Source organism: Zea mays, chromosome 9 (assembly GCF_902167145.1).
Source record: "Zea mays cultivar B73 chromosome 9, Zm-B73-REFERENCE-NAM-5.0, whole genome shotgun sequence".
In the NCBI taxonomy this organism is placed as follows: Eukaryota; Viridiplantae; Streptophyta; class Magnoliopsida; order Poales; family Poaceae; genus Zea; species Zea mays.
Window position 1 is genome coordinate 147802032 of NC_050104.1, and position 144179 is coordinate 147946210.

Below are 144179 nucleotides of genomic sequence, written 5' to 3' on the forward strand. Positions count from 1 at the left end.
CGCCTTAAGTCGTTGCCGACTTAAGCCGATTGCTCCGTTAGCAGGGCATAGTGGTCACCCCGAGTTAAGTAAGCGCGAGCATGTCGCACCGCCTTAAGTCGTTGCCGACTTAAGCCGATTGCTCCGTTAGCAGGGCATAGTGGTCACCCCGAGTTAAGTAAGCGCGAGCATGTTGCACCGTCTTAAGTCGTTGCCAACTTAAGCCGATTGCTCCGTTAGCAGGGCATAGTGGTCACCCCGAGTTAAGTAAGCGCGAGCATGTCGCACCGCCTTAAGTCGTTGCCGACTTAAGCCGATTGCTCCGTTAGCAGGGCATAGTGGTCACCCCGAGTTAAGTAAGCGTGAGCATGTTGCACCGTCTTAAGTCGTTGCCGACTTAAGCCGATTGCTCCGTTAGCAGGGCATAGTGGTCACCCCGAGTTAAGTAAGTGTGAGCATGTCGCACCGCCTTAAGTCGTTGCCGACTTAAGCCGATTGCTCCGTTAGCAGGGCATAGTGGTCACCCCGAGTTAAGTAAGCGCGAGCATGTCGCACCGCCTTAAGTCGTTGCCGACTTAAGCCGATTGCTCTGTTAGCAGGGCATAGTGGTCACCCCGAGTTAAGTAAGCGCGAGCATGTCGCACCGCCTTAAGTCGTTGCCGACTTAAGCCGATTGCTCTGTTAGCAGGGCATAGTGGTCACCCCGAGTTAAGTAAGCGCGAGCATGTCGCACCGCCTTAAGTCGTTGCCGACTTAAGTCGATTGCTCTGTTAACAGGGCATAGTGGTCACCCCGAGTTAAGTAAGAATGCAAGTCAATCATGAACAAACTGAGTATCTTCGAAGCCCTTTTTTATTGATGACATATTTCCATTTTACAGAGTACATCGTCGTCCCGATAGCTTTTGAAATACAGCTAGGGATAAAACTTCCTGAGGTGTTCTATGTTCCAGGAGTTCCCGACTTCTGTGCCGTCCATCTGAGTGAGACGATATGATCCTGGCCGAGTGACTTCTGCTACTATGAAGGGTCCTTCCCATAAGGGCGATAACTTGTGTCGTCCCTCCCCCGCTAGAATTCGGCGGAGGACGAGATCTCCTACTGAGAAGGATCACTGTCGCACGGCCTTGTCGTGATAGCGCCTTAGAGTCTGCTGGTATCGTGCTGATTGGATTACTGTGTTCAACCGTTCTTCCTCGAGTACATCAATGTCCTCCAGCCTGGTGGCTTCGACTTCTGCTATGCTTTCGAAGATCAACCTTGGCGCTCCGAACTTGAGGTCGGCTGGTAATACTGCCTCTAACCCATAGACCATGAAGAAAGGAGTGTTTCCATGCAGAGCTCGGCTAGGCTGGGTTCTTAGGCTCCAGACGACATAGGGCAATTCTCTTATCCATTTTCCTGCGAACTTTTCATTCTTATCGAAGACCTTTTTCCTGAGTGCTTCCAGTATCATCCCGTTGGCTCACTCAACCTGCCCGTTGGCTCTTGGATGTGCTATAGAAGCATACTTGATCTGAATGCTTTTTTGCTCGCAAAAGTCGAAGAACTCTGAACTTGTGAAGTTGGATCCTAGGTCAGTTATGATGCTGTTTGGTATCCCGAATCTGAATATTATGTCTTGTATGAATTCCACAGCCTTAACTGGGGTTAAAGAAGCAATGGGCTTGAACTCTATCCATTTAGTGAATTTGTCGATTGCTACCAACACATGAGTGTATCCTCCTTGAGCTTTCTTGAAAGGTCCAATCATATCCAGTCCCCAGCATGCGAAGGGCCAAGTTACTGGTATGGTCTGCAATTGCTGTGCTGGTAGATGTTGTTGTTTTGACAAATACTGGCAAGCTTCGCACCTCTGAACTAACTCGGCTGCATCACTCTTCGCTGTTGGCCAATATAATCCTGACCTGAAAACCTTCCCGACTAGTGTCTTGGACGCCGCATGTATTCCACATTGCCCGGTATGGACCTCCTCCAGAAGTCGCTTCCCAGTAGATGAGAGAATGCACTTCATGAGAACGCCTGATGCACCCCTTCTGTATAATGTCTCTCCAATGAGTGTGTAGTGAGCTGACTGTCTGGCAATGCGCTCAGCTGCATTTTTATCATCTGGTTCCTCTTCATTCTTTATATACCTGATGATTGGCCTTCTCCAGTCATCAGAGTCTGACTCGGGTTGATTTATAATATTACACTCTTCTGCTTGATCCGTTGAGATGCTCGGCTGTAGTATTTCTTGTACAAAGACTCCATGTGGGACCTGAGTTCGACCGGATCCTAGCTTGGACAACACATCGGCTGCCGTGTTCTGATCTCTTTCTACATGATGAAATTCCAGACCCTCAAATTTATCTTCTAGCTTTCGGACGACAGTGCAGTACTTTCCCATTGAATCGCTTGAACAATCCCACTCTTTATTTATCTGGCTAATGACTACCAGAGAGTCCTCGTACACCATCAGTCTCTTGATGCCCAATGATATGGCGATGTTCAATCCATGGATCAGAGCTTCATACTCGGCTGCATTGTTGGAAGCCGGAAACAACAACTGGAGGGCATATTTGAGGTGCTCGCCTCCAGGTGCGATGAAGAGAATTCCCGCTCCTGCTCCCTGCAGCTTCAGCGAGCCATCAAAATACATTCGCCATACTTCTGCAGTCTCTGGGTTATCTGGTACTTGCTGTTCAGTCCACTCTGATACGAAATCAACCAATGCTTGAGTCTTGATGGCAGTGCGAGGTCGAAATTCGATATCGTGAGATCCCAGCTCGCAAGCCCACTTGGCTATTCGGCCAATGGCTTCCTTGTTGTGAAGAATATCCCCTATTGGAAAACCAGTAACCACTATGACTTTGTGGTCATCGAAGTAGTGACGTAGCTTGCGGGCAGTTAGAAGTACTGCATACAATAGCTTCTGAACCTGAGGATACTTTTTCTTCGAGGGGCCCAGAACTTCACTGATGAAGTAAACAGGATGCTGCACTGGGTAGGCATGTCCTTCTTCTGCTCGCTCGACTACCAACGCGGTGCTTACCACGTGAGTCGTGCAAGAGATATATAGTAGCAGATCTTCAGCTGGTTGAGTTGATATGGCTCGCCGTGGCGGCTTTAGTACTGGCGGTGTTGTCAAGAATCTTTTCAGTGCATCTAGAGCTTCCTGTGCCTCTGAAGTCCACTGAAACTTATCCACCTTCTTGAGTAGCTTGTAAAATGGTAAACCTTTTTCCCCCAGCCTGGATATAAATCTGCTCAGAGCTGCCATACATCCAGTAAGTCGCTGAACCTTCTTTTGTGACCGAGGTGCTTCCATCTTCATGATAGCCTCAATTTTATCCGGATTAGCCTCAATTCCCCGGTGGCTGACAATAAACCCGAGCAACTTTCCTGCTGGTACCCCAAAAACACATTTCTCGGGGTTAAGCTTCCATCGATACCGCCTCAGACTGTTGAAAACCAGCTGTAAGTCTTCGATGAAGTTTTCCGAGTTCTCCGTTTTGATTACCACATCATCTACGTAGGCCTCCACACGCTTGCCCCAGTGATCGGCTAAGCATGTTTGAATGGCTCTCTGATAAGTCGCTCCAGCGTTTTTGAGGCCGAATGGCATGGAGGTATAACAGAAAGCACCAAACAGAGTAATGAACACTGTTTTTTCTTCGTCTTCCTTTGCCAAACTAATCTGGTGGTATCCGGAATAGCAATCCAGGAAAGACAGCACAGAACATCCAGCGGTGGAGTCCACCACCTGATCTATCCTCGGGAGCCCGAAGGGATCCTTCGGATAGTGTTTGTTGAGATCAGTATAGTCGACGCACATGCGCCAATCCACTTTATTCTTTTTGAGTACAAGAACAGGGTTGGCTAACCACTCGGGGTGTAATACTTCTCTAATAAATCCAGCCGCGACCAAGCGAGCTAACTCGACCCGAATGACCTCTCTCTTGTCGGGCGTGAAACATCGTAGTTTTTGTCGGATCGGCCTCGCCTGGGGATAGACTTTCAGTTTGTGCTCGGCCAGTTCTCTTGGGACTCCCGGCATATCCGCAGGTTGCCATGCGAATACGTCTTGGTTATCTTGCAGAAACTGGACGAGCGCGCTTTCCTATTTGTCGTCCAGGCTGGAGATGATGATGGCAGTCTTGCGTTCATCAGCGAACCTGAAAGGGAATTAGACTTACACCTAGTTCCTAAAATAATTTTGGTGGTTGAATTGCCCAACACAAATAATTGGACTAACTAGTTTGCTCTAGTGTATAAGTTATACAGGTGTAAAAGGTTCACACTTAGCCAATAAAAAGATCAAATATTGGATTCAACAAAGGAGCAAAGGGACAACCGAAGGCACCTCTAGTCTGGGGCACCGGACTGTCCGGTGTACACCGGACAGTGTCCAGTGCACCACCGGACAGTGTCCGGTGCACTAGAGGACTCCAACTCGAACTCGCCACCTTCGGGAATTTCCAGAGGCACTCTGCTATAATTCACCGGACTGTCTGGTGTACACCGGACAGTGTCCGGTGCTCCAAGGAAGAGCGGCCTCAAGAACTCGCCAGCCTCGGGAAAACGCAGCGGCTGCTCCGCTATAATTCACCGGACATGTCCGGTGTACACCGGACTGTCCGGTGCAACTCCGGAGCAACGGCTACTTCGCGCCAACGGCTACCTGCAGAGCATTTAATGCGCGCCAGAAGCGCGCAGATGGCAGGCACGCCCATACTGGCGCACCGGACACTCAACAGTACATGTCCGGTGCGCCACCGGACATCCAGGCGGGCCCAGAAGTCAGAGCTCCAACGGTCGAATCCCAACGGTATTGGTGACGTGGCTGGCGCACCGGACATGTCCGGTGTGCACCGGACTGTCCGGTGCACCATACGACAGACAGCCTCCACCAACGGTCATGTTTGGTGGTTGGGGCTATAAATACCCCAACCACCCCACCATTCATTGCATCCAAGTTTTCCAGCTTCCAACCACTATACAAGAGCGATCATTCATTGCAAAGCACACCAAAAGAGATCAAATCCTCTCCCAACTCCATACAAAGCCTTAGTGACTAGAGAGAGTGATTTGTAGTGTTCATTTGAGCTCTTGCGCTTGGATCGCTTCTTTTCTTTCGCATTCTTTCTTGTGATCAAACACTCACTTGTAATTGAGGCAAGAGACACCAATTGTGTGGTGGTCCTTGCGGGAAGTTTGATTCCCAAGTGATTTGAGAAGAGAAGCTCACTCGGTCCGAGGGACCGTTTGAGAGAGGGAAGGGTTGAAAGAGACCCGGCCTTTGTGGCCTCCTCAACGGGGAGTAGGTTTGCGAGAACCGAACCTCGGTAAAACAAATCCGTGTGTCTCACTTCTTATTTGCTTGAGATTTGTTTTCCACCCTCTCTCGCGGACTTGTTTTTTTATTTCTAACGATAACCAGGCTTGTAGTTGTGTTTATATTTGTAAATTTCAGTTTCGCCCTATTCACCCCCCCTCTAGGCGACTATCAATTGGTATCAAAGCCCGGTGCTTCATTATAGCCTAACCGCTCGAAGTGATGTCGGGAGATCACACCAAGAAGGAGATGGAGACCGGCGAAAAGCCCACTACAAGCCACAGGAGCACTTCATCGGAAGAGTCCCGCACCAAGAGGAAGGAGAAGAAAGACTCCTCCAAAGGAAAGGAGAAGAAGAAGGACTCCTCCAAAGGGAAGGAGAAGAAATCTTCTTCACACAAAGAGAAGAAGGAGAAGTCTTCCTCCCACAAGCCGCAACGGAGTGGGGACAAGAAAAAGAGGATGAGGAAAGTGGTCTACTATGAGACCGATTCTTCATCAACCTCCACCTCCGGCTCCGACGCGGCATCCGTCACTTCTAAGCGCCAAGAGCGCAAGAAGTATAGTAAGATCCCCCTACGCTACCCTCGCATTTCTAAACATACACCTTTACTTTCCGTCCCATTAGGCAAACCACCAACTTTTGATGGTGAAGATTATGCTAGGTGGAGTGATTTAATGCGATTTCATCTAACCTCACTCCACAAAAGTATATGGGATGTTGTTGAGTTTGGTGCACAGGTACCATCTGTAGGGGATGAAGACTATGATGAGGATGAGGTGGCCCAAATCGAGCACTTCAACTCTCAAGCAACAACAATACTCCTCGCCTCTCTAAGTAGAGAAGAGTATAACAAAGTGCAAGGGTTGAAGAGCGCCAAGGAGGTTTGGGATGTGCTCAAAACCGCACACAAAGGAGATGAGCTCACAAAGATCACCAAGCGAGAGACGATCGAGGGGGAGCTCGGTCGGTTCCGGCTTCGCAAAGGGGAGGAGCCACAAAACATGTACAACCGGCTCAAGACCTTGGTAAATCAAGTGCGCAACCTCGGGAGCAAAAAGTGGGATGACCACGAGGTGGTTAAGGTTATTCTAAGATCTCTTATTTTCCTTAACCCTACTCAAGTTCAATTAATCTGTGGCAACCCAAGATATACACTAATGACCCCCGAGGAAGTAATCGGGAATTTTGTAAGTTTTGAGTGCATGATCGAAGGCTCGAGGAAGATCAACGAGCTTGATGATCCCTCCACATCCGAAGCTCAACCCGTCGCATTCAAGGCGACGGAGGAAAAGAAGGAGGAGTCTACACCAAGTAGACAACCAATCGACGCCTCCAAGCTCGACAATGAGGAAATGGCGCTCGTCATCAAGAGCTTCCGCCAAATCCTCAAACAAAGGAGAGGGAAAGACTACAAGTCCAGCTCCAAGAAGGTTTGCTACAAGTGTGGTAAGCCCGGTCACTTTATTGCCAAATGTCCACTATCAAGTGACAATGACAGGGATAATGACAAGAAGGGCAAGAGGAGAGAAAAGAAGAGGTACCACAAGAAGAGGGGCGGCGATGCCCACGTGTGCCGCGAATGGGACTCCGACGAGAGCTCCACCGAGTCCTCTGACGACGAGGACGCCGCCAACATCGCCGTCACCAAGGGACTCCTCTTCCCCAACGTCGGCCACAAGTGCCTCATGGCAAAGGACGGCAAAAAGAAGAAGGTTAAATCTAAATCCTCCACTAGATATGAGTCCTCTAGTGATGATAATGCTAGTGATGAGGAAGATAATCTGCGTACCCTTTTTGCCAACCTTAACATGGAACAAAAGGAAAAATTAAATGAATTAATTAGTGCTATTCATGAAAAGGATGACCTTTTGGATTCTCAATAGGACTTCCTAATTAAGGAAAATAAGAAACATGTTAAGGTTAAAAATGCTTATGCTCTAGAAATTGAGAAATGTGAAAAACTATCTAGTGAGCTAAGCACTTGCCATGAGACAATAGACAACCTTAGAAATGAAAATGCTAATTTGTTAGCTAAGGTTGATTCTCATGTTTGTAATGTTTCAATTGCCAATTCTAGAAATAATGATGATGATTTGCTTGCTAGGATTGAAGAATTGAACATTTCTCTTGCTAGCCTTAGGATTGAAAATGAAAAATTGGTTGCTAAGGATAAAGATTTTGATGTTTGCAATGCTACTATTTCCGACCTTAGAACTAAGAATGACATGTTACATGCTAAGGTTGTAGAATTAAAATCTTGCAAACCCGCTACATCTATCGTAGAGCATGTATCTATTTGTACTAGATGTAGAGATATTGATATTAATGCTATTCATGATCACATGTCTTTAATTAAACAACAAAATGATCATATAGCAAAATTAGATGCTAAAATTGTCGAGCATAACTTAGAAAATGAAAATTTTAAATTTGTTAGAAGTATGCTCTATAATGGGAGACGCCCTGGCATCAAGGATGGCATTGGCTTCCAAAGGGGAGACAATGTCAAACTTAATGCCCCTCCTAAAAGATTGTCTAATTTTGTAAAGGGCAAGGCTCTCATGCCTCAGGATAACGAGGGTTACATTTTATACCCTGTCGGTTATCCCGAGAGCAAGATTAGGAGAATTCACTCTAGGAAGTCTCACTCTGGCCCTAATCATGCTTTTATGTATAAGGGTGAGACATCTAGTTCTAGGCAACCAACCCGTGCTAAGTTGCCTAAGAAAACTCCTATTGCATCAAATGAACATAGCTTTTCATTTAAAACCTTTGATGCATCATATGTTTTGACTAACAAATCCGGCAAGATCGTTGCCAAGTATGTTGGGGGCAAACACAACAGCTCCAAAACTTGTGTTTGGGTTCCCAAAGTTCTTGTTTCTAATGCCAAAGGACCCAAAACCGTTTGGGTACCTAAAGTCAAGAACTAAAATTATTTTGTAGGTTTATGCATCCGGGGGCTCAAGTTGGATCATCGACAGCGGGTGCACAAACCATATGACAGGGGAGAAGAAGATGTTCTCCTCCTACGAGAAAAACAAGGATCCCCAACGAGCTATCACATTCGGGGATGGAAATCAAGGTTTGGTCAAAGGTTTGGGTAAAATAGCTATATCCCCTGACCATTCCATTTCCAATGTTTTTCTTGTTGATTCATTAGATTACAATTTGCTTTCCGTATCTCAATTATGCAAAATGGGCTACAACTGTCTCTTTACTGATGTAGGTGTCACTGTCTTTAGAAGAAGTGATGATTCAATAGCATTTAAGGGTGTGTTAGAGGGTCAGCTATACTTAGTAGATTTTGATAGAGCTGAACTCGACACATGTTTAATTGCTAAGACTAACATGGGTTGGCTCTGGCACCGCCGACTAGCCCATGTTGGGATGAAGAATCTTCATAAGCTTCTAAAGGGAGAGCACATTTTAGGACTAACAAATGTTCATTTTGAGAAAGACAGGATTTGTAGCGCATGCCAAGCAGGAAAGCAAGTTGGTGCTCATCATCCACACAAGAACATCATGACGACCGACAGGCCGCTTGAGCTACTCCACATGGATCTATTCGGCCCGATTGCTTACATAAGCATCGGCGGGAGTAAGTATTGTCTTGTAATAGTGGATTATTATTCTCGCTTCACTTGGGTATTCTTTTTGCAGGAAAAATCTCAAACCCAAGAGACCTTAAAGGGATTCTTGAGACGGGCTCAAAATGAGTTCGGCTTAAGGATCAAGAAAATTAGAAGCGACAACGGGACGGAGTTCAAGAACTCTCAAATCGAAGGCTTCCTTGAGGAGGAGGGCATCAAACATGAGTTCTCATCTCCCTACACGCCACAACAAAATGGTGTAGTAGAGAGGAAGAATCGAACTCTATTGGACATGGCAAGGACCATGCTTGATGAGTACAAGACTTCGGATCGGTTTTGGGCCGAGGCGGTCAACACCGCCTGCTACGCCATCAACCGGTTATATCTACACCGAATCCTCAAGAAGACATCATACGAACTCCTAACCGGTAAAAAGCCCAACATTTCTTATTTTAGAGTCTTTGGTAGCAAATGCTTCATTCTTATTAAAAGAGGTAGAAAATCTAAATTTGCTCCTAAAACTGTAGAAGGCTTTTTACTAGGATATGATTCAAACACAAGGGCATATAGAGTCTTTAACAAGTCCACTGGACAAGTTGAAGTTTCTTGTGACGTTGTGTTTGATGAGACTAATGGCTCTCAAGTAGAGCAAGTTGATCTTGATGAGATAGGTGATGAAGAGGCTCCATGCGTTGCGCTAAGGAACATGTCCATTGGGGATGTGTGTCCTAAGGAATCCGAAGAGCCTCCAAATACACAAGATCAACCATCCTCCTCCACGCAAGCATCTCCATCGACTCAAAATGAGGATGAAGCTCAAGTAGAAGATCAAGCAAATGAGCCACCTCAAGATGACGGCAATGATCAAGGGGGAGATGCAAATGATCAAGACAAGGAGGATGAAGAGCAAATGCCGCCACACCCAAGAGTCCACCAAGCAATTCAACGAGATCACCCCGTCGACACCATCCTCGGCGACATTCATAAGGGGGTAACTACTAGATCTCGTGTTGCACATTTTTGTGAGCATTACTCTTTTGTTTCCTCTATTGAGCCACACAGGATAGAGGAAGCACTCCAAGATTCGGATTGGGTGGTGGCGATGCAAGAGGAGCTCAACAATTTCACTAGGAATGAGGTATGGCATTTAGTTCCACGTCCTAATCAAAATGTTGTAGGAACCAAATGGGTCTTCCGCAACAAGCAAGATGAGCATGGTGTGGTGACAAGGAACAAAGCTTGACTTGTGGCCAAGGGATACTCCCAAGTCGAAGGTTTGGATTTTGGTGAAACCTATGCACCCGTAGCTAGGCTTGAGTCAATTCGTATATTATTAGCCTATGCTACTTACCATGGCTTTAAGCTTTATCAAATGGACGTGAAAAGTGCCTTCCTCAATGGACCAATCAAGGAAGAGGTCTATGTTGAGCAACCTCCCGGCTTTGAAGACAGTGAGTACCCTAACCATGTTTATAAGCTCTCTAAGGCGCTTTATGGGCTCAAGCAAGCCCCAAGAGCATGGTATGAATGCCTTAGAGATTTCCTTATCGCTAATGGCTTCAAAGTCGGAAAGGCCGATCCTACTTTATTTACTAAAACTCTTGAAAATGACTTGTTCGTATGCCAAATTTATGTTGATGATATTATATTTGGGTCTACTAATGAGTCTACATGTGAAGAATTTAGTAGGATCATGACACAAAAGTTCGAGATGTCTATGATGGGGGAGTTGAAGTACTTCTTGGGATTTCAAGTGGAGCAACTCCAAGAGGGCACCTTCATTAGCCAAACGAAGTATACTCAAGACATTCTAAACAAGTTTGGGATGAAGGATGCCAAGCCCATCAAGACACCCATGGGAACTAATGGGCATCTCGACCTCGACACGGGAGGTAAGTCCGTGGATCAAAAGGTATATCGGTCGATGATAGGTTCTTTACTCTATTTATGTGCATCTCGACCGGATATTATGCTTTCCGTATGCATGTGTGCAAGATTCCAAGTCGACCCTAAGGAAGCTCACCTTACGGCTGTAAAACGAATCTTGAGATATTTGGCTTATACACCTAAGTTTGGGCTTTGGTATCCTAGGGGATCCACTTTTGATTTAATTGGTTATTCGGATGCCGATTGGGCGGGGTGCAAAATCAATAGGAAGAGCACATCGGGGACTTGCCAGTTCTTGGGAAGATCCTTGGTGTCTTGGGCTTCAAAGAAGCAAATTTCGGTCGCTCTTTCCACCGCCGAAGCCGAGTACATTGCCGCAGGCCATTGTTGAGCGCAATTGCTTTGTATGAGGCAAACCCTGCGGGACTACGGTTTCAAATTGACCAAAGTCCCTTTGCTATGTGATAATGAGAGTGCAATCAAAATGGCGGATAATCCCGTCGAGCATAGCCGCACTAAACACATAGTCATTCGGTATCACTTTTTAAGGGATCACCAACAAAAGGGAGATATCGAGATTTCATATATTAACACTAAAGATCAATTAGCCGATATCTTTACCAAGCCTCTTGATGAACAAACCTTTAACAAACTTAGGCATGAGCTAAATATTCTTGATTCTAGGAACTTCTTTTGATGACTTGCACATATAGCTCTTTTATATACCTTTGATCATGTCTCTTTCATATGCTATGACTAATGTGCGTTCAAGTCCATTTCAAACCTAGTCATAGGTGTATTGAAAGGGAATTGGAGTCTTCGGCGAAGACAAAGGCTTCCACTCCATAACTCATCCTTCGCCGTCGCTTCACGCCACTCTCCATCTTTGGGGGAGAGAGCAAAAGGACTTCGTCTTTGGTACAATCTTAACTCATTTATTTATGACCAAAGGGGAAGAAAGTACTTCGAGGGCTCTAATGGTTCCGTTTTTGGCGATTCCTGCCAAAGGGGGAGAAAGTATGAGCCCAAAGCAAAAGACCGCACCACCACAAATTTCAATTTCAAAAACTTAGTTTTTTTAAGAGTATTTTCAATTGATATTCTATTGTGTTCAAAAGGGGGAGAAAGCAGTTTTTTAAATGGTATATCAAAACCCTCTTGAACACTAAGGGGTGGATCTCATTTAGGGGGAGTTTTGTTTAGTCAAAGGAAAAGCATTTGAAACAAGGGGAGAAAATTTCAAAATCTTGAAAATGCTTTGCAAAATCTTATTCATTTACCTTTGACTACTTGCAAAAGAACTTTGAAAAGGATTTACAAAAGAATTTGCAAAAACAAAACATGTGGTGCAAGCGTGGTCCAAAATATTAAGAATGAAAGAAACGATCCATGCATATCTTGTAAGTATTAATATTGGCTCAATTCCAAGCAACCTTTGCACTTACATTATGCAAACTAGTTCAATTATGCACTTCTATATTTGCTTTGGTTTGTGTTGGCATCAATCACCAAAAAGGGGGAGATTGAAAGGGAATTAGACTTACGCCTAGTTCCTAAAATAATTTTGGTGGTTGAATTGTCCAACACAAATAATTGGACTAACTAGTTTGCTCTAGTGTATAAGTTATACAGGTGTAAAAGGTTCACACTTAGCCAATAAAAAGATCAAATATTGGATTCAACAAAGGAGCAAAGGGACAACCGAAGGCACCTCTGGTCTGGGGCACCGGACTGTCCGGTGCACCACCGGACAGTGTCCGGTGCACCAGAGGACTCCAACTCGAACTCGCCACCTTCGGGAATTTCCAGAGGCACTCCGCTATAATTCACCGGACTGTCCGGTGTACACCGGACAGTGTCCGGTGCTCCAAGGAAGAGCGGCCTCAAGAACTCGCCAGCCTCGGGAAAACGCAGCGGCTGCTCCGCTATAATTCACCGGACATGTCCGGTGTACACCGGACTGTCCGGTGCAACTCCGGAGCAACGACTACTTCGCGCCAACGGCTACCTGCAGAGCATTTAATGCGCGCCAGAAGCGCGCAGACGGCAGGCACGCCCATACTGGCGCACCGGACACTCAACAGTACATGTCCGGTGCGCCACCGGACATCCAGGCGGGCCCAGAAGTCAGAGCTCCAACGGTCGAATCCCAACGGTATTGGTGACGTGCCTGGCGCACCGGACATGTCCGGTGTGCACCGGACTGTCCGGTGCACCATACGACAGACAACCTCCACCAACGGTCATGTTTGGTGGTTGGGGCTATAAATACCCCAACCACCCCACCATTCATTGCATCCAAGTTTTCCAGCTTCCAACCACTATACAAGAGCGATCATTCATTGCAAAGCACACCAAAAGAGATCAAATCCTCTCCCAACTCCATACAAAGCCTTAGTGACTAGAGAGAGTGATTTGTAGTGTTCATTTGAGCTCTTGTGCTTGGATCGCTTCTTTTCTTTCGCATTCTTTCTTGTGATCAAACACTCACTTGTAATTTAGGCAATAGACACCAATTGTGTGGTGGTCCTTGCGGGAAGTTTGATTCCCAAGTGATTTGAGAAGAGAAGCTCACTCGGTCTGAGGGACCGTTTGAGAGAGGGAAGGGTTGAAAGAGACCCGGCCTTTGTGGCCTCCTCAACGGGGAGTAGGTTTGCGAGAACCGAACCTCGGTAAAACAAATCCGTGTGTCTCACTTCTTATTTGCTTGAGATTTGTTTTCCACCCTCTCTCGCGGACTTGTTTTTTTATTTCTAACGATAACCAGGCTTGTAGTTGTGTTTATATTTGTAAATTTCAGTTTCGCCCTATTCACCCCCCTCTAGGCGACTATCAGAACCCCAGGTTGATCCTTTTAGTTTCTTCAGTCGGCCGCATAGAGGTCGCGACCTGAGCTTCGTTTGCCGGTACTGCAAGGTCCTCCTCAGGCTTAGAGTTCGCCTGTGTTGAAGAAATCGTCGACGGCTTGGTGGTGAGGGCCGCTTGGATGGCCACTCGAAAACACTCTGCGGCGCCTTGGAAGTCGGCGCGCACAGTTATGATTCCTTGTGGTCCTGGCATCTTCAGTATCATGTACGTGTAATGAGGAATGGCCATGAATTTGGCCAGTCCCGGCCTCCCGATGATGGCGTTGTACCCGCAGTCGAAGTTCGCCACTTCGAACCTCAGGAACTCGGTTCTGTAGTTCCCCGGAGTTCCGAAGGTGATGGGCATGTAGATGTGGCCTAGCGGGTATTCCCCTTCAGTCGGCACGATGCCAAAGAAGGGAGTGTCCGACTCGTGGAGCTCTTTGAGGTGAACTCCCAAGCCTTGGAGTGTCCGGGGGAAGGTGACGTTGATGCTGCTCCCCCCGTCCACTAGCACCTTCTTCACCCGGCTCTCTCGGATCACTGGGTCGACGAGGAGCGGGTATTTTCCTGGGTGGTCGAAGTTGAGCCATTGATCCGCCCGAGTGAAAGTGATCGGTTGCTCCAACCACTGGTATGGGGCGGGAGGACCGGTGGTCGCCACCAGTATCTGGCGATCGTTGAGCTTCTGTTGTCTTTTGTTCTCCTGCGACCCGTGTCCGCCGAAGATGACGTTGACCTCCCTGTCAACGCGCGGGAAAGCTCCTCCTCCTCCCTCCTCCTGCTGATGGGGTTGTCGTGGTTCATCTGGTCCTCCCCTCGGCGGAGGAGGAGGTAGAGGTTGGAAGGGTCGGTCGTGCCCGACGGAGTGCTTGAAGTCCCGGCAGTTCCGAAGAGTGTGGCGCATGTCCTTGTGGTACGGGCACTGGGCGTCGAGGATGTCGTCCAGCGTGCGCTCGCCTCCGCGAGGTCCTCCTCGGGCGCGAGAGGCAGGTGGTCCGGCGGCGTGCACTTCTTCGCGAGGCCTCTTATCCCAGCGTTTGTCGGGTTACTGGTTCGTGTCGCGTCGTGGTGCCGCCGGTGCGGGCTTTGCTACTCCGATGAGGTCCTGGGCCCACTCGTCGGCGGTGATGTAGAGGTCGGCTTCCCGGAACAGCTCCTCGGAAGTAGTCGATGCCTTCTGTAATATGGCTCGGACGAAGGCTGAGTCATTGGATCCTCTGTAGAAGTCCTCGATCACGGCCGCCTCCGTGACCTCGGGGATACGATTTCTCATGGTCTGGAACCTTTTAAGGTACGACCGGAGAGTTTCGTCCCCCCGGCACTTGATGGATTTGAGGTCCCATGGTTGTGCCGGTTTGTCGGAGAGGGACTGGAAATTGGCGGTGAAGCGTCGACTGAAGTCACCCCAGTCGTCGATGCAGTGTCGGGGTAGATGTCGCAGCCATTGCAGCGCGTCTTGCCCGAGGACAATGGGTAAGTACGCGGTCATCACGTCTTCGGACGCCCCGGTAGTTCGAGCAGCGGTGGTGTAGATGGCTAGCCAGCCCCCTGGATCCTGCTTAGGTTCATATTTGTCGACATTGGATACCTTGAAGTTAGGAGGCCATTGGATGGCCCTAAGGCGTGGAGTAAGAGCAGACACTCCACACGTGTCCTCGTGGATGATGTCTGTCCCGGGGAGGGGAGTAGTGGTTGTGGTTTCTCGACCGTCCCCGGGTGGTACCGCCAGTCGAGGCCGTTGCCGACTCAGTTCTGGTGGCCTGGCTCCGAGCTGGGATGCCATGATCCCTGTCGTACTCCTCCCGGCGGCGGATTTCGTTCTCGTGTCGTCGTTCACGCGAAGCATTGCTGGAGCTTCGCGCGTCTCGGCGACTGTTGATGGCGTGTCGTAGATCGTTCGGCGGGTGAGCAAGCGGTAGAAGATGGTTGGCTGTCTGGGTGAACAGTCGTCGGTAGCCCTCGGCGTCGGGAGTCCGAGGGAGTCCATCAGCTATCCGAGCTAGTACTCCTCCAACTTCGCTCGGCGTGTTCATGGCTCGGGCGAAGTCGGGATTCAGGTTGCGCCCGAAGAATGGATTCTCCCGGCGTTGCCTTGCATCTTGCTCAGCTTGTTCCTGAGCCCGGTGGCGATCACGTCGTCGGGAGTTCCTTTGTTCTCTGAAGACGCGTTCCTCCGGAGTTTCTCCTATCTCTGAGACCTCGTCCCGCGAGACAGGTTGCTCCGGATCCCGTTCTCCGGCCGCGTGATGTCGTCGAACGTTCCTGCGCCAGTTTCTCCGTCGGCGGGATTCTCGTTGAGGTGGTTCTTCTCCGGGTGCGGTCGACTCGTCGTCGGAGACGGTAGGCGACTCCACTCTCCCGATGAAGAGGACGTCGGGATAGAATGGTGCTGCTGTCGTGGCAACCTTCTTTCCGTTCTCCTTTGAGGGCGGAGGAACGGAAAGAACAACTTGCTTCCCCTTGGTCTCCTTCTTCCTCGCGATCTGTGTCCATTCTTTTGTCGGGGAAGTAGACAGTGGAGTTCTCCGGGTCAGTGGGCTCTTGGCCCCTGATTTTCCGGAGACGATCTTTTTCCGAAGAGCTGGAGGTTGCGCTTCTCCGACATTTTCAGATTTTGTTGGAGGAGACTTCTTTTCCGGTGGATCCGCAATGCGATGTAGAGTTCCCTCTTCGTCTGCTACGGATGAGATTGTTCCGAAGCAGAATATGGATCTGGGACGGAGGGTGATCTTGCTGTGGAAGGTGACGGCCATTGAGCTAGCTTGGATCGTCGACACACCCCCTACCTGGCGTGCCAGCTGTCGGTGTTTTGGGTCCGACCGCACACCCGGGGTTGCCCCTTGAGGTGTTTTTAGGAGTAGGACGGTGTCGACGACTGTAGCAAAATGGTTCGTGCCAGATGCACGAGGGACAGTGGACAATGTTTACAGGTTCGGGCCGCTTAGAGATGCGTAACACCCTACGTCCTGGTGAGTATGCTTGGTGAATGAGGTTACAAGGGAGCTCTCCGAATTGAGAATGCAGAGAGTTGAGGTAGGTGGCTGAGTAATAGGGTCGATCGTTCTGAAGGGGTGCCCCTAGGCCTTATATACTCGACCGTGGGGCAATACACGTGGATATGATAACAATGTGTAACTAAAAGATAGTGAACTGTTTGAGTTTATCTCTCTATAGTTCTGCCGACCTATCCTCGCATGGCTCCGTTGCATGGGGGCTCCAGCGCGGGAAAGTCGGATCTCTGTTGTGGTCGCTCACTCGACGTTGTGGGTCGTCCGGGCTGGCATCAATCTGGCCTCATGTCGATCTGCTTTGCTGATTGTCCCTCCCCAGGCCCACGAAAGAATGACCTTACGATTTATTGGACCCTTGGGCCTTTCGTGAGGTCTTTTACTCTTTTAGTGGACCCGGGGGATATCTGTCCCCCACAACACCATTGCCGGAGCACACGGATCCCGCACACCGGGGCCCAATCCTCCAACCAGAATGATGCTACGCGTACCATACGAGAATGTGAATCTGTGGGAGAGAAGCAGACCGGCAATTACAGCACGGAAATCCTCGACCACGGCCCACGGCGGATTCATGGCGACGATAAATGCTCCGATGAGGAATTCTCCATCCACCATTGGTCGTTTCCCACACGGGCGCCATGAGAGTATTCCTAGGGGTCGAGCGAAGCTCTCGGGTCCGACAAGGAGTTCCCAGTGATGGCGTAGCATCGAGGTCGGCCATGGCGGCGATTCCTTCTCCCTCACCGTGATGCGATGATGAGCTGGGGCAAGCGCTGGGTTTATATAGTACGGGGCATGAGGGCAGGCAAAGTCCGATCCCGAGAATCCCGCCAGGTTCGTGGACGTCCCATCCGTCAGCTGGCCGAAGAAATCGCGGATTCATCGTGCAGTTCGTTGCAACGGTCGACCGATGTTGGGGGTAGAAGATGGACCTGTCAACCTGGGCCCACATGGCGGTGGAAGAGGAGCAGATGTGCGCGCCCGACAGGTCGGAATACCACTGACGAGAACGACCCACATGGCAGCGAGCATGAGAGAACAAAGGCGGGAGCTGGGAGATTGGCATTCGGTGATTGGGGCTGACCCGTGGGTCCCCCATGTCGGTCAGACACCACGCGACTGGGAAAGAAGAGGGCGGGAGTGGGTTGGCTAGTGTGGGCCGAGAAAGGGAATTCGGTAGTGGGCCGGTTCAGGTGAATTTGACCCAAGACACTGATTCCCCCATTTTTATTCCTTTTTCATTTTCCCATTTCAGCTTTAAATTCCAATCTTCAATTTTTTTGTTCTAGGTTTTACACTTTTGATAAAATTCACAACAAACAAACAAAATATCCAGCATGAGTTGTAAGTATTCATTTTATTTTATTTATTCATTTATTTATTATCCTACAAAAGCAAATGCTTTTGGATATGTAGCACACATATAATTATTTTAAGACAAATAGTTTCTATTGTATGATTACTTATTAGAAGATGTTCTTATACATTTCAAAAAAAATAATTTATAGAAGAATCTTTTATTGAATCTTTATTATAAAACTTTTATTTTATGAGATGTAACTTCAAAAGTTATGAAAAAACTAATTCAAGATCTTTGGAAAATTTGTACATAATTCTCAAAATGAGATTTTGAGGTGTTACACCTTCTTCCGGAGCTACAAATTCCGGAGGATCGGATCCCTCTTCCGCTAACAAGCACAGATAAGGAACAATACATCAATCATGGTGACTTAGTGGGGTGTGCCAATTATTATTCCTTATTATTTTTGTGCCCTATAATTTATTTAAACTATTTTTGGTGCATAAAATATCAGCATATAAATATATATGTGAAAATGGGAAAAAGAAAAGGGAAAAGGAAAAAGAAAAGGAATTCCAGGTTAACCGGGCCGGGGGGGTTTCGGCCTGGTCGGGCGCGCGGTGTCGTGGCCAAATGGGCCCAGTCGGCCCACGAGGAGTGAAGGACGGCGTGGCAGACACCGTGGGTGCGGGCCCACGCGCTAGAGAGGGAGGAGGGAGACGGCGTCAGGGAGGGGGGAGGAGGAGAGCGGTCCGCGGTGGGGTAGAACTGGTTGCCGGTTAACCTGGCGGCGGTTCCTCGCCGGTGGTCTGGTTATGGGTGGACGGGGTGGTGGCAAAGCACTAGCGGGGGTAGGCGGTTACAGAGGTGGGGTCAATTTGACCGGTGGAGGCCTGGGGTGGCCAGTCCACGGCGGGTGGCGGGCGCTCGCGGCGATGAAGTCGCCGGCGAGGCCACCGGGCGCAATAGGCGACGAGCAAGTGTGCGCTAGGCTTGTGACAGAGCGACGGACCTTAAGAGCTAGAGCAATTTGATCAAACGCCACTAAAGAGAGGAGGACGGAGCTCACCGGAGAGGGGAGGGACGGCGGCGGCGCTGGCTCAATCGAGCTTGGGGAAGGGGAGGGGGAGGTAGCCGAGGCTGGTGTGGGGGAGGCAGAGCTCGGGCAGTCCTTTTTATAGGCGCTCGGGGAGGGGGAAGGGAGGAGGGGTGGCGAGCGTCGACGAGCTCGCCATGACGGTGATGATGGCGCAAACTGGCGACAGGACGGCTCGACAGGCGGGGGGTGAAGGGACGGCTCGGTCATAGTGAGCGGGGGCGCATGGTGCCAACCGAGCTGGTGAGCGCTTTAATGGCGAGGAGACGGGGTGGGCGGTGGTCGGCGGCGAACGCGCTGGTGAAGTCATGGGCGGGACGAGGGGTCTGACGGGCGGGCCCGGGCTGCCAGCGGAAGAGCGACGAGAGAGGGAGAGGGGAGGCGTAGCTGACAGGTGGGGCCGAGGTGTCAGGCGCGGGCGCGGGCGCGCGATGCTTGGTACTTAGGCCGCGGGAGGGAGAGGGGGAGGGGCGGGCGCGGGAGAGGGGGGGAGTGGCTTGGGCCGGAAGCGGCCCAGCCGAGGGGGGGAGTTTTTCCTTTTTTTTCTTTTTCTATTTTCTATTTCTCATTTCTATTTTCTATTTCTATTTCTTTTTATCTCTTTTTCTTTTGAACAATAATTAGCTAAACAATGTTAAGTGCTAAAAATAATCTATGTGAGGTGCTTCTAACAATCAAAGTGTATGCATATGGTGAGATGACCTATGGGATGGAGTTTAGGGAGAGATAAAAATTAGGGGGGGTTAAGAGATTAGGGTTCCAAACCTTGGGTTGAAATTTTGGGATGTTACAAACCTACCCCACTTAAAGGAATCTCGCCCTCGAGATTTAGACTGGATTTGGGAAAAGATAAGGGTATTCCCTCCTCAAAGAGTCCTCACTCTCCCAGGTAGCTTCCTCTTCTCCTTCTCTGCTCCACTGAACTTTACAGAGTCTCACTTCTGAGTTGCGGGTCTTCCGGACTGCTGAGTCAAGAATTTTTATTAGCTTCTCTCAGTACTGAAGATCTTTCTGAATCTGGATTGCCTCTTCTTCGATGTGACTTTCTTGTACTTGCAGGCATTTGCGGAGCTGGGACACATGAAACACATTGTGGATATCAGACATGGATTCTGGTAATTCAAGACGGTACGCTGCGGGTCCCACTCTGCCAATGATGGGATAGGGGCCGACGAATTGCAGTGCTAGCTTTCCTTTCACCTGGAACCTTCTGACACCACGCATCGGGGAGACCTTGAGGTAGACGAAGTCTCCTTCCTCAAATCTAAGTTCTCTCTGCATGTTGTTCGTATAACTTTTCTGCCGACTCTGAGCTTCAAGTAATCTTTTGCGGATCAGGGTAACTTTCTCTTCAGCCTCTTTAACAAAGGCATGCCCTTCCAGTGTCTTTTCCCCTACGTTGGACCACAAGAGAGGGGTCTGGCATTTTCGTCCATAAAATGCTTCGAACAGTGACATCTTGATACTGGCCTGATGGCTGTTGTTATACGAGAACTCTGCATAAGGCAAACTGGACTCCCAGCTGCTATCGAACGTTAACACACAGGCTCTTAATAAATCTTCGAGGACCTTGTTGACCCTTTCTGTCTGACCATCTGTCTGGGGGTGATAGGCGGTGCTGAAGTCTAGCTTGGTGCCCATAGCTTTCTGAAGGCTCGTCCAAAACTTGGAGGTGAACTGGGTTCCTCTGTCTGACACTATCTTCCTTGGGATGCCATGGAGTCTGACTATCTTTTTAAGATAAATCCATGCAAGGGTGGCTCCTCCAAAGGTAGTTTTCATTGGGATGAAGTGGGCTACCTTGGTAAGACGGTCTATTATTACCTAGATAGACTCGTTCCCTTTTTGCGTCCGGGGTAGTCCGGTTACAAAATCCATGTTTATCTTCTCCCACTTCCATTCGGGCACTGGAAGGGGTTGCAATAGGCCTGTAGGCTTCTGGTGCTCGGCTTTCGTCCGTTGGCAAGTGTCACACCGGGCCACATACTGTGCTATCTCTTTCTTCATCCCTCTCCACCAGTATCTGGTTTTGAGGTCTAGGTACATCTTGGTGGTTCCTGGGTGGATGGAGTAGGCTGAGTTGTGAGCTTCATTGAGCAGGACTTCTCGTGCCTTCCCTTTTGGTACACACAGACGGTTCTTGAACCAAAGGACTCCTTGTTCATCTATCCTGAGGTCCGAAAGTTGTTCTTTGCGAGCTTTTTCCATAAGTATTGTTGTCTTCGAGTCCAGGCGTTGAGCTTTGCATATGAGGTCTTCTAGCATTGGTTTGACTTCTAGGCTACCTTTGTTTCCCAAACATGCATTCAGCTGAGCTGATTCCTTCTTCCAATCTTCTAAAAAGTTGGTTCCCTTTATCCCGAAAGGTTTTCGGCTGAGGGCGTCTGCTACCACGTTGGTCTTTCCGGGGTGATAATGAATCTCAAGGTCATAATCTTTGATCAATTCCAGCCATCTTCTCTGACGGAGGTTGAGATCTGGCTGAGTGAAGATATACTTCAGACTCTTGTGATCGGTGAAGATGTGACATTTGTTCCCAATTAGGTAGTGCCTCCATATTTTCAGGGCATGCACTATGGCTGCCAATTCCAAATCATGGGTGGGATAATTTTGCTCATGTGGCTTGAGTAGGCGCGATGCATAAGCAATGACTTTCTCGTTTTGCATCAGAACACACCCTAAGCCTTGCCTTGAGGCATCAAAGAAGACGACGAAATCTTGGTGTATATTCGGTAGTGTCAAAACGGGTGCGGTCGTGAGCTTCTCCTTTATGATCTGGAAACTTTCCTCACACTTTGGGGTCCACACAAACATATTGTCTTTCTTGAGGAGCTCGGTCATAGGTCTTGCTATGCTAGAGAATCCCTTGATAAAGCGGCGGTAATATCCTGCCATTCCCAGAAAGCTTCGAACTTCACTGACGTTAGATGGCTGCCTCCATTTTGATACTGCTTCTACCTTGGATGGGTCTACTTCTATTCCTTCTGCAGTCAAGATATGCCCAAGGAATGCTATCTTTTCTAACCAGAATTCACATTTGCTGAGCTTAGCATAAAGTTGGTGTGCCCTGAGTCTTCCGAGGACGGTCCGGAGGTGACGCTTATGGTCTTCGCGATTCTTGGAGTAGATAAGGATGTCGTCAATGAAGACTACGACAAACTTATCTAGCTCTTCCATAAATACCTTATTCATGAGGTTCATGAAAAAGGGGGGTGTGTTTGTCAGTCCGAAAGGCATCACTGTGAATTCATATTGTCCGTACCGGGTGACAAATGCAGTCTTCTGAATATTTGCTTCCTTGATTCTCAGCTGGTGATAACCAGACCTCAGGTCTATCTTGGAGAAGTATTTGGCCCCTTGAAGCTGGTCGAAGAGGTCGTTGATTCGAGGGAGTGGATACTTGTTTTTGATTGTGACTTCATTTAAAGATCGGTAATCAATACACATCCTCATACTTCCATCCTTCTTAGTGACGAAAAAGACGGGTGCTCCCCAAGGGGATGAGCTGGGACGGATGTACCCTTTTTGTTGAAGATCTGAGATTTGGAGCTTTAATTCTACTAACTCGGTAGGAGCCATGCGGTATGGTCTCTTTGCGATGGGCGTCGTACCAGGAATCAGATCTATGTAGAATTCCACTTCTCTTTCTGGCGGCATTCCTGGCAACTCTTCTGGGAATACATCCATGAATTCTTCTACCACTGATATGCTTTCTGTTGCTAGATTAAACATCATTGGATCATTGGTGGGTGGCTGAGCCTGACAAGAGACTGACTTCCCTTGGTGGTCTATGAGAAGGACTGTCTTGTTTGCGCAACTTATGATACCTTTGTGCTTGGTTAACCAATCCATTCCTAAGATCACATCAATCCCTTGGGATGGCAAGACGGTTAAATCTGCTAAGAACACTACCCCACTTAAAAGAATTTTGACTTGGGAGCATTTGAGCTGGCATAGAAGGTCTGACCCTGGGGTTCGAGTGACCAAGGGAATCTCTAGAGGGGTAGAGGGGATGCCATGCATTTCCACAAAACTAGTGGCTATAAAAGAATGGGATGCTCCTGAATCAAAAAGTACAGTAGCGGGAGTAAATTCAACAAGGAACTCACCGAGCACTACTCCCGGAGCTTGCTGAGCCTCCTGAGCATCGACGTGATTTACTCGTGCCCTTCCTTGATACTGGGTCTTGTTCTGCTGGCTAATGGAGGAGGGCGCCTTGGGGGCGGGTGTTGAGGTATTCTTGGAGCCATTCACCGAGTTGGAGTAAGCAGGTCCTGATGCCTTCAACTGGGGGCAGTTGTTCTTGAAGTGACTGGGGTCTCCGTAGTGCTAACATGCATTTGCTGGCGGTTGGTTGCTTGCAACCGAGGGGGCATGAAAGGAGCTCTTACTCTCCTGACTGAACCGCGATGGAGTGGGTCCAGCTGGTCTAATGAAGCTTGGTCCCTTGGGTGGGAACCCAAAGGATCGAGTTCTCTGGTGCCGGTCTTGCTGCTGAGCTCGGAGGACTTGGAATTTCCTCTTGAGGTGACCTTTCTCTTCTTCCATTGCCCTTTACACTTGTATGGCTTTGTTTGAGAGGTGCGAGAAGCTGAGGAAATCTTGGCTGGCTAGGATGGTCTTGAGTTCTGGTATGAGCCCCTTCAAAAAGCGGGCCATCTTCTTGACTTCGGTGCTGACATCATCCGGCGCGTAGCGGGCCAATTCTGTGAATTTGTGCACGTATTCACTGACCGATCTTCCATCTTGAGTTAGTTCCCGGAATTCATCTTCCTTGAGCTGAACGATCCCTTGGGGCACATGGTGCTCTCGGAAAGCAGTTTCAAACTCTGTCCAGGTAGCATCTCTGATGGCAGCGTTGAAGGTATCCCACCAAGCTAAGGCCATTCCGGAAAGTTGATGAGCAGCCAATTGAACACGCTGATTCTTCGGGCATCCGATGGCTTCTAACTTCCTTTTAATCGTGCGCAGCCAATCATCAGCATCGAGGGGACTGCTAGATCCAGCGAATGTGGGAGGCTTGAGCCTCAGAAAATCTCCCATCTTGTCTTGTGGTCTTCCACCATTCGGGCGTTGATTCTCCAGACTTCTAGTGAGGACCTCAATGAGTCGGGTTTGGTTGGCTAGAACTTGGGCTAAATCTAAAGGTAGCTCCGGAGGTGCGGGGAGGTGGGTCTTACTCCCTTCTCCACCGGCTTCTCTTTCAGCTCTTAGGGGAAACCCTGCTCCAATCCCGGAGGTGGTAGGCGTGGTTTTACCCAAAGCCATCTGCCAGGGGGAGAGAGTTACTATTATGCATATGACAATTTTTTTCAACCAAGTCATTTTATTCATTACATCAGTTCATTACAAGCATACAGCTACTACAAGTCGCACTTCCCGCGAGCGCTCTCTGAGGTACTTCCGAACTCCTTTTCTAAAGTGTCCCCAAATTCCTTGAGAAGGTCATCAAGGCTAGCTAGGGACATATCCTCGACGTCGGACAAGTTCTCTATCCTGGCGGGAGGTGGTGCTGGAGGGGCTTTCTTCTTCCGCTCAGTCTGACATCCTTGGCTCTTGGTCTTCTTTTGGATTTTCTTCGTGGGCGCGAGCTTCTTTAGCTTCTTATCGTAATCCATCTTCAGGGTTCGGTAGGCTTCACGAGTGTTGGCCTCCTCACCTTCTGCTATATCGAGACACTCTTAGAGGGACGCCTTCTCCTTTTTAAGTTCCTTGACCTGCTGCTCTAAGCTTTCCACCCGGGAGTTTAGGTGGGTGTAGTGGGAGGAAAGGTCGTCGTAGTGGTTATCGAGAGTGTGGAGATATCCGGCCATGTAGAGATGGTGGGGTTATCCTTGGTAGGATCTCTCCCTGACAGGGCCTAAAGTCTTTTCCTCCAGGTGGGGGTATTTTTGTTGCTAGGTGGGAAGTAACGAAGGGGGGTTTGAAAAACCTCTCGGTTGTAATTTTGGCATAGCTATTTAAGGGCTTTTCGGACAACAATTTGGCAAGTGTCTGGGAAGCGGTGCCCGATGAAGGTGACTTGGAAGGGAGGGTGGTTTGGGTAACTTCGGCTTTCTCCCAGGTAAACTGCCATAGACCACTTCTGAACTCCGTTTTCTTGGTATTCTTTCCAGACATATTCCGGCTTCTTGTGGATCCCCATGCGTAGCGCGCAACTCCGTAAGAGATGAGGGAATCCTTCCTCCTTTGAGCAGTAGGATGTTCTAATGACCCAAGAGCCTTCCATCTGGTAGGAGAAAAGAAGGGTCTGTTAATATCGGGGAAAGGAGAGAAGGTTTTTCTTAGGGGTAAGAGGTGTTTTCTTGTTAAGGCAACTTTTAAGGTCGGGGTTGCGATCTACGGCCAGTCCTATGGCTCTGATACCACCTAAAGCGCCCCGACCCTTTGGGACTCAAATGTGATACAATTACTAGTCCCAGGAGGCTAGTAACCACATTCTTTACTTCAAATAGTACAGAGTTTGAATAAATGTTAATACAATACCAGAGTACAAGCTCGAGAGAGCCAAAAATACAAAGCGCAGTAGAAGATAAACTAGCCCAAGCCACAGGCAGAACTGAGTGAAGACACAGCCCCCTCAATCAAGCATAGCAGAAAAGAAGTCTTCAACTGCTAAAAACATAAATAAATCTGGGTGAATACACTAGGTATTCCGCAAGCCCACCCCGCTCCCGTAAAGAGAAAGAGGCCTATATCATACATGCTTTATATGGTAGGGTTGAAGTCACTCTTCTTTTTCTTAGAGAAAGACAATACTTTTTTTGGGTTATCTTCCCGAAGAGATAGAAATAACACATTGCTCAACCACCACTGAGCTTCCTGCTCCCGTGGCATCATTTTCTTTTTTCTTTTTCCAAAGACACACTCACACACACATATTTCCTTGTTCACGGATGTTGTAAAACATTAATTGTCATACCACACCAGACTCATCCATTCCAGTGGACACGGACTATTCGAATAGGTTTGAACTCTGCGCAGAGGGGTACACTTTACCCACTAGTCCGGCTCTGTGATCTCATGGCCAATGGGATCCGAATCTGAATCTCTTTCCTTCCTCGCACGTCCTAACCTTAACAGTTATACCGGAAGGAGTCAGGCCACCATCATGTCCAAACCGGACAAAACATTTCCCCTCCTTATCGTCACGGTGCTCCCTAACCTTCATAACCCTAGGGTTGGACCGTACGAGTTCAGATCGAGTGATTGCCCACACAACCTCGAGTGGTTGTACTTTTCACGAGTACAGGTAGTGAAGGATGACAAACCGGTCCTTATATGAGGGGACAATCCTTCTGCTCACACCTAAACCAGCTGAGCCATCACCTTAGGCCCTCCCCTAAACTAGGGAGTCCCTGATCATCCCACTCACCAGGTGATGAGGGTGAATACCCTTCATCGCACACTTTTTGAAAACATCGTTAGGTCAAAACCATGCCCCTTTTTATAGGCGCCCGGGGAGGGGGAAGGGGAGGGGGAGGTAGCCGAGGCTGGTGTGGGGGAGGCGGAGCTCGGGCGGTCCTTTTTATAGGTGCCTGGGGAGGGGGAAGGGAGGAGGGGTGGCGAGCGCCGACGAGCTTGCCATGACGGTGGTGATGGCGCAAACTGGCGACGGGACGGCTCGACAGGCGGGGGGTGAAGGGACGGCTCGGGCACAGTGAGCGGGGGCACATGGTGCCAACCGAGCTGGTGAGCGCGTTAATGGCGAGGAGACGAGGCGGGCGGTGGTCGGCGGCGAACGCGCCGGTGAAGTCATGGGCGGGACGAGGGGTCTGATGGGCGGGCCCAGGCTGCCAGCAGAAGATCGACGAGAGAGACAGGGGAGGGGCAGCTGACAGGTGGGGTCGAGGTGTCAGGCGCGGGCACAGGCGCACGATGTTGGGCTGCTTGGGCCGTGGGAGGGAGAGGGGGAGGGACGGGCGCGCGAGAGGGGGGAGTGGCTTGGGCCGGAAGCGGCCCAGCCGAGGGGGGAGTTTTTCCTTTTTTTCTTTTTCTATTTTGTATTTCTCATTTCTATTTTCTTTTTCTATTTATTTTTATCTCTTTTTCTTTTGAACAATAATTAGCTAAATAATCTTAGGTGCTAAAAATAATCTATGTGAGGTGCTTCTAACAATCAAAGTGTATGCATATGGTGAGATGACCTATGGGATGGAGTTTAGGGAGAGATAAAAATTAGGGGGGGTTAGGAGATTATGGTTCCAAACCTTGGGTTGAAATTTTGGGATGTTACAACCTCCATGCGCCTGGTGCTGCTGCTGTGCACTCTGCGCGGCAGCACACTCCTGCGCAAACGTCTAGGGCATCTAGGGCTGCGCCTGGGGCGCTGTCTACGGCTAGAGAATTGCTGCGCCACCCTCCAAGCTCCACGGCCTCACCGGGGGCCATGAAGCAGTGGCGTGACGATGTCGACCGTCTGCTCGGCAATGCACATTCTGGCTCAGCCAGGCCCAGGCCTCGGTCATCCCGGCGTCAACACGAGGCGTCGGCGTCAGTGTGCTCCCCCTCAGTGAGGGCCGCACTGACTGAGGACCTGCGGGCGGAGCTCAACCGCCGACGTGAGGAAGAGGACGCTCCAATCTCTCTGGAGAGGTCTAATGACCTGCGGGCAGAGCTCAACCGCAAGCGTGCGGGCGAGGATGCCCGCGTCTCTCTGGAGAGGGCGCGTGAGCGCCGACAAAATGTCGAGGGTCGCAACCTCGACTACGACTTCGCTGCGGTTGCACCGCAAAACCCAACGGGCGCCCGGATCCAAGCGAGTGTCCCATTGGCCGGCGTAGGCTGCGCCGCGCTGGTGGACCATCTCCGCGCAGTGACTTGGCCATCCAAGTTCCGGCCACACCTACCAGAGAAGTACGACGGTACGTCAAATCCGTCAGAATTCTTGCAGGTTTACGTCACCGCCATTACGGCAGCAGGTGGAGACACTGCCGTAATGGCAACATACTTCCATGTTGCCTTGTCTAGGCCAACCCGGATCGGGCTCATGAACCTCACCCCAGGATCGATCTACTCCTGGGAAGAGCTATGCGCGCGGTTCACAGTGAACTTCGCCAGCGCTTATCAACGGCATGGTGTGGAGGCTCACCTCCATGCAGTGAGGCAAGAACCCGGGGAAACTCTCCGGGCCTTCATCTCCCGCTTCACCAAGGTACGAGGCACTATACCTCGTATTTCCGATGCTTCCATCATCACTGCTTTCGGCCAGGGGGTACGTGATGAAAAGATGCTGGAGAAGTTGGCCACGCATGACGTGGAAACTGTCACCACGCTCTTCGCTCTGACCGACAAGTGTGCCAGGGCTGCTGAGGGCCGTGCATGGCACTTGGCACCACAGACCGGAGTTGCCCAGACGGGTGGCTCGGGTGCCGTCGCTCAGGACAGCAAAAAGAAGAAGAAGAATCGTGGCCTCGAGAGGCCGCCGTCTGCTGCTCCGATCGTCGCAGCCGTGACTGGGGGCCGGAGCGAGCGCAACAAGCGCCCACGGACGCAGAGGGGTAATAGCGGCTCATGCCCTGTACACCCCAACAGTCGCCACAGCGCCGCGAAGTGTCGCAAGATCATCAAGCTCACGAAGCGCGTCAGCGAGCGGCGTGAGCAGACTCCCAAGGATGGCTCACCACCTCGTCACCGGCCTAGCAAGGAAAGGGTCGACGACGGCGAGGTGGCCGCGGGAGAACAAGACCTCGGATATCAGTCGCCCGAGGGGGTCCTAAAGGATGTTTTCACCGGATACTCCGACTCCGCTGATGACAGCTAGTCGAGCTGCCGAGGAGACCCCGTTCTCCCTGGTCTACGGGGCCGAAGCCTGTCTTCCCCCAGAAATCCTTATGGGCTCCCCACGGGTTCAGTCATTTGATGAGTCTATGCAGGAACAGCTACGACATGAGGACATGGATTTCATCGACGAGCGCAGATGGCAAGCAATGATCCGAAATGCACGATACAACCGGGCGCTCAGGCGCTACCACCAACTGTTCGTGCGTAGTAGGGAGCTCGGGGTCACGGACCTAGTCCTACAGCGAGTACTGAACCGAGAAGGGCTCCACAAACTCTCCCCCAGTTGGGAAGGACCCTTCAAGGTGACAGAAGCATGCCGACCCAGGTACATCCGCCTCAACTGAAGGAGTGCCTCTTCCCAATCCTTAGAACATATAGCATCTCTGTAAGTTCTACCCACAGGAGCGAGTTTGAGGGGTTAAGGTTTCTTCTTGTAACTAGGTTGTGCATACATATATGACAGCCCGGTGAGGTCCGCCCTCATAAGCCCGACCTGTTGGTCTGCACCCATGCATGTCAAGTTATAAAGAAAGGATTTACCCCCTCAGATGTGCTCTTGTGATGGTTTTATTCTGATACAGATTCCGGATATTATTTTTTATCTAACCCACCCATACGGTTTCCCATCCTTGCTGGTATGATGACATCCTAATTGAGTAGCCAGGCTTGCAGTTTAGGACCCCTCTACGAAAGCAGGGGGTCCGGCAGTCTGGGGCCAGTTCTAGAGAATGGGTACTCGTTCCCTGGGGTGGTCCGGAGCTGTGTAGCCGCTTAGCTAGGTTCCGTACCCTAAGCCTGCATGCTCCACCACTTTGCGACAGGTATCCTAGTATTTAGAACTATAGCACTGTGGGTCCGGGAGCCTGGGGTCCGGTTCTGGAGAATGGACGCACGTCTCCTGGGGTGGTCCGGAGCCGTGTAGCCGCTTAGCCTTGTTCCGTACCCTAAGCCTGCACGCTCCACCACTCTGCGATGGGTGTCCTAGTATCTGGAGCTGTGATTCAGGGGGTCCGGACACACGACTTGGCTTCCCGGTCTAAATCATGCAGGTCATGTTGCGTGAATCAAAGGATGGCTGATACCAGACGATGGGTCCTATGGGTGTGCTATTAATACTTCCTAGCCGAAGCTATGTACAGGTCCAGGTCCCAGTCGAGGCTACCTCCTGGGGGCCGGGTCATCAACTCTTTCTTAGGTATGCTGGTATCCAACCTCGACACGTCGAGCCTACATCCCAGGGGGACCAAGTACCAGGAGAGGAGTTGGTAACGCCACATACAGCAAGAACAAATGCCATACAGATAAGAGCTGTTTAATTGATAGTTCCCAAAAGTGTCTTACAAAGGTTATTACATCCGCCTTCAAGCGAAGCCCTAGCCTCATTTTCTACAGGTATGAACTGCTCGACATCAGCAGGGTCACGCTGGAAGCGCGCGACCGCCGTCTCCACGGCGTCTTGTACGACCTCCCGGGCAGCGTCTTCAGTGTCGGCAACTGGACCAGCGAGCACTACCACCGCCCGTGGGCATCCTCCCTCAACTCCGTCGTAGCGCAGCTGCCGCCGCAACCGCCGGGCGCAGGCCTGTCGCTCACCCTGAACACGGTGGCGACCATAGGGAACAGCAGCGCTAGCGGCAACCCGGTGCTGCAGCTTGCCAACGGCGGCGGTCTCCTCGATGCGTGCGTCAAGGCAAAGGAGCCCCCATCGTTGGAGGCGACCTCGAAGCCATTAAAGCCAAAAAGATGGAGGCGCGGCAGCGCACGGCGCTCGGCGGCCTGGCCGCTGAGACAGAGCCGGAGCTAGACCAGTTCATGGAGGCGTACCACGAGGTGCTGGTGAAGTTCAGGGAGGAGCCGATGAGGCTGCTGCAGGAGGCAATGAAGTTCATGCGAAAGATGGAGACGCAGCTCAACTCGCTTTCTCCGGAAGGTTGCTACGCAACACCCTTTCGTTCGAGCGCTAGCGGAAGAAACGCCACCCCCACGAACATCTCGCACTAGTGGGCGAAGATGGCTGTCTAGAGGATGGAGTGGGGCGTGAGGTGCTGAAGCTGGAGGCCGAACTCCTCCAACAACAGCAGTAAGAAAGGCGAGATCGGCAACGCCAACCCGCAGGAGATGTAGGAGGTGAACAAAACGAACTCCCCGGCGGCGAGGTCACCGAGGGGGACGGTGCCAGCGCGGATCCTCCTGGCGAGCACCGGCGCGCTCCATCCAAGCAGGTGGCGCACCACATTGAGCATCGCCTCGGTCTGGAAGCGGTCGGGTTGGCTAAGCGAAGTCATGGCGTCGGCGGTGGCATATGTGTGGAGCAGGAGAGCGCGAATGCAAAGGGGCGCGGAGAGCTCGAAGGCGAAAGGGAGCAGCGAGTGGAGAAAATGCGAAAGCGTAACAGTTGCACACGGGGTGAATCCCTTTTCAAGGAAGACTCTCCCGCCCGCGCCCCGAGACGCCGCAAAAAATCTCGCCCAACGCGCACCAAAGCAACCCAGCCTCTGACACGGGGGCCCGGGCCCACAAGTCATACAGCTGGTGTGCGGGTCTCCGAGTGTTGAGAAGGCGAACCGCCATGCGAGGAGCAAACCACCGCCCGTGGTAGTGCGCCTCTTCACCTCCACTGCAAGAAACAACAACCCAGTCTTTGACGTGGGGGCCCGGGCCCACGAGTCATACTCCTTGGGTGTCAGTTCCTGGGTGCAGAAAAGTTGAATCGCCGCTCGCGCCAGTACCGCGCCTCCTTGGGGCCGCCGCAGAAGACAGAGAAGGTGATTTTTCAAAACCAATGCAGCGGTATCGAGGTGCCTCGCGCGTGGCCTGGCGAAACCATCAGGCGTGGGGGCCACAGGTCAGTCAGCCGCGGGGACAAACGTGGCAGTTGGCGTGACCGAAGACGGACTAGCAGTGATTACGTCAGCAAGCGCACGGAAGCGGCGCGCCAATCGCCTATCAAGCTTTGGCCCCACCTGCAGGCTCGTAACCTCCCCTGAGGTGGGCCCGGGGGCCACTATCGGTACCTTGAAATAGGGGTACCCCTTACTACAGTATGAAGACGCAGTGCCCACGCGACTATCTCTAAACCGCGCTTGACCCCGCCACGTGGACGGCTCCGGGGCCACCACGTGGCCAGAGAAGACAATATCCTCCAAGGTATCAACACTGGGTCCGAACCCCCATGGGAAAGTGCCGGACCCCTGCATATACAGACCGAACCTCCGGGTAAGGTCTAGGACCCCCACGGGCGCAAACCGGACCCCTGGGACGGGTCCTGGATCCCTCTGTGTGGGGTCTGGGCCACTCATAGCAGGGTCCCGGGACTCTGGGACAAAGGATACCCAGGCCTTAATCAAGGCCAGGCGGGGGTCCGGAGCCGACACGTGTCCGGACCATACCGTGTTCGCTTCTGCTCCCCGCTCAGGCGGAGACCCGATGCTGCCACGTGGCCTACTGCCCGTGACGTAAGCCAGCGGGCGGAGCCTGACGTAAGGCCTCTGGGCTGCGCGGCCTCGACATTTATTGCGGATAAGCCGCGCCGCCTGTCCATTTGTAACATCCCAAAATTTCAACCCAAGGTTTGGAAACCTAATCTCCTAACCCCCCCTAATTTTTATCTCTCCCTAAACTCCATCCCATAGGTCATCTCACCATATACATACACTTTGATTGTTAGAAGCACCTCACATAGATTATTTTTAGCACCTAAGATTATTTAGCTAATTATTGTTCAAAAGAAAAGAGATAAAAAGAAATATAAATAGAGAATAGAAATGAGAAATAGAAAAAGAAAAAAAAGGAAAACTCCCCCCCTCGGCTGGACCGCTTCTGGCCCAAGCCACTCCCCCCCCTCTCACGCGCCCGCCCCTCCCCCTCTCCCTCTCGCGGCCCAAGCAGCCCAGCATCGCACGCCTGCGCCTGACACCTCGGCCCCACCTGTCAGCTACCCCTCCCCTCTCCCTCTCTCGTCGCTCTTCCGCTGGCAGTCTGGGCCCGCCCGTCAGACCCCTCGTCCCGCCCATGACTTCACCGGCGCGTTCGCCACCGACCACCGCCCGCCCCGTCTCATCGCCATTAACGCGCTCACCAACTCGTTTGGCACCATGCGCCCCCGCTCACTGTGCCCGAGCCGTCCCTTCACCCCCCTGCCTGTCGAGCTGTCCCGTCGCTAGTTTGCGCCATCACCACCATCATGGCGAGCTCGTCGGCGCTCGCCACCCCTCCTCCCTTCCCCCTCCCCGGGCGCTTATAAAAAGGACCGCCCGAGCTCCGCCTTCCCCACACCAGCCTCGGCTACCTCCCCCTCCCCTTCCCCGAGCTCGATTGAGCCAGCATCGCCGCTGTCCCTCCCCTCTCCGGTGAGCTCCGTCCTCCTCTCTCTAGTGGCGCTTGATCAAAATGCTCTAGCTCTTAAGGTCCGTCGCTCTATCACAAGCCTAGCGCACACCTGCTCATCGCCTATTGCGCCCGGTGGCCTCGTCGGCGACTTCACCACCGTGAGCGCCCGCCACCCGCCGTGGACCGGCCACCCCAGGCCTCCACCGGTCAAATTGACCCCACCTCCGTGACCCCCTACCCCCGCTAGTGCTTTGCCACCACCCCGTCCACCCAGAACCGGACCACCGGCGAGGAACCGCCGTCGGGTTCACCGGCGACCGGTTCTCCCCCGCCGCGGACTGGTCTCCTCCTCCCCCTGATGTCGTCTCCCCCCTCCCTTTCTGGAGCATGGGCCCGTGCCCATGGTGTCTGCCGCGCCGTCCCCCGCTCCTCGTGGGCCGACTAGGCCCATTTGGCCGTGACGCCGCGCGCCCGCGCCTGCGCCCGACCAGGCCGAAATCCCCCCCGGCCCGGTTAACCTGGAATTCCTTTTCTTTTTTCCTTTCCCATTTCTTTTTCCCATTTTCACATATATATTTATATGCTGATATTTTAAGCACCAAAAATAGTTCAAATAAATTATAGGGCACAAAAATAATAAGGTATAATAATTGGCACACCCCACTAAGTCACCATGATTGATGTATTGTTCCTTATATGTGCTTGTTAGCGGAAGAGGGATCCGATCCTCTGGAATATGTAGCTCCGGAAGAAGGGCAGGAACCCGACCCCTCCAAGATAAATCTTTTGTGCTAGGAAAGCTTCGACGAAGGCAAGTCCATCCTTCCCTTGATGCATAATTTACCTATTCTCTCTACCACTACCTAAGCCGGGATTAAGGGATGGAATGATTGCATTGTGAGCAGAGAGATAGCCTCGCATTAACAAACATCTTTTGAGCACAAAATATGGGATGGGAAAAAGGGGCATGGTTTTGACCTAACGATGTTTTCAAAAAGTGTGCAATGAAGGGTATTCACCCTCATCACCTAGTGAGTGGGATGATCAGGGACTCCCTGGTTTAGGGGAGGGCCTAAGGTGATGGCTCAGCTGGTTTAGGTGTGAGCAGAAGGATTGTCCCCTCATATAAGGACCAGTTTGTCATCCTTCACTACCTGTACTTATGAAAAGTACAACCACTCGAGGTTGTGTGGGCAGTCACTCGATCTGAACTCGTACGGTCCAACCCCAGGGTTATGAAGGCTGGGGAGCACCAGCAGGATAAGGAGGGGGAATGTTTTGTCCGGTTTGGACATGGCGGTGGCCTGACTCCTTCCGGTATAACTGTTAAGGTTAGGACGTGCGAGGAAGGAAAGAGATTCAGATTTGGGTCTCATTGGCCATGAGATCGTAGAGCCGGACTAGTGGGTAAAGTGTACCCCTCTGCGCAGAGTTCAAACCTATTTGAATAGTCCGTGTCCACTGGAATGGACGAGTCTGGTGTGGTATGACAATTAGTGTTTTACAACATCCGTGAACAGGGAAATATGTGTGTGTGAGTGTGTCTCTAGGAAAAAAAGAAAATGATGCCACAGGAGCAGGAAGCTCAGTGGTGGTTGAGCAATGTGTTATTTCTATCTCTTCGGGAAGATAACCCAAAAAAGTATTGTCTTTCTCTGAGAAAAAGAAGAGTGACTTCAACCCCACCATATAAAGCATGTATGATATAGGCCTCTTTCTCTTTACGGGAGCGGGGTGGGCTTGCGGAATACCTAGTGTATTCACCCAAATTTATTTATGTTTTTCAGTAGCTGAAGACTTCTTTTCTGCTATGCTTGATTGAGGGGGTTGTGTCTTCACCCAGTTTTGCCTGTGGCTTGGGCTAGTTTATCTTCTTATGCGCTTTGTATTTCTGGCTCTCTCGAGCTTGTACTCTGGTATTGTAATAACATTTATTCGAACTCTGTACTATTTGAAGTAAAGAATGTGGTTACTAGCCTCCTGGGACTAGTAATTGTATCACATTTGAGTCCCAAAGGATCGGGGCGCTTCACCATTCCACTGGCAGGTGATGTGCCGCCTCGGCATTTAATGAGCCCTATCCACTCCACTGGTAGGCGATGTGCCGCCTCAGCATTTAATGAGCCTTGTCCACTCCGCTGACGGGCGGCGACCAGGCCATCCTGTAGGCGGCGTGCCTATCCATTCTGTTGGCAGGCAGTACACCCGTGCTGCGGCATACACTATGCTCATCATCACTCGCGTGTTACCGAGGAAGCAGCGCAGGATATCAATACTATATGCACTACGGACATTATGGCGCTCGGAGATCACCCTAGCGTTACAGGCATTAGTTACTTCCTTCCATTTTGCCCCTGGGCCCACATGATGGGGCTCAATATCCTTGTACGTGCCCCCTTGAGCTATAAAAGGGAGGGCACACGACGTTACAAGGCAGATCCAACTTAGACGCTCGAGCTCACTCAGACACTCAGACTCACAAGCTCTCAAACTCAATACAGCACACATTGGAGTAGGGTATTACGCTCCGGCAGCCCGAACCACTCTAAACCCTTGTGTGTTCTTGTGTTCATTGTCCATCTAGCTGACAGGCAAAACGCTTTGGCCCCTCCTCATCTTAGGATTTAGGGCGGGTGCGTTCCGCAACCCGGCCGGAGAATTTCCTCTCCGACACCTACCTAGAATGATTTAGCCTTGACCTTCTTGTTGTAAGCTTTGCCAGCCATGATCTTATACTTTTCTATCTCTCCTAAAGTTGCCACTCTATTGTTGGCCACTTCATCAATATTTTTCATCATTGAATTGTAATAATCACCGACAGTTAGATCATTTTGCCTGGCGAACCTGACAGCATTCAAACTTATCTCTACGGACAACACTGCTTCTTGCCCATAAACAAGCTCAAACGAAGATACTTTAGTAACATGGTGTTTAGATATTCTATGAGCCCATAAAGCTTCGGACAAAATCTTATGCTAATGCTTAAAATGATCAGATATCCAGGGTAATCAATGTCATATTACAAGACTCTGCATGTCCATTGGACTAAGCATGATATTGAGATGAATTGGGCAATTTAATTCTATATAATTCAGCAAACTCACATATCTCTTTTGACATAAAAGAAGCCCCCTGGTCTGTGACCAAAGTCTCGGGAATGCCGAATCTATGAATAATATGCTCAGTTATGAAATCAATTACCTCCCTGTATGTCATGTTCTTCAGGGCAATGACTTCAATCTATTTGGTAAAATAGTCTGTGGCAACTAACACAAATTGATGCCCTTTTGATGATGAAGGATGAATCTCTCAAATAAAGTCCAATCCCCATCCTTTGAAAGCCCAAGGTTTGATGATATGATGTAATTCAGCTGCAGGGACCAACTGTAAGTCGCAAAATTTCTGACATACTTGACATCATTTGTAGTACTTGAAACAATCAACTATCGTGGTAGGCCAATAGAAGCTAGATCTTCGCAATAACCACTTTATCTTTGGAGCTGATTGATGAGTACCACAAATCCCCTCATGTACTTCGACCATGGATAATATAGTATCACTTAAGCCTAAGCATTTACGCAAGATGTCGTTGACCATTCGATGATAGAGTTCATCACTCATTAAAACATACTTGAAAGTTATACGTCGAACGTTTCTATCTGTCTTAACATTAGGATTTCGTAGGTAATTAATTATGGGTGTCCTCTAATCAATTGCATCAGCTTCGTTATCAGCCGAATGAGAACTTTCATAGCAACGTCGGATGGTACAGATCTCATACCCGGACGATCCGAACCTACAGCGGACGGTCCGTGCTGGTAGCCCGGACGGTCCGCGACCTGGGAATCTGGCGCGACACCGGTTATCAAATTTTCGTTGTTGTGAAATTTCCCTCGCTTTATCCGATAACCTGATGCATCTTGCACCAACTTATTAGCTCTGTAATTCTCAACCCTGGATATATGCCAAATATTGAATTCGTCAAAATAATGAATTATGTCCCAACATTTTTCTAGGTAACTATTTAGAGTACCATCTAAGCATTGATACTCTTCTAATATCTGCTGGACAACCAGTTGAGAATCACCAAATGTCTTCACATGTTTTACTCCCATACAATTTAGAAGCTCCAAGCCAAACAAGGGGGCCTCATTTTCGGCTTGATTGTTAGTGCAATAAGTTTTTAATCGGCTAGAGAAATCGAATGAGGCGTTACTTGACGAAACAAGCACGATGCTAATTCCTCGTCCTTCATTGCAAACCGATCCATCAAAATACAAAGTCTAGGGAGTAAAAGTGAGATATGATATGTCTAATTACGAGTATCATCAATATGATGCTCTACAATAAAATCTGCTACAACCTGGCCTTTCATTGATTTTAATGGTTCACAGGCCAAGCCATATTCTATAATTGCATACGCCCATTTACCAATTCTACCATTCAAGATCGGGTTTTGCAACATGTATTTGATCACATCGGTTTGACCAGAAACGGTGCTACGACTAGATAATAAATAACACCTACACTTGGTGCATGCATAAAACAGACATAAACATAACTTGTCGATGAAAGTGTACCTTGTTTCAGCATTCATCAGCCTCCGACTTAGGTAGATTACTACATGCTCATTTTCTTCGGTCTCTTGTGTCAGAACATCTCCAATAACTTTATCTTTAGCTGCAATGTATAACCTGAACGACACTCCTGCTTATGGCGCTTTTAACACGGGAGATAAAGACAAATATTTTATAATAAGATCAAATGCTTCATGTTGTTCTGCCCTCCAGGTGAATTCGACATCATTTTAAACCAAAAGATTGGAGTGAAGGCATCAATCTTCCTGGCTAGGTTAGAAATAAACTTCGTAAATAATTTACATTGCCGAGGAACTTCTGCATTTCAAGTTACAGGTCGGAGGTCCCACATTCCAAATAGATTTAGTTCGGTCAGAGTCTATCTCTATACCATGTTTATGAACAGCCAACACTCCAAAAGTACATTTACGTGGGTTTATTTTTAGACTGTACTGACACATTTTATCAAAGATTTTGCGCAAATCAGCTATATGAGAACTAAACTCAATCGATTTGACTACAATATCATCGACGTAAACTTACACAGTGTTTCCCAATAGCTCGTGGAAGATCAAATTCATAGCACTCTGATAAATAGCGCCACCATTCTTCAGACCAATTATCATGACAACCCACTCAAATAAACCAATGAAGCCTGGACATATAAATGTCGTTTTAGACGCATCTTCTTTGGCCATAAAAAACTGATTATATCCGGCATTACCATCAAGAAAGCTAATTCTATTTCATCACGCATTATTAATCAACATGTCGGCTATAGGCATAGGATATTCATCCTTAGGGTTGCTCTATTTAAATTGTGGAAACCAATGCACACTTTGAGCTTACCTGATTCTTTCTTCTCCACCGTCACAATATTGGAGACCCACTCCTCGTATCTGCAAGGTCTAATAAAATTAGCTTCTAAAAGTTGGTGGAATTTGTCCTTTATCCGTGGGAGTAAGTCTGGACGAAATGATCTGGGTTTCTGCTTGAAAGGCCTGGAATCAGACTTAATAGGCAGTCGATGTTCTACTATCTCTCGACTTAATCCTGGCATCTCAGTGTGATTCCAATCAAAGCAATCAGAATAATTCTTTTAATAGACCGATCATTTCATCTCTAGGATCGGCCTCCAGGGTCCTATTTACGAAACTCGGTCTCGGAGTTTTACCATCTCCTATGTCGATCTCCTCCAAAGGATCGACCGATGTAAACCCCTATCCTAGCTTGTCGAGATCCCGGAATTCTTCTATTATGCCTCCTTCAGAAGAATTAGGTGCCCTATGCTCGGCTACATACCGTCCGTCCTCTAAGGCTGGACCGTCCGCGAGATAGGACCCGTGATGTAGTGCTGTCTGGCAGCAGCCAGACTGGCCGGCCTTAAGGGCTGAACTGTTCTGGAAGATACCAGACCGTCCAGCCTTAGGGGTCGGTCCGTCTGCGTCCTAGGCTGAACCCTGAGGATTTTCTTGCCTATCCTTAGACCGTCTAGCCTTGGGAGCCAGACTATTCGCGACCTGGATCATATTTCTTATAGGTGTACTGATGTGTGTTTATATTGAAATACAATGTTATTAATCCATATGTATGCTAGTGTGAACTACTCGAGTCATGGTGGTGAAGTGGCTTTGATTTGTTATAAAGGTCAAGTAATATGATGAAGGAGCTCATTGCATATAGGGCATGTCATAATGCCACGCCATGTGGTTAATTGGATAAGGTCAAAACATATGGCTTGACTACGATATACTAGGTTTCTAGTATGAATAAGTTGGAGGCCCTGCTATGATGGACTGTGTGGTGATAAAGCTAGAGCAAAGACTTGACAACAAGAAACCAGGTGCGATGGTGAAGAGCAAGCAAAGCCATGACCATCGATTCAATAAGACCATTGAAGTTTTAGTCCTTTTTAGATCGCTCAGGGATTCGTTTGGGCGGACTGCCTGCAACTATGAGGCAGCTGATTAGGTGTGCTACTGGTTGGTTCAACAGAGACTAGGAGAGGGGTTTAGGGCCTTTGGCCATGCACTCATCATACCGATGATAGGGAGAGTTGCACGTGTGTGACGAAAATCATGCGAGGATGCTAGATTCTTAGATTATACTAGAACATAAGGCGCCCTTACGGGCGCCCTATCCAGACAGAGCTTGTAAAAACTGTTGGCTTCTGTATGTAGATTTGAGCGTATGGCTATTAAGAAATGCAGTAGGCTTTAGAAATACATGCAGCAATGAGTTTACATCATGCTTTAATTCTTATGCAGCAAAATAAATTACAAAACAAAGTGTGATCTACAGGTACCTGTAAGCCTACTATCTGCTACGTGAACAAGCAACAATGTGCTCATCCTTCTAGGCAACTGCTAGTCGAATAGAAAACATATGAATGTTTTATTGAACATATTGATAGCAAAGTGGAGCAATAAAATAAGCAAAACTCTGGCCTTTAATGCAAACTCCATTACGCTGATGATCCACCTAGTTGCTGCTTCTGAACTTCTCGCACCCAACTGAAAAAACATTGTTCAACATAGGCAAAAATAAATCTTACTATCACAAACCAAGCAGAGCAATACAAGCTGCCCAATGAAACGAGTAGTCTGACTCCTTACCTTAGGTTGATCATAATGCTTGCTTCCAATCATTATGATATTTTGAAGAAAATAATTGAACAAAATGTCAGAGAACTTCCAATAAGTACATGAATAAAGACATTACTTAATTACTTACCAAGGTGAAGAAATTGATCACAATACAATCCCCACTGATGATTGGGCCGTTTCCAAAAAAACTTCTTCCACAGAAGAAATTGATCACAAAAAAAATCCCCACCGATGATTGATTAAATGCATAGTGGACATGTTCTCATCTGCGGCAACCTCCACCGCCCTCATCATTTCATTCATAGCAGCCCTCTTGGAATCAGACGACTGCTGCAACCTTCCAAGATGCTCCTTCAGATCCATGTGCATAGTTCACCACATGCAATCAGATTTACCACAAACGCCAATGCTACATCGAGTAGTAAACACAGAGATGGTATGTATGCAAACAAAAGAGGAGGGGGGCAAGGCAAATATATCGTTTTATTCAACCTATAGGAACTGTTAGTATATGTAGGGGAAATAACACTAAGATCTTTAATTCTATAACAGATGATGTGCAGCAAAATAGAACCAATGGGATGACGCTCCAGTGAGAAAAAATACGAGAAAAAATAATAGCATAGTAGATCCAAACATCCATGAAGAAATAATTTATAGAACTCACAAATGTAAATGAGTGTACCTATACCATCAGTCTGAAAGATCCTGTGAAAGGCAAGGCTAATGCTTGGATAAGCCTCTCCATTGACAGTCAAGTGATCCTGCCAGAACGTCAAATGTTCTGAGTTCGACCGCTTGGGTTGGAATAATCTGGAGCATGTTCATTGTATTCCCTGCCCAAATTTCTTGCCCCCCTTTTCATTGGATGATCACCACCATACCACGAAAAATATGCATATATCCTACTCCTACAATCATTCTTGTCATGAAATTAGTACATGATTATTGTTTTTTGCTTTACTTATGAAACTATTCAGCCAACAACATTAGTTGAATTACATGTTTCAACACCATGGTCGAAACACCCCATGTGGTAAGTTGCGAGCAGCTCATATGCTCGGGAGAAATCAGTAAGCAACTGGTTCAAGTTTGGTCAGATCTGATAAAGTCAAAGATAAAGAGCACCCATGTGTGAGTCATTCAGCCATGCATATATAGTATAAAAGAATCCATACCTCTTATACTCAACCAATTAATTCCATATTACTTTATATGAAGTAGATGGCAGGCTAGGTTTTGGTTGGTTCCCTTTAAACTTATTTTCTATATAAGTATATATGTACTAAATTGCTATTTTTGGCATCATTTTGTGCACACATCGTTCTTTGTGCAAATCAGTATGGGATAAGTATTGAACTAAAGTAGAATAAGGACATGGGGCACCCCTTATGAAAATGTACGACAACAGGGTTATCCTCGTTATCCCATACTGAGAATGAAAATAATGAGGGCTGCTATGAATGTCCACTATCAGATGTCCACTATCCCATACTCAAGTCCCTATCCCCATGATCTTATTCTACTTATCCCTTATCCAGATTCTACTTCAGTTCAATACTTATCCCATACTGAGAATGAAAATGTAGAATAAGCAGGTAAAGAATTGTAGGTAGAATAGAAAGGGAATATGTCAGCTAAAAAAACTGACAGAATGATATGTACCTTTTAGTGTTTTAACTAAATCCAGATTGAAGTGGCCACAATGCAAAGTGACATGCCGTTGATGAATGATCTTTGCTGGTTCAGCAATTCTCTATGCACATGTCGTGCTTCGACACGAGGTAGTTCAAGGGGGCTTAGCACACATTAGTATGATCTTCATGACAAATTTCATGAATAAATCACAAGATAGACATGTAGTAAGATATTCAACCTTTTTTTACATGTTATGAATTAAGTCGGTATAAGATCACTTAGTTTTCTTTTTCCTATTTGGGCTAACATGCTCCATTTGGAACTTGACATCATAACATCGTGTAAACAAGTTTTGATAGTGCCATATGCAGTCTCAGTCCTGAACCTGCATTTTTTGAGAGTTTATAGATGAGTTGTATGTTGCAACATATCTAGATACAGGCCTGTAGCATTAATTGCTTATGTTTGTTTGGCAACAGTCTTCTAGGAATAGAAGGCAAATAGGGATTTTTGGAAGATCCTTAGAAACTGAACTGTTTGGTATCAACTAATGGAACTATAATTACTTATGGTCAAATATAATTTTAAATCTGAATTGTAAATTACAAATGTTCAGTAAATATTTTTTCAATGAGGCTGCATACCTTCCATTTTGCAGTAATCTGAACATTTTTTTGCACAGTTTACTCATCGAGCGTGGCATGTTGGCTATTAAATGGCAGAAGTCTGTATGACACATGTGCACAGAAGAACTATAGGTCGCAAATAAATATAAATGAGTATTTGCAAGGTGGAGTACAGAGTACATGTGCTGTTCATATCAGATAATTATGTAAGTAGATTAAATAAGGTCAAAACACTGCTCGTAAAGGCTAAAAAGTGCATGTGGAAAGAAGGCAGATGTGGGAATAAATGGGACTATAATTACTTATGGTCGGATATAATTTTAAATCTAAATTGTAAATTATAAATGTTCAGTAAATATTTTTTCCAATGAGGATGCATACCTTCCATTTTGCAGTAATATGGACCCTTTTTTGCACAATTTACTCCGCAAGCGTGACACGCTAGCACTCGCCGCAGAAGGTGATTCCTAGGGAATTCTAGAATCCAGATCTCTAGAACCTAGATTTTGGATAATAAAATCTCTGCCTGTATGAGTCACTTCATCTCTAATTTAAAGGCAGAGTATATGAGTCTAACTGTGTTCATCGTACAGATTGAATGTTCCTATACATGTAAATGATCTTGTACTGGTTTTTCTTCAATGTTGAAACACTATGCATACAAAGATTTGAAGGATTATGACGTCAAGCCGATAACTCTGAATTTCCAAGGCTCCTGAAAATTTATGTTGAACAAAAGAGTGAGACAGGCATGAGGTTTACCAGTGTTAGTTTTCGCTTCAAATAGATTACGAAGTATTACTTACATTATTTTTTACTGCTGTAGTGCAGAATAATCAAGTATAATTTAACTCTTGTACTTAGTCATGGCCATGGTCAAAGCAAAAATATGAAGCATAAACTAAAGGATGAATTTGTTCTAGTGCTGAAAAACCGAATATAGTTTTCACCCTTGTACTTAGTCATGGTCATAGTCAAAGCAAGACTGTCAGGCATAAACATAAGGATGAATTAGAAAATATAATTAGCCATGAGCAGCGAGAAGGATAGACACTTTGAAAATGAAGTATGTCAACATCGTGGAAGTTCCTTACTGGTTGCTATCTTTCCCACAGATAAACATGGTAGCTTATGCAATCAACTGCCAAGTGTTAGAGTGTATATAGTGCACCTATATTTTTTCACTATTTATAATGCTAGTTATAAATACTGTAAATTCAAAGTAGCGCAAACCAATTATGATTCAGTCCTTAGACTGTAAATATTTGATGGCTCGATATATTATTAAATTTAGAACAAATAAGTGTGAATATATGATTCTGTAATTAGCGCGAACCAATTATGATGCAGTCCTAATAAACAGACTACTAATACTTGATAAATAAGGGAACACATAGAATTCCAGATCACAAAGGAAAATAGACGAAAACTGAAAGATGCGTGCATGGAATTTGTTCTCTGCATACTTCATTCTTTATGTGTAAAAAATGTTTTATAAACTAATCAAAAGGAAACTCACAAAAAAGTATTTCACAAAAAACCAATTACTCTTGGAATTTTGAGTATGAAGAAAGTGGTGCTTACTGCTTATTGTTGCGTGGTTGAAAAATAGTTTTAAACAAAATGACAAATCTGTGGCAACGCGATAGTTTGTATGATTGTTTTTTTAAATGTATGTAGAAAGGAGATAATTATCTAACGCTATTGATATAAAATGGTACTGAAGGTTCTTTCTTGGCAGGGAGGAATATCGGGAGAAACAGTGATATGATGTTATATATACAATCCTAATAGCATTTTTAAGTTGTTCATCTTTCAAAATATATTGGATGAAATGATCAGATATTTTCAGTAAGTAGTTAGTACAATGTAAAGGATAATTATACATGCACGTAATGTACAATAGTTTACAAACCAATAACTTTCTGTCTGAAGAAATGGACACAGTAGTTGACAGCAGACACTTACATGTCCCAACCCCTGAGATTATCCTCACCAAAAGAAGGTTCTGAATTAAGTTTAAAAAAAGGAAAGAGGGAACCGTAGAACCTGACATGTTTTTGTATGGACATATAACTCTTTAATGTGTCGCTTTGGTCCCAGAGCTCAGTACTTGTCCACTAAAACAATGGCCCTGCTTGCTGGGTAGGAATGCGGAAGGAGGTCAAGTGCAAGATAGTAAGCTCTCCCAGTTAGATATGAAGAAAATAAGCAAAGTCGTGGGGAAAATAAGAAGTTTAGAGATCTGTTAGTTACCTGGAACCTGATATTGATAGAAAAACGAAGTTTCAGACCATGCCCAACAATAAACATAAAAAATCACATGCTTCAACAGGTTGCATAAAAGTAGATATTATAAAGGAAAATGGTCACCTTCTCAATAACTGCAGACATATAACGTCGTAGCACTTGCTTTTCAGTAGTTCCAATCAGTGGCTTCCTCGTCTTAGGCTATTAGCTTCCAAATATAGAATACACCTTTCGACTACATAGCTCAGGTGCATATTATCAGTTAGATGGTGTGCCAGACTGGTTTACCTGAGTAGATAACATGGAGAACATAAGAAAATCTATCCTTGCTTCCACATGGTTCAGGTAGTATGGAATATCAGATTGTTGCATATATCCCGCCCTCCACATGGTTCGGATGTAATATTATGATGAATGGATGGATGTATTGGTATTGTGCCAAGTGCTAACCTTGGGGGCGAGCTTGTCGACCTCGGCGATGAAGGCAGCCCCTCCCGGACCTCGTGCACCACATCCTCCTCCTGCACCTCTCTGAAATCGAGCTCTGTGTCGTAGTCTAGTTTCTAGAGCTAGGGTTTCACGCCAGGGAGGGCCTCCCAAGCCCGTCGCTAGATCTGGGCTCCTCCGGGGGCGCTAGTGGCAAGGAAGGGGCAGACGCGGTAGGCAACGACGAGCGGCAAGGTGGGGGAGGCGACAGGTCGGAGGTGACGCCGAGGTGCTGGAGCACGCGGCAGCGACGCTCGTCGACGAAGGTGCGCTCGGAGATCCACACGTCGTACGTGGGGGGCAGCGAGTGGTGCCGATGGAGGTGGTGGCGGCGCTTGCTGCTGCGGCGGCGGTGCTCGGCGTCTCATCAGAGGCAAAGGAGCAGGAGGATGATCGGCGAGGCCGACCGAGATGGGTCGTAAAAGTCAGAGGTTTGGGACTTACGGGTAGGTTCCGACGCGAGCGGCGTCGAGAAGGCGGAGCGGAAGGCTACCGGAGCGAGAGCTGCGGAGGGAGCCATCAGGGCGACGGGGAGAGGGAGGTGAGGCCACCGCCACCCCCCCGGAGACGAGGGAGAGGGTAGAAAGGAACGGGAAACAGACTTGATTTGAAGAAAAAGAGGACAAGTGGCTGATTTGACAGATACTACCAGGCAGCGGTGGACGTGCGGACAGGTTGCGGTTGGGCGCGTGGCGGAGCTGCCGGAGGAGCCGCGGCAGGCGCGGATGGGGAAGGAGGTGCGGGCGCGGCAACAGGTAACGGCGCCTGCACGGGGAGGGAGAGAGCGCGGTGGGTGTCGGCGCGGCGAGGAAGAGGATGAGGTGGTGGCGCAGGTACGAAGAGGATGAGCGGGTGTGCTCGCATCGTGGAAGAAGGGAGGGGATCGGAGGCGGAGCCGACCGTGGAGGAGGAGGCCTGCGCAGCCGTTGCGAACGCGTCGACCGAGCTGGGAAAGGAAGACCGGACGCAACACTGCAATTTGGTTGATTTGAAGTAAAATTTCTGGTCCGTGGTGTGCGGCCACGCGTTGGCTCGCGCGCGGCCGAGAGCGCGTGAAACGCGGGGAGAGACTGAAACCGGAGCGTCTCCGGAGGAGCCGCGGCGGGTGCGGATGGGGAAGGAGGTGCGGGCGCGACAACAGGGTAGCGGCGCTTGCACGGGGAGGGAGAGAGCGCGGTGGGTGTCGGCGCGGCGAGGAAGAGGATGAGGTGGTGGCGCAGGTACGAAGAGGATGAGCGGGTGTGCTCGCATCGTGGAAGAAGGGAGGGGATCGGAGGCGGAGCCGACCGCGGAGGAGGAGGCCTGCGCAGCCGTGGCGAACGCGTCGACCGAGCTGGGAAAGGAAGACCGGACGCAACGCTGCAATTTGGTTGATTTGAAGTAAAATTTCGGGTCCGTGGTGTGCGGCCACGAGTTGGCTCGCGCGCGGCCGAGAGCGCGTGAAACGCGGGGAGAGACTGAAACCGGAACGTCTTTTAACTAAGGTAGTGTTTGGTTGAGGAGCCAAATAGAACGGAGTCGCTCTATTCCTGATTTTAGGAATGGAGCCGCTCTGTTCTGTGTTTGGTAAGCTGGAACGGAGTGACTCTGTTTTTTGTTTGGTTGCAGAGTGAACTGGAACAGAGTGGCTCTGTTTTTTGTTTGGTTGCAGAGAGAGGCGCGCGAGCTGCTGCGCACGGATGAGAGGGCGAGCTGTGCGAGCGGGCTGGGAACGGAGCGGCTCCGTCCCATTGATTTTTTGGAGTTTGATGGTTCCGGATTTGAGGAGAATATTTCCTAATTGGAGCCACTCCATTCTAGTTACTTTATAACCAAACAACAACAAATCTGGGACAGAACGGCTCCGTTCTACTTGGCTCTTCAACCAAACACTACCTAAAGGTAATAGGATACTCCTAGTACTATAGTGTATACGAGGGTATTTGGTTTCACCATACTAAAATTTAGTATCTGTCACATCAAATATTTAAATGTACAATGCCATATTAGCTAGCGGGTGGGAAAAGTGTGGCATTAGAACTCAAGACCAAGAATAGGTGGGGTCACGCAAGTAGTACATGGTTGCATGCCCATCCCCCACGGCATTCTACGTGCTTCCCACTCCGACCGCACAGAAATGTCACCCCGGGTGAGAGCCCCTGATCTGCCGCCACGTGCCTAGCATCGAGATCCTACGGACCCAGTCGCTTGACCCGGTCCGCGCGCCCGCTCTAGCTCGTGGCGCAACGAACGTGGAGAACGCCACGTGAATCGGACCGTTTCTCTGACACGTCGGGCCCGGAGGCCGCGGTCCCAGGATGCAGTGAGGCGGGTGGTTAGGCTACGTATTTCCCTGGGATCGTCGGGGCCACGGAATTTCCCGGAGAAAGTGCGGGCGTGAGGGACGAGCGGACGAGCCTCAGCGGCGAGAGAAAATAGAACGGGGAGACCGGAGCGGCGGCGGGGGAGGAGGAGACGGAAGGAGGGGATCGAGAGGGGCGCGCGCGAACAGAAGAGAGAAAGAGGAGGTGGCAGGTTTGGTTCCGCGCGCGCCGACGTGAGATTCCGGGCCCCCGTGCCAGCAGGTGAGCCGCATTGCCGCCTCCGCTCTTCGCTCGGTGCGCGTTACGCTTGCGCAGGGTGGTGTGAGGAATCCTTGGTAGGTTGGGAACTTGGGATCGAGGCGCAAATGAGGCAATGTGGTTGCCGGGCGCTCGTCTGGCTTCAGGATGCTGTGAAGGCTGCATTCGTTTTGGGTGACACCCACTTGTGCATCGGAGGACCCTTCTCCGCCGTGTTGCTGTTGAATGCGGGAGGGGGGGGGGGGGGGGGGGTGTCCCATTGCGTGTTTCATTGAGGCATTAGATCAATTGATGTAGGGTGCCAGTTCATGCAGATCGTTGCGGGTGTGGCTTTTGATCCAGGAGATTTTGTTAGCTGTCAGAAACGACAAGATTTTCAAAACAATTCTGGGTTCGTGTCATGTGCAGTGTAAACTTGTTCACTCGTCTATATTTTTGTGCAAAATTTATTGGTGATATCGTGTTCCCAACCTATTGAAGATTGTTAAGTAGAGGTTGGGTCATTTAAGAAAGGTGCTTTGATGCCGTGCAGCTTGAACTCTCTTCTCAGAAGCACAATATTTTGGCTGAATCGTAGTCAGAGGCGAGACGTAGCAAAGCTTATAAGTGGAACGCTGCTTCAAAGTTATGCGGTTTTATTTTTTTTAAGAAAGAGGGAATATACACAATTATGCAGTTACTTCTGTGTTAAGAATCATTTACAAAGTTAATGTTTTAGCACCCAAACTACTACCGAAACCAAGTTCAATTATTTGCAGGCTTCATGATGTTGGGACTCCAACTCCTATCAGCCTATCATTTCTAGTATAGTTTTTGTTCTTTAAAAAGTATATACTGTTACATTGAACAAGACCACAAGAATTTCCATAGTTTTATTAATTTCGCTCTCTTTGTGACTATGTTGTGCTATATGGTACTCCAGGTTCAAATAATGGATTAAAAACTTAAGCTGACACTTATGGCGGATGCTCAATTCAACCCAGTGAATCCGAAGCTGACCCATGAAGAACTAAAATAAGCTTTATGCTTCAGTGTCTTCTGGTAACCTCCCTATTCCTGTGAAAAATTAGATTGGAATTCAGAAGATCACATCAGAGTTGCTCTTGCTTAGCTATAATTTGTATGGTACTACAAATTCATAGGATTGGTAGGTCCGCAATTGGGCTAACTGGTAGTTCATGCACACATTTTCAGTCACTGCATGATCATGGCTTAGCCAAAGTTTTGTTTAAAAAATTCTCATCGTGAACATGAGGATTGGAGTTTTTTGCATGAGGAGGATTACTTGAAGAATTTGTAAAGCTAGATCAGATTTAAAAGAACCCATCCATATTACCAGGTTCCAACAGGAAACCACTGAAACATGATTTCCTGTTGGAACCTGGTAGTTTCTTTCTTTTCTATTATTCCTGCACAGAATAAATCTAATGAAATGATAGTTATTAACACTGTACTTATTGGTGGGACAGAAATCATCCTGAGGTATTGATAAGTCAGCAACCTAGAGCAGAAAATGTCAGCTCCGGAATTCAGGACTTCTTACCAGCAAGTAAGGAGGGGGCATATGTTTCACTTACATTCTTAATTCACCTATATTTTCCATGTCCTGATCCTGTTTGTGAATTTATGAGTAGTTTTTATTGGACTTTACCATGTAATGTTAGTGAAGTTCAGTTGATTCTGAGTCTCACTTAGATGTTACTGGATTAATGTAATGTTCCAATACCAAGCAAGTTGATAGAGCTCAGTTTGGTTGATCAATGGGTAAAGTGGCTGTTATTTTATTCATATAGTCAATTGTTCTGCTGGAATGGTACCATTGTTCTCTCTGATTTGCTCTTGAGATTGTTTTTGCTAACAGTATATACACATAATTGTTCATGTAAAAGGATGCGCTTTTCTTCTTTTTAATTAAACTGAAGTTCCAAGAGGTATTGCATCTTTGGATTGTTGCATTTTTCTGAGTATTAATTTAACCTGCTTTGTTTCATGTTCTTGACAGGTATCATCATCACAGCCCCCTGAGAATGTCGGTCAACTCAAGGTCTGCCGATGTGGGTCGGGAGACTCTAACTTTCAGATCACTAATAAATCTGATGCTGGTGAAAATTCACCGACAACTTGTCCAAGCTGTCAGGTCCGTTGGATTCTCTTGCAGTTAAAAAATGTGTTTTCACGAAGCTATGCTTGGTTGTGCATAAAAACAAAGATGCATAGGGCATTCTCCCAATGGCCTTTCAATGTTCTGTTACTAGAAGATACCTCATGCGCTCTTGATGTGGATCTAAGAAGCCATGATCGTGGAACGTCTGGATCTAGGAACAGGAACACAGAACGTGGAACATTATTTTTAGAACCATGGCACGAAGGGGGTATACCTCGTCATATTGTTTTTTCGTCCAGTGGAATTTGAACCATGACATTTTGGAACGATAATGCAGAATGATAATACTGGAAGGAGGAACGAGTTCCAGAGCATTCTGGGTTGACGCAGCTGGAACGGAACTGAAATAACAAGTTCACACTCCCTAGCCTAGGGTCAGAGCTGACATTTTAGAGACTTGGGGTGGACTCAAAGATCAGGACCTCTTCTATATAAGTATAATTTTACTTAATATACACACATTTTTTATCAGCAGAAACTAACATGATATTAAAAACACATATTTTTTTTCTTGAACGCGCAGGAGAGCTGCGAATCATTATATTAAGAAGATAAAAGTTCCAAAATGGACCGAGACAGGTACAAAACAAGGCACCTTACTGTGGCCAAAAACGAAAATATAAAAAACAGTCCAAAGCTAGCGAGCTGACAACAGAACACCTACAACCCTGGGATAGGGGCCGTTAGGAGATACAAATTGTTGGCCTCAGTCAGCACCCACAAATCCCTCTCCTCTGCTTTTTTTTCTTCGAAAAAACGCAGGAGGACTGCGTTTTAGATATATATTAAGAAGAGAGAGACAAGGGTCTAAGAGACCCAAAAAACAACAACGCACTCCCTATGGAGGCCAGTAACACTCGTACATGAAAGGATCCATAAAAACACCCACCCACACACACTCCCTACAGCACCCAATTCAGGGGGCAGCCAAGAAAGAGAGCCCTTTTGCTCCAGCAATTTCCCAGCCTCTTCTTTCCTCATCTGCATGCTCCATAATCAGAGGAAGGTTGGGAGACCCTCCATAAAAAATGACTCTATTACGATGCTTCCAAATCATCCACGATCCTAAAATGATGAGGGAGTCAAGACCTTCCCTGACCAGACCATTTGCTGTCTTTGATACCATTTCCCACTAATCCATAAAAGAAACTGCATCTGGCTGTGGGGCTAAACTATGCAGCCCGAACTTTCTGAGCAGGTTATACCAAAAAATTCTTGAGAAGACACAATTCACAAGCAAGTGGTTCAGAGTTTCCCCTTGCTGGTCACATAAAGGACATCTGATAGGGTGATTCAATCACCTTTTTGCCAAGCGATCAGCTGTCCAACATCTATTTTGGGCCACCAACCAAATGAAAAACAACATTTTGGTGGAGCCCAAGATCTCCAAACCCTTTTATAGTGCCCAAAGGTGGTAGACCCAAGGAAAAACCCAATATAAGCTGACTTTGCAGAGTATCTGCCATTAAAAAAAGCTGAAAATGTCTCTATCCTCAGTGTTAGGCTGCAGCACGAAATCTGCGAGAATATTCCAGAGGTGTAGATAATCTACAATGGCGCCAACTGTAAGAGCCCCTTTGATGTCTGCAATCCATCGTCTGTTCAATAGGGCCTGCTGCACAGTTCTTCTGTTAATAATTCTTTTTGGAATAATGTTGAATAATCTTGGAGCAATATTTGATACCCTTTTGCCATGGATCCATTTATTTGTCCAGAACATGGTGTTGGTCCCATTCCCCACCTCAGAGATCAACACCTTGGAGAAGAAGGAACGGGCTGTGCTAGGAACTTGAATGGACAGGCTAGACCAAGGGCGTCTTGGGTCATTTTTTTGCAACCAAAGCCATCCCATGCGGAGGGCCCAACAGAGCTCAGGAAGGCTAGCAATACCTAGACCTCCAAGCTGTAAAGGACGACATAATTTACCCCAAGCCACCAAGCAATGCCCCCTTTCACCTCTTTTCTACCTCGCCAGAGAAAACCTTTTCGTATTTTATCAATTGCTTCAATGGCCCAATGAGGGAAATCGATTGCCATTGCCATATAGACCGTCATGCTAGTGAGGACATGCTGCACTAGAATTCTTCTCCCTGCTCTACTCGTCAGATCGGCCTTCCAGTTTGGTAGCGGTCTGCAATTTTGTCCACAAACTGCTGAGCCTGATTCCTAGATAATTTGTGTAAAGACAAGGGAAGACCTAGATATCTGCAAGGAAAGTAGGGATGGCAACGGGTCGGGTGGGGCAAAAACCCGCCCACGACCGCACCCACGAAATGTGACCAAACCCGCCCGCGGCCACACCCGCGTGTGGAATCCCGCACCCGCACTCATCGGGTTTCGGGTCCCCGTCGGGTTTTTGCCATGTCGCCAAACATAGCAGTTGAGTGTTTGGCTAATTGGCTATGGCTTGGTCGCTTGGATCAGTTGGATGAAATAAGTTGCCATGTCGCTAGCACAGAAAAAGTTAGCCCAGTTCGGCAGTTCCTGTACACACCGAAACGCGTATTTGATTTTGAGGAACCTGGAATCAACGACAAATTGATTAGAAGTAGCATAGGTATATACACATAATCTGAACACTTGGATTAGAAGTAGCAGTACATGTAATCTAAACAAAGATGCTTGGATTAGAACCAGCAGCACATGTAATGCAATTGTCAACGCTGAGTCCTGGTGAAGTGGGCCAAGTGACTGAGTGGCGCTGGCGCGGCAAGGTCAGCAGCAGCTCCACGCCTCCACTGCTCCAGCGCGCGGCGACTCGGGCACTCAGCGAGGTCAGCACTCAGCAGAAGCTCCAGCGTCCAGCCGTCCAGAAGCAGAAGCAGCGCGGGCGCGTGGCGCGTCCAGAAGCAGCGCGAGCGCGGCTGGGCTGCTCCGCTGCTGGGATTTACGGTGGCCGGCCGTCGGTGGGACCTGGGCGCGGCTGGGCTGCTGGGATTTACGGTGGTCGGCCGCCGGTGGGACCTGGGCGCGGCTGGGCGAATGGGATTTACGGTGGCTGGTGGGCGGCGCCTGCGAGCGGCGAGCCTGCGGGCAAGACTGCAAGAAGCAAGAGAGCGGCTGGCGGCAAGCGGCTGCTGGGACCTGGGAGGGGAACCAGGGATTAGGTTTAGGTCTCGTGATCTCGTCTCGGTGGTGTACTGTCGTAGACCGTAGTGGGCTTGGGCCAGCACCCAGCAGACCAGCAGTGTTCATGTTCGGGTCACCCGTGGGTCACCCGTGGGTGAAGTGAGAAACCCGAACCCGAACCCGAAAAGGTGCGGGTCGGGTTCGGGTCACACCTGTGGGTGAAAAAATGCACCCGCGCCCGCACCCGTCGGGTCGGGTACCCGACGGGTACCCGAACCCGCGGGTTAAATTGCCATGCCTAAAGGAAAGGTTGCAATCTCACAAGGCTGCCAACTCCGGATTTCCTCAATAGTCTCCTCGGGGCATTTGATAGGGTACACATTTGTTTCCTGTGGATTATAGCAAAGGCCTGACGCATCGCCAAAAAGCTGGAGGATGTCTAGAGAAGTTGACATATCTATAGCTGTAGGGTGTAAGAACAACGCCACATCATCTGCATACATTGAGACTCTGTGAAGCCTTTTTCTTCTTGACAATTGCTGGAGTAAGCCGGCTCCCTCAGCTTTGGAATACAGAAGGCCTAGAACATCCATAGCAAGGATAAATAGCATCGGGGAGAGAGGATCTCCCTGCCTGAGTCCTCTTCTATGCGTAATCAGATTACCCGGGACACCATTGAGCAACACCTGAGTAGTGGAAGAGGCTAAAAGGCCACATACAATGTCTCGCTGGATATGTCCAAAACCCATCTGCTGCGTTACTTCAATTAGGAAGGGCCAAGAGACAGAGTCGAAAGCCTTGGTTATGTCCAACTTGAAAAACAGTCTTGGCATGTTATGTTGATGGAACAACCTTGAGGTTTGTTGCACTAACATGAAGTTATCCTGGATGAACCTTCCTTTTATAAAAGCGCTTTGACTTCGGGAAACCATCACATTCAATCTTTTTGCCAACCGATTAGCCAGAATCTTAGTAACCAGCTTTGCAAAACTGTGCACTAGGCTTATTGGGCGAAAGTCCTTAACCTGATCAGCTCCATCTGTTTTTGGAACCAATGTAATGTATGCCGTGTTGAGTTTACTGAAACGATCAAACTTCCTGCTCCAAATAGCAGCCAAAATATCATCTTTTATAGTGCTCCAACAGACCTTATAGAACCGTCCAGTGAACCCATCTGGACCAGGGGCCTTATCTGAAGGAAGCTCACCGATGGTCTCCCAAACCTCATGCTCAGAGAAAGGAGAATCAAGGTCCGATAGCGCATGTCTTGGCAGACCGAGGGCCTCAAGATCGATTGTCCTTTCTCTGATCGCATTCTGACCAATGACCAATGAGAGTGGAGTAGAAGTCATCCACCGCCGATGCTTTTTTCAGTATGGTTTATGAGTTTGCGGCGCGTCCCGGCGTGCCTACAAGGAGGTGCTGCTGGCTGCAGAATTTCTAGCTTCTGATGGCGCCGTCGGTGTGGTTGTTGGCGATGGCTGGATAAAAGTGGAAGGTCGCCGGGCTCGACGTGCAACTGCTGGAACTTCGAAGCCCCTGCCAAGGCCTGTCCCGGTCGACTTACGCGGGAAGTGCTTCAATTGCTTCTCCTCTTCCCATCGTGCTGCTGCGTGCCGGAGCTTAGTTCGCTGCTTCTCCTGCCGGCGGCCTGGTCACCGGGCGCTCTCGTGCCCTTCCCGGCGGTCGCCTCTGTCCCCCTCTCGACCTGCTCGGGTGTGGCGCCCGGTCAGTAGGGGGGCCGCTTGTCTTCCTGGACGTGCTCAGGTGTGGCGTCCGGTCTCCAGGGAGCCCTCTTCGGTGGCGACTCCTCCCGGTGCAATGGAGGCAGTCCTTTCTGGTGGGCTGAAGAAGCGCACTCGTCGAGGACAGAGGAGGAAGGTTGCTGGGGACATGCAAGTTGATAGTGCTGTTTCTGGTCAGGTGGCGTCTGATCATTCGCCTGGAGGGCCTGCTCGTATTGTGAAGTTCCTTCATCGCTCCAGGGAGGTTGAGCATGCCGAGGCTGACCTTCGTCGGGTGCTGATTGTCACTGTTCTTGGTTCGGGGAGCTCTGATTGCGCCGCGGTGGTGTTGGAGCAGCTCGCCTCAAGGGTTTCGCTTGAAGCTGACGCGCTCCACCTACGTGTTGCGTCGAACTCTTTCCTCGTCTTCTTCCCCTCGGAGGAGCTGGCTTCACGTGCCATCAATGTTGGGCAGTCGCTTTTCGTTCCCCCTGTCCGGCTGCACCTCAGGCGTTGGTCTCGTCAAGCCTTGGCCTCTGGCGGGGGCAGCCTGCCATTGCTCATGGATATCGAGTTGGAAGGGGTCCCTGCTCACCTCTGGGGGGTTGGAGCTGCTGAGCTCCTGTTGGATGGTCTTTGCATGGTTCAGGGACTTCACCCAGATTCAATAGACAGTGTGGATATGTCTGTTCTCAAGCTCAGAGCGTGGTGTTTCTCTCCGGATAGCCTGCCAGCGGTATTAGATCTACATGTTCAGGAACCTCTTGTTGTTGGGGAGGATGGAACCATTGTCCCTCGCACCTTGGTTTATCCCATTTCTGTGAGGGTGATTACTCCTGGTGATTGGCTGGGAGGGGACATGTCTGAGGTATTGCCTCCTGCTGTCGAAGATGACGATGACATGGATCAGTTTCAGCAGAGGCGGCGTCTTCTTGGGCATGATCATTCAGCTCGGCCCTCGGTGCATTCGAGGCTTGGGCCGCGAACCTCTTCTTCGTCGGCTGCTGAACCTGTCGATGACGCATTACCCTCGGTTGTGTTGGTTGATGAGTTGGCTGTGCCTGGGTCTGATGCCCTTGTTGACGCTGAATTTTTCCCATGTGCTTCGGTTGAAGAGTTGTTGGCTCCTGGGCCTGCTGAACCAGTTGATGCTACAATTCTCCCAAATGACTTGGATGGGTCTGCTGAACCATTTATTCCCGGTGCTGCGGTTGTAGAGTTGACGACGCCTGGGTCCGCTGATCCAGTTGAAGCTGTAATTCTCCGAGTGCCCTGGCTGCTGTTGATTCCAATTTGTGCTCTGCAGACATACGGGTTGCTGATGTCAATATTGCGGAATCCTCTAGTTCTTTCATCAATCTGCTTGGGAGGCCGGGACCTTCGCTGAATTGCTGGTTAAGTACCAAGTTGCGGTGTTTCAAGGTCTACTCCAGAAGGAAGAAGACACTGGTGGTTGAGGAATCAGTGATGTCACCCCAATTGCTGGAATTCAGAAACGATCTCGTTTTGCCGACGGCTCAGTTGTTGCCTACTCCTCCTCTGTTTGCTAAGCACAGAAAGTTGATGCCAAGCAATTTCAAACCACGGCGTAGCAGGAGGGTTGTGAAGTTTCCCCCTGAGTTGGGTTCTGAATCCGCTGCTAAAGTGTGCAGATTTTTGGGCTTTTGTGATGAGCAGGAAAATATTTCTTTCCAAGATGCTAGGAAGTATGCTAGTTTGTTTGATGCTGCCCTGTCCAGCGATCATATTGCTGCCCTGGCGGCTCTGTTTGGTTGGGAGGTGCCCCAAGTGGTGCAGGCCTGAGCTGGTTCTGTCCCCGTCTTGGTAGCTTGTTTTACTCTTTCCATGGAGCCTGGTTGTTTTTTGGTTTGGAATGTCAGGGGCCTCAACAGTCGTGCTAAGAGAGACTCTGTCAAGTCTGTGGTTGTAAGCCTTAAACCTGCTGTTGTTTGTCTTCAGGAAACCAAATTGGATTCTGTCTCAGATTTCAACATTCTTTCTATTCTTGGGTCCGGGTTCAGTAATTTTGTTTTTAATCCTGCCCATGGGTCCAGAGGAGGTATTTTAGTCGCTTGGTGTGATGGTTCGTTTGTCTCAGCTACCTCAGTTATCAAGAACAATTCTGTTTCAGTTCAGTTGCAAAGTGCAGATGGTCCTCTTTGGTGGTTCACTAGGGTGTATGGACCTCATCAAGACAGTTTGAAATCTGCTTTTCTCCAAGAATTAAGAGATATTAGAAATACATGTGTGGGTCCGTGGATAGTTGCTGGTGATTTTAATCAAATTTACAAGCCAGAAGACAAGAATAATTCTAATATTAACAGGTCTTCATTGGGCAATTTCAGAGGCCTTATTGGCTCCTTGGATTTGAAGGAGATTCCTTTGAATGATAGAAGATTTACTTGGTCAAATCAGAGGGCGGTTCCCACCCTTGTTAAGCTGGACCATGTTTATTGCACTACATGTTGGGAGGAGGCTTTCCCTGATTGTTTTCTTTACAGCAGTGCTTCTGAAATTTCTGACCACTGTCCTCTAATCCTTAAACTCAACGCGGATCTTAGAGGGAGGCGTAGGTTTCATTTTGAGAACTTTTGGCCTAAACTCCCGGGTTTTTTGGAGGAGGTTGCTGCTTCCTGGGATCAACCGGTTCAGTCTTCTTGCCCTCTGGAGAGGGTGTCGATGAAGCTTAAAAGATTGGCGCGAAGGTTGCAGTCCTGGGGGCATAGTGCGGTTGGAAATGTCAATTCTCAGCTGGGGCTGGCTCGCGAGGTGCTGCACAGGTTGGAGATGGCGCAGGACAGCAGGCCGTTGTCCTCAGATGAGCTATGGTTGCTGCAGAAATTGAAACAACACTGCCTTGTCCTTGCTTCTTTGGAAAGGACAGTTGCACGCTTGCGTTCCCGCTTGCACTACTTGAGAGATGGAGATGCCAACACAAATTTTTTTCACCTACAGGTTCGCTTCCGCAAGAAGAGAAATTTTATTTCCTATTTGGAGAATGAAGGGAGGACAGTCACTAGCCATGAACAAATGCAGGAGGTTCTGGATGATTTTTTCTCCAATCTTTTGGGTTCTAATATCCAGAGACCGTATTCTCTTAACCTAGCTGCTTGCCACAGAGACGCTATTGATTTGAGTTCCCTGGAGGCACCTTTCTCTGAGAAGGAGGTTCGCGACACTATTGGTGCTCTCCCATCTGATAAGGCTCCTGGTCCTGATGGGTTTACTGGAAAATTCTACAAATGTTGTTGGCATATTATTAAATCAGATTTGTTGGCAGCCATTAATTCACTCCATCAAGGAAATACTCACAAGTTGGGGATGCTGAATTCAGCTTATTTAAGTCTTCTCCCTAAGAAAGTTGATGCCTTGTCTGCAAGAGATTTTAGACCAATTAGCTTAATTCATAGTTTTGCTAAATTGGTCACCAAAATGCTTGCTAATAGATTGGGACCCTATCTGCAGGAGTTGGTGGCATCTAATCAGAGTGCCTTTGTGAGAGGCCGATCGATTCATGATAACTTTATGTTGGTGTAGCATTCAATTAAATCTCTCCACAAGAAGAGAGTCTCTAGTTTGCTCTTGAAGTTGGATATCTCCAAAGCATTTGACTTGGTCTCTTGGGCCTTCTTGATTGAAGTGCTTTCATATCTTGGGTTTGGTCCTGTGTGGCGAAATATGATCTCCAATATTCTGGCCTCTTCTTCTACGCAAGTGCTTTTGAATGGGTCTCCTGGTATTCCTATTAGGCACCGGAGAGGGCTTCGCCAGGGTGATCCTCTCTCTCCAATGTTGTTCGTATTGGTTATGGATGTTCTCAATAGTCTGTTTAATCTGGCTGAAAATAGGGGGCTGCTGCACAGCTTGGAGGGTGCTAATATCCGAAACAGACTGTCCATTTATGCTGATGACGTGGTCCTTTTTGTTCAACCTTTTGAGGAAGATTTTCAATGTGTCAAAACGATTTTGGACTGCTTTGGTTCAGCCATGGGATTGGTATCTAATTTGCAAAAAAGTTTCGTTATCCCAATCAGGTGTAATGAGCAGGCGGTACAGATGGGCTGCAATATTCTTCAGTGCACTTCTTCCTCTTTTCCTTGCACTTATTTGGGGCTGCCGATTTCAGATAAAAAGCTCAGAAAATCTGATCTCATGGTTTGGGTTGAGAAAGTTGCAGACCGACTTCCTAATTGGAAGGCTCGGTTGCTTAGTCTTGCTGGCAGGACAGCTATGGTGCGCTTTGTGCTTTCAGCCATCCCGATCTACCTTCTCATTGCCATGAAAATCCCCAAGTGGGTGATTAATTCTATAGACGAGATTCAGAGAGGTTTTATCTGGAAAGGAAGAAAGGAGGTAAATGGTGGCAATTGCCTTGTGTCGTGGGACATTGTTACAAGGCCTTTGGATCTCGGTGGGCTAGGGATTTCTATCCTGCTGTACCAGAGTTGGGCGCTGCAAGCTAAATGGTTATGGTTAGAAAAAACTGATCCTAACAAGTCGTGGTTTGGTTTGGACTTGCCTATTCAACAACTTGTCAAGAGATTCTTTACTTCTTCTATTGTTACCCTGGTTGGTAATGGGTATAATACATTATTTTGGACAGATCGGTGGTTGGATGGGTTTTGTATCCAAGATTTTGCCCCTGCTGTTGTGGCTAATGTTGGGAAACGAGCTATTTCTTCTAGAACGGTGGCCCATGCTCTTCAAAACTGGCAGTGGATCAGTGGCATTGAGACCCCTCTTAATTTGCCTGGGCTGCAACAATATCTTAACCTTTGGGATGCATTAAGGGGAGTGGTGCTTACTCAGGAGGTTGATCGACATGTGTGGATTCATTCTTCCTCTGGTCAGTTCTCTTCGAAGTCGTGTTATAGGGCCTTCTTCATGGGTTCAATTACTTTCGAACCATGGAAGAGGTTATGGAAGACTTGGGCTCCACCCAAATGCAATTTTTTTCTTTGGCTGGCAATAAGAAATAAATGTTGGACAACTGATAGACTGCAGAAAAGAGGGTTGGATTATCCTAAGGTTTGTCCTTTATGTGATCAAGATTCGGAGAATATCCAACACCTCCTTTGCACTTGCATTTTTGCGCGGCAATTTTGGTTCTACATTCTCTCTTCATTGGGACTGGCTAATCTTTCCCCTGCCTCTAATGAGTCCACTTTTGCTGACTGGTGGGAGAAGGTGTGTAAGCAAGTGCACAAATCCAAAATAAGAGGCTTTAACAGTATCATCATCTTGGGGGCTTGGTGTTTATGGCTTCATCGTAATAAGGCGGTTTTTGATGGCGTCAGGCCTTCCATTCATGGAATAAAATCAGTTTTTCTGGATGAGTTTGAGTGCTGGAGGCTTGCCGGTGCTAGACATCTTGAGGCTTTGGGTCCTGGTGCTCCAATTTTCAGATCAAGGGTTCTATTGGGGGCTTAGTGAAGAGCAGTTTTGTGGGTGTGTGGCCTGCTGGCACTTATGCTGTTGTCCTTTTGCGTGCTGCTGTTTTCATGCGCAGAAGGAAGCTGCAGTTCTGTGCGCAGGAATTGGTGGTCTTGTGTTTGGCCAGGAATTGGTGGTCTTGTGTTTGGCCTTTTGTGGCATTGTACTTTGGTCCATTTTGGACTGTTTTCTTCTCTTATTTTAATGATGCGCAGCTCTCCTGCGCGTTCACGAAAAAAAGTATGGTTTATGAGGATACGGTCTCCATCCACCAGTTTAGTAACCAGATTCTTCCTTTTGCGATGCCTTGCATGCACGTGAAAAAACTTTGAGTTAGCATCCCCTTCTTTAAGCCATGTGATCCTTGATCTCAGTCTTGCCATAGTTCGCTTAAAAGAAGCAAGCAGCAGGGTCTGTTTTTTCAGTTTATTCTTGAGCCAGACCTCAGCCGGGGAGAGGGTTCTAATATCCTGCGCCATCTCAAGCCTATGTAACAACTCCTTTGCCAAAGCCAACTGAGAACGAACATGACCCACCCGCTTCTCACTCCAGCCCTTCAAACTTTTAGCTGTCACCTTAAGTTTCTTGTCAAGGGTCAGGAAAGGAGAATTGTCAGTTTCCACCGAGTCCCATGCTGCCTCGACAGTTTCATGAAATCCTTCGATTTTGGTCCAAAAGGACTCGAAGTGAAATCTACGTTTCCCAAACATGTTATCTCTGAGACCCAAGATCAGGGGGCAGTGGTCAGAGTCCAGAGAAGCTGCACTCTGAAGGAGGACATTTGGGAACATTATTTCCCAATCCACTGAGCTGAACACTCTGTCCAGTTTAACCAGGACATGATTATCCTGTTGATTAGACCATGTGTATTTGCATCCATGTAGAGGGATTTCCTTGAGAGCTAAATCATTAATCATTCTTCTAAACCGGCCCATCATGGCCTTGATGATATTGGAGTTATTTTTGTCAGATGCCTTATATATGAGGTTGAAATCACCAGCCAATATCCAAGGACCCTCACATGCAGCTCTTACATCTCTGATTTCCTGGAGGAACATAATCTTTTCACTGTCTCCCTGTGGACCGTAGACACAATTCAACCACCAGATATGTCCTTCCTCATTGCAAAATTGGACTGAAATACAATGACTGTCAATTCTATGCTGTCCTGTATATCCAATATGCCGCTTCCAGGCTACAAGCACTCCCCCACTTGCCCCAATTGATGGGAGGAAAACATAATCAGTGAAATCTGTACCTAGCATAGAAAGGTTAGATCCTCTAGGGACAATTTACATTTTAGTTTCCTGAATACATATCACATCCACCTGGGAGGAAATCACCAATTCTTTTACCGAATCTTGTCTTACAGAAGACTTCAAACCCCTCACATTCCAGATTAAGAGTTTTGAAGGATCCATAAAAAACACATAACAACCAGACCGCCAAAGAAGAAAGACAGGGCCCTAATGAGCCTCTACCACTGCAGGGGATGACCAGCCAAACAGAGCCGCCAGAGCCTCCACATGGATTTGTGGGAGGGGATGCGTGAAAAGCTTAGCATATTCATCAAGGGCTTATGGGCTAATATCACCAGAATCATTGATGATAAGCAGGGTCTTCATGGCATTTTTGATAGATCTGCTACCCCAGTCTTGCATGCTGAATTCCACTCCTACACTAGCTACTCTCCCGCTTCGACGAGGAGCAGCCAGCCCTAAGGATGTCACTTTCCTCCGACCGGGCTTTGGAATCGGGAGAATTTCAAATGGCCTTTTACTGATTGTGTTGAAGAAGTCCATCTTACTTGCTTCATAACTCGTTAGAGAGTCTGGTGCCTGGTCACTTAGGGACATATCATCCAAAGCAAGGACCATAGGTCCAGGACTAGGTTCAGGTAGGGCCAACATGGGTGGCTCAACACCTGGTATACTAAATTAGAATCCAGAGCATCCACCATCCAAGTTGTCGAGCCCCTTTGCTTGTCATGCATCTATCATTGCCTTCCTGCGTGAGTAGACCTTTAGATTGTGTGAATCAGGAGGTGGGACGTCGCAAATTCCTGTCTCAGGCGGCTCAGAAGTAGGCTGAGGCAAGACATGCATAGGCGGGGTCCTCTCAAGCCACCCAACTTCCAGATGGGGCGAGACAGGCACCAGGGGCATCGTCTCTGGTGACCCAGGTGTATGCTGGGGCGAGACGTGTGCCAGCTGGGCCAACTCAGGCGGCCCATCCAAAAATTGGGGCAAGGACAGATGTTCTTCCGTGCAAAACAGATGGGGCGAACCCTGCGCCGCCGTTCCCAACAGCCCAGACAACAAAGGCTGGGGCGAGAACAGCCTGGGTGGGTCCAGCGGCCCATTGAATTCCCCCACGCCGTCATCAATGGCCGCCTCGTTTCCTGGTGCAGTTTCGACCGAAGGGAGTGAAGGTGCCATTTGCTGCGCGAGAGTTGATGCCCCTGTATTCAAGTTGCATGGCTCAGAAGATGGAATATCCCCATCAATATTCCCCTCGGCCTCATCAATGGTCGCTTCGGTTCCTGCCCCCACGCCGTCATCAATGGCCGCCTCGTTTCCTGGTGCAGTTCCAGCCGAAGGAAGTGAAGGTGCCATTTGCTGCGCCAGAGTTAATGCCCCTGTATTCAAGTTGCATGGCTCAGAAGACGGAAGATCCCCATCAATATTCCCCCCGACCTCATCAATTGTCGCTTCGGTTCCTGGTGCAGCTCCAGCCGACTCTGGCACTTTTTTCAATATGCATGGCGGTGTCAAAGCCCTCGCCACAGACGCATGCGCGACCCTTGCACTTCCCACAATCTGCTGCGGCCCCAGACGAAGGTGAACAGGTCTTTGTCGGTCTTGAGAGCCACTCGGACGCCGGGCCCGGGGATCCTGGGTCTCTTGATCGCCACTGCCATCTTCATTCCCAGGAAGACTGCCATCCCTGTGGGTCAGTAGGGCCCGAGGTAGCATAATGCGAGTCCATTGGGGAAACAAACATACTGATTTTGTATGTCAGACATCTCTTTCCAAGTGTATTCAGCCCAGGTTCAATAATGTGAAGATCCCTATCAGGCCACAATTTTCCTGAATCAAAACACCAAGCTCTCACGAGAAAAGACGATAACCTCTTCTTCTGCAGTGTATCCGGATGAACCTCAATAATGCAGCACGAATCCTTCAGTATAAATTCCGCAGTTGACCTGAACCAGGCATGCTCTGTGTAGATAGATGAAGTGTGTTTTTATTTGATAGGAGATGGTGTACACATATTTATAGGGACTCAACCCTAACCCTAACCCTAATGGGCCGGCAGCCCAACAGTGGTGCCGGCCCACACACTCTCTCACACACACTGTCTAACATCCCCCCGCAGTCGCAACAGGGGCACCACACACGATGAGACTGGAGTAGAGGCCGAAGGTAGGAGCCGACGGGTTGAAATCCCCCCGCAGTCGCAGCGTCGTGATGGTGCGAATGTTGCGGCTGGAGTAGAGACCGGTGTGTGCTCCAAGAAGACGATAGCCCCTAGATGCCGAGGTAGCCGAAGTCGAGGTGGTCGCGGTCGGAAGACGCCAGCAAAAGCCTGATCTTCGGGAGGGTCGACGTTTGAGCGTCAACGATCGGCAGGGCGACACAACAAAAGGGCACCGGCAGGCCGACCTTCCTGCTTCTTCGATCGACCAGGCGTCAAGGAGACTCGCCAGGGAGGCCGACGGCAGCGCACGCGTCTGCGCCGGTCAGGGTGTCCGCGCCCGCTGCAGAGTAGAAGGGGTATCGGTGGATCCGGCCGGGAAGGCCACGGCAGCGACGAATCCAGCCATGAAGACGACGATCCGGCCAAAGGGATGGCGGATCTAGCCGAGAAGGCCGCAACAACGTGGATCCGGCCGGGAAGGCCGCGGCAGCGACGGAACCAACGATGGCGGCGATGAAGGGGGAGGGCGACGGGGCGGGTCCAGCCGAGCAGGGGCCTGCGCCGGACCTGACAAGGGGTCCTGCGCAGCACCAGCGACAGGAGAAGCTCGAAGTGGGAGGCGCTGCTGAGGCGTTAGCATGGACAGCACGTGCGAGGACACAACGAAGAGGAGGGTGCACGTGCGGGGTACTCAGCGAAGAGGAGGACGCCGACCAAGGGAGGCCGGGCAGTCACGCCCGCGCCGAGCTGCGAGGGGCCGCGCGGTCGGTGTTGGGCGGCTGCGGCTCGGCCTGGTCAGGGCGCGCGCGTCCAGGCTGGTGCAGGGCGCCGGTCGATGCAGCGGCAGAGGCCGCGGGCGTGCGCGCTGCCGTGGACGTCGGGCGCGCGGGGAGCTCGGTTGCGCGCGGGCGCTGGGCGCGGCTCCTGGGCGCGGCATCGCGCGGTGTGCGCGCGGGGCGGCTCGGCGGGCAGCGGCTCGGTCGCTTGCAGGGCGCGCGGCCTGGGCGGCGCAGGGGGTTCGGGTGTAGGAGAGTTGGGGAGGGGCGCTCGGTGGAGAGAGGAGCAGTCAGAGGTGGAAGAAGGGCGCCGAGCACAGGGAGCTTTGGACGCCATGGAACAGGGAGGGCGCGGCTGGAGGAGCTTCGGCGGCCCTAGACAAATGGAGCCCGCGCCATGGCTGGAGAGCGCCTGCTCCAGGGGAGCTCGGCCATGGAGGCCGCTGGGAGATGGGAGCCGCTGCTCGCCTGCAGGGGACGCGCCCATGGGGAGGAGGATTAGGGTTTTTCTCCCTTCCCACTGCAGCAGCCGCCAGGAGCAGCCGCCTCCCACCTGAGCCGCCGCCGCCCCCGGGAGGCTCCTCCCTCCCGGGGCGGCCCCTTCCATTGGCGCGGCTGTGCACGGGCGCGGCCCCTCGCAGCTCGGCGCAGGCGTGGCTGCCCAGCCTCGGCGCGGCAGCCCCCAGCTCCGACGGCGCGCGGCGCGGGTGCGCGTGGAAGCGGACGACCCTCTTCTCCCTGGATCCGCGCCGCCGGTGGCGGATCCGCCAGCACCTCCCATGGCCGCCGTGCTCCTACACCGAGCACCACAACAGCAGCCATGTAGAAAGATGAAGTGTGTTTTTATTTGATAGGAGATGGTGTACACATATTTATAGGGACTCAACCCTAACCCTAACCCTAATGGGCCGGCAGCCCAACAGTGGTGCCGGCCCACACACTCTCACACACACTGTCTAACACTCTGGAATCCCATGCATTTCAATATCCACAATATTAGATATGATTGTTGATGAAGCATGTGCAAATCTTGACTAACGTTTGAACAACAAACTGAAAAGAGGCCCTCTGAGAATATTTCCACCATTGAACACTTTAGATGCAGATTCTTCATCAGGTAATAACAGGAGGAAGTCCTCTGGCCTGGTGTGATGAATTGACATGGCTTGAACGTTGACGTCAAAACTATGAGCGACTTCCTCCAGCACCTTAGCGCTCATCACCTCAGGTCGGGTCCCAACAATTGTGACAAGCAGGGCACGTCGAAGTAATACATCTTCCCTCGCCATCTCAGGGGTGAATTCCATAACGCAAGAAGGTCTTAGTGCCAGTATGGAGTCTGACGAGCTGATCAACTTCTGGGACTGAGTGGCGACATCCTCATCTGAAGGAACCGGAGAAACTTGTCTTGCGCCATGGCCAGTCTCCATAAGACCTTTTCCTTTCTTGGATCTCCTTTTTCTCTTGTTGCAAGTGCTTCTCTGAGCGACTACCTCATTTGCCATCAAGGGCAGATTCCCTTTCTTCATATCTTCCCTTGGTGAGTTGATCCGCGCCCACACCTTCTTGCTCTGGAGGCCTGAGCCTGCTCCTGCAGCCGGCAGAGCTTCCTTGAACAAGAACAGACGTTGCCACACCGGGACCCGCACACTCTTCTTTCCCAGACGCTGCCAAACGGTCGTCTTCTCCTTCTCTTCTTCTTTACTAAAGGTGGAGCATCTGACGGCCCAGCCTGAGACATTTGAAGCACCGAGTAGGGCGGCAGCAGGTTGCGGCGAGGTGAGAAGAGGAGAAACAGTTAAAACATTTTCCCCGGAGGTCAACTAGGGACCTTCGACGAGGAAACATGACCTTCAACGAGGAATGGCGGAACACAGAACGCCACACCATTCCGCGTTGATGGCTTCACCCCCCACTAAGTATCCACATCATCTCCTACTGATGGCTTGCATGTTGAGATAGACTTGTAGTAGGGATTAGCTTGATAAGATTATATATATATATACATACAACTGATACACTTTAGAGCTATGCATCAGTTACTTCAGTTTTACTGTTCCTAAGTCTCAGTTGCACTTCAACCAGCATTAGTCATACCGTATAAAACTGCAACTGCATAAATACTATTAATTCTGAATCCACATATTCTTTTACTGCAGGTTCTTAAGAGTGGAAATTTATTGCTCTCATCTAAAGGTAATTATTTCCTGCTGATACTACACATAAATTCTTTTTTCACATTGGTACATTAACTTGTGGTAACCGGTAACATTTTCATATGTATATGACATATGATGATTATGCTTCATGGTCTAAAATTAGACCAACATAACCTTCTAGCTTCTAAATTTACTAATGGTCAAGCTTTCAAGTACAGAAGACAGAAACATATATCTTGAGAAGTCATAGCAGCAATCTCAGTATCTTATGTGTATCAGAATATTCATCATGCAAAGTTTGGAACCATGGCAAATCGCATTGCAATGTGTATTGTTATATTGCCATGATTTTTCGATGATAGGATATCATCCACTAGAGTGGGTTGTAGATAAAAGGTAGATAACACGAATAAAATTAAGAGCTGGTCTTTGAACTTGGCAAGGGGTGTTATCTAGGTCTCTGTACTCTCAAAATGTTTTTGGCTCCCTAAACTTGGTTTCGGATCTCATCTGAGTCCAAATGTGGCTCAACCCATTCCATGTTTTTTCCTCCCGTTTCCTCCCTCTATATCTTCAAGCATGGCTATCACGAGTATCGCTGGCAAGGCCACTACGAGCACTATGAGCAGGGAAGCTGCGAACACTACAATTGGGGCCGCCATTGACGAAACACCGCTATAGGGGGTGAGGCAAGGACGACCGTGGGCGCCGCAGTGGATCCATCATGGACGTTGTGGTTAGGTTGACCATGCGGGTGTAGCACTGCAAGCGAGCTTGGACTTGGACCATGGGTGCCACATCTAACCGAGCCAGGCCTTCGGCTGGTTGGTGGTTCACGAACCAAGAATGGGTCCACGCCGCCATCGAGCGAGGCCTCGATGCAGACGAGGGCCCACATATCAGGTCAGGGCTGGATGTGGAGTTAGCTGCGTCGGCGGTGTTGAGCAGAGGGAGGGAGAGATGGCGGATTCGATGGGTGGGAGAGAAGAGGGCGAGCGAAAAGGAGAGAAGAGAAAAATTAAAATAGAAAAATTAACAAAGGTCTTGGCGTCCAGCAGTTAACCAATCTCAAGGTCTCGGAGAGGGCCTTTGTTATGTCATTGAGGGCAGATGGTGGCATTCTCCAAGATCATTTAGCAGTTGACCGACCTCAAGGTGCACCATTTGTCCTCTCGCCACGGGCCACCGTGGAGAGCCACTAGGCGTCCTCATCGGCAGGCGCCATACCCTAGGGCTTTCCCTACGGGACGACGAGGTACGGTACAATGATGTTCCCGTCCTTCACCTACAATGGCAAGGAGGATCCCCTGAACTGGCTCAACTATTGAGAGCTGTTCCTCCATGGGCAACATTCACTTGTCGGGGCACCTGTTCCGCCCCCAAGGCACTTCTTGTGTTGCCCCCTGGCGCTCCGGACCCTAGGGCATCTGTTTTGGCCCTTGGGGACTGGGGCACTTCGTGTGTCGGTCTAGGCGCCTCGGTCCTTGGGGCACTTCTTGTGTCGGCCCTCGGCGTCTCGGGCTCCGGGGCATCTGGTTTGGCCTCTAGGGCATATGTTCTGACCCTAGGGCACTTCGTGCGTCGGTTGTTAGGGCACTTCTTGCACCGATCCCTACAACATTTGCCCCCGTCGTCGCGGCTAACTCCTCTTCTGCCCCACGAGGCAACTCTTCCACCCTCTAGGACACCTCGTCATTGGGGACTTCCCGATGTGGGATGTGGACTTCTCGATGTGGCATGGGCCAGCAACTCTTCCACCCTCTAGGACACCTCGAGGGCATATTCACTGTTTGTTGTGACCACTCCTAGATCTCGACACCTGCCAGACTACGCCATGGCATTCAAGTGGTTGTACACATGTCACTCCGTCGTCATGGGAACATCGACATCTGCCGCCATGACCACCAGCACAGCTTGAGGACGAGCTGTCTTGAAGGAGTGGAGTAGTGTTATGGCAAGTGGAGCTGTTAGGATAAGTAAAGAATAAGTTAGATTGATTTGATTAGTTAGGATAAGGAAAAAACTAAGTTAGATTGATTTTTAGGATATTTTCTTAGGATCTAAGTAAGCTTCTCTATACAAGGAAAGGAGATGTATCAATCTAAGGAAGCAAGAAGTAAAAGGGAAACCCCTTCCCTCTTGCTCGGTGTGGAGTAATGCTCCTTCTACCTTCCAGACCTTAATGAATGAGGTGCTCTCTAAGTTCCTTCGCAAATTTGTATTGGTCTTCTTCGATGATATTCTTGTATACAGTCTATCCTGGGAGGATCATCTACAACACCTTGCCTCAGTTTTAGCTCAACTTCGTCATCATCAGCTGTACCTTAAACAGTCCAAGTGTGCCTTTGCTCAAGATACAGTGGGTTATCTCGGCCATGTTATTTCAGCCAAGGGAGTAGAGGCAGACCCGAACAAAGTTCAAGATGTGGATCGTTAGCCTACTCCTATGTCAGTGGCAGATATCCAGAGTTTTTTGGGGTTGGCTGGGTATTACCGACGTTTTATTCATCATTATGCCTCGATTGCAGAACCCCTCACTACTCTTCTTCGCCGTCAACAGTTCCACTTGTCCGAAGCTGCTACAGCTGCCTTTTAGCGTTTGAAACAAGCTCTTCAAACGGCTCCAGTCCTCCGTCTTCCGGACTTCGCTGTTCCTTTTGTGGTGGAATGTGATGCTTCTGGCACAGGGATTGGTGCCGTGCTCCAACAGGAAGGACATCCAGTGGCTTATTATAGTCAGAAACTGGCGGATCGTCATGTGAAACTCGCAGCTTATGAGAGGGAATTAATTGGGTTATCCAAGGCCATTCGGCACTGGAGACCTTACTTATGGGGGCGCCCATTCGTGGTCCGCACAGATCATGCCAGTCTGAAATTCCTGCTGGATCAAGCTCTAGTGACTCCGCCGCAACAGCACTGGCTTAACAAACTGATGGGGTTTGACTTCTCTGTGGAATACAATCCAGGCTAGGCAAATGTGGTCGCCGATGCACTATCTCGCCTCCATGCTCCAGTGAGTACTTTTGCAGCTATTTCAGCTCCAACAGTGTTATCCCGGGAGAGGTGGGAAACCGAGTTGAGAAAGGATCCTGCCATTCAACAGCGTTGTGCACAGCTTATTGCTAGCGGTCAGGGTTCTCAGGAGGAGTCTGATTCCAGCAACTCAGTGACGACCGCTGCACACATCTGGTACACACATGGGGGTCTGGTTTTTCGCAAACACCGGTTGTTCATTCCAGCAACCTCTTCCCTTCGCTCCCAAGTGGTGGCTGCTTACCACAATGTGACCCATGAAGGAGTGCACAAAACATTGCATCGTATTAAGCAAAGCTTTTTCTGGGAAAACCTGCGGGGGTCGGTGGAGCAATACATTCAGCAGTGTGCTGTTTGCCAGCAGCATAAAGCTAGTACCTTAGCACCAGCTGGTCTTCTGCAACCATTACCAATACCGCAACACATTTGGGCAGATATATCAATGGATTTCGTAGTAGGACTTCCAAAGTCTGAAGGGAAGTCAGCTCTGTTGGTCGTGGTGGATCGCTTATCCAAATATGGTCATTTTATTGCTATCAAGAGGCTTGCTACAGCATCTGTAGTTGCGGATATTTTCTTTGACCAAGTGGTGAGGCTCCATGGGGTGTCCGAGTCTATTGTTTCCGATCGAGATCCAGTGTTCACTAGCGCCTTCTGGCAAAATCTTTTTAAGCGTTGTGGCACACAACTCCTCACCTCTTCCTCATATCACCCTCAGACGGACGGCCAGACGGAGGTGGTGAATCGTACTATTGAGATGTATCTTCGCTGTTTAGCTACTGAGCGACCATCCACTTGGGCTCAATGGTTACCTTGGGCGGAATTTTGTTATAATTCCTCGTATCATTCGGCACTTCGGATGACTCCTTTTGAATTAGTCTATGGTCGCAAACCCCCTCCATTGGTTCCTTACAGCCAGGGCACCACTCTGGTAGATGCAGTTGATAGCAGGTTGGTGGATCGTGATGCCTTACTGAATCGAGCTCGTCATCATTTGTTGACCGCCCAGAACCGGATGAAACAACGTTATGATCTTCATCACCGTGAGGTCACTTATGCGGTGGGTGATTGGGTCTGGTTGAAGCTTCAGAGCCATGACCAACTTTTAGTGAGACCGGGACACTATTACAAGCTGGCGCCCAAATTTTTTGGTCCTTATTTGGTGGTCAGCAAGGTGGGCGAGGACGCGAGGTTGCATATCGCCTAGCTCTCCCAACCACGGCCAAAATTCATGATTTTTTCATGTCTCCATGTTGAAACCCTTTAAAGGCACTCCTCCAATCGTGGCTCCAGATCTACCTGCTGATGTTTCCTATCCTTCTTCAGAATCTGCACAGCCAGTTCCTTACAGCATATTGGCTCAGCGATTCATTCAAGGCCATCGCCAGTTCTTGATCCAATGGACAGGACAGGATATTGAAGAGGCTACGTGGGAAGATGCCCTGGAATTCCGGCGTGCACACCCAGATTTCAAGCTTGAGGACAAGCTTGCTGTCGAGGGGGGGAGTATTGATATGGCCCAGCCGAATAGAGTGTATTTTAGGAAACATCAGGTTATGGAAAGTAATCAGCTGTGACTTATTTGGTAGCAAGTATCCCTCATTTTTGTAATGGTAGTATTAGTTACTTTATTTTTTTTTGAACAAACGCAGGAGAGCTGCGTGTCATTATATTAAGAAGAAAAAAAGAACATAGGAGAGACAAGACTTGTCAACCCCTAATTACAAAGGCCCCTAGGCCGAGACCCCTCCGGCAATAACACAACGCACCACACACACACAAGGTAACAACCCGACCAAAAACGACTACCAGCAGGAAAACTGCTAAGCATTATACTGCTCCCTAGTTTCTATGTTTAGGGAAAAGTATTGGAATAAAAGAGGGGGAGACAACAGAGAGAAAAGGGACTTTCTTGTTCCACAAATCCAGCATCAGGCATCGCCGACGATAAATGGCCGGTGGTTCCGCCAACCATTACCATAGGTCGTCGGCGAGCCCTTCCGGTGCCGCCCCAGCCTACTCGATCTGGGCTGCGGCCGGGAACTCGTTCCTATAATCGGGAACACCCATATCAGAACATTTATATGATAGTTGTCTGCGTTGCTTACACCTATACTTAGCCCAACAGGCCAACATAGAACAACAAGAATTTTCTATATTTTAATCACATTTAGCAGGGGAGGTTATCTTTGCAGTTTAATGAGGTGGCTCGGGATATTTTTGCTTTCACCTGGTCCTTTTTAATGTGGAACCTTTTATAGAAGCTTGGTTGCTTCATTCTGTCATCTTACATTTGACCACTTCTGTTTCAATATGAAGTTTTACATATTTCTGTCTGTTCTACACTTCCCATTTTATTAAATTGGATACCTTACAGGGATTGGATGGACAGTATGGAAAAAACGGTGGTTTATTCTTACAAGGACATCATTAGTGTTCTTCAGGAGCGATCCTGTAAGATGAAATGCTATCGTTCCTTATATACAGTTCCTTTTCTTTAACTAATTATTCTAATACTATTTTGTAGAAAATGTACTTTGTGTCTCTTTGCTTCAGTTACAATGCTCTGAATAATTTAACTTGTTGTTTGGACTAGAATAATTTTTATTGTAATAAAGCACACTCTGAGGTGAAGTATATTCTGAAAGAAGACATTAGGTGATGAGATACCTTTATCTAGTGAGGTTAGACACTTTGATACCTGTACTATATGATACACAGTTCAACTAGGAGTAGGATGCCAGCTGGGGAAGCTACAAACTGTACCCCATCATATACCCAATGGGCCCTCACACACTGATCAGTGTTAGACCGTGTGTGTGTGTGGGCCAGCACCATCGCTGGGCTGTCGGCCTATTCGGGTTAGGGTTAAGTCTATATATTGTAACCCCTTCTCTATGCAATACATTGAGCACTACAATTCCCACATGGTATCAGATTAAGGTTTCCCACATAGGGTTTCCTCCCTCCCACCCCCACAGCTGCCACCCCATCTCTGCCCAGGTACAACCGCTACCGGCTTCCGCCCCGCCGCCCCGGGAGGCTCATCCTTCCCTCCCGGGGCGGCCACATCCTAGCCGCTGGCCCCCTCTCCTCTACTCCCCGCCCCCAACCTCCGCCGTCGGCCTCTGGCGGGCGTGACCCTGGCCTCCCCCGCCTTCCCTGCTCGCGGCGCGGGCGCGATCCTCCGCCCCGCCCCCTACCTCCTCCGCTAGCCGCCGTGCACGGCGGTCCCCCTTACACAGCTATCTCGTCCGCCCCACCTCCCGCGATGGTGGCGGCGCCCTCCCTCCCCAACGCCGGTGTGGGCACGGCCCCACACCCGCTCCACCGCGTCGGCTCCCTCCTCCTGCTCGCCGACGCAGCCCCCGGCGCGCCTGCCGCCGGCAGATGGCCATGGCTCCCCCACGGCAGTGGCAGTCACGACAACGCGCATGCGGGTCCAGCAGCCGGCCCAGATCCGCCGCCGGTGGCCCTCATGGCGGCCGATGCCGCCCCTCCCCTTCTCAGACCGCCAACGCTGCCGCCTGCCTAGCCGCGGGCGTGACCAACCTTCCCCATCTAGGCACGGGCGCGGGTCTCCGCCCCGCCGTCCTGGTCGCCATGGGCTCTCTCCCCCTCTTCACCGTTCGTCCCCAGCCTGGAGCAGCTGGTGCGGCGGCCCCTCCTCCAGCTCCTTCTGCCCCCGTGCTTCCCCACGGCGGCTCCGTCCCCTGTCATCGCCGGCGGCCGCTCCTCCACGCGACCATCTTCCCCGGCGTAGCGCTCAAGCCTCTAGGGCACCGCTCGGGCTCGCCCTAAGCGCAACCGCCATCTTGAGCCGCCTCTCCCGTGCACCTCGGCGGCGTGGCTGCCCCTGCAACCCGCGACCTACCCAGATTCGGCCACGACGCTGCTCGCGGGCCCAGATCCGTTGCAGCGGCTCGTCATGGTGCTGGCAACCTCCTAATTGCCCGTGCTGACACCGAACAACGCTAACCTTTCGAGCTTTTTTTTGTCCCTGGCGTCGACACCCCTTGCTAGGCCTGACAAAGGCCCCTGCCTGACTGGATCCACCCCCGTCGCTCTTCCCCTTCCCTGCCTTCGCTGGATTCATCGCTGCCGCGGCTTTCCCAGCCAGATTCACCATTTTTGCGACCTTCCCGGCTATATTCGTTGTCCCTTTGGCCGGATCGCCGTCTTCCAGGCTGGATTCGTCGCTGTCGTGGCCTTCCCGGCCGGGTCCGCCGTTACCCCATCTATTCTTCTGCGGGCGTGGCCACCATGACCTGCGCAGACGCGTGCGCTGCCGCCGGCCTCCCTGGCGGGGCTCCTCGACATTAGGACAATCGAAGAAGCAAGAAGGTCGGCCTGCTGGTGCTCTTTTGTTGTGTCACCTTGCCGACCGTTGATGCTCGAACGTCGACCCCTCTCGAAGAACAGGCTACTGCTGCCTGTCTCCTGACCACAACCACCTTGACTTCGGCTACCTCAGCATCCAGGGGCTATCGTCTTCTCGAAGTCCACACCGGTCTGTACTCCAGCCGCAACATTCGCACCCTCACGACGCTGCTACTGCGGGGGATTTGAGCCCGTCGGCTCCTACCTTTGGCTTCTACTCCAGTCTCATCGTGTGCGGTGCCCCCGTTGCGACTAAGAGGGGATGTTAGACCGTGTGTGTGGGGGCCGGCACCACTGTTGGGATGCTGGCCCATTAGGGTTAGGGTTAAGTCTATATATTGTAACCCCTTCTCTATGCAATACATTGAGCACTTCAATTCCCACAATCAGATCTTGTTTGACCTGTTCTGTTCTGATGTTTTGTTAGCCTTATGAAACTTGGTATACAAAGTCCACAAAATAGTTTTGAGGAAGAGTAATTATATGAATCCAACTCTTAGCAGCTACACCTAAACTCTACAGAATGTTTTTAACAAGGAGTTTGTGTTGCTCAGTATCCCTATCTGCTTGCTTAGATGTACCTGAGCTGTAATCAAGTAAAGCAAGTTATACTACTGTTAGCACCGTCACAGATAAACTACAAACTAGGATCCAGATTTGATCTAGGTCACTGTATCATTATTCACTATACCTACATAGTGTACAGGAAAGCTGAATGAACCTATAACTATAAGTGAAGTGGTACTATAGTTTGGTTCTGTGTGAAAAAAACAAAATGACAATTCTACTAATGGATGTCCATATAACCATTTTCAAGAGGTAAACATGATTGCAGCCACATAAAAAAACTGGTGAAATTTTCTATGGATTTGGCTCAGTAATTTATTCAAACTGAAATGTTAGGTTATGTACAAACATTGCAATTACCCCCAATTTTCTGATTTATTTGCAGAGTGTCCCCCCTCCCAGAGGAAGTGAACCAATTGTTACACTTGGTGGAATTGACTTGAATAACAGTGCAAGGTGTGAATTTAATGCTGATATTTGTTGAAGTATAAATCTCCTTCAATAATATCTTGTAAACTTATGCCTTGTGCAATGTTTCAGTATGATAGTCAAAGAAGAAAGGAAAGTTATAACAGTCATCTTTCCTGATGGCCGTGATGGACGCACTTTTACCCTTAAGGTTGGTTGTGTACCGCGGTTCAGTTTCTTAGTTACTATAGGAGGGTTGGCATTTGGGAGTGTGTAACGATGTTACTGCTGCAGTGACTACTGACTAGTGGGGCAACAGGTGCGTCAGTAGGATTGGGGTTGCAATGTGGGTGTCCAACAATAATTAATAAGGCTCATGGTATCATCTAGGGATTTAATGGTGTGATTTTTCATCAAGCAGGCAGAAACTATAGAGGACCTAAATGAATGGAGAAGTGCATTGGAGAATGCTCTGGCTCAGGCACCCAGTGTTGCGAATACAGCGGGGCAACATCTGGCAGTCAGCACTGATATAACAGAACCTGTTGAAGCTGCTGTTGAACAATGTAAGCTATGTTTACTTTCTCATAGGTTGCATGCGTGGCTCTCTTTTACTTACTAATTGTTAGAGTGGCCGCACTAACCAGTTCAACCCAAAAGCTTAAACTATTAGGAGAAGGTAGACAATCTACTTATACACTTCAACACCCCCACTCACGTGCAGCCAGAGAGAAATGCGCAAACATGGAAATAAAAGGGCGAATGCACAAATTAAGCCTCTGCCAGGATTCGAACTCGAGACCTCTAGTTCTGATACCATGTTACAGTGGACGCACTAACCAGTTCAATCCAAAAGCTTAAGATATTAGGAGAAGGTAGACAATCCACTTATACACTTCGACACTAATAAGTCATAATTTTGTTCGGGAATTTCGGGTAGCAATTTGCAAAACCCGATTTTATTTCGGGTAATTCGGGTATCACAATCGGGTACCCGAAATACCCGAACTTTCATGTGTCATGTACTCATGTCATGTTTAATTATTAATTTGTACATCTATAATTATGTGTAAGTGTGCATAACTTGTGATTGTAGATTGCTTGTGTTTTATATGTCCATGTATATGATTATTCAAACTATATTTTTATACTAATTTAATAGGGTGTATGTGTTTTTATGAAGCCAACACAATAGTTCGGGTAGTTCGGGAATACCCGAACCCGAACCTGAAATTTCGGGTACCCGAATTTTCGGGTATTGTAAAACCCGTTGTAATTTCGGGTATCGATTCTCAAAACCCAAAATTTTAAATACCCGAATTACCCGACCCAAAATTTTCGGGTAACCCGAACGCCCACCCCTAAGCGAAAGGGCCTCTAACTGAGTTGATTAGGTGGTTTGAGTAGCACTCCTCAGGTCCTGTGTTCGACTCCCTGTGGGAGAAAATTTCAGGCTGTGGTTGAAAAAATCCCCTAGTCTGTCCCATGCCAAAGCACAGGTCTAAGGCCCGATCTCGGCCGTGGTCGTTTCTCACATAGGCTACGATGCCACTGTGTATGGGTGAGGCAGAGTTTCGGGGGTTAGGCTACGATGCCACTGTGTATGGGTGGGGCAGGGTTTCAGGGGGTTTTCTCGACCTGCATGAGAAGGTCTTCTTCTTAATATAACGCTCGGGGGCTGTCTTACACACGCAGGTCGAGTTTTTTTAAATTTCTAGACCAAAAGATATTTGACTTTTTGGGGAAACAATAAGTTACTCAAAATCTCAATTGACATATCAATTCCTAACAAAAATTGATAGCTCTTGGTCCTCTCCCTTTGTACTCTATCTCCTTTCTTAATGAAATGACACACAACTCTCCTGTTTGTTCCAAAAAACAGCTATTGATTCCTGTCTTTTTCATTTTGATAGCTGTGCATGTAAAAGTATGGTGATACCATTCCAATTTGTGTTCAGCTACCTTTGTTTTACATGTCCTTAATGTGTTCTTGATTTCGAAGTTATGTAAGGCCTGAATGAAAATGACTTATATTGCGAAAAATGACTATGCCAGATAAACATTCCAATTCTTTATTCAAATTGGTTTGTATGTACTAAGCTGCATGTACCAAACAATTCAACCCAAAAGTTTAAGCTGATGGAGAGAAGTGGACAATTCACTTGTGTTCTAACACACCCTCACGTCGAGGACGTGGAATAGGAGTGTGCAACAATTATTTAATTTAATTGCGCTAACAGGATTCAAATTCGAGACCTCTAGCTTTGATACCATATTAAGTTGCGTACACCAACTAATTCAACCCGTGATAGAGAGAGATGAACAATTCACTTTTATTATAACAGTAGTGCTTGTACTTAGAAACCAGAGTTTTCTAGGACACTAACTTAATCAAGTTGCATGCACCCTACAGGGGCTTGGACAATCATTTGTTAATCAATATACATGAAGTACCTTACATATTTTGTTGGAATGTGTGAAACCCTAACTCTAATCTTGGGTTGGGAGTGTATTAAGGGTCTGTTTGGTTCAGCTGTAGATTCCTGAAAATCTGATTCTACCTATATGAGTTGTGAGAAAGTTGATCTGAACTAACAATTATGAAAAAATTAAAAAAATGGTTGAAACAACTATCAACATAGATTCTATAAGAGCATGATAGCTTGTAACATGTATGACAAGGATCTAGAAAATCTAGGGTAAGAGGTGATTCTGAATTGAATTAGAGGGATCTATAGATTTTCATAAATCTATTCTGCTATTTTACTCGTTTGGTTGAGATTTTAGATTTTTGTCAGTGAATCTGGTTGAGAAAGTTGAACCAAACAACCCTAAATAGAAGAGTTAGGTGGACGAAAGCCCATTACAATAGGGGTAATCAGGGAAACACAAGTAAACCCTAACCAAACCCTAACAGTAGTCTAACACCTCCCGCAATCACAACTCTATCTTGTACAGATATTGAGACTGGATCGGAACTCGGTGAATACACTGGACGGAAGCCCCTTGGTGAAGATGTCGACAAACTGCGAAGTGGTCGGGAAGCGGAGAACACGAACATCATTGACGGCGACACGTTGGCGAACGAAGTGAAGGTCGATCTCCGCGTGCTTCGTGCGCTGATGATGCACGAGATTAGTGGAGAGGTAGACCGCGTTGATGTTAACGCAGTAGACGAGGGTGGAGCGCTCGAGGGGGTTGTGGAGCTCCTGAAGGTGGCGGAGCCAGGAGGCCTCGACAACGCTATTGGCCACAACACGATACTCGGCCTCAGCGCTGGAGCGGGAGATGACGCGTTGCCGCTTCGAGGCCCAGGAAACGAGGTTGGCGCCCAGAAACATAGTGTGGTCGGATATGGACTGGTGCATGTTAGGGCATCCAGCCCAGTCGGCATCGATGTAGACCACCAACTCATCAGTCAGGGAGGGTCAAAGTAGAAGGCTGAAGTCGATGGAGCCGTGAAGGTAGCGAAGAATCCGCTTGAGAGCGGTGAGGTGGGGCTCCCGCGGGGTGTGCATGTGAAGAAACACCTACTAAACGACGTAGGCGATGTCGGGAGAATGTGAGGTACTAGAGGGCCCCGGGCCGGTGAGGCTCCGGTAGGTTGTCACGTCGCTCACCGGGGGCCCGTCGTCGTCGGAGAGCTTCACCTGAGTCGACAGGCGTGGAGCAGGGCTTGCAGTCGGTCATGCTAGCCCGCTCCATAATGTCGAGGTCGTACTGACGCTGGTGAAGGCCTCGGGGCCGTCGCTCCATGACGACCCCGAGGAAGTGGTGGAGAGGACCTAGGTCCTTCATCGCGAACTAGCGAGGAAGGGCGGCGATCATGCGATGGAGCAGGGCGACACTAGACGACGTGAGCATGATGTCGTCGATGTAGAGGAGGTAGACGATGTCATCGTCATGCCGATGGTCTGACTTGGTCTCGATGAATCCAAAGGAGATCAAGTAGGAGACGAAGCGACTGTACCAAGCCCTCGGTTCCTGCTTGAGGCCATACAGAGAGCGATTCAGCCTGCAGACCAAATTCGGGCGAGCGGAGTCGACGAAGTCGGTGGGCTTGTTGCAATACACCGTCTCGGTCAGAGTGCTATGAAGAAGGCATTTTTGACGTCCAGCTGGTGCACCGCCCAATCCTGAAAGAGAGTGAGAGGACGACCTGAACTGTGGCGAACTTGACGAGTGGGTCGAATGTCTCGTCGTAGTCCACTCCAGGATGTTGAGTGAAACCCCGAAGGACCCAACATGCCTTGTAGTGATCGAGCGAGCCATCAGAGGTGAGCTTATGGCGGAAAATCTGCTTCCCGGTAACCACGTTGGTTCCTGGTGGACACAACATCATATCCCAAGTGTGGTTGTCCAGTAGGGCCGCATACTCGTCCATAGCGCGACACCAGTGGGGATCGGCGAGGGCAACACGAACGGAGGAAGGGACAGGTGAGGGAGCCGAAGCAGCGTCGGCTGTGAGCACGTGTTGATCGACAGGGTGGAGAACATCGGCCGAATGGCGCATCACCATTAGGTGGATGTGGCCAGGGTCACGGTGGATGGCAATCGGATGGTGCATCGGTAGCTCGACACGAGAGCTAGTCGAGGCGTGGCCTGACGGAGCGTGGGGCTGGGGGATCGGTTCGCCCACGACGGTGGTAGACGAGGGTGGGTCGATGAAGTGTGTCGTGTGGGCCGTAGGCGGCGGGGCCACGCAAGGTGAAGTCGGCAAGGCCGTGCGTGGCACGAGTGGGGTCGACGGGGCTGCATGTGGGAGGGGTGAGGGTACAACAATGGGATCAAAATTGAGGAGAGTGTCAAGGTTGGAAGGCGGGGAGGAGCCAACAAGACGAAAGACATCCTCATCGAAATGATATGACGGGAGCTGATGATGTGGTCGGTGAGGAGGTCAAGGCATCGGTACTCTTGGGGTCAGGGGAGTAACCGAGGAAAAGACAACGAGTGGAGTGGGGGAGAGCTTGTGAGGAGCAGTGGTGGAGGTGTTGGGATAGCAGGCACAACCAAAGACTCAAACATGAGAATAGGAGGGGGTTGTGCCATACAGAGTGAAGTGGGGTGACTGACCACCTTGGAGGGAAGGCGGTTGAGGTGATGAGTAGCAGTGTTCAGGGCCTCCACCCAATAAGTGGCAGAAAGAGACGCCTCAAAGAGAAGGCAACAGATCATGTTGGTAGTGGTGCGAATAATGTGTTCGACCCGACCGTTCTGAGCAGAGGTAGGGAGACGAGAGCCGCAACTGAACACCGTTGGAAAAAGAAAGAGCGAGAGGCGGAGTTGTCGAACTCGCGACCGTTGTCACACTGGAGAGCACGAACCTGGCGACGAAACTGGGTGGAGACCCTGGTGAAGAAGTGCGAGAGGGTGTGAAATATGTCGGACTTTAATCGCAGGGGAAAAGTCTAGAGAAAATTAGAAAAATCATCCAAAATCACCAAGTAGTATTTATAGCCAGCAAGACTGAATACATGAGATGTCTAGAGATCACAATGAACAAGACCATAAGCCTGCTCAGCCCTAGAAGTAAAAGTAGCAAAAGGGATATGAGCATGGTGGCCTAGCTGACATGCATGACAAAGACTCTCAAAATGGCCCTTGCTACAAGATATCTTTGAACTACTAGTGAGCTTGGTCATGACGTTGGGTCCCGAATGGTCGAAACAACAATGCCAAGTGGTGGAGTAGGTGGTGGAAGCCAGAGCATGCGGGGAGGATGTGCCGGTGGAGGAGGTGGATGGTCGGAGCGTGTAGAGTGTTCCTGAGCTGTCACATCAGGCGAGAAGGGTCCTGGTGGCTAGATCCTTCACATACAAACTAAACAAGTCAAACTCAATGGAATAGGAGTTGTCTGTGGTGAACCGACAAACAGAAACAAGATTTTGAATGATGTGAGGGGCTACGAGAATGTCGTTAAGGTAGAACGATCCTAGAAGAACCAAATCACCTACTGAGGTGACAATGAGGGTGGAACCGTTCTATACAACGATGGAGGAAGGGTGGGAGGGATGTGTGGGATGGGAGAGGGATAACGTGCCCGCAGTAGAGGCGGTGTGGTAGGAGGCGCCGAAGTCGACCACCCAGTCGGTGGGGGGTAGAGTCAGCGCCATAGTGCCGAAGGCGGCAGCGAGGGAGGCCTAATCCGATCCTCTAGCTAGTAGGGACCAAGGTGTCAGGGTAGCAGTCTTTAGAGGCAGGAGAAGGGGCGGAGCCGAAGTCGTCGAAGGGGGAATGCCTTAGGGTGGCGTCGCCAGGCGAGCCAGCTGGCGAGGACACGGCGAGGGGGTACCCGTGGCCGGGCCCGACCACATGGAGATGGTCCCGGTCCAGAGGTTGTAGAACGACTGCCACGCTGGAACGCTGCCACGCTCGATGGAGCCAACGCCCATGTGGTGCCCTTGTGGGGCCGGTGACCGCCATTAGTGCTGGGAGGCTGATGAGGGGCCCCGGTGGTGGGGGCGGTAGGAGGGCGCACAGGGGCCCCCGTCTACGGAGATCAGCACGTGCCTTCAGGTTCTGGCACTAATGGCTGACGATCGCCATTAGTGCCCAACAGAGCCTTCAGGTGGTTGTAGCGAGGGCTGAGACCAAACAGAAGGTTCAACACGAGGGTGCGGTCGGGGATGAGTTCGCCGAGATCACGGAGGGAGTCCACCATGCCCTTCTTCCGACGGCAGTACTCGCTAGCTGAGAGGTCCCCTAGGATAACATGCAGAACGAGGCGTCGAGGTGGAGAGCCCGGACCTCCTGGTTGCCGAGGAACTAGGCCTCTAGGGCGACCCAACTAGCGAGCGGTGCCTCCCCCATTCGTGGACGATGTCCTGAAGCTCGACGGTGAGGGTGTCGATGAGCCACAAGAGGACAACACTGTCCATCTGGTGCCAGGATGGAGACGACGTTGTCGAGTATGTGGTCAGCGAGGGCGTAGTGGGGGGACTTTTGGATCCAACACGACAAAGACCAGCGACCGAGTGTTGTAAACACCGGTCGTCTGAGCGTGAAGAGCGACGGTGGTGGAGGTGTCGAGCCTAGAGGTGGGGTGGGCCACTTGGCCAACGGAGAGGGGCGTATTGACGCGACCAAGAATGAGGCGCTGAGCTTCAACCATCTGAGAGGTCAAAGCGGTGCCCACGATGCGCTCGTGCACCCAGGCGAAGGCTGCAGCCTATTCACGGTCCCGAGTGGCAGCCAAAACAGCCTGGTTGGTGGTGAGGTCTGCAACCAGAGTGGAGGAGTCTCCAATCGGTGGTGGAGCGCCATCGGGGAAGTGATAGAGCCGGATGGAGCGGAGAGAGCCCACAAGGTTGATGGGAGGACGATGGGACGGGAAGCGGGGAAGGGGGACTCTCCACGCGTGCTGCAGAGAGCGGGAGGTCGCGGACGGTCACGTGGTGGGGAGGCGAGCGGGGGAGAGGACTCCAAAGGGCGCAGTGGTGGTGGTGGGCTCCGTGCCGAGCGCTGCGGGAAGGAGGACGGCTGCTGCTGCGGTTAGCAAGCCCGTGCCGGAGTTGGCTGCGTCGGTGAGGACGCCTGCGCTGGGGAGGTCCGAGGCGGTGCCGTGGGTGCCGTGGAGGAAGGCGCCTGGGCCAAGGCCGTGAACGCCAGGAAGGAGAGCATTGACGCCGAGCGCGCCCGTGTCGTTAGGGTGGAGGTCACCCGCAGGCGAGGAGGGGGCCGCCATGAGGGAGACGGGTGTGGTGGCGCCCGACGACTGGTGTGGCAGAGGGGGAGAACTGGCGGCGGGAAGAAGATGGGGTGGGAGGGCCGGCGGCTGGGGTGAGAGGGAGGGAAGAAAGAGAGAGAGAGACCTAGCTAGATACCATGTTGGAATGTGTGAAACCCTAACCCTAATCCAGGGTTGGGAGTGTATTAAATAGAAGATTTAGGTGGACCTAATCCCATTACAATAGGGTTAATCAGGGAAATACTGGTAAACCCTAACCAAACCCTAACAGTAGTCTAACATATTTCATCAAACTCACTGCATCCAGTCATCTCAAGAGTTGAAAAGAGAATAGAGGATTTCTAGAAGTGCACCATTCATCCATTATCCATGAGTATATAGAAATAGATTTTGGGCCTCATGGACCAAGATGGGATACACACACCAAGCTACCATGTATACATAATAATACAGGTGACATAAAAAAAATGAAAATCTGCATCAGATGTCAGATAATGCAGTATATATTTGCTGACATACTAAAATCAGAGACTTCTCACAATGGAGCTTGAGACTGTACAATATTTGCAATAGCTGTTTTCGTATTTCTTTCTTATTGTGATTTGATGGGGAACAACTGAATCTTACCATGGAGTTGGAATACAAATAAACAAATTCGATCCATTGCAGTGGAGGATAAGTCTGTAATTGGCAGACCAGCAGAATTTGCACTTGTCGATGCTGATGGCACTACAGCATTCCTGGAGAAGGCCTTAAAGTTCATCGAAGACTATGGTAAATCCTTTTTCCATGTTTAAATAATTCAATACACAAATGTACCTGGAATTTCCAGTGGTTACGAATTAGTGAAATAAATATCCTGGTGAACATCAATAACATCGAAGTACTCTATATGTATCTACCAAGTTGATGTTCAATGACAGTGGACCCACCTCTTTCTAGGTGTCAAGGTTGAAGGAATTCTCCGTCAGTCTGCTGATGTTGAAGAAGTCAAACGCAGGGTTCAGGATTACGAAAAGGGTGATTTCTTGTAGTTTGACCATTTTACTTTTTAAGTAAAGACAGCTAGGCTTGGCGCTTCTCGGTGTCTTACCAAGAGCTTATTGTATGTAGTTCTATTAAGTTAATTTTTTTTATTATATCCATACATATTTTCATGAAGCTAGTTTGGGAGGATGTAAGTTTGGATAACCCGAGAGTTGTTTTTGCTAGCTATGTGTTTCAAATCACATATTTCAATATGAATTTGTAGGGAAGAATGAGTTCTCCCCAGAAGAGGATGCACATGTTATCGGTGACTGTATTAAGGTATTTACTTGACAAGCATTTACTATGATCTACAATAGGAAAAAACTGTGGTTCTATTCTTTTAGTAATGTTCGTTGATTCTAATTCGCTGCAGTGCATTCTTCGAGAGATGCCATCTTCCCCAATTCCGGCACCATGTTGCACTGCCCTGGTTAGAGCTTACCGTAAGACTGACTTGGAACTTAATTTTTCAGCAATCTGCACAATCTTGATTTTCAGTTTCAGCATCCTGCACAATCTTGATTTTCGTTGCTTAGCTGCTTTTCATGGGGTAAATACCAAAATACCAGCTTAACCCTTTAGACCTTACCCACTAAACATTGTGTTATGCTAAAAATAATAAACTGATCAAAACAAACGGTTGTACAGGAACTGACAAGACAAGAAGACTTGATGCTATGAATAGAGTGATATATGAAGTATTCCCAGAACCAAATCGTCAATTGTTACAGAGGTATCTACCTACAATTGTTTGTTTCAATGCGTTATCAACCAAATTGTAGACTGCACAGATAATGTTCATGGTGTCATGACCCCTACTGTCTATGTTCATTCTTGAAGAATATGTACATGATTTTTTTGCATATTAAATAGTTTCCTTTAGCCTGTATGGTAAACTGATAATCACAGAAATCCATGAGACTCATTGCTTTTCTTTTAGGATTCTCAAAATGATGCAGATTGTTGGATCACACAAAGCTGAAAATAGGATGTCTCCGTCTGCTTTGGCAGCTTGCATGGCACCGCTTCTTCTTCGTCCTCTTCTTCTTGGTGAATGTGAAATTGATAGTGAATTCAATATGGCTGGGGATGGTTCATTCCAGTTGCTTCAAGCTGCTGCTGCTGCCAACCATGCTCAAGCTATTGTTATTATTATGCTTGAGGAATATGATCAGATATTTGATGTACCCGCTTTTCCCTGGAAATGCTCTTCTTTGGAAGCTCATTCCATTTGAATTTGTACTGCATTGTTATGGATTTTAATCCAACATTTACATGTTTAGGATATTGAAGACGGTTCGTACTCTTCAGATGCTTATACTGAGTCTGACATTGACAAGGAATATTCGACAGACAATGACATCCCTGAAGACGATGGTTCCTATGGTTGTGGTGAAGATGTTGAAGAAGATTTAAATGATGATACTGAACACTCTTCTGGCATTAGGATTGATAATGCAGATGATAAGGTACTTCATCTAATCACTATGTTCTTTTCTTATATTATCAAAAGGAGGAAATCTCTTTTCTTGTAAATCTTTATGATCGATTTCTTGTTTTTATCATGCTATTCATTGTCTTACTTTTAGCATTCAGAACTTATCTTCCTAAAAGAAACCATTCAGAAAAAATGTAACCATTCAGTGTTCACAGGCCTGGTAAAACATTTTCCGTTTTCACCAACTTTTTTCTTGACCACGCAGAGAGCTGCTTATCATTATATTAAGAAGAGACATTTTCACCAACAATATTTTTGTTAAAACGAAACTCTACATTATCTACTTGAAATTGTTAGTGTATTCACTGTGTACTGGTCGTAGTTAGGTGTTACTGTCTTAAATGCCTTTATTGCTTAGTGGCTTACTCAACGGCTGGAAACCTTGGGCCTTTCCCTGGTCAAACGCCTGGGAACTATCCCTGGCTGTCGGCCACCCCACTTTGCTTTTGTTCTAAACTCTCTCCTCTCTAAAAATGTAACCATGTCCTCTGGACTTCATCAAGTATTATAGTTCAGCTTCTTCATGCTCTATCAGAAATGATGATTACGGATTCCGGTTTTCTGTCAAAAGTTCCTCCACTGATCAGTAACTTATTAAATGTTTAAATTCACTTCTCAAAATTGTACCTTGGAGACCCTAACAAAATCTACAAGATTTTGTTCTAACTTTCTCTAGAATGAATTGATTTATCTTCTCACAGATACAGTATGTTCATACCTTTTTTTCATCCATATCAGACAGACAGTATCTGAAGGAGAATAAAAGGAGATGTTTTATGAACTAACTCTGCAGTGGTCTCTGTCCCTCCATAAACTAACAGAAAATTGCTAAAAGAAACTGGAAAAAACACTTCACCTAACAAACACCTTAAGGCAGAACTTTAAAACCCCCACATGTACCTAACTGTTCATATTGCAACAGCTTTGTAACCTCTATCTAGTTGATATGTTGCTATCAGATTGTGCTTGTTAAATTTTCAAAAGAAGCGGTAATTTCGTTATGGAGGAACAAAAATTGCTGTTCTGGATATGTCCTTATCCTACTCCTTCCTTATCTAAAGTAAGTTTTTTTTTCTCGAACACGTAGGAGAACTGCACATCATTATATTAATAAGAAAAGGGGGTGGTCTATGTAAGACCAAATTACAGACTGCCTAAGCAGGCAGCCAAGAGAGGGGAAAAGAGGGGGGTGAGGAATATACAGACCAATATCCGTAAACTAGGGCCACAACTTTCTAAGGGCTGTTGCCCCAGCTAAACTCCACAGGCTGACATCTTCAAGAGTATTTTATAGGATTCTAGACATGTTTGGAGATGCTTCATAAAAATCACATTCATTTCTATGTTTCCAAAGCCTCCAAGCCACCAGAATCACTACTGAATTGAATCCTTTTCTTTGTTCTTTAGTCGCCTGGGTCTCAGTTATTCTCCATCATTCCTGAAACAGTCACTTCTATTCCTGGACTCAGGTTATGCAGCCTGAAACCATAGTTCTCTAGCAAAAACGCAGGACAGCAGAAGGTGTTGGACATTTTCTTCATGCTGGTCACAAAGTAAACATTTCTCTGGTGATCCAGACCTCAGCTAGCTAATCTACAGCAGTCCAGCACCTATTAAGGGTGGCCAGCCAGATGAAGAATTTGCATCAAGGGGGTGCCCAAGTTTTCCATATCCTGACAGCCTGCTCAAAGTGTACTGAACCAGCAAGGAAACGGTCATATGCCGATTTCGATGAGTATATTGTCCAGAGGCTGAAGGCAACCATAGGTGTTGATCAGGTACCTCAGTCTGGAGTTGAAAGCCTTGAATTAGGTCCCAACCAAGAAATATTCTATGAGGGTTTGGGCAGGTAAACTGCCAGATATGTCATTTACCCGTCTGTTGTTCATCAATGCTTCCTGAACAGTTCTGCAGTTCTGAATTCTTTTGGAAATTCTGCTCACAAGGGCTGGGGCAACCTCAAGGATGGATTTGCCATGAAGCCATCTATCAGTCCAAAACAAGGTTGTGGCCCCATCACCTACCTGGGAACAAATTGACACTGAGAAGAGTGCTGCTGCATTTGGGTGCACTTTAATGTCAAATTCAGACCAGGGCCTATCAGGTTGAGTTTTCCTGAGCCATAACCATCTCATATGTAAGGCCCAGCCAACTACTTCCAAGTTATGTATACCCAGCCCTCCCTGAACTAGGGGCCTACATACCCTGGCCCATCCAACAGTGCAGTGGCCCCCTTTGATGTCTGTCCTTCCTTTCCATAGGAATCCTCTTCGAATTTTGTCGATTGCCTTGATGACCCACTTCGGACATTGGATGGCTATGAGATGATAGATTGGGTTGGCAGTGAGTACTGACTTGACAAAAGTGTTCTTCCTGCAGGATTAATAAGTGCAGTCTTCCATCCTGGGAGCTTATTGGCAATCTTTTTTTTTTTCGAAAAACGCAGGAGAACTGCGCCTCATTATATTAAGTAAGAAGAAATAGGGTCGAAAAGGACCCGAATACAGGACCTCCTTATGGAGGCCAGAAACAAGCATAAAGGAAACAATCCATACACAACTAAAAGATACAACTTATCTCAGGCATTGGTACTGGGAGCAGCTAAAAAGGAAAGACCCTTAGCTCCTGCAACCATCCATTTCTCCCTTTCCTCAGCAGTGGCCTCTAATAGTGTAGTGATATTGGGGGGGGACCCGTCAAACACCACTCTGTTTCTGAACTTCCAGATCATCCAGGCTCCCAGAATCAAAAGTGAATTTACCCCCTTCTTGGTCATGCCTGACACAATATCAGCAATGCGTTTCCACCACTGCAGGAAGTTTATCAATGCTCCTCTGGAAGTCAGACCTGGGAACCCAATTTCTCCAGCTGTGCCTCCACGCTGTAGTAGGCGCATTGCTGGGATTGGTGTTGAATTCCAGTCTGCCTTCAGTGATGGTCAATTCAAATTTAAGAAGAAAATAATGAGAGCGCTGCAGGTGATTGATGAAAGCGAAGGCATCAGTCAGGAGGCCTTGGATAATTATAGCAGGCTTTTTGAGCAGCCCCTCCCTCCGTCTCATGTCCAGGCCCTTGCTGCCCTTTTCGGATGGACACCCCCTGGGTTAGTGGTGTGTTGAGCGGCTGATCATGCCTCTATCCTGTTGGTCGGGATCTTCTTATATATCCTTCAAATATTGTGTGTTGGAACGTACGAGGCCTAAACTCTAGAGCTCGGCAAGATTCTGTTCGTAATTTGGTAAACTCCTTTAATGCTAATGTGGTGTGTATCCAAGAAACCAAGATGGCTGAAATTTCTATGCATACCTCCCTGTCTGCACTTGGGAGTAATTTTGTGCACAAGTTGTTTCTTCCCTCGGTTGGAAATAGTGGTGGGATTCTCGTGGCCTGGAGGAATGAAATTGGTCCAGCCAGCGCATCTCGGGTGGATCAGCATAGCGTGTCAATTCAGTTCAGTCCAAGTGATCCTCCTCCTTGGTGGTTGACTTGCGTGTATGGGCCTCAAGGCGACAGTAACAAAATTCAGTTTATGCAAGAACTTCGGGATGTGAGATCTGCTTGTCCTGGCCCCTGGATCCTTATGGGGGATTTTAACCTCATCTACAGAGATGAAGACAAGAGCTCTGGCAATTTTAACAGGCAGCTTATGGAGAGATTCAGAAGGTTCATTAATGATCTGGGTTTAAAAGAATTGGCTCTGCATGGTCGGAAATTCACTTGGTCTAATCGCCAAGATACGCCTACTCTCGTCAAACTTGATAGAATGTTTTGCTCATCAGATTGGGAGCAGCTTTTTCCTAATTGCCTTCTGCAAAGTGCTAGCCCTGACGGTTCGGATCATTGCCCTTTGCTTCTTGGGCTCCAGGTTTTAACGCATGGCCGCAGCAGATTTCATTTTGAATCTCATTGGACAAAATTGCCTGATTTTATTACAACAGTGGAGGCTGCTTGGAATTCTGTTCCTTCCTCCCCTTGCACTTTTGAAACCCTTTCCAAGAAGTTTAGAGCCACCGTCAGGCGTCTCCAAAGCTGGTCTCAAAAAAGGGTGGGCCATATCTCCTCTCAGCTTGGGATGGCGCGGGAAATTATGCACAAGCTGCAGTCTGCTCAAGATAACAGACCCTTGTCAGTGCTAGAAAATTGGCTGTTGAAGCAGCTTGATGGTCATGTTGTGGCCCTTTCAACCTTGCAACGTTCTATGGCTCGGAGCCGCTCTAGGATTACCTGGTTGGCTGAGGGGGATGCTAACACTGCCTTCTTCCACCTCCACGCTAAAAACCGCAAAGGCAAGAATTTTATTGGTAATCTGTTATCCGACGATGGTTTGATAAAGTCAAGGCATGAGGACAAGGAGGAAACTATAAGTGATTTTTTCCACAATCTGCTGGGTTGTTCGTCTGATCGAGCTCATACTATTGATTTGGATCATCTCCAAATTCCTTCTCATGATCTCTCTTCGCTGGACAGCCCTTTCACGGAAGATGAAGTCTGGAAAACAGTCCTTTCTCTACCTTCAAACAAGGCTCCTGGCCCGGATGGTTTTACTGGGAAATTTTATAAGTCGTGCTGGCATATTATTAAAGGAGATATTATGGCAGCTGCTATGGCTGTTTGGAACAGAAATCGGGGAAATCTAGAACTTCTCAATTCAGCATACATCATTCTTCTACCCAAAAAAGATGATGCATGTCATGTCAAAGATTTTCGGCCTATAAGCTTGGTCCACTCCTTTGCTAAGCTCATTACAAAGCTTTTGGCAAATAGGCTGGCCCAACACCTGGATAATATGGTTTCTCAGAATCAAAGTGCTTTTATTAAAGGCAGATCCATTCTGGACAATTTCATGCTTGTGCAACAGACAGCAAAGTTGTTTCACCAGAAAAGTGTGCAAGGATCCTCCTTAAGTTGGATATCACCAAAGCTTTTGACTCTGTGTCGTGGCCCTTCCTCCTGGAGGTCTTAAAGCATTTGGGTTTGGGGCAAATTTGGTGCGATATTGTTAGCATTCTTCTTGCTTCTGCCTCTTCCCAAGTAATGCTTAATGGTAAACCAGGTCGGAGAATTATTCATAGACGAGGTCTTCGGCAGGGGGACCCTCTCTCCCCAATGTTGTTCATCCTGGTTATGGATGTGCTAGGCTATTTAATTAAGGAGGCTGCTAATGATGGTTTGATGGTGCCTTTGATAGAAAATTCAGTTCATAACCGTATTTCTATTTATGCTGATGATGTGGTGATCTTCCTCCACCCGGTGGCACTTGATTTAGTAATCACCCTGGACATTCTCAGGATTTTTGGGGAGGCATCTGGGCTCAAAGTGAATATGGCAAAGAGCAGCGTTTTCCCCATCCACTGTACTGCTGAAAATCTGGATACCATTCATAGTCTGCTGCCATGCGTTGTTGCCAACTTCCCCTGCAAATATTTGGGGGTGCCTCTATCCTTAAAGAAGCTTGGCAGACAGCACTTACAGCCATTCATTGATAAAATTGCACATCGCCTTCTCTGCTGGAAAGCTGATCTGTTGATTAGAGCTAGAAGATTTATTGTTGTCCAGACTGTCCTGTCTTCAATGAATATCTACTTAATGATGGCCATGGACCTTCCTTCTTGGGTTTTCAAAGCAATTGACAAGATCAGAAGGAATTTCCTGTGGAGAGGGAGGAAAGAAGCTTTGGGAGGACACTGCTTGGTAGCTTGGAACAAGATTACTAGGCCAAAAGAATTTGGAGGATTGGGTATCTTAAACCTGCGTTTGATGAATTGGGCTCTTAGATTACGCTGGCTCTGGCTGAAAAAAACCGATACTAGCAGACCTTGGGCATCCTTTAAAATAAATGCTCATCCTTCAGTTAAGGCCTTCTCGGCAGCAATCTCTTCGGTGGTGGGCAACGGGAAAAACACTTTGTTTTGGACAGATAATTGGATCGATGGCCAAAGTCTATGTCAGCTGGCCCCTCATTTGGTCCAGATGGTCTCTTCTAGGGCTAAAATGAGGAGTGTCCATGATGCCCTCATTTCAAGGAACTGGGTCCATGACATTAGAGGAGCTATCACTGTAAATGTTTTGTCTGACTTCCTTAAGGTTTGGGACCTCACTACAGACTAGGTCTTAGCACCAGATCAGGAGGATAAGCATAGCTGGAGGCTTTCAAGCTCAGGTTTATATTCGGCCAAATCGGCATATACCGGTTTCTTTCTTGGAGCAACAACTTTTAAACCTTGGGAAAGGATTTGTAAATCATGGGCTCCTAGTAAATGCAAGTTCTTCATGTGGCTCGTGGCCCACGACCGCTGCTGGACAGCAGACCGCCTAGCAAAGAGAGGAGGACTGCCTCACCCTCAATTTTGTACACTATGTGATCAAGAGGAAGAAACGATAAACCACTTGCTAGTTTCCTGCGTTTTTTCACAGGCTGTCTGGTTTCAGATTATGAAATCTGTTGGGTTGCAGCACCTTGCTCCTAACCCTGCGTGCTCCTCCTTTGAAGATTGGTGGGAAGGGGTTGCTGCAGTTTCTGCTGGTCTAGCAAACAAAGGGCTGCACAAGGGCTTGAATTCTTTGATCATTATTGGTGCTTGGGCTATCTGGAATCACCGCAATAGCTGTGTTTTTAATGGTGTGCAGCCTAGTCACAGCATGGTCATCAATTGGGTCAAGGAGGAGTCTCATCTCTGGTATAGGGCTGGAGCCAGGGATTTATCTAACATCCTTATGCTCCAGTAATTTCAGTGGGTAATCTTTATTTTGAATCTCCATGGTCACGGGTCTAGATGTCTTTTGTTGTTGTTGATGTTAATTTTTCTCCTTCTCCCTATAGCCTAGTGTTTGTGGGTTCGTGTGGAGTTGTACGAGGTTTTCTCCTTGCCTCACCTTTTCTTCTTAATATATTGATACGCAGCTCTCCTGCGTTTTCGAAAAAAAAAGTTCAAGGAAGGACCTTTTGGGCAGTTTTTTAACAGAAAGTGGAAGGCCCAAATACTTACAAGGAAATGGAATCATATTAGGGCTTGTTCGGTTAGCTCTCAATTCATATGGATTGAGTGGGATTGGATGGGTTTGAATCCCAAACAAGTCAAACTTCTTAAGAATTTTTTCCAATCCCATCCAATCCATGTGTATTAGGAATAACCGAACAAAGCCTTACTAGGCATCATTCCTTGTGCAACCTCAAGATGTTAGTCGTCACACTTGATGGGAGTCATGTTGCATATGTTTAGATTAGTGATCAGTCCTGATGCTTCCTCAAAAACTCTCAGAATTTCCTTTACCACTTCAAATTCTTCTGAGCTAGGCTGTAAAAACAGGTCACATCATCTGCATAAAGGGAGACTCGCTGCCTGTTTCCATGTCTTAATAGGGGCTGTAACTATCCCAAATCATTGGCCCGAGTAAGTAGGGAATTCAGCACATCCATAACCAAAATAAAGAGCATTGGGGAGAGAGGACCCCTCTGCCTAAATTTAATGTGAAGTCAGTAGTCAAAAAGGCCTCATTCATTGATTCTTACATGACAGTGCATTTTATAGGATCATTTTAGTAGAATATGTCAATAACAAGTAATCCTAGTATGAACAAAGTTATGCTAATTGATTTGTTTAACAGAAGCCTTTGCAAATATCCTCACTATTGACAATTGTTGAAACATAATATAAGTGAATTGGCTAACTTCTCCCATCAGCTTAAGCTTTTGGGTTGCACTGGTTAGTGCGTCCACTCTAACATGATATCAAAGACAGAGGTCTCGAGTTCGTATCTTGACAGAGACATTATTTGTGTCTCGGCCCCTTTATTTCTACGTTTGCGCCTTTCTCTCTGGTTGCACGTGAGTGGGGGTGTTGGAGTGTATAAATGGATTATCTACCTTCTACTAATAGCTTAAGCTTTTGGGTTGAATTGGTTAGTACGTCCACTCTAATATGGTATTAATGTCAGAGGTCTCGAGTTCAAATCCTTTTTTTTGAAAAACGCAGGAGAGTTGTGCATCTTTATAGATAATACTAGCCAGTTGCCCGTGCTTTGCTACGGTTTTTATATATCATATAAATCGGTATTAAGATATTTATTCAAATATAATTATTGTTTATTTCTAAACACTAAGAGCATCTCCAATAGTTATGTAAACAACTCCCTAAATATGAATTTAAGAAGTTTTCAGGGAAAACTCTTCTCCAACAATTATGTAAAGCAGGTCCTTAAATTTACAAACTCCATACAAAACTTAATTTCATCCCGATATTTATGAACCTCGTTGAGACTCCCTAAATCAATGTTGGTTCTAAATCCATCGCGAAAACCATAGTTTGGTTCCAAATTTACAAACCGTTTGGTGGTTACCCAAATGTTTGGAGCAAGCAGGTGTAGGTTCGAGTGCTCGCTTTGCACTATTTTTTGCATGGCATGGTAGCGCGAAGGGTGAAGTCGTGGTATCACCAGCTGCCCACATTAGGTTCTTAATAGATTAGTATAGATAGAAGAAAAGGTCATACAAGAGAGGTACATGTTAGGGACACCTGCAATTAATATAAAATAATTGTTTGAATCCTGGTTAGCGCAATTAATATAAAATAATTGTTGCTCGCTTCTATTCCACATCTGAGACTCAAGAGAGGCTCGACGTGAGGGGAGTGTTGAAATATAATATAAGTGAATTGCCCACTTCTTCCTATTAGTTTAAGCTTTTAGATTGAACTGATTGGTGCATGCAACTTAATAGCAATAAAAACTTCCCCATTGTACATGACTTAAAACTTGAACCGATAAATTATATGTTGAGCATGTTCATTCACCAGTGTGGGAAGAACCCCTAACCCTAATGAGGGTTGGGTGTGGTATTAATAGACTTGAGTAACTGGGCCTGGCCCATTACAAAGGGGTGAGATGGTAATTACATGGGGAAGACCCCAAACCCTAGACGGGTATTCTAACATCCCCCTGCAGTCACAACTCTATCCTGTACAGATGTTGAGACTGGATCGAAAGTCTAAAAATACACTCGACGGCAACCCCTTGGTGAAGATGTCGGCGAACTGAAGCGTGGTGGGGACGCTGAGAACCCGAACGTCACCGACAGCGACACGCTCGCGGACGAAGTGCAGGTCGATCTCCACGTGCTTCGTGCGCTCGTGGAGGAGCTGGCGCAGCCAAGGGGCCTCTGCCACGCCGTTGGCCACGGCACGATAGTCGACCTCAGCGCTGGAGCGAGAGACGACAGGCTGCCGCTTGGCGGCCCAAGAGACAAGGTTGGCGCCCAGGAACACGGTGTAACTGGAGGTGGACCGGCGCGTGTCAGGACAGCCAGCCCAGTCAGCGTCGGTGTAGACCACGAGCTCCGACGTCGAGGATGGTCAGAGTAGGAGGCCGTAGTCGAGGGAGCTGCGGAGGTAGCACAGAATCCGCTTGAGCGCAGTGAGATGGGGCTCCCGCAGAGTGTGCATATGCAGGCACACCTGCTGGACGGCGTATGCGATGTCGGGCCTAGAGAAGGTGAGGTACTGGAGCGCTCCAGTCAGGCTCCGGTAGGACGTCGCGTCGGCGACCGGAGGCCCGTCGTCCTCAGAGAGCTTCGCCTGAGTGTCGACAGGTGTGGAGCAGGGCTTGCAGTCAGACATGCCAGCCCGCTCCAAGATGTCAATGTCGTACTGGCGCTGGTGGAGGAAGAGACCCTGAGGCCGGCGCTCGGCGGTGATGCCGAGGAAGTGGTGTAGGGGCCCCAGGTCCTTCATCGCGAACTCCCGCTGAAGGGCGACGATCGTGCGTTGTAGAAGGTCGGCGGTGGATGCCGTGAGCACAATGTCGTCGACGTAGAGCAGGAGGTAGACGGTGTCGTCGCCGCGCCGGTAGATGAACAGGGACGTGTCCGACTTGGCCTCGACGAAGCCGATGGAGGCTAGGTAGGAGGCGAAGCGACTGTACCATGCCCGCGGCGCCTGCTTGAGGCCATACAGGGACCGGTTCAGCCGGCAGACCAGATCCGGATGGTCAGCGTCGACGAAGCCGGTGGGCTGGCTGCAGTAGTTAGTCTCCGTCAGAGTGCCATGGAGGAAGACATTCTTGACATCGAGCTGATGGATCGCCCAGTTGCGGGAGAGGGCGAGGGAGAGGACGGCGTGGACAGTGGCGAACTTGACGACGGGGCTGAAGGTCTCGTCGTAGTCCACTCCGGGGCGCTGAGTGAAGCCCCGAAGGACCCAACGGGCCTTGTAGCGGTCGAGGGAGTCGTCCGAGGTCAGCTTGTGGCGAAATAGTCACTTGCCGGTGACCACGTTGGTGCCTGGTGGACACGGCACCAGGTCCCAGGTGTGGTTGGCCAAGAGGGCCGCGTACTCCTCCATAGCACGACGCCAATGTGGGTCGGCGAGGGCAGTGCGAACGGAGGAGGGCACCGGGGAAGCGTCAGGTGGAGTGCTGAACGTATCAGCTGCCAGGATCAGCAGGTCGACGGGGCGAAGAACGCCAGCAGCGCGCCGAGTCACCATCGGGTGGACGTGCCCGGGGTCGCGGTGGATGGCGACCGGGTGGTATACGGGCGGCTCGGAGCGGACCGCCGGAACGTCGAGAGCGGCGAGTATGGCCGGCTCGCGGCGGTGATAGACGACGGTGGGATCGGCGAAGCGGGCCGCGCTCGTCGACAGGCCCGAGTCGGCAGGCGCCGAGGTAGTGGCGTGGCCGCGGCGATGGTAGATGAGCGCGGGGTTGGCGAAGCGAGCCGCGGTCGACGGGGCCGCGCGTGGCGCAGGCGGGGTCGACGGGGCCGCGCGTGGCGCAGGTGTGGTCGACGTGGCCGCGCGTGGCGCAGGTAACGACGCAAGGCGGGGCGTCGGGGGTGGGGGGGACCGGATCGGACTCGAGGAGGGAGTCGAGGTCGGTGGGTGGGGTGTAGCCAGCAAGGGGAAACACATCTTCATCGAAGACGACGTGACGAGAAATGATGATGCGATGGGAGGTGAGGTCCAGACACCGGTACCCCTTGTGGTTAGGAGAGTAGCCAAGGAATAGGCAGTGGCTGGAGTGAGGAGAAAGCTTGTGAGGAGCGGTAGCGGAAGTGTTAGGGTAGCAGGCACAGCCGAACACGCGAAGGTGGTCATAGGAAGGGGCTGTGCCGTATAGGACGAAGTGAGGGGTACGGTGGCTCACCGCCTTCGAGGGAAGACAGTTGAGGAGTTGGGTGGCTGTGTGCAAGGCCTCTGCCCAGTAGCTGGCAGGGAGAGACGCCTGGAAGAGAAGGCAGCAGAGCATATTGGTGGTGGTGCGGATCATGCGTTCGTCCCGGCCGTTCTGAGCAGAGGTGTAGGGGCACGAGAGACGCAACTGGATGCCATGAGTGAGGAAGAAAGAACGGGAGGCGTTGTTGTCGAACTCGCGGCCATTATCACACTGCAGAGCACGGACCGGGCGACGAAACTGGGTGGATACCCAGGCGAAGAAGTGTGTGAGGGTGGGGAATGTGTCAGACTTCAACCGAAGCGGGAAAGTCCAGAGAAAATGGGAAAAATCATCCAAAATCACTAAATAGTATTTATAACCAGAAAGACTGAGTACAGGGGAGGTCCAAAGATCACAGTGAACCAGGTCAAAAGCCTGCTCAGCCTGAGAAGTAGTAAATGGGAGACAAGTATGTCGGCCTAACTGACAAGCATGACAGAGGCCCTCAAAATGTCCCCTACTACATGAAAGATCTAGACTACTGGTAATCTTGGTCATGACGTCGGGTCCAGGATGGCCGAGACGAAGATGCCAAGTGGTGGAGGAGGTGGTGGAGACCAGGACGGGAGGTGGAGACACGTCGGCGGTGGAGGGTTGGAGCGTGTAGAGCGGTCTCGAGCTGTCACAGCGGGCGAGAAGGGTCCTGGTGGCCAGATCCTTCACAGAAAAACCAGAGGGGTCAAACTCAATGGAACAAGAGTTGTCAGTGGTGAATCGACGAACAGAAAGAAGATTATGAGTGATGTGGGGAGCTACGAGAACATCGTTGAGGTAAAACGGCCCAGGGAGAACCGAGGCACCTACTGAGGTGACTGGCAGAGTGGAACCATTTCCAACGACGATCGAGGATGGGTGAGAGGAAAGGGGGGATGAGAGCGAGAGAGCGTGCCTACAGTGGGAGTGGTGTGGTATGAGGCACTAGAGTCGATCACCCAGTCGGAGGAGGGAGGGGTCATCGCCGTGGTGCTGAAAGCGGCAGCGAGGGAGGCGTTGTCCCAACTGCCAGCCAGCGGGGACCAAGTCGTCGAGGTGGGGGTCCTCGGGGGCAGGAGCGGGGGCGGAGCCTGGGGCACGACGGGCACACCGTAGGGAGGCGTCGGGGGCATGCCGTAGTGAGGTGCAGTCAGGAGGGCCGGCGCCGGGGGACGGGAGGCACTCGGTGCCTGGCCCGGCCACATGGCGATGGTCCCGGTCCAGGGGTTGTAGAAAAACGGCCACGCGTGGCCGCCACCCCGGCCGGAGGGACCACCACGAGAGGGGCCGCCACCCCCACGGCCGCCCTTGCGGGAGCGACGAGCTCCGTCGGTCGTGGAAGCCGAACGAGGAGCCGCCGGGACGGCGGGTGGAGGGCGGGTAGGAGCCCCGGTCGACGGAGGACGGGTGGCCTGGCCCCCCGAAAGCGGCTGACCGCTGGTAGGAGCGCTGTAGAGAGCCGAGGCTGGAGTGGGCGCCTCATTCGCCATGGTGAGCTCCTCGAGGAGAAGCTCGTTATGCACGGTGTGGAAGGTGGGGAAGGGCACGCTCCTCTTGATGAGAGCCTTCAGGTGGCCGTAGCGGGGGCTGAGGCCACGCAGGAGGTTCAACACCAAGGTACGATCGGCGACTGGCTCGCCGAGGTCGCGGAGAGAGTCTGCCAGGCCCTTCATCTGGCGGCAGTACTCTCCCACGGAGAGGTCCCCCTGAGAGAACAGGTGGAACTGGGCGTCGAGGTGGAGAGCCCGCGCATCCCGATTCCCGAGGAACTGGTCCTCGAGAGCGAGCCACGCCTGGCGCGCAGTGTCCACCTGGTCGCGGATGATGTCCTGTAGCTCAACGGTGATGGTGCCATGGAGCCACGAGAGGACAACGCTGTCCATGAGGCACCAGGAGGGAGGCGGTGTGTCACACCCGGATTTTAGGGGCACCAAGACCCGGGCGCGAACATAATCACCAGGTGTGCTGGGACCAAGTCTCACACATATGATGATTCATGGCACAAGATCGAATGTCACATCTTTACTATATAATCAGAGTTTTGTACAAAATAAATAAATAATTACATTATATGGTGACAACGGTCCAGCAACCCAAAGTTGACTGGGAGACGACGACCTAAATCTCTCACGAACTCATCGCAGCATCCTCCATGCGCCTCATCCTGCGGTACCTGTTCTTGACCTGTGGGGGGTGTGAGACAGCAAGAGTGATCTCACATACGTTCATCGCTCAACAAGTTGTGGGGAATAATGTGCATGAACTCGCCAAAGGTGAGAGCTCACGTGAAGTGTAAGGCTTACCAAAGAGGATGGTTAGAGCTGAGCATTGCTTTTAAAGTTGGTCAAAATTTTATTAGCAGTTACTAAGTATAAGTAAATACCAACCCAATTAAGTAGTAGAACAAAAGTAACAACATCACCTGCGATGCAATGCATATGACAAATTGAATTTAGTTCCATAAATTAATCATCAGAGAGTCCTGAGCTGCTCATGACCGTGAGCTCGGCTAGTATACCAGTTTTACACTCTGCAGAGGTGGTACCCTTTACCCACAAGTCATGTTACCCATCTGCCAAGGGATCGCGACTTCCCATACACCTCTACCGAGGAGGCGAGGCAGGGTAACACTACGAGGCCTTTACAAAGTTCCACTAGCTTCAGAAAACCAGCTACAGTTTATAGGAAGCTCCAATGCAGGGTTCTTGCCTTGACCGCCATCGCAGCAAAATCAACCAACGACCTCCCTACACTGACCACTCCCCTACTGCCCTTGCCCCTTTCGGGTAAGGTAGTCCTCCACTAGCTTTCCTAATTAATCAGCCAAGGGCGTCCATAAACCCTTGTGGTGGCACGTGTTTCTCAAGTTAAGCTCTATGTTCCAATTAACATTAATGATCTTGACATGAACATAAATAGAATAACAAAAATAACTGGAACATAGATATGATAAATAATTATCCCAAATCTATGTAAAGCAATAGCAAACTACCCAAGTGATTCAGGGGTAAACAAGGTAATGAGATAAACAATCTAGGGTAACCTATTGGGTCCCATCAAAATTAACCTATGCTTGAATAAATGATATTAAAGAACATTATTGGGTAAAAAGTGGTCAAGGGCACAACTTGCCTTCAATGAGCTCCTGCTCAGCTACTTCAACCTGCTGCTCACCAGGATCCTCAGTCACGTGCTCTTCTACTCGCCACAATACAAACAAGCACAGTATATAGGAAAATTAACATCACACCAAACATGTAAACAAAACACACAGTAATATTCTACACATTAAAATAAAATCCTAGGAACAGGAATCATAATTTTTCGAGTTATAGATTTTAAGTTATGAATTTTCAAAGGTTTTATGTGTTTAAAATAGATTAAGTGAGAATTAAATTTTCTTACTGTTTTCATGATAAAACAGAGGCTCTAAGTGTTAGATAATAAAATTACAAAATTTTAGGAACTGGAATGGACTCATTTGGACTTAAAATGGATTTTCTATGAATTATTGAAGTTCTAGCAATTATTTTCCTATTAAAAATCTATTTTCTCTTTATTTACTCAAATTAAAACAGCTCTGGACTAGGCCTCATTAACAGAGAAGTGCAGGGGCTCTTATGAAAAAGGAGTCCGAGACACAGGCTGACACTGTGCTGGACTGCGGGCACTATTCTCTAAAACCATAAGGGTTCATCTGCAAAACCCCGGGCCGAAGGGGTATGGACAGATCTAAGCCGTCCGATCATACACCTACGCTCCAGATTAAATCACAGTATCACTGAAACGGTACGCATCACCGACCGTTTGATCAAAGATCTACGGTTCCCCGCGCTCAACGATCTACACACACATGACCGCACGATGGTGGATCAGCGGTCGAGCAGCAATCCCTGAATCGGTACCGCGTGGATTTAATCTCAGACCTTGATCCGAGGATCTACGCCCCAGAGCCCTCTCCTTTCCTAACGCCGACGACCTCGGCTGAGCTGACACGGGATGCGGCGGAGCTTCGCCGAAGCCGCGGGTTTTGGCGACCCCGGACTTGATTCGAAGCATAACGAGGTGATAAACAATGCAGAGGAGGTATCGAACCGGTCCAAGGAGCATTACCGATGGATGGGAGGCCGGATGAAGCTGTCCACGCGGCGTCGCGGCGAATCGGGCCCCGGCGAGAAATCCCCTATCGCTATGGCCACCCACGCCAAATTGGTGGTCGCCCTGGCACCCAGGCGTCCCGGAGATGCTCCTAGCCTGGTTCCGTGAACTCGACCCTGCCTAGAGGTCTGAATCGACCGCGACTGCCCGCCTCGTCGATCGCTCCTCTCTGCTTTCGTTGTTCTGGGCGGCTACGAAGGGAGGAAGTCCCAGCGCGTTGCTACTTCTCGAGGTTAGAACTGGGGAGAGGCGGCGGCTTGGGCTTAAATTGCGGGCGCCTACATTGCGGTTGGTGCGCAGCCGAGGAGTCCGCGCGCGGTAGATGTGACCCGCCCGGCGCGGCGTACTTCGCGCGATGACGAAGACTGGGAGCTGGGGATGACTCATGGGACCCACACGACGGTGAATGGGGTGAGACGCGCGAGAAGAACTAAGGCGAGCGGGTTGCGGTAATTCCGGCCAGGGAGCCGTGGTGCACGCGCAGGTTCTGTTGCGCCTGGAGTTTTACGCGGCGGAGGAGACGGTCCTGATAGCCTGGCCCCACGTGTAAGTGTCACAGAGACAAGAGCCCGCATACCAGTGACTTGCGCAGATGAGTGGATGCCAGTGGGCCCCGCCGGTCAGCGCAGGGGCGCATCGGTCTCGCGCGGAGCTAAGATCGATAGCATTCTTTTTACTCTGAAAACAAAAAAGGCCTTTCCTTTTCTTGACTAAAGAGATTACTCTAGGCATCTTCTTAAAACATCTAATCCGTTCTAAGATGAGAAAAATCTTGGTCGCAGTAACATCAACATTCTTCGAAATTATATTGATAAGCCTAGTATTCTATGCATAAGCATAACACCGCACAAAGTGAAATTACTACATTACATTTTTTATTTTTAACACATATAAACTTTTCTTTATCATTAAGGCCCTGTTTGAAAGCACCAAGTTTTTAAGAAACTGGTTTATAGAAATTGAGGTGGTTCCAAACATACCTGTTTATGACTTAGTTTATAGAAATTAGATTCTCGGTTTCTTAAAAACCAAGAAGCTGGCTTCTCCTAGCTAAAAGATAAAAACTGGTTTCTTAAAAACTGGGTTGCTTCCAAACAGGCCCTAAATGCCCTTGCAACCTGTTTTTCTTAACCTGTTTGTTGCCCTTACAATTTCTCATTACCCATAGGTTAATAACAATAAATCAAGCACTACATGTGATGACAATGATAAAGTTGTTCAGCCTCCTGCTGCAAGGGCCATGAGAATAGAACATGGTGTGCCCATGGATGACAGTAATCAAATTTCTTCTCTTTCAAAAGTGGATGATACCTCTAAAATGCAGAGCAACAGTTCATTCACAGATCATATACAAAAACCAAATGCTGATTCATCATATTTGAGTGCAAAGTTTACAGAGAAAACTGGCGGCTCAACTTATGAAAGCAAAAGGAACTCATGGGGGCGTACTTCAGTAAGTTTAATTGTTATTCACATAATTCTGTGTATTAGAATTAGTGTTATCCTACAGTTTGGATGAACCACTTTATTTGCAGGCAAGAAAAGGCTTGTCAACAGAGGAGGCTGGCTGTTGCAGTGATAATGACGAGTAAGTAGCCTTCTATGCGATGCAACTGGGCATATGCTGTGCATAGGAAGAGTTATAGACATCTCCTAAAAGCAGAAAATTCTTCTCTGTATGTTGTTTGGCTAGTTCTCCTCAGCAACCCAGAACTCATCACATGATGTCCAAAGAGAATAACTGGAATAACCCACTGTTAGGATTTAGTAATGGGAATAAACTATTTTTGCGCTTACATGGTTGCCCAGTTCTATTAGTTGGCGTGATTAAAAAGAAATGAAAGAGTTGGCTGCTATGGACCAAACCAATTTTAGCTAAAAAAAGGTTATATTACTTTTCCATTCTTCTTTCAACTCCCACTTGTAGGATCAGTGCATATAAAATACAAACTTGCTTTTCAATTCATAAATAGAAAGTTTTTTCTTTCTTTCACTTCATATAGATTCATCACCCTTAAATTCTCCAGAATTCTTATGTTTTATGAACTTGGCTAATTATTTGCAGTTTCCTGTTACCTTTGACTCTGAATGAAAAAGGACAGATGGAAACTTATAAAGATAAAAATACAAGTCAGCTTTATAATTTACATCCGTTGATATTTTGAGCTGTTTTTTCTTTTCTAATTCAGCTTCTGAACTAGGGCTCATATTGCGAAGCTTGAAAACAAGAAGACCCATCTCCAATCTAAACTTACGGAGGAGGTACAACCGTTTCCCTAGGATCACACAAAAATCATGTAACGTAACATTCTTCCATGTAAGATGATTCTATTTTTCAGGTAAAAGAAAACACAGTCCTCCAGGCAAATTTAGAAAGGCGAAAAGCAGCACTACATGAGCGTCGTGTAGCACTTGAAAAAGAAGTAAGAGTTCAAACTTAAGGCCTGGGCTATTATTATTATTATTATTATTGGTGGTGGTGGTGTTCTGGAAAGAGAATACTCCCTACCATGCAGGTTTTAAACTTAAATAATTAAGAAAGAAATAAGAGATCATGCATTATGTTAAAGTTAAGGTTGTTCTACTAGCAGTTGGGCTGCAAGTACTATCCAAACCCAAGTGATAGCCCAATTAAGTTTGAGAATTTGATCCTTACTCCTTATGTTTCAAGAGTCAACAAATGGACTCCCTGCATTTTGCTCGAGGTATGGTGATGCTACACAGCCAGATAGTTGTTCTTGTCATTTTGGATGCCTGGGACAACCAATATGCAATATCTTAACATGATTTTTCTTCTTTTTCACTTTTAAAGCACGACTACCTAGGTAAACTTCACTTTGTCCTCACAAGAAGTGAGGATAAACGAGCATGCTTGGATTGTAAGGTGATACCTGGGGAGTGTGTTGTCTCACGACGTAAGCTTGTGGTGACGGTATTTCATTTTCAGGTGCGTGCCTGTAGGGACAAACAAGCCAAGTTTGCGAGAACAAAGTGGTGCAAACTCAAAGGGAAGACAAAAGTCTTCAAGGAAAGGACTATCAAAGAGGGCACTTGGAACAAAAAAGATGACACAAACATGTGGGAGAAGATGGTAACATACATTCGAAAGGTAGTCTCAAAGATGTGTGGAGTAACTAAAAAGTGTGGAGGTGAAGCTAACGATAATTGGTGGTGGAATGAGGAAGTCCAAAGGGCTATTAAGAAGAAAGAATGCTACAGAAGTATGTACCATAACAGGAGTGTGAACAACATAGAGAAATACAAGGTAGCAAAGAACACTGCAAAGCAAGCTGCAAGTGTAGCAAAGGGTAGATATGAGGAACTTTACCAACGCTTGAGTAAGAAGGAAGAAGAGAATGACATATATAGGATGTCTATGGCTCGTGAGATGAAGACAAGGGACTTCAACCAAGTCAAGTGCAGTAAGGATGAAATAGAGCACCTCTTGATGAAGGAGGATGATAGCAGATATAGATGGTGAGAGTATTTTGATAAATTATTCAATGGGGAGCATGGATACATAACCTTTCAGTTGAATGACTCTTTTGATGACACCAATAGGAACTTTGTGTGTAGGATCCAAGAATTTGAGTTTAGAGAGGCATTGAAAAGGATGGATGGGGGGTAAAACGATGGACCCTGATGGTATTCCAGTTGAGGTATGGAGATGCCTCAGGAACATAGCTATAGTATGTATAACCAAGTCTATCAACCATATCTTTCGGTCGAGAAAGATGTCTGATGAGTGGAGAAGTATATTGGTATTGATCTACAAAATAAGGGAGGTATTCAAAGCTGTACTAATTACTAGGGAATTAAGTTGATGAGCCATCGCACAGTGCGGGAAGCCTACGGCACTGGGTACGCCCTTTAGCCATACTATGAAGCTATGGGAAAGAGTTATCGATAATCCTTGAGGATCTCTTTGAACCAATTTGGTTTCATACCTAGAAGCTCAACCATGGAAACTATTTTCTTAATAATACAAGTGATGCATCAGTATAGGGAACATAAGAAGGATCTACACTTGGTTTTCATTAACTTGGTGAATGCTTATGACAAAATATAAAGAAATGTTATGTGGTGGGCTTTAGACAAACATAAAGTTTCAATGAAGTACACTGGACTTGTTAAGGATATGTACAACAATATTGTGACCAGTGTTTGGACAAGTGATGGGGACACAAAGTCATCCTTATTAGAATAGGACTACATCAAGGATAAGCTTTGAGTCCTTGCCTTTTTGCTTTGGTGATGGATAAGGTCATAAGAGAAATACAAGGGGATATCCCTTGGTATATGCTTTTTGCGGATGATGTAGTGCTAGTTGATAAAAGTCTGCTCTTCACTAATCACCCAAAAGAACCCTTGACCTAAAAATTCCAGCACTAGGAACCAAAGCCTCAAGATGTCTAGCATCGGCAAGCCTCCAATACTCAACTTCATCCAAAAAAAATTGTCTTTATGCCATTAATTGAAGGACTGACACCATAAAAAACCACCTTATTACGATGAAGCCATAAACACCAAGCCCCCAAGATAATGATACTGTTAAAGCCTCTTCTTTTGGATTTGTGCACTTGCTTACTTACTTTCGCCCACCAGTCGGCAAAAGCGGACTCATTAGAGGCAGGAGAAAGATTAGCCATCCCCAACGAAGAAAGAATGTAATACCAAAACTGCCGCGCAAAAATGCAATTATGTTTTATTGTTGTAGGATTATCTCCTTGATAATTGAACGTTCCGATTCTATTTGATGTTCTAATGTCATTACGCAACCACCTTTTTCTAAAACACAAGTGATAGGAACCCTGCCTTTAAGAGAGTTATATGTACAGGGAGGGGCAAAAGCCCAAAATATACTAGATGCATGCCTTAGGGCATGTATAACCTTGAGCCCTTAGATCGCTTTTCCAAGTATAAGTGATAGCTAAGAAACTACATAATAAAACCCAGAGCCCCTAGATCATAAATATAGTTAAAAACAATATGTATAGAGAGTTGTGTAGAGACGGACGAAAAGCTCATCTCTTGATTTTTTTTCATTTACCCTTTAGACCCCATAATTAATGGGGTTGTACATGCCCTTAGCATGTGTGAGCACAAAAAAAATCCACACTAAGAGAAACAGCCACTAAGGAGGTTGCAGGTGGTGGTGCACCCTTTTACGTAGGTCTAGGTTTTCCTTTGCAGCCAACTTTTTTTTACCTCGCATTTTATAAAAAAGGTATGGTTCTTTAGTCTTTACTTGACCTGGGTTATTGTCATGGTCTGCAAAGGATTTGAACATGATGCCACAGTGAAGCATCAGTTTATTTCTTCCTTCAGAAAAAAAATTCTAGCATGGTGATGTTTGGGTGCTGAAGAAGGGGTGGGGACAATGCCATTTAATAAAATATTAAAATGTCACTTTGTCATAGCCATGAATCCATCCGACATTGGACCATATAGTCTGCTTCTAAAAACTGGAGATAGAAGTATAGAACATAACATGTGGATTTTTCCATCCTTCTTCCTGTATTTGAGCTGCCTTCTGATTTATCAGTCTCTCCTATTTCATATTTGTTCTATACAGGAAGTTCTGACTCAGAACTATGCTGTATTACATGCTTCTGGGAATTATTTTGTTGTGCTTGCAAATTGTTCTGTTTTTTTTTCTCTGTTCAACAAGAATACTTTGCACATTCGATAGGTGGAAAATTTACGAGACCAGCTGCAGAAGGAGAGAAATTTGAGGGCTTCATTGGAGTCTGGGTTAATGAATATGCGAAGAGGACAAGTGTCCTTCCCATCAACGATAGACACCAAGGTACCCTTTCTGAATCTAGCTATGGAGATAGATAATGTTTTTCTCCATTTGAAGCTCTCTTTTTTTCTGTGTTGATAATAGACTAAAGCTGATCTTGAGGAAGTTGCTGCTGCTGAAGCTGATATTATGAACTTGAAGCAAAAGGTTTCTGATCTTCGGGGGCAACTCAACTACCAAGTCCAGTTGAGTTCCACCTCGTTATGTGAATCATGCAACAAGCGGGCAATAAATGCAGACAAGCTTGTCGAGTAAGGTTTTGCTGCGGAGCATTCAATGTTACTTTCTCACTGTCCATAATATTTGCCTCCTTTTAGAATCATTGGTTGAGATATAATTGTCTTCCCTTTCTGCAGAGGTGAACAAAATGCTGGCCTTTCTCCACAGATTGGCTCCTCAGTCGAAGCACCACCAATTCAAGGGTCTAATTCTGTAGTTCCTGACATGTTATGGGCTACAAACCAAATGGTTCAGAAGATGTTGTATTCAAAGGGTGAGATTGCAAAGGACGGCCAAGATGGATCACTTACATCAAAATGGAACTTTGCACAGAGACCACACTCAAATAGTCCAGTTATGAGCAGGGTTCAAGGTTCCAATGCCTATTCAAGTACTAAAAACGAGGTGATCACATTCTGCTCCATAATAAACACCGATTTTACTACCCTGGGTCACCACAATCACTCTTTTCTGTGTCATGATAAATTATGTTAACGATGACACTTTGGCTTGAAAAACTACTGCCACTCTATTTTCAGGAATCTGGAGCCGCACCGTCCTCTGCATTAGCCAAGCTGACTACTCGACTCAACTTTTTGAAAGAAAGAAGGGCCTTGCTCGCCAGTGAGATGCAAAACTTAGATCTGGGTCGCTCCCAGGCCCAGAGGCACACGGCTCCTCCGAAAACTGAGACTCCGACCGACAAGTAGAATCGTTTTATTGTTAGGCTACACAAGCCCACAAAAGCATTCTGCCATCGGGGTGTGACAAGTCCAGCTGCCACGATCGATGCTCATGTAGGATCGCAGGCAGTGAAGAAAAGTTCGATTGGACAATGGATAGGCTACCTACCTATAGAGTAACTTGATTTGTAAATTGCAGAGGTAATCGTGTCTTCGCCATGATGATTCATATGTCAAGTTTTGTAGCGACACCGACGACCAACCTGGTTTGTACTATTATCTCCAATTACACAATACCCTGAATACTCTGGAACAAAAAGCCAAATGGCGCATGCAAATAATCTGTCGGTCTGTGTGGTACTCTGATATGTACATCAACTTCATCCATGATTAAGCTAGGTAAAAATACCATACCATGTATAGCTGCTCGTTTAGTGTACCGCACGACCTAATAGCGCATTTCCAGTAAAAGTTAATAAGTTGAAACTTGAAAGCATCTAGTCCTTTAGTTGAGATTCGGTAGTTAAAGATAATAGTTGAGGTTCGGTAATTAAAGATAATATTAGATTATTGTGATTATTATATGATTTGTAGAAACAACATGAGTTAGATTACAATAATAATAAAAATGATTAAGCTTATTCATGCCCCTAATAATGGAGATCAATTATTGGGTTTTAAAGTACGAGCGAGAAGTTTAAGGATAAACTACCCAACTGTCAATAGAGTTGTTTGATGCCTAGAGTAATGGTGGGGGCCTTTATTTTTCTTTCGATGAAACAGGTAGCTTGATCTAGACAAATTTAGAGTGCCCAATCAGTGCCTTATCGTAAAATATATTAAATGAGTTGTCGTTGCTGCAGTACCACTGGACGTGTATGGTGGGCACCGAATTGGGTCACCAGATAGGAGTGTGTTGTGTAGAAGTTCAACATAGCACCGACGTGTCTAGTGTGCATCAGAATATGGTGCACTAGATATGACATCAGAGAGTTTGTAGAATTGGTCTCAAACACAATTAATGTACTAATCAGACATGTCATATGTACCACTGAACATGAAATGAGAGAGGTTGTAAACTATGTCTAAGAGGTCGAGTATTCGTCGAACGTGCTTGGTGTGCGTGCCACTGGACAGGTTACTCAGAGAAGTCTATAATTGTACACTCGATTATTGTACTCGAGGAACATGGCTGGTGTGAGCACCGGATATCAATACAGTAACAACTAGTTTCTCAAACTAGCAATAGGAAAAGCATCAGATGTGTCCGGTGCAGAGAGTGGGTAAGCATTGGACATGTCTAGTGGACCCAACTAGGTTGAGTGGAGGTATACTAGTTCCTTTGCTTATGGCTATCTATATCCCTAACTAAGACATAAGAGGTTTCTTGCCCATTTCAACTACTAAAAGAACCCATTTGAAAGTGTGGAAGAGCCTTTGACTAATGAGGGACTTGAGAGTTGATAATCACTTAATTAGTGGCTTCACTAGAGCAGTAATAGTAGCTTGTGTGTATTCACCGTCCTCATTAGACTTGGCCAGGTCAAGTCAGAGGTAGTGTTTGTTACTCTTGGTGATCTACATTACCTATACGATTTGGTGGGGATTGGGATTTTGGTGACCATCCAAAGAGCTTCTAGGTGACCCAACTCAAAAAGTGTACACGGTTATGAACAGTTCACTGTAACAGAAAGACAAAAAAACTAGCTCATAGATAGCACTTGATCCTTGCGTGAATTAAGGGGAATGTCACCCTTGCACGGGTGCTCCAACGAGGACTAGTGGGGAGTGCTGACTCTCTGACACCTCAGCAAAATATCAAGTTGTTCTCATTACTTCTTACTTTAAGCAATTACATTCAAGTATTTAATTGACTAGAATTATCATGCTATTATAAGATTGGAACTTAGGATGCAAAACTTTTAATCGATATATAGAAACACAAGGGCTGAAATTGGAATTGCTTATAGGTTTAAATTTGTAGATAATCCTAATTTACCTCCCTCTTGGACATCTTGATCCTTTCGATTGGTATCGAAGTCTCATGCTCATTAGATTAGACTTCACTGCCTAGAGAAAAGAAGTCTAATGTGGATGGATCTCCTCCCATGTTTGAGGGAGACTACTGAAGTTATACCGCAATAATGAACCAATAGTATGTTACTCCTATAGCAAGTCAAATGTTGTTGCCAAACATATTGACATTAAGTATTATATTGTAAAGGAAAAGTCCAGGATCAAATAATTAAACTTGAGCATATAAACATAGAGCAAATGCTTATAGATCTGCTCATCAAAGGGCTTCCACTTCACCCCTTGTGTTCAAAAAACATGTAGCCGACACGAGTTTAATGGTGTGCTTATGATCCTAAATTAAGGGGTAATAAAATACGATCATCACTCAAGAATAAGTTCCCTGCTTTAAGATAGAAAGATATATTATAGTCATTAAGTTCACTAGCATATATTGTAATGCATTGGTCTTGGTATACCGATCTATCGATGAGTGAGAATTGTAAGGTAAGAAATAAAGCAATTAAGAAAGTAACTTCTAAATAGAAGCAAATAAATTTGAGATGAATGGAGTGAATATTGATGTCGATCTTATCCGGCTCGATCAAGGAACCGACTTGCACTCTATCATCACGCCCTTATCAAAGGCACACCAGCCTTATATTTGCGGCCTCTTTCATACCACATATATTAATAGGTAGAGGGGTAGAGGACTAGTATGTGAACCTAGCCTTATCTTTTGTACAATTCTAACGAGATTTGATCTATCTCCTACGCGGCTAGTGAAGGAAAAGGCCGACGTCCTACTTCGTAGTCTTGGAGTAGAGCTACATCACCCTAATAATGTCGTCGAGCAACCCTGAAGAGGAATTATGTGTCCGTGTAATCTTGTGCCAGAATCCTATGGAACCATTGATCTAGAAGTCGAATTTCGTTTATTAGTATTGTTATTACTCAACTTTGCTATTATTGTTGTTGTGTTTTCGTTCATATAACCTGCACAACTTTGTTATTTCAGATAGATAAACCTGTTGCGACAAACTAACTATAGATCAAAAGGATTGGAACAAGATTACATTACTTTCACGTTCTTTGTAAAAATGAAATCAATATTATATCACCGAAAACAGGAACGATATCGATTTTTGATATGTCAAAAACACAATTATACGATAGAACGTATACTAAGAATGATAGGAACTTAGCAAAATGATACTTAGATAAAAATGATAAACATGTTAAATCATAGAACATGACACTAGCCATGCAAATACATAACATGCTTTATCTCATACAAATAAACTAGCAATTCATATATAGATGTTATTTTAACCATGTCCATAACACTGTCAAGCTTTAACGAAGTTCAGTCACTTGTTTGGATATGACTGGGTTGGGTTGACGGTTTCAAGTGAGACCCACATGTTTTTATGTAAAAGAAAAATAGGAAAAATAGGAGGAGCATAGAGTGCATGTGTAAGACTGTCTCCAGTTGAGCGTGAAAAATAGGAGACATGGAACTGTAGATGACACTGTTTATCACTATTTACAGAGAGAAGTTTAAAATAGGAGATGATATAGATGATGGAATAGAAGATCTGCTGAAGATAACCTAAATGCGTAATACACTGTCTGGCAGATTAGGCATGTGTTATGGGCTTCAAGGGGTGCCGGATGCGATATGAAGAGAAGCGGAAGGCGAAGAGTTATGGTGCTAGCCTTCGAAGATGGTCTTAATTTTGCTAAAAATAAGATTGTACTATAAAAAGTAAATCTTTTTTATTAATGTTTTTAACGAAAATGTCTTTTTGATATCAAAGTACAGTTTTTAATATTGTATTTCAAAAAGAGTAATATTTATTTCTTGTTATATGTGAAAAGACATCTATCGCCGTAAATCATCAGTCCTTTCTGTTTTTCTTACTATTTATACTTAGATACTAAAAATACTTTGGATTTTCTAAGCGATCCTTTAAAATCATTTCACAAAAAAATATAGAAACGAGAAAAAATTTATGCATTCCAAAGGGAACCTAAGTTGGAAGAGCGCTCCCAAAATCGGAAAGAGTCTCCTTACGGCAGAAAGATGATAACATGCTTAGAGCAACTCCAGTAGTTCTCCAAAAAATAGCTTGCTAAAATCATGTTTAGCAAGTTGCTAAATAGCTATTGGAGGTAAAAAATAACTTAGTCTCCAATAGTTGCTCATATTTAGGAAGTAGTTCGATTTTGAATCTAGCTTTAGCGACCCTGCCCCTATGAGATATGCCTGATAATAAGGTTGAGAGCTGAGGATGTGAGGACGGAAGAAAAAAGGCCGGTCGATATGAACTATGGATGAGTAGTGTTCCGGTAGCGCAACCTACGAGGAAGTTGGGTTCGACGGTGAAGGAGAAACTTGTGTCATACGTGTTTGACCTAGCTACCTCATTATGCTAGAAAATGAAAAAGAGCGTGCTATACCTGGCTATCTCACCGTGTGAGAAAGGAAAAAATAATCACGCTAGTGTGAAGAAATTGACGTCAACTGCATTTAGGGAGTTCCTACCGAGTTGCTAAATGTGGAGAGTAAATAGAGTTGAATAGCAACTAAGTAAATTTAGCAAGTTTATTTAGAGAACCATTGGAGAAGCATTTTTCTGTTCACTTCTTAAATTTAAGATTTAGAGACTTGTTTAGAGAACTATTGGAGTTGCTCTTATATGGTTGCAAATTGTAAATACCACCACTGCCGTTCATCCCAATAAGCTAACTAAATCCAAATATAACATAGACAGACAATGAATAACCTGACTTGGACAAGATAAATTGGAACTAAATCTCAAAGAGAAAATGAACAACCTAACCTATCTAAAGAACTTGAGAAAACTATTTATCTAGTATCTTATTTGTTATCGCAATCCTTATATGTCACTCGGATGCAGTTTCTTACCTTATTGTCAGTGGCATAGTAGGGTAAGAAAGTTGCAAATCTCAATCCCTTCTAGGACACTGACGAAGAACGAAAGAATAAAAAATTGCATCGAGTGACATAGAAGTTACTAGGATATTTGTGATGGATTTCTCTACCAGAAGGGCTCGCACAAGTTCATACGCACGACCACCGTGCCACGTACCACAGACCGTGGGTTCCCGTCCTCGTCCGCCGGTGCCGGCAACTTCCAGTCTAGCAGCGGCACCACCTTGCCGAACGGCAGCGTCCCTTCCAGCAGCATTGGTTTGCCCTCCGCCTCCTCGTGGCGCGTCTTCGACTTGTTGTCCTCCTGCTCCTCCTCCTCCTCGTCCAGGTGCCCGAGCACCAGCGCGTCGAGCAGCCGCACCCGTGCCCTGCAGATGACGGCGGTGTGGCGCGAGGTGTGAGGTCCCCCGCGGGTCACCACCACCGATTTCGTCCTCCTTCGGACGAGGTAGTCAGCACGTTCCACGAAGATGTCTAGACATTGGTGCGCCCAGTCCGGCGCGGCGGGAATCCTGATCCCCAGCCTCCACTTCCGGATGTCATCCATATCAAACTCGAACGGAAGCGTTTGCTTGCCGACTACCTCGCCGCCGATGACCACGTACATCGTGCAAAACCGTGGCCACTCCGGACCAGCGAAGCCGCTCATCCACGGCGAGGTGAGGCTGACCTCCAGAAGGCCCACGGTTTGAGGCTTCACCTCCGCCATGTCGACTCGTAGGGCGGCGGCTCAGGAGATGCTGCCCACCCTATCGTTACCACCACGTTGAATCTGTTTTTACCGGAGTTTGTTTTTAATTGCCCTCCGATACCTAGATCTCTCACGAGAAGCCCACCTGCGCGCGCTAACGAATCCGCGTAAAAATTTGGTCCGTTTGAAATTTGGAGGAGCGCGACTTCGGCAACACGTCAGGGATGTAGGCGAGGCTGTTAAAACCGGTCATAATGGATTAATCGGAATTAATCGATAGGAACCGTTAGAAACCTAGTTTTAAAATTTAATCCGTGTTAAAATTCGGTCCGTTTGAAGTACTTACGGAGGAGCGCGACTTCGGCGGCACGGTCAGGGATATAGATGACTATTTCCAGTGGAGCGTGAAAAATAGGGTACCCGGGACTAGATGACACCGTTTAGCACTTTTTATAGAGAGAAGTTTAAAATGAAAGATGAGATAAATGATGGGATATGAGATCTGCTGGAGATAGCCTAACTACGTAAGACGTTGTCAAGCATATTAGACATGTGTTATGGGCTTCAAGGGATGCCCGATGCGGTATGTAGAGAAGCGGAAGACGAAGAGTTATGGTGCTAGCCTTAGAAGATGATCTTAGGGCCCCTTTGGTATAGCTCCTTCAAGAGCTCCTTCGTGGGTTTCTCCAAATAATTTACCAAAAGTAGGGCTCTTTGATGGGCTTCTACTGAAAAATAGGAAGGAGCCCATCCTCCAAACCTGCTGAAGCCAAGAGCCCAAAATTGCAGCTTCTACCGGCTCTCTCCCTCAAGCCACCGGACGAAACCCTATACGCCGTCGCTCTCTCCCTCAGGCCCCCTTCGACTCGCACAAGATGCAGGAAGAACTGAACGACGGCGGCGCGGCTGCTGGCCAGGAGGCCGTCGTGGCGAGGGCCGCACCTGTGCTGGCGCGACGAGGGCTGGTGACCTGTGCTGGCGCGGCTGTTGGCCAAGCTGCCGGTGCGGTCAGGGGCACGGCTGCTGGCCAAGCTGCCTGTGCCAAGGCGACCTGTGCTGCAGCGACAAGGCGCGGCGCGACGAGGGCTGGCGAGGTGCCCTGTGCTGGCGCGGCTGCTGGCCAAGCTGCCGGTGCAGTCAGGGGCGCGGCTGCTGGACAAGCTGTCGGGGCGGTCAGGGGCGCGGCTGCTGGCCAAGCTGTCGAGGCGGCTGTCAGCGCATCTGCTGCACGGGCCATGGACACTCCCGCATCCGCATCTGTTTCTTGGGCGCGCATTCCTTGGTCGGGCACACTCCCGCATTTGCAGCACGGGCTATGGACGCCATTCAACTGTGTGTCGACGGATGCAGCAACCAGTGCACAACCATTCATAGCAGGTTTAGGTGCTCCGACAACATTCACAGGAGGAGCGGGGTGGCCGGACTGGTGGACTGGTGCTGCAAAAGCAGCACTTGGTCCTAATTGGCTCCACGATGATCCTTTATCCGGAAGAACTATGTTCCTAACCAAACAAGGTGCTCCTTCTAGGGCTCTTCCTAAACATAAGGAGAGAGCTGTTTTACCAGAGAAGCCAGAGCTAGAACTGGTAGAGAAAGTGCCCTACCAAAGGGGGCCTTAATTTTGCTAAAAATAAGATTGCACTATAAAAAAGGAAATCTTTTTTATTAATATTTTTTAATGAAAATATCTTTTTATATCAATGTACATTTTTAATATTGTCGTAATACTTATTTCTGGTTATATGTGAAAAGACATCTATCGTCGTAAATCGGTCCTTTCTGTTTTTCTTAGTGATCCTTTAAAATCATTTCACAGAAAAAATATAGAAAACGAAAAAAATCCTACATTCCAAAAGGGAACCTAAGTTGGAAGAGCGCTCCCAAAGTTGGAAAGGGTCTCTTCTTTACGGTAGAAAGATGATAACATGCTTATATGTTTGCAAACGGTAAATACCACCACTATCGTTATCTCGCTTTCATCCCAATAAGCTAACTAAATCCAAATATAACATGAAGAGACAATGAATAACCTGACTTGGACAAGATAAATTGGAACTAAATCTCAAGAGACAATGAACAACCTAGCTTATCTAAAGAACCGGAGAACAACCTAACCTATCTAAAGAACTGGAGAAAATTCTTTATCTAGTAACTTATTTGTTATCGTAAATATCAAATCCTTATATGTCACTCAGATGCAATTTCTTACCTTATTGTCAGTGGCATAGTAGGGTAAGAAAGTTGCAAATCTCAATCCCTTCTACGACACTGACGAAGAACGAAAGAATAAAAAATTGCATCGAGTGACATAGAAGTTACTAGAATATTTGTGATGGATTTCTTTACCAGAAGAAGGGCTCCCACAAGTTCATACGCACCACCACCGTGCCACGTACCACAGACCGTGGGTTCCCGTCCTCGTCCGCCGGTGCCGGCAACTTCCAGTCTAGCAGCGGCACCACCTTGCCGAACGGCAGCGTCCCTTCCAGCAGCCTTGGGTTGCCCTCCGCCTCCTCGTGGCGCGTCTTCGACTTGTTGTCCTCCTCCTCCTCGTCGTCCAGGTGCCCGAGCACCAGCGCGTCGAGCAGCCGCACCCGTGCCCTGCAGATGACGGCGGTGTGGCGCGAGGTGTGAGGTCCCCCGTGGGTCACCACCACCGATTTCGTCCTCCTTCGGACGAGGTAGTCAGCACGTTCCACGAAGATGTCTAGACATTGGTGCGCCCAGTCCGGCGCGGCGGGGATCCTGATCCCCAGCCTCCACTTCCGGATGCCATCCATATCAAACTCGAACGGAAGCGTTTGCTTGCCGACTACCTCGCCGCCGATGTCCATGTACATCGTGCAAAACCGTGGCCACTCCGGACCAGCGAAGCCGCTCATCCACGGCGAGGTGAGGCTGACCTCCAGAAGGCCCACGGTTTGAGGCTTCACCTCCGCCATGTCGACTCGTAGGGCGGCGGCTCAGGAGATGCTGCCCACCCTATCGTTACCACCACGTTGAATCTGTTTTTACCGGAGTTTGTTTTTAATTGCCCTCCGATACCTAGGTCTCTCACGAGAAGCCCACCTGCGCGCGCTAATTAATCGGCGTAAAAATTTGGTCTGTTTGAAGTTTGGAGGAGCGCGACTTCGCACGTTCAGGGATGAGCCTGTTAAAACCAGTCATAATGGATTAATCAGAAATAATCGATAGAAACTGTTAGAAACCTAGTTTTAAAATTCAATCCATGTTAAAATTCGGTCCGTTTGAAGTACTTGTGGTTTTAAAATTCAATCCATGTTAAAATTCGGTCCGTTTGAAGTACTTGTGGAGGAGCGTGATTTCGGTGGCACTCTCGATTATATAGGCGAGGTTCACCGAACTAGATCCGCTAAAACCGATCGGAATGGATTAAGCGAAATTAATCGATAGAAACCTAGTTTCTAAATGCAATCCGTGTTAAAATTTGGTCCGTTTGAAGTACTTTTGGAGAGCACGACTTCGAGGGCGCGCTCGGGGATGTAGGCGAGGTTCACCGAACTGGATCCGCTAAAACCGGTTGGATGGATTAATCAAAATTAATCGATGATAAAAACCATTAGAAACCTAGTTTTTAAATTCAAACAGTTCGAGACCGATTAATCGGTTACTTGATAAACTAGCAGCACAGATGCAGAAATCGAAACACTTATTTTTTTGGTAAATAAAGCATATTAAGGTCTCATAATTTGAATAAAAGATGACACAAATGTTATCACAAGTTCAATAGCAATATTTAGCAATCCAAATACATACATGCCATTGTTTCATAGTTAACAAATAAAATCAGATACAATGCATCCTCTGATAAGATCATTCTCACGGGTATGCATTCGACCAATCGTGTCGTATTATACTCCTCATATGAGAACAACATAATACTTTGCTCAAGCATCAATTGTGTCTTGTATTTCGCCCAATTCTGCTCGATCCATATAGAAGTGCACTCCATGAGTTCACCAATATTTAGTAGTACTCGGGCTCCTCCCATTAGTACACCGACCTCATTGTTTGACGAGTCACTTCATCATCCGTGAACGTGGTCCTACGCTCCTCAAGTGTGTTGTGATATTGGTTTTGTGTAGCATCTTCTCCTTCCTAAAAGATGTTCTCCCAAACATGGCACGAACACCCTCATGGTAGGAGCCACCACTCGTCTCATACGTGCTACCTCTCCCCCTCCATGGTTTCTTGAAAGGTGTTGCTTGAAACATGTAGCACCACCCTTCCACAATTTCTTGTAATACTTTCACTTGAATCTAGAATACATATTGTTCCTATGTTCCCGAACCGGATCGATCCGATCCAATATCCCTGAAAATTGTAATAATATTAACTATTATTACAAGTAGCAGCTGAGAGCATCTAGAGGGGTAGGTGTTGATACGGAAGTCATTGAGCTGCACCACCCAGCACCCAGGCGACATCACCGTCCACGGGTAAAGCTGACCTCGAGATTGTGGGGGGGGGGGATTGGAGCCGGCCGAGTGACAATGTCTGCTTGCTGTTGATGTGCATGTGCCATCTCTACTGTTCAATTTGATCATAAAAAACTAATAGATTGAATATCTTGAAATGGCACGTGTTACTTACAGTGGGTAGCTGCAGCGAGGCTATTAGAGAAGCGTGGCTCCACTTCCCTCTCCTGAATGACCTTGTTGTGACGATCTATCGTGAAGTCTGAGAGGTGTCACCTCTCCGCCTCCTTCTCTATCTTTATATAGTCTTTAAATGCCTGACAAACTCTTAAAAGTTGGTCTAATGATGTTGTCTAAAAAAACATCGGTACATTCTTTAGGATCGACCATCATGGTTGATCTAATAGATCCGATATGATAAATCTGATCTTCCGTCTCCAGCGGAGCCGCCAAAAAGTGTGTTGGCATATTTTTAGATCAAACATCAATTATCTCTAGATCTCACTCACGGGGAGTCAAGATCTTAGTGATCTCCCTACGAGGTACCGAATGGTTCGTGATAGGTCACCGAACCGTCCGCGTGTAGATCATTGTGGCGTAGATAACTACGATCTTCTTTGTGGTCGTGCGGACTGTCTATATGTAGGAGACAGACTGTCCGCGATAGAGGAGAGAGTATTGTGTAGAACCTAGCTAGATTTTATCTTTCGATTGAGATCTGTTGAGGAGAAGAAATAGTATGGTTATTTTGCCGTGGTGACGGTAAACTACAGAACGAAGCGTATTTTACGTTGCTTTGGTATCTCTCGGTGTTGGGCAGTTTGGCGGCATCCGATCGCTGGGAATTTGATGGAATCTAGACAGGCCATGCATTCCCGGTCCCGTCGCGGAGTTGAGCAACTGACCAACGCGGATAGGGACAGCGACGGCGAGCATTTCACCTCCCCTGGTCTGCCTCCGCTCAGGTTGGGTGTGCCGTTTCTTCTACGCGTGGCCACTAGATTTTGTATGTAGGTGTAGTAGTACTACACGATGACAAAGGCAAGCAGAACTTCGGTGTGCCTAGCCACTGACTGAGGCTGACGCTTCTACGAAGAACCATACCATGCAACGCGTCGACGGCCAACTCCGGTCCGGGGAACAACGGGGAGTGCCCTGGTTTGGTAAAACCACTAAGCCAAGAAAGAAAGAAAAAAAAAAGATCCCCAGCCACAGCAGTACAGTACATCCATGCTTTCTGTGCTTTTTCGCACGATCAGGGCAGGTGCCAGGTCGCGCTCACTGCCTTCCACTTCTTCCACGAGATCAGCAGCAGCCAGCGCGCTCCGACCAGCACGCCGCTGCCTGCACCGCAAGCCGATTTTCTGATCGCGTGTCGTCGTTTTCCTTTGCTCCGCACGCCTCGCATCAGGCTGGTCTGGTCTGGGCTGGGCTGGGCTTTTTCCTCGGCTGGCTGTTCGGGGTCGGGGCCTCCCTTGGTTACGCCTTCAGCAGCTCTGCCATGTGCCATGCCATCCATCCCGCTTTTCACCGGGCGGGATCGGAATCGGAAGCAAGCCAAGGAAAGGAAGGGCCTCTCGCCGTCTCGCGCCTGCGCCTATTGGATTTGGCTAGATTCGATTCGATGCGTGTGAACGAATCGATTCGGTCTGAAAAACCCGTGAGAGGCAGAGGAGGCCCCGCCCGGGGGAGGCGCCACCGCGCGGCAGACCGCCACCGGCCGTGTGCTCTGGGATTGGCCAGCTCGACGACGAGGACCCTGCCTTGTGCAGTTTAGTTCATGCGGCGCCATCAGCACATTAACACGGAAGAGAAAATATGGCGCCTCCTTATTACACATGAAATTCTTCATTCAGTCAAGTGCGTGTCCCTGTTCGTCTACTTTCTAGCACTACTTGTGCAACGATCTTGTGGCTGCTTTTTCTGTGGGTGCGGCGGGATCCTTCTGGGTCGCGCTCGCCCGGGAACGCCAGTTCCGGTGACCGTGGGCGAGCGAGGGATCACTCGCTTGATGCGCCACACCCAAGCCACTACACTAGTTCCACGCATATAGCGCAAGAGAACCACCCACATTTCTAATGGTTAGGTAAGGGTAGAATATATGTTGTCTTTTAGTACTTGCACATATTATTGTTGTTGTATTAAAGGGGTTAGTAGTCTTATGAGATGATATTGTTAAGATTTGTGGGCTAGACCCAGTTGAGAAATTCAATTAAATATCAGGAAAATCTTAAAAGTCCATATATGTGTAAGGCTAGGGAATGGTGTAACCAATAGTGTCATATTGTTAGTTTAAGTGAAGTAAAACTAGTTTAAATATATAGGCCACACTCGCTCACCAAGTCATGTATGAGAGGAGAGAGTGTGGAGAACCACACGCGCGCGCTCGCTGGCCTGGCCTAGCCTGTCCGAAGGGCGCGGACGCACGACATGCACGTGAATGATCCGCCGAAATTTGGCCCCTCGCCTTGCGAGGGCGCTGCTTCCTTTTGCGTTTTTATTTTTTGGTTGTTTGGCTGTTAAGTTTAGAATCCTAACCGATCGCTATAAAAATCTAAACTGAACGCGAATTTTTCGCGAGCAGATCGGATCGTGGATAGCTATCGGTTCGAGGACTCGACACTATATAAGGCGCCTGAAAGCCATCATCTAGATCATCCCAGTTTTCTCTTTCGCCTCTGTTCACAACTGTGCCGCCATCGTAGTTCTCTTCATCCCGACCACCGACGTGCATCTGCGACCGAGAGAGCAGGTCTCCGGAACCTTTTGCCTTCGAGATCCTGCACCGGGAGAGGACGGATAAGGTTTTTGGGAAGCATCCTCACGCGACTGCTCGCGATCTTCTAGTCGAACCCTGCTGCGTAGACGTCATCGGACCTGCTGCTTCGACGTCGTTGACTCTATTGATTCTGACCCACGCCATCTATCAGTATGTCTGATCAGTACGTATCATCTGATTTGACTTTTTACTTCAGTTTTTCTGATTTGGTCATGATTTATATTCAGAATTGAATCTGGAAATTATCTAATTATTCAACAGATATAAACTGTGTTTGACCACCGTACTGTACCGGAGGGAACGAGCCACATACCATTTTTACCAAAAACTCGACAGCAGATGGGAGCATCCGAGAGAGGCTACACTGGAGTTCCAATGCATGTGGAAAAGGCTTGAGGCTATCCACGTAGTTACTGAATTGGGAGCTTGACCCTCATGTGTGTTATGTATTTAGGAATTTCCATATTATACTTAATCCAGAAATAGCGTGTAAGATTTTTTATGGCATATACGGGCACATGTAAACTACTCGCTATTGTAGCAACGAACAAACTAATTAGTAAACAAACAATCCAGAGAAGATTGAGTGTACTCAGCGAAGGAACCTATGTTCAAGGTATCGGTTATCCCATTCGCACTAGTTGATATAGTGTGTTGTTCCATATCATCGATCGGGGCTCGATTCAGGTCAATGTCTGTAGTGTAGTCCCTCGAAAGTACTCTAGGAAGAAGACCAGCAGAAACACTTCAGAAAGAATACATACAACATCAGCGGCGCAGCGTTCTCCAGGAAGAAGATGGACACAACCATCGAGCAATCGTGACAACGCTCCCAAAAAACCTGATCGCCCGTGCACCTAGCAAATGTTTCGACAGACAGTGGTTTCAAAGACATGCTCTCCTAACTCTCTGTGCGCACAGTGGTTTGGGACGAGGAAGACTCCGGAGGCAAGAAGATTGTAGGTGAAGAGGTGCTATCGAATAGCTTAATGGCAGCCATCATGGTCATAAAAATGACCATTACTAGTAACTCCCACCATCAAAATGGCTGTTACAAGTAACTTACCAAGCCACAAGTTAGCAGCCATAATTCACCCACTTACTCATACATAACTCTTAGCTTAAACATAGCCTTAGGATTTATATAATATTAAATAAATGGTTATTATCCTAAATTCTCTAACAATCCCCACCAAATCCCAAGGCGTGTGTAAACCACTCTTAGTTTCATTGTTGTTTGATATATCATTGTTCCGATAAAGACTATTAAGTTAAACAGTCATATAGAGCAAAGGTTACACTTCTTTGCAACTGCCCAATGGACCATGCCTTGAATTGATAGTTGAAAGTCGCCTAGAGGGGGGGTGAATAGGGCGAAACTGAAATTCACAAGAATAATCACAACTACAAGCCGGGTTAGCGTTAGAAATATAAACGAGTCCGCGAGAGAGGGAGCAAAACAAATCGCAAGCAAAAGAAGAGTGTGACACGCGGATTTGTTTTACCGAGGTTCGGTTCTTGCAAACCTACTCCCCGTTGAGGAGGCCACAAAGGCCGGGTCTCTTTCAACCCTTCCCTCTCTCAAACGATCCCTCGGACCGAGTGAGCTTCTCTTCTCAAATCACTTGGGAATCAAACTTCCCGCAAGGGCCACCACACAATTGGTGCCTCTTGCCTCAATTACAAGTGAGTGTTTGATCACAAGAAGGAATCAAGAAAGAAGGAAGCAATCCAAGCGCAAGAGCTCGAAAGAACACAAGGAAATCTCTCTCTCTAGTCACTAGGGCGTTGTGTGGAATATGGAGAGGATTTGATCTCTTTGGTGTGTCTAGAATTGAATGCTAGAGCTCTTGTAGTAGTTGGGAAGTAGAGAACTTGGATGCAATGAATGGTGGGGTGGTTGGGGTATTTATAGCCCCAACCACCAAAAGTGACCGTTGGGAGGCTGTCTGTTCGATGGCGCACCGGACAGTCCGGTGCACACCGGACAGTCCGGTGCCCCCTGCCACGTCATCACTGCCGTTGGATTCTGACCGTTGGAGCTTCTGACTTGTGGGCCCACCTGGGTGTCCGGTGCACACCGGACAGTTACTGTTTGCTGTCCGGTGTGCCAACATGGGCGTCTCTGACTCCTGCGCGCGCTGCGCGCGCATTAAATGCCGTTGCAGGTAGCCGTTGGCGCGAAGTAGCCGTTGCTCCGAGGATGCACCGGACAGTCCGGTGCACACCGGACAGTCCGGTGAATTATAGCGGAGCGGCGGGAGAGAAAACCCGAGGCTGGTGAGTTCCTGAGGCCGACCTTCCTTGGAGCACCGGACATGTCCGGTGTACACCGGACAGTCCGGTGAATTATAGCCGAGTCGCCTCTGGAAATTCCCGAAGGTGGTGCGTTTGAGTCTGAGTCCCCCTGGTGCACCGGACATGTCCGGTGGCACACCGGACAGTCCGGTGCGCCAGACCAGGGGTGCCTTCGGTTGCCCCTTTGCTCCTTTGTTGAATCCAAAACTTGGTCTTTTTATTGGCTGAGTGTGAACCTTTTACACCTGTATAATCTATACACTTGGGCAAACTAGTTAGTCCAAAGATTTGTGTTGGCCAATTCAACCACCAAAATTATATAGGAACTAGGTGTAAGCCTAATTCCCTTTCAATCTCCCCCTTTTTGGTGATTGATGCCAACACAAACCAAAGCAAATATAGAAGTGTATAATTGAACTAGTTTGCATAATATAAGTGCAAAGGTTGCTTGGAATTGAGCCAATATAAATACTTATTAGATATGCATGGATTGTTTCTTCATTTTTAACATTTTGGACCACGCTTGCACCATATGTTTTGTTTTTGCAAAATCTTTTATAAATCTTTTCAAAGTTCTTTTGCAAATAGTCAAAGGTAAATGAATAAGAGTTTGCAAAGCATTTTCAAGATTTGAACTTTTCTCCCCCTGTTTCAAATGCTTTTCCTTTGACTTAACAAAACTCCCCCTAAAGGAGATCCACCTCTTAGTGTTCAAGAGGGTTTTGATATACATTTTTGAAAAACTAATTTTCTCCTCCTTTTGAACACAATAGGATACCAATTGATAAATACTCTTGGAAAGCACTAAATTCTTGAAATTGGTGGTGGTGCGGTCCTTTTGCTTTGGGCTCATACTTTCTCCCCCTTTGGCATGAATCGCCAAAAACGGAATCATTAGAGCCCATGCAGTAATGTCTTCCTCTTTGGTCATAAACAAATGAGTTAAGATTATTGAAAGGGAATTAGGCTTACACCTAGTCCCTAATTAATTTTGGTGGTTGAATTGACCAACACAAATAATTGGACTAACTAGTTTGCCCAAGTGTATAGATTATACAGGTGTAAAAGGTTCACACTCAGCCAATAAAAAGACCAAGTTTTGGATTCAACAAAGGAGCAAAGGGGCAACCGAAGGCACCCCTGGTCTGGCGCACCGGACTGTCCGGTGTGCCACCGGACATGTCCGGTGCACCAGGGGGACTCAGACTCAAACTCGCCACCTTCGGGAATTTCCAGAGGCGACTCGGCTATAATTCACCGGACTGTCCGGTGTACACCGGACATGTCCGGTGCTCCAAGGAAGGTCGGCCTCAGGAACTCGCCAGCCTCGGGTTTTCTCCCTCGCCGCTTCGCTATAATTCATCGGACTGTCCGGTGTGCACCGGACTGTCCGGTGTGCACCGGACTGTCCGGTGCAACCTCGGAGCAACGGCTACTTCGCGCCAACGGCTACCTGCAACGGCATTTAATGCGCGCGCAGCGCGCGCAGGAGTCAGAATCGCCCATGCTGGCACACCGGACATCAAACAGTACATGTCCGGTGTGCACCGGACACCCAGGTGGGCCCACAAGTTAGAAGCTCCAACGGTCAGAATCCAACGGCAGTGATGACGTGGCAGGGGGCACCGGACTGTCCGGTGTGCACCGGACTGTCCGGTGCGCCATCGAACAGACAGCCCAGCCAACGGTCAAGTTTGGTGGTTGGGGCTATAAATACCCCAACCACCCCACCATTCATTGTATCCAAGTTTTCCACTTCCCAACTACTACAAGAGCTCTAGCATTCAATTCTAGACACACCAAAGAGATCAAATCCTCTCCAATTCCACACAAAGCCCTAGTGACTAGTGAGAGTGATTTGCCATGTTCATTTGAGCTCTTGCGCTTGGATTGCTTTCTCTCTTTCATTCTTTCTTGTGTTCAATACTCACTTGTAACCAAGGCAAGAGACACCAATTGTGTGGTGGTCCTTGCGGGGAGGTTTTGCTCCCGGTTGATTTGAGAAGAGAAAGCTCACTCGGTCCGAGGGACCGTTTGAGAGAGGGAAAGGGTTGAAAAAGACCCGGCCTTTGTGGCCTCCTCAACGGGGAGTAGGTTTGAGAGAACCGAACCTCGGTAAAACAAATCTGCGTGTCTCACTTCATTACTCACTTGCGATTTGTTTTCACGCCCTCTCTCGGACTCGATTATATTTCTAACGCTAACCCGGCTTGTAGTTGTGATTATTTTTAAGAATTTCAGTTTCGCCCTATTCACCCCCCCTCTAGGCGACTTTCAATTGGTATCGGAGCCCGGTGCTTCATTAGAGCCTAACCGCTCGAAGTGATGTCGGGAGATCACGCCAAGAAGGAGATGGAGACCGGCGAAAAGCCCACTACAAGCCACGGGAGCACTTCATCCGAAGAGTCCCGCACCAAGAGGAAGGAGAAGAAGAAGAGCTCCTCCAACAAAGGGAAGGAGAAGAAATCTTCTTCGCACCACAAAGAGAAGAAGGAGAGATCTTCCTCCCACAAGCCGCATCGGAGAGGGGATAAGCACAAAAAGATGAGGAAAGTGGTCTACTACGAGACCGACACTTCTTCAACATCGACCTCCGACTCCGATGCGCCCTCCGTAACTTCTAAACGCCAAGAGCGTAAGAAGTTTAGTAAGATCCCCCTACATTACCCTCGCATTTCTAAAAATGCACCTTTACTTTCCGTCCCGTTAGGCAAACCACCAACTTTTGATGGTGAAGATTATGCTAGGTGGAGTGATTTAATGCGATTTCATCTAACCTCACTCCACAAAAGTATATGGGATGTTGTCGAGTTTGGTGCACAGGTACCATCCGTAGGGGACAAGGATTATGATGAGGATGAGGTGGCCCAAATCGAGCACTTCAACTCTCAAGCGACAACAATACTCCTTGCCTCTTTAAGTAGAGAGGAGTATAACAAAGTTCAAGGGTTGAAGAGCGCCAAGGAGGTTTGGGATGTGCTCAAAACCGCGCACGAGGGAGATGAGCTCACAAAGATCACCAAGCGGGAAACGATCGAGGGGGAGCTCGGTCGGTTCCGCCTTCACAAAGGGGAGGAGCCACAACACATGTACAACCGGCTCAAGACTTTGGTGAACCAAGTGCGCAACCTCGGGAGCACGAAGTGGGACGACCACGAAATGGTTAAGGTTATTCTAAGATCTCTCATTTTCCTTAACCCCACTCAAGTTCAATTAATTCGTGGTAATCCTAGATATACTAAAATGACCCCCGAGGAAGTTATCGGGAATTTTGTAAGTTTTGAATGCATGATCGAAGGCTCGAGGAAAATCAACGAGCTTGATGATCCATCTACATCCGAAGCTCATCCCGTCGCATTCAAGGCGATGGAAGAAAAGAAGGAGGAGTCTACACCAAGTAGACAACCAATCGACGCCTCCAAGCTTGACAATGAGGAAATGGCGCTCGTCATCAAGAGCTTCCGCCAAATCCTCAACCAAAGGAGAGGGAAAGACTACAAGTCCCGCTCCAAGAAGGTTTGCTACAAATGTGGTAAGCCGGGTCATTTTATTGCTAAATGTCCTATATCAAGTGACAGTGACCGAGGCGACGACAAGAAGGGGATAAGAAAGGAGAAAAAGAAGTACTACAAGAAGAAGGGCGGCGATGCCCATGTTTGTCGGGAGTGGGATTCCGACGAAAGCTCAAGCGACTCCTCCGACGACGAGGACGCCGCCAACATCGCCGTCACCAAGGGACTTCTCTTCCCCAACATCGGCCACAAGTGCCTCATGGCAAAGGACGGCAAACGAAAGAAGGTTAAATCTAACTCCTCCACTAAATATGAGTCTTCTAGTGATGATAATGATAGTGATGAGGAGGATAATTTGCGTGTTCTCTTTGCCAATCTTAACATGGAGCAAAAAGAAAAATTAAATGAATTGATTAGTGCTATTCATGAAAAAGATGACCTTTTGGACTCCCAAGAGGATTGTCTAATTAAAGAAAACAAGAAACATGTTAAGGTTAAAAAGGCTTATGCTCTAGAAGTAGAAAAATGTGAAAAATTATCTAGTGAGCTAAGCACTTGCCGTGAGATGATTGACAACCTTAGGAATGAAAATGCTAGTATAAATGCTAAGGTTGATTCTCATGTTTGCATTGTTTCAACTTCCAATCCTAAAGATAATAATGATGATTTGCTTGCTAGGATTGAAGAATTGAATATTTCTCTTGCTAGCCTTAGAATAGAAAATAAAAATTTAATTGATAAGGCTAAAGATTATGATGTTTGCAAAGTTGCAATTTCCGATCTTAGAGATAAAAATGATATTCTTCATGCTAAGATTGTTGAACTTAATTCTTGCAAACCGTCTACATCTACTATTGAGCATGTGTCTATTTGTGATAGATGTAGAGATATTGATGTTAATGCTATTCATGATCACATGTCTTTAATTAAACAACAAAATGATCATATAGCAAAACTAGATGCTAAAATTGCCGAGCACAACTTAGAAGATGAGAAATTTAAATTTGCTCGTAGCATGCTTTATAATGGGAGACGCCCTGGCATTAAGGATGGCATTGGCTTCCAAAGGGGAGACAATGTCAAAATTAGTGCCCCTCCTAAAAGGTTGTCAAATTTTGTTAAGGGCAAGGCTCCCATGCCTCAGGATAACGAGGGTTACATTTTATACCCTGCCGGTTATCCCGAGGACAAAATTAGGAAAATTCATTCTAGGAAGTCTCACTCTGGTCCTAATCATGCTTTTATGTATAAGAGTGAGACATCTAGTTCTAGGCAACCAACCCGTGCTAAGTTGCCTAAAAGGAAAATTCCTAATGCATCAAATGATCATGCTATTTCATTTAAAACTTTTGATGCATCATATGTGCTTACTAGCAAATCCGGCAAGGTAGTTGCCAAATTTGTTGGGGGCAAACACAAGGGGTCAAAGACTTGTGTTTGGGTACCCAAAGTTCTTGTGTCTAATGCCAAAGGACCCAAAACAGTTTGGGTACCTAAAATCAAGAACTAAAATTGTTTTGTAGGTTTATGCATCCGGGGGCTCAAGTTGGATACTCGACAGCGGGTGCACAAACCACATGACCGGGGAGAAAAGGATGTTCTCCTCATATGAGAAAAACCAAGATCCCCAACGAGCTATCACATTCGGGGATGGAAATCAAGGTTTGGTCAAAGGATTGGGTAAAATTGCTATATCTCCTGACCATTCCATTTCAAATGTTTTTCTTGTTGATTCATTAGATTACAATTTGCTTTCTGTATCCCAATTATGTCAAATGGGCTACAACTGTCTATTTACTGACATAGGTGTTACTGTCTTTAAAAGAAGTGACGATTCAATAGCATTCAAGGGAGTGTTAGAGGGTCAGCTATACTTGGTAGATTTTGATAGAGCTGAACTCGACACTTGCTTGGTTGCTAAGACTAACTTGGGTTGGCTCTGGCACCGTCGACTAGCCCATGTTAGAATGAAGAATCTTCATAAGCTTCTAAAGGGAGAACACATTTTAGGACTAACCAATGTTCATTTTGAGAAAGACAGGATTTGTAGCGCATGCCAAGCCGGGAAGCAAGTTGGCACTCATCATCCACACAAGAACATCATGACGACTGACAGGCCACTGGAGCTCCTACACATGGATTTATTCGGTCCGATTGCTTACATAAGCATCGGCGGGAGTAAGTACTGTCTAGTTATTGTGGATGATTATTCTCGCTTCACTTGGGTGTTCTTTTTGCAGGAAAAATCTCATACCCAAGAGACCTTAAAGGGATTCTTGAGACGGGCTCAAAATGAGTTCGGCTTAAGGATCAAGAAAATTAGAAGCGACAACGGGACGGAGTTCAAGAACTCACAAATTGAAGGCTTTCTTGAGGAGGAGGGCATCAAGCATGAGTTCTCTTCTCCCTACACTCCACAACAAAATGGTGTAGTGGAGAGGAAGAATCGAACTCTATTGGACATGGCAAGAACTATGCTTGATGAGTACAAGACACCGGATCGGTTTTGGGCCGAAGCAGTCAACACCGCTTGCTACGCCATCAACCGGTTATATCTTCACTGAATCCTCAAGAAGACATCCTATGAACTCCTAACCGGTAAAAAGCCAAATATTTCATATTTTAGAGTTTTTGGTAGCAAATGTTTTATACTTGTTAAAAGAGGTAGAAAATCTAAATTTGCTCCTAAAACTGTAGAAGGCTTTTTACTAGGATATGACTCAAACACAAGGGCATATAGAGTCTTTAACAAGTCCTCAGGACTTGTTGAAATTTCTTGTGACGTTGTGTTTGATGAGACTAACGGCTCTCAAGTAGAGCAAGTTGATCTTGATGAGATAGGTGAAGAACAGGCTCCATGCATAGCGCTAAGGAACATGTCTATTGGGGATGTGTGTCCTAAGGAATCCGAAGAGCCTCCACATGCACAAGATCAACCATCCTCCTCCACGCAAGCATCTCCACCAACCCAAGATGAGGACGAGGCTCAAGTTGATGAAGGAGAGGATCAAAAGGATGAGCCACCTCAAGATGACGGCAACGATCAAGGGGGAGATGCAAATGATGAAGACAAGGAGGATGAACAACCAAGGCCGCCACACCCAAGAGTCCACCAAGCAATCCAACGAGATCACCCCGTCGACACCATTCTCGGCGACATTCATAAGGGGGTAACCACTAGATCTCGTGTTGCACATTTTTGTGAGCATTACTCTTTTGTTTCCTCTATTGAGCCACACAGGGTAGAGGAAGCACTCCAAGATGCGGATTGGGTGATGGCGATGCAAGAGGAGCTCAACAATTTCACAAGGAACGAGGTATGGCACTTAGTTCCACGTCCTAACCAAAATGTTGTAGGAACCAAATGGGTCTTCCGCAACAAGCAAGATGAGCATGGTGTGGTGACAAGGAACAAAGCTCGACTTGTGGCCAAAGGATACTCCCAAGTCGAAGGTTTGGATTTCGGTGAAACCTATGCACCCGTAGCTAGGCTTGAGTCAATTCGCATATTATTAGCCTATGCTACTTACCATGGCTTTAAGCTTTATCAAATGGACGTGAAAAGTGCCTTCCTCAACGGACCTATCAAGGAAGAGGTCTATGTTGAGCAACCTCCTGGCTTTGAAGACAGTGAGTATCCTAACCATGTCTATAAGCTCTCTAAGGCGCTTTATGGGCTCAAGCAAGCCCCAAGAGCATGGTATGAATGCCTTAGAGATTTCCTCATCGCTAATGGCTTCAAAGTCGGCAAGGCCGATCCTACTCTATTCACTAAAACTCTTGACAATGATTTGTTTGTATGCCAAATTTATGTTGATGATATCATATTTGGGTCTACTAACGAATCTACTTGTGAGGAATTTAGTAGGATCATGACACAGAAATTCGAGATGTCTATGATGGGGGAGTTGAAATACTTCTTAGGATTTCAAGTGAAGCAACTCCAAGAGGGCACCTTCCTTAGCCAAACCAAGTATACTCAAGACATCCTAAGCAAGTTTGGAATGAAGGATGCCAAGCCCATCAAGACACCCATGGGAACCAATGGGCATCTCGACCTCGACACGGGAGGTAAGTCCGTGGATCAAAAGGAATACCGGTCGATGATAGGTTCCTTACTCTATTTATGTGCTTCTCGACCGGACATTATGCTTTCCGTTTGCATGTGTGCAAGATTCCAATCCGACCCTAAGGAATCCCACCTTACGGCCGTAAAACGAATCTTGAGATATTTGGCTTATACTCCTAAGTTTGGGCTTTGGTACCCTCGGGGATCCACATTTGATTTAATTGGTTATTCGGATGCCGATTGGGCGGGGTGTAAGATTAACAGGAAGAGCACATCGGGGACTTGCCAGTTCTTGGGAAGATCCTTGGTGTCTTGGGCTTCAAAGAAGCAAAATTTGGTCGCTCTTTCTACCGCCGAAGCCGAGTACATTGCCGCAGGCCATTGTTGCGCGCAATTACTTTGGATGAGGCAAACCTGCGGGACTACGGTTACAAATTAACCAAAGTTCCTTTGCTATGTGATAATGAGAGTGCAATCAAAATGGCCGACAATCCCGTTGAGCATAGCCGCACTAAGCGCATAGCCATTCGGTATCATTTTCTTAGAGATCACCAACAAAAGGGGGATATCGAGATTTCTTACATTAACACTAAAGATCAATTAGCCGATATCTTTACCAAGCCTCTTGATGAACAAACTTTTACCAAACTTAGGCATGAGCTCAATATTCTTGATTCCCGCAACTTCTTTTGTTAGATTGCACACATAGCTCATTTATATACCTTTGATCATATCTCTTTTGTATGCTATGACTAATGTGTTTTCAAGTCTATTTCAAATCAAGTCATAGGTATATTGAAAGGGAATTGGAGTTTTAGGCGAAGACAAAGGCTTCCACTCCGCAACCCATCCTTCGCCGTAGCTCCAAGCCACTCTCCATCTTTGGGGGAGAGAACAACAGGACTTCATCTTTGGTATAATCTTAACTCATTTTTTTATGACCAAAGAGGAAGACATTACTTCGAGGGCTCTAATAATTCCGTTTTTGGCGATTCATGCCAAAGGGGGATAGAGTATGAGCCCAAAGCAAAAGGACCGCACCACCACCAATTTCAAAAACTTAGTGTTTTCCAAGAGTATTTATCAATTGGTATCCTATTGTGTTCAAAAGAGGGAGAAAGTAGTATTTCAAAAATGATATATCAAAACCCTCTTGAACACTAAGAGGAGGATCTCCTTTAGGGGGAGTTTTGTTTAGTCAAAGGAAAAGCTTTTGAAACAGGGGGAGAAAATTTCAAATCTTGAAAATGCTTTGCAAACTCTTATTCTTTTACCTTTGACCATTTGCAAAAGAACTTTGAAAAGGATTTACAAAAAGAATTTGCAAAAACAAAACAGTTGGTGCAAACGTGGTCCAAAATGTTATATAAGAAAGAAACAATCCATGCATATTTTGTAAGTATTTATATTGGCTCAATTCCAAGCAACCTTTACACTTACATTATGCAAACTAGTTCAATTATGCACTTCTATAATTGCTTTGGTTTGTGTTGGCATCAATCACCAAAAAGGGGGAGATTGAAAGGGAATTAGGCTTACACCTAGTCCCTAATTAATTTTGGTGGTTGAATTGACCAACACAAATAATTGGACTAACTAGTTTGCCCAAGTGTATAGATTATACAGGTGTAAAAGGTTCACACTCAGTCAATAAAAAGACCAAGTTTTGGATTCAACAAAGGAGCAAAGGGGCAACCGAAGGCACCCCTGGTCTGGCGCACCGGACTGTCCGGTGTGCCACCGGACATGTCCGGTGCACCAGGGGGACTCAGACTCAAACTCGCCACCTTCGGGAATTTCCAGAGGCGACTCGGCTATAATTCACCGGACTGTCCGGTGTACACCGGACATGTCCGGTGCTCCAAGGAAGGTCGGCCTCAGGAACTCGCCAGCCTCGGGTTTTCTCCCTCGCCGCTTCGCTATAATTCACCGGACTGTCCGGTGTGCACCGGACTGTCCGGTGCAACCTCGGAGCAACGGCTACTTCGCGCCAACGGCTACCTGCAACGGCATTTAATGCGCGCGCAGCGCGCGCAGGAGTCAGAATCACCCATGCTGGCACACCGGACATCAAACAGTACATGTCCGGTGTGCACCGGACACCCAGGTGGGCCCACAAGTCAGAAGCTCCAACGGTCAGAATCCAACGGCAGTGATGACGTGGCAGGGGGCACCGGACTGTCCGGTGCGCCATCGAACAGACAGCCCAGCCAACGGTCAAGTTTGGTGGTTGGGGCTATAAATACCCCAACCACCCCACCATTCATTGTATCCAAGTTTTCCACTTCCCAACTACTACAAGAGCTCTAGCATTCAATTCTAGACACACCAAAGAGATCAAATCCTCTCCAATTCCACACAAAGCCCTAGTGACTAGTGAGAGTGATTTGCCGTGTTCATTTGAGCTCTTGCGCTTGGATTGCTTTCTCTCTTTCATTCTTTCTTGTGTTCAATACTCACTTGTAACCAAGGCAAGAGACACCAATTGTGTGGTGGTCCTTGCGGGGAGGTTTTGCTCCCGGTTGATTTGAGAAGAGAAAGCTCACTCGGTCCGAGGGACCGTTTGAGAGAGGGAAAGGGTTGAAAAAGACCCGGCCTTTGTGGCCTCCTCAACGGGGAGTAGGTTTGAGAGAACCGAACCTCGGTAAAACAAATCCGCGTGTCTCACTTCATTACTCACTTGCGATTTGTTTTCACGCCCTCTCTCGGACTCGATTATATTTCTAACGCTAACCCGGCTTGTAGTTGTGATTATTTTTAAGAATTTCAGTTTCGCCCTATTCACCCCCCCTCTAGGCGACTTTCAATTATACCAAAGATGTAGTCCTTTTGTTCTTTCCCCCAAAGATGGAGAGTGGCTTGGAGCGACGGCGAAGGATGGGTTGCGGAGTGGAAGCCTTTGTCTTCGCCTAAAACTCCAATTCCCTTTCAATATACCTATGACTTGATTTGAAATAGACTTGAAAACACATTAGTCATAGCATATAAAAGAGATATGATCAAAGGTATATAAATGAGCTATGTGTGCAATCTAACAAAAGAAGTTGCGGGAATCAAGAATATTGAGCTCATGCCTAAGTTTGGTAAAAGTTTGTTCATCAAGAGGCTTGGTAAAGATATCGGCTAATTGATCTTTAGTGTTAATGTAAGAAATCTCGATATCCCCCTTTTGTTGGTGATCCCTAAGAAAATGATACCGAATGGCTATGTGCTTAGTGCGGCTATGCTCGACGGGATTGTCGGCCATTTTGATTGCACTCTCATTATCACATAGCAAAGGGACTTTGGTTAATTTGTAACCGTAGTCCCGCAGGGTTTGCCTCATCCAAAGTAATTGTGCGCAACAATGGCCTGCGGCAATGTACTCGGCTTCGGCGGTGGAAAGAGCGACCGAATTTTGCTTCTTTGAAGCCCAAGACACCAAGGATCTTCCCAAGAACTGGCAAGTCCCCGATGTGCTCTTCCTATTGATTTTGCACCCTGCCCAATCGGCATCTGAATAACCAATCAAATCAAATGTGGATCCCCGAGGGTACCAAAGCCCAAACTTAGGAGTATAAGCCAAATATCTCAAGATTCGTTTTACGGCCGTAAGGTGGGATTCCTTAGGGTCGGATTGGAATCTTGCACACATGCAAACGGAAAGCATAATGTCCGGTCGAGATGCACACAAATAAAGCAATGAACCAATCATCGACCGGTATACCTTTTGATCCACGGACTTACCTCCCGTGTCGAGGTCGAGATGCCCATTGGTTCCCATGGGTGTCTTGATGGGCTTGGCATCCTTCATCCCAAACTTGCTTAGAATATCTTGAGTATACTTCGTTTGGCTAAGGAAGGTGCCCTCTTGGAGTTGCTTCACTTGAAATCCTAAGAAGTACTTCAACTCCCCCATCATAGACATCTCGAATTTCTGTGTCATGATCCTACTAAATTCCTCACAAGTAGATTCGTTAGTAGACCCAAATATAATATCATCAACATAAATTTGGCATACAAACAAATCATTGTCAAGAGTTTTAGTGAATAGAGTAGGATCGGCCTTGCCGACTTTGAAGCCATTAGCGATAAGGAAATCTCTAAGGCATTCATACCATGCTCTTGGGGCTTGCTTGAGCCCATAAAGCGCCTTAGAGAGCTTATAGACATGGTTAGGATACTCATTGTCTTCAAAGCCGGGAGGTTGCTCAACATAAACCTCTTCCTTGATTGGTCCGTTGAGGAAAGCACTTTTCACGTCCATTTGATAAAGCTTAAAGCCATGGTAAGTAGCATAGGCTAATAATATGCGAATTGACTCAAGCCTAGCTACGGGTGCATAGGTTTCACCGAAATCCAAACCTTCGACTTGGGAGTAACCTTTGGCCACAAGTCGAGCTTTGTTCCTTGTCACCACACCATGCTCATCTTGCTTGTTGCGGAAGACCCATTTGGTTCCTACAACATTTTGGTTAGGACGTGGAACTAAGTGTCATACCTCGTTCCTTGTGAAATTGTTGAGCTCCTCTTGCATCGCCACCACCCAATTCGAATCTTGTAGTGCTTCCTCTACCCTGTGTGGTTCAATAGAGGAAACAAAAGAGTAATGCTCACAAAAATGTGCAACACGAGATCGAGTGGTTACTCCCTTATGAATGTCGCCGAGAATGGTGTCGACGGGGTGATCTCGTTGGATTGCTTGGTGGACTCTTGGGTGTGGCGGCCTTGGTTCTTGCTCATCCTCCTTTTCTTGATCATTTGCATCTCCCCCTTGATCATTGCCATCATCTTGAGGTGACTCATCTTCTTGATCTTGTCCTTCATCCAATTGAGCTTCATCCTCATTTTGAGTCGGTGGAGATGCTTGCATGGAGGAGGATGGTTGATCTTGTGCATGTGGAGGCTCTTCGGATTCCTTAGGACACACATCCCCAATGGACATGTTCCTTAGCGTTATGCATGGAGCCTGTTCTTCACCTATCTCATCAAGATCAACTTGCTCTACTTGAGAGCCGTCAGTCTCATCAAACACAACGTCACATGAGACTTCAACTAGTCCAGTGGACTTGTTAAAGACTCTATATGCCCTTGTGTTTGAGTCATAACCAAGTAAAAAACCTTCTACAGTCTTAGGAGCAAATTTAGATTTTCTACCTCTTTTAACAAGAATAAAACATTTGCTACCAAAGACTCTAAAATAAGAAATATTGGGCTTTTTACCGGTTAGGAGTTCATATGATGTCTTCTTGAGGATTCGGTGAAGATATAATCGGTTGATGGCGTAGCAAGCGGTGTTGACCGCTTCGGCCCAAAACCGATCCGAAGTCTTGTACTCATCAAGCATGGTCCTTGCCATGTCCAAAAGAGTTCGATTCTTCCTCTCCACTACACCATTTTGTTGAGGGGTGTAGGGAGAAGAGAACTCATGCTTGATGCCCTCCTCCTCAAGAAAGCCTTCAATTTGAGAGTTCTTGAACTCCGTCCCGTTGTCGCTTCTTATTTTCTTGATCCTTAAGCCGAACTCATTTTGAGCCCGTCTTAAGAATCCCTTTAAGGTCTCTTGGGTTTGAGATTTTTCCTGTAAAAAGAATACCCAAGTGAAGCGAGAATAATCATCCACAATAACTAGACAGTACTTACTCCCGCCGATGCTTATGTAAGCAATCGGGCCGAATAGATCCATGTGTAGGAGCTCCAGTGGCCTGTCGGTCGTCATGATGTTCTTGTGTGGATGATGAGCTCCAACTTGCTTCCCTGCCTGGCATGCGCTACAAATCCTGTCTTTCTCAAAATGAACATTTGTTAATCCTAAAATGTGTTCTCCCTTTAGAAGCTTATGAAGATTCTTCATTCCAACATGGGCTAGTCGGCGGTGCCAGAGCCAACCCATATTAGTCTTAGCAATTAAGCAAGTGTCGAGTTCAGCTCTATCAAAATCTACTAAGTATAGCTGACCCTCTAACACTCCCTTAAATGCTATTGAATCATCACTTCTTCTAAAGACAGTGACACCTACATCAGTGAATAGACAGTTGTAGCCCATTTGGCATAATTGTGAAACAGAAAGCAAATTGTAATCTAATGAATTAACAAGAAAAACATTGGAAATAGTATGGTCAGGTGATATAGCAATTTTACCCAATCCTTTGACCAAACCTTGATTTCCATCCCCGAATGTGATAGCTCGTTGGGGATCTTGGTTTTTCTCATATGAGGAGAACATCTTCTTCTCCCCTGTCATGTGGTTTGTGCACCCGCTGTCGAGTATCCAACTTGAGCCCCCGGATGCATAAACCTACAAAACAATTTTAGTTCTTGATTTTAGGTACCCAAACTGTTTTGGGTCCTTTGGCATTAGACACAAGAACTTTGGGTACCCAAACACAAGTCTTTGACCCCTTGTGTTTGCCCCCAACAAATTTGGCAACTACCTTGCCGGATTTGCTAGTAAGCACATATGATGCATCAAAAGTTTTAAATGAAATAGCATGATCATTTGATGCATTAGGAATTTTCCTTTTAGGCAACTTAGCACGGGTTGGTTGCCTAGAACTAGATGTCTCACTCTTATACATAAAAGCATGATTAGAACCAGAGTGAGACTTCCTAGAATGAATTTTCCGAATTTTGTCCTCGGGATAACTGGCAGGGTATAAAATGTAACCCTCGTTATCCTGAGGCATGGGAGCCTTGCCCTTAACAAAATTTGACAACCTTTTAGGAGGGGCACTAATTTTGACATTGTCTCCCCTTTGGAAGCCAATGCCATCCTTAATGCCAGGGCGTCTCCCATTATAAAGCATGCTACGAGCAAATTTAAATTTCTCATCTTCTAAGTTGTGCTCGGCAATTTTAGCATCTAGTTTTGCTATATGATCATTTTGTTGTTTAATTAAAGACATGTGATCATGAATAGCATTAACATCAATATCTCTACATCTATCACAAATAGACACATGCTCAATAGTAGATGTAGACGGTTTGCAAGAATTAAGTTCAACAATCTTAGCATGAAGAATATCATTTTTATCTCTAAGATCGGAAATTGTAACTTTGCAAACATCATAATCTTTAGCCTTAGCAATTAAATTTTTATTTTCTACTCTAAGGCTATCAAGAGAAATATTCAATTCTTCAATCCTAGCAAGCAAATCATCATTATTATCTTTAGGATTGGAAGTTGAAACAATGCAAACATGAGAATCAACCTTAGCATTTAAACTAGCATTTTCATTCCTAAGGTTGTCAATCATCTCACGGCAAGTGCTTAGCTCACTAGATAATTTTTCACATTTTTCTACTTCTAGAGCATAAGCCTTTTTAGCCTTAACATGTTTCTTGTTTTCTTTAATTAGATAATCCTCTTAGGAGTCCAAAAGGTCATCCTTTTCATGAATAGCACTAATCAATTCATTTAATTTTTCTTTTTGCTCCATGTTAAGATTGGCAAAGAGAACACGCAAATTATTCTCCTCATCACTATTATTATCATCACTAGAAGACTCATATTTAGTGGAGGAGTTAGATTTAACCTTCTTCCGTTTGCCGTCCTTTGCCATGAGGCACTTGTGGCCGACGTTGGGGAAGAGAAGTCCCTTGGTGACGGCGATGTTGGCGGCGTCCTCGTCGTCGGAGGAGTCGCTTGAGCTTTCGTCGGAATCCCACTCCCGACAAACATGGGCATCGCCGCCCTTCTTCTTGTAGTACTTCTTTTTCTCCTTTCTTCTCCCCTTCTTGTCGTCGCCTCGATCACTGTCACTTGATATAGGACATTTAGCAATAAAATGACCATGCTTACCACATTTGTAGCAAACCTTCTTGGAGCGGGACTTGTAGTCTTTCCCTCTCCTTTGCTTGAGGATTTGGCAGAAGCTCTTGATGACGAGTGCCATTTCCTCATTGTCGAGCTTGGAGGCGTCTATAGGTTGTCGACTTGGTGTAGCCTCCTCCTTCTTTTCCTCCGTCGCCTTGAATGCGACGGGTTGAGCTTCGGATGTGGATGGATCATCAAGCTCGTTGATCTTCCTCGAGCCTTCGATCATGCATTCAAAACTTACAAAATTCCCGATAACTTCCTCGGGGGTCATTTTAGTATATCTAGGATTACCACGAATTAATTGAACTTGAGTGGGGTTAAGGAAAATGAGAGATCTTAGAATAACCTTAACCATTTCGTGGTTGTCCCACTTCGTGCTCCCGAGGTTGCGCACTTGGTTCACCAAAGTCTTGAGCCGGTTGTACATGTGTTGTGGCTCCTCCCCTTTGCGAAGGCGGAACCGACCGAGCTCCCCCTCGATCGTTTCCCGCTTGGTGATCTTTGTGAGCTCATCTCCCTCGTGCGCGGTTTTGAGCACATCCCAAACCTCCTTTGCGCTCTTCAACCCTTGAACTTTGTTATACTCCTCTCTACTTAAAGATGCGAGGAGTATTGTTGTCGCTTGAGAGTTGAAGTGCTCGATTTGGGCCACCTCATCCTCATCATAGTCTTTATCCCCTACGGATGGTACCTGTGCACCAAACTCAACAACATCCCATATACTTTTGTGGAGTGAGGTTAGATGAAATCGCATTAAATCACTCCACCTAGCATAATCTTCACCATCAAAAGTTGGTGGTTTGCCTAATGGGACGGAAAGTAAAGGTGCATTTTTAGAAATGCGAGGGTAATGTAGGGGGATCTTACTAAACTTCTTACGCTCTTGGCGTTTAGAAGTTACGGAGGGCGCATCGGAGTCGGAGGTCGATGTTGATGAAGTGTCGGTCTCATAGTAGACCACTTTCCTCATCCTTTTGTGCTTGTCCCCTCTCCGATGTGGCTTGTGGGAGGAAGATCTCTCCTTCTTCTCTTTGTGGTGCGAAGAAGATTTCTTCTCCTTTCCTTTGTTGGAGGAGCTCTTCTTCTTCTCCTTCCTCTTGGTGCGGGACTCTTCCGATGAAGTGCTCCCGTGGCTTGTAGTGGGCTTTTCGCCGGTCTCCATCTCCTTCTTGGCGTGATCTCCCGACATCACTTCGAGCGGTTAGGCTCTAATGAAGCACCGGGCTTTGATACCAATTGAAAGTCGCCTAGAGGGCCGGGGGTGAATAGGGCGAAACTGAAATTCACAAGAATAATCACAACTACAAGCCGGGTTAGCATTAGAAATATAAACGAGTCCGCGAGAGAGGGAGCAAAACAAATCGCAAGCAAAAGAAGAGTGTGACACGCGGATTTGTTTTACCGAGGTTCGGTTCTTGCAAACCTACTCCCCGTTGAGGAGGCCACAAAGGCCGGGTCTCTTTCAACCCTTCCCTCTCTCAAACGATCCCTCGGACCGAGTGAGCTTCTCTTCTCAAATCACTTGGGAATCAAACTTCCCGCAAGGGCCACCACACAATTGGTGCCTCTTGCCTCAATTACAAGTGAGTGTTTGATCACAAGAAGGAATCAAGAAAGAAGGAAGCAATCCAAGCGCAAGAGCTCGAAAGAACACAAGGAAATCTCTCTCTCTAGTCTCTAGGGCGTTGTGTGGAATATGGAGAGGATTTGATCTCTTTGGTGTGTCTAGAAATGAATGCTAGAGCTCTTGTAGTAGTTGGGAAGTAGAGAACTTGGATGCAATGAATGGTGGGGTGGTTGGGGTATTTATAGCCCCAACCACCAAAAGTGACCGTTGGGAGGCTGTCTGTTCGATGGCGCACCGGACAGTCCGGTGCACACCGGACAGTCCGGTGCCCCCTGCCATGTCATCACTGCCGTTGGATTCTGACCGTTGGAGCTTCTGACTTGTGGGCCCACCTGGGTGTCCGGTGCACACCGGACAGTTACTGTTTGCTGTCCGGTGTGCCAGCATGGGCGTCTCTGACTCCTGCGCGCGCTGCGCGCGCTGCGCGCGCATTAAATGCCGTTGCAGGTAGCCGTTGGCGCGAAGTAGCCGTTGCTCCGAGGATGCACCGGACAGTCCGGTGCACACCGGACAGTCCGGTGAATTATAGCGGAGCGGCGGGAGAGAAAACCCGAGGCTGGTGAGTTCCTGAGGCCGACCTTCCTTGGAGCACCGGACATGTCCGGTGTACACCGGACAGTCCGGTGAATTATAGCCGAGTCGCCTCTGGAAATTCCCGAAGGTGGTGCGTTTGAGTCTGAGTCCCCCTGGTGCACCGGACATGTCCGGTGGCACACCGGACAGTCCGGTGCGCCAGACCAAGGGTGCCTTCGGTTGCCCCTTTGCTCCTTTGTTGAATCCAAAACTTGGTCTTTTTATTGGCTGAGTGTGAACCTTTTACACCTGTATAATCTATACACTTGGGCAAACTAGTTAGTCCAAAGATTTGTGTTGGCCAATTCAACCACCAAAATATTATAGGAACTAGGTGTAAGCCTAATTCCCTTTCAATAGTTTTGTGCGAAATAAGTTTTTCACCTAAGCTCTTTACTGGTAGAAGGTTACCAAAAAACATCCCCTCTATTTGAAACATATAAGTCAATTCCAAAGCCTTGCATGAGTATCTGGAGATCACCCAAACCTTATATATTGTGACTAGCAGTTGAACTCATATAGGTGCGATCCTCAAAAGATGTTCTATAGGACAACATCTTTACTTCAACAAGCCACTTGGAACATATTAAGGTAAAACCATCATACCTTATAGAAAAAAGGAAGTGCATCTGAAATGGACTCCGTTAAGGGTCCTTTCTCACAGTCTACCATTAGCTTATTTCATCACACTATTTCACAAGATCTCCGATCACATAGAACAGATTTTCGCTATGATAGACTTCATGTGGGTCTCATGCCCATTTCACTGGATGCACTATCTATCATTTTGTGTGACAGTCCCTTAGTGAATTGAATAGCCATATTTTTAGATGTATGGACATAATCCAACGCTATCACTACGAAGTTTCTCAATTTTCTGACTGGCGCCTCTTTATATGCCTTGTAGACTATATGTTGTCCTTCGAACTGTTCACTTTGATAATCACATTTTGATTATCACAATACAGGGAAATATTCGGTATAGGTTTTCAACCAACGGTAGATCCATAAGGAGTTCACGAAGTCACTCGACCTAAACCGAGGTGTGTCCAATGCTATGAGTTCTGCTTCCATAGTTTACCTCGTTAAAATGGTTTGCTTGCAAGACTTCCATGAAACAACACCTCCTCCAAGTGAGAATACGTATCCACTCCTAGCATATATCTCATCAGGATCATATATCTAGTTTGCATCACAATAACCCTCTAGTACCCCTGGGTATCTGGTATATTGAATGCCAAAACTCATTGTACCTTTTAAATAGCGCAATACTATCTCAAGAGCATGTCAATGATGATCTCCCGGATTTGACACAAGCTGACTGAGCTTGCTCACGGCAAATGAGATGTTAGGCCTTGTAGTGCTAGATAAATACATGAGCGAACCAATTATTTGGAAATATTTTAATAGCTTGCTAGGATTATAAGGTGTAGGAGCAAGTTCACACTCGCTAAATCCAAAGTAACTCGAAACTTTTTCCACATAATGAGATTGCACAAGTGTAATCCCACCATTGCCTTCTCTGAAAGGGAAATGGGCTAGATAACCATTTCTACCTATTTTGGTGATTTAAGTATCCAACACACCATCATAGACTAACTAGTTTGCTAGTATGAGCACATGTTCATTTATGTGCAATTTGGAGGTGCTAAGTCCAAAAGAGCTCAAATCAGGATAAAAAGTGCAACTTCGGGTGGAATGCTAAAAACTCACTAAACCATGAGGTGATAAGTTGCATATACCTAATACTATGTTTCTAACACTTTGATTTGATCTCTAATTTACTTCTGTGAGAAAAATGCTTTTAGGACTTAGTTTGAGCTGAACTGAAAATCCTGGTGAAATATTGAGTAAAAGGTGAGATTTCTACGCTTAGTAATTTGGATTATATGCTAATAAAGTACTTCTAAGTGATGGAGTTCAGGGTTTAGGTATTTCGAGGAATTCAGGTGGATTTCGAGAAAATCTCGTTCTCCGAAAGTGGCAAGAACCGAGCTACGAAACTATCCCTGCCTTGTCTTACACACATACCTCAGTTGCCAAAAAACAAAGTCAAGCACCTACCTAGATTTACTGTTTTTGCTATAGAATTATTAATTGAGTTGTTCGTTTTTATTAAAATCAGCTGTTTAAACTGTTACAATATATAGAGACAAAACACCATAAACATAATAGATGGTCAATACGGATTTAAGGCAAGCGGGTAAAGCTGCAAACACAGAGCTTTGTTTTTGTTGGAAGATCGTAGATGGCGCCTCCCGGTCTAAAGGCCAAAAGCCAATCCTGGAAAACAGAAAAGGGCGTGATGAGCTGACGCCCGTGCTCACTCGACCTACAGCGTTTTGTCTGGTAGACTGTGGTGGTGCACTAGAGCTACAGTACAAGATTCCACAGCACGCAACGCAAAAGGGAGAGAGAGGATATGCACGGGGCCAGTATGTTGTATGTATCCAAGAGACCAAGAGAAACTTATGAGATTTTTAAAAGGAGCCTTTGCTGATTTGTTTTATTTGAGATTTTTGTACCGGTACTCGTTCCGGCTAAATGCTTCAGAGCTGTGTGGCACCGTGGCGGCGCTGTGCACCGCCTACTACGTTGTAGTACTGTGTAGTTTTGTAGACCTTTTTTTTTTACGAAGGGGCATAGCCCCTATTTCATTAGGAAATAGGAACCAGTTCATTACATACCAGCACGATGAGACAAGACCCATCACCAGAAGTATAACCTAGTGGAATTAACTTCTACAATCTATCAAGAAATGCAGAAACCAGACTCCACCAAACACCGACCTAACAACACCACAGTTTTTAAGTCATGCTTATTTACAATGGACAAAGGCCAAAAGGAGCAAACCAGCTAACAAGTCCCAATTTTAACAAACCCACTAACACAGTTTTTCCAAAAGTACTTGGGCTGCGCTAATCACCAAAAGAAGTAGCACGAGCCAAATCGGAGACTTCAGCCAGTAATACGACGATCCCTCGGACACCACCCGAAAGACCTGCTCATCGCTTCACTTATTATCTTTCGGATAAGTTGGCTTCCTTGGACCACCATCCTTTTTTCCTTCTCTTTTTGTCGAATGGCCCAAGAATCCAACCAAAAGCAACAAAGAAATATTATGTTAGCAGGGTCAATCAAAAAATTTTCACCAAAAAACCAATCATTTTTTATTCTCCAAATAGCCCAAAACATAGCACCACAGCCAAATATCAGTAGGTTTGAATTTTTGTTTTTAGGATTTTTCATCCAGCTATCATAGATTTCATCAATATTTTTTGGAATGTAATCCAAATTAAGAGCAATTTGAACCACTCTCCAAACAAATCTGGCAACAGAGCATTTAAAAAATAAATGATCAATCGATTCCATGCCACCACAAAAACAACATTCATCAGATCCCTTCCAATTTATTTTTTTCAGATTGTCTTTTGTAAGAATTTTGTTTCTTATCACCAGCCAGAGGAAAACTTTATTTTTTTTGAGGTAACTTAGATTTCCACAGAAATCTGTAAGGCACCTTGATCTGATCCATCAAATTTTTCTTATATAAAGAATTGACAGTGAACCCTTTATTGCCCAATCTCCAAATAAGTTTGTCTTCTTGATTTGACAAATTATAATCAGAACATAAAGCAACTAAATCATCATAAACCCCTGAAGATTGTCAGTCATTCTTCTTCTGAAAGAAAGAGCATCAAAATTCGAAGACAGAACTTTATTCACCGTAATATCTTTATCTATAGTTAGATCAAACAGAATAGGAAACATCACAGCAAGAGGCCCATCACCAATCCAGAAATTTTTCCAGAAGCTAGTTCGACAACCATTACCAACAACCATCTTACAATACTTAAAGAAAATCTCCCTGAGACTTAAGAGTTTTTTCCAAAACTGAGAGTCAGTCTGTCTTTATTTAACTGAGATAAGGGGTTTTCCCTTAATATATTTTTCAGTAATTATTCTCTGCCATAAACCACTAGAATTTTCCAAATTCCAAAGCCATTTTGTCAACAGAGCATCATTCATAGAGCCTAGATTCAACACACCTAAACCACCTAAACTTTTGGAGGAGCAAACTGTATTCCAGTTAACCAAATGCATTTTCTTCGTCTGGGAGCCACCTTGCCAAAGAAGCC

At 47.4% G+C, this 144179-nt stretch overlaps 1 protein-coding gene across 4 annotated transcripts; it reads left to right on the forward strand.

Moving 5' to 3' along the window:
* Positions 1–47573: 47573 nt before the first annotated feature.
* On the forward strand, positions 47574–107693 carry LOC100217254 (uncharacterized). Of its 4 annotated transcripts, none has more exons than XR_004852417.1 (24): positions 47574–47894; positions 48814–48932; positions 49361–49440; positions 49894–50028; positions 66637–66673; positions 72047–72123; positions 75002–75072; positions 75157–75235; positions 75446–75590; positions 83381–83485; positions 83654–83731; positions 83964–84019; positions 84114–84183; positions 84389–84473; positions 84681–84924; positions 85024–85209; positions 101743–102027; positions 102110–102162; positions 102764–102836; positions 102914–102997; positions 106267–106383; positions 106465–106631; positions 106737–107004; positions 107139–107576. XR_004852417.1 is itself a non-coding variant. In XM_035962129.1 (24 exons), exons 3-24 carry the CDS (start codon positions 49405–49407, stop codon positions 107307–107309), a joined length of 2610 nt encoding a protein of 869 aa, XP_035818022.1. In that variant the 5' UTR covers positions 47574–47894; positions 48814–48932; positions 49361–49404; the 3' UTR covers positions 107310–107693. The 4 variants fall into 4 exon arrangements, 3 of the variants coding, with proteins under 3 accessions (XP_035818022.1, NP_001349376.1, XP_035818023.1); XM_035962129.1 differs by having other exon boundaries at positions 102776–102836; positions 107139–107693; NM_001362447.1 differs by having other exon boundaries at positions 47739–47894; positions 101965–102027; positions 102776–102836; positions 107139–107550.
* Positions 107694–144179: the final 36486 nt, after the last annotated feature.

Coding starts and splice junctions, on each gene's coding strand:
- LOC100217254 (XM_035962129.1), top strand. CDS start 49,405: ATGTCAGCTCCGGAATTCAGGACTTCTTACCAGCAA. Junction 83,486..83,653: donor AAAGTTCATCGAAGACTATG/GTAAATCCTTTT, acceptor ACCTCTTTCTAG/GTGTCAAGGTTGAAGGAATT. Junction 107,005..107,138: donor ATTCAAGTACTAAAAACGAG/GTGATCACATTC, acceptor CTCTATTTTCAG/GAATCTGGAGCCGCACCGTC.